General features: G+C 37.6%; 1 protein-coding gene and 1 long non-coding RNA gene across 7 annotated transcripts; both read right to left on the bottom strand.

The window, feature by feature from the left end:
- Window positions 1-12468: 12468 nt before the first annotated feature.
- Window positions 12469-19678, bottom strand: LOC115834454. Its single transcript, XR_004029343.1, has 3 exons — window positions 18976-19678; window positions 15075-15578; window positions 12469-14568 (listed from the first exon to the last, which is right to left on the bottom strand). It is a non-coding gene; the product is annotated as an uncharacterized LOC115834454 (long non-coding RNA).
- Window positions 19679-23408: 3730 nt separating this feature from the next.
- Window positions 23409-141013, bottom strand: PKIB (cAMP-dependent protein kinase inhibitor beta). 6 transcript variants are annotated; one of them, XM_030809628.1, is made up of 6 exons: window positions 87775-87791; window positions 76538-76604; window positions 50261-50365; window positions 49927-49987; window positions 31864-32040; window positions 23409-24650 (listed from the first exon to the last, which is right to left on the bottom strand). In XM_030809628.1, exons 1-6 carry the CDS (start codon window positions 87780-87782, stop codon window positions 24583-24585), a joined length of 486 nt encoding a protein of 161 aa, XP_030665488.1. In that variant the 5' UTR covers window positions 87783-87791; the 3' UTR covers window positions 23409-24582. The 6 variants fall into 6 exon arrangements, with proteins under 6 accessions (XP_030665488.1, XP_003255689.1, XP_030665489.1 ...); XM_012505897.2 differs by lacking the exons at window positions 49927-49987; window positions 87775-87791 and adding exons at window positions 118169-118253; window positions 140710-140837 and having other exon boundaries at window positions 23914-24650; XM_003255641.3 differs by lacking the exons at window positions 49927-49987; window positions 50261-50365; window positions 87775-87791 and adding exons at window positions 118169-118253; window positions 140710-140848.
- Window positions 141014-144179: the final 3166 nt, after the last annotated feature.

The raw sequence follows: 144179 nt of genomic DNA, 5'->3' as shown, positions 1-144179 counted from the left end.
GAACTTTGTGTGAGATAGACTGGCCATAGAAGTGGGCTGGTCATCAGAAGGAAGCCTGGACAGGTCCCTTGTCTCGAAAGCATGGCACAGGGTAACCTGTAAGCCACGACACCCAGATCACTTCCCATATATAGATTCTTGGTTACAGCTAGTTTTGGACCCCCCACAGTGGTTAAGAGGACAGGCAGCAGCAGTACTAGTAGCAAAGGAACAGTTCATTAAGGAAGGTTCTTGCTCCACCTGCAGAGGGAAGTCGGCACCAAAAGTCCTGTCCGACCCAACACCAGAAGAATCATGGCAGGAATTAGTACCAGCAGTAACCCCTCCTTATCGAGAGGAAGGGCTCCCTACCCCTGGGCCCACAGCACCTCCACCTCCACCAGATAACCACACCACTAGACCACCCAGAGTAGACAAAAGAGGAAGTGAAGCCGCAGGAGAAACTCCTCCCTTGGCAGCTCACTTACCACTCAAGACTGGAATCCAAATGCCCCTGAGAGAGCAGTGATACACTGGGGTAGATGAGGACGGACACATGGTGGAAAGGCATGCCTTTGTCTATCAACCTTTCACCTCTGCTGACCTCCTCAATTGGAAAAATAATACTCCATCTGAGTGAAAATCCTCAAGCTTTAATTGACTTGCTCCAAACTATTATACAGACTCATAATCCTACTTGGGCTGATGGCCACCAGCTGCTCATGTAACTCTTTAATACAGATGAAAGGCTAAGGGTGCTCCAGGCAGCAACTAAGTGGCTAGAAGAGCACGTCCCAGCCGATTACCAAAACCCCCAAGAATATATAAGAATTCAGCTGCCAGGAACAGAGCCCCAGTGGGACCTGAACGAAGGACCAGATATGGATAGACTAAGATGGTACCATGAGGCATTAATAGAAGGTCTAAAGAAAGGGGCTCAAAAGGCTACAAATGTAAATAAGGTCTCTGAGTTCATCCAAAGAAAAGAGAGTCCAGCGCAATTCTATGAAAGACTGTGTGAGGCTTACTGTATGTACACTCCTTTTGATCCAGATATCCCTGAAAATCAGCACATGATTAACATGGCCTTAGTTAGTCAAAGCATGGAAGATATCAGGAGAAAATTGCAGAAACAAGGCTGGGTTTGCAGGTGTGAAAACCTCACAGTTACTGGAAATAGCAAATCAAGTGTTTGTGAATAGAGATGCAACAAGCTGCAGAGAAAGCCGTAAGGAAGGCGAACACCAGGCTAGGCGAAACGCCAACTTACTGGCTGTGGCCATTAGGGGAATTCCCCCGAAAGGAGAGGGAAAGGGGGGTTCCGGGAAGAATACCCAGTCTAATCGCCCACGCTTGTGACATAACCAATGCACCTACTGTAAGGAAATAGGACATTGGAAAGATAAGTGTCCCCAGCTGAAGGAAAAGCAAGGTGATTCGGAACAAAAGACCTCAGATAAAGATGAGGGAGCTTTGTTCAATCTGGCTGAAGGGCTATTGGACTGAAGGGGACCGGGCTCAAGCGCCCCCAAGGAGCCCACCGTCAGGATTACAATTGCGGGCAAGGACATTAAGTTTTTGGTTGATACTGGTGCTGAACATTCAGTAGTGACAACCCCGGTCACCCCCTTATCCAAGAAAACCATCGATATAATCAGAGCAACAGCGTTTCCACTAAGCAGGCTCTCTGTCTACCACGGATCTGCTCGGTGGGGGGACATGAGATAGTTCACCAGTTCTTGTACATGCCTGACTGTCCCTTGCCCTTGCTGGAAAGAGACTTGCTTAGCAAGCTGAGAGCCACCATCTCCTTTACAAAACAGGGCTCTTTACAGCTAAAGTTACCGGGAACAGGAGTTATCAAGGCCCTTATGGTCCCCTGGGAAGAAGAATGGAGACTTTCTAACCAAGCCAGGCCAAGAGACAAAATTAGCTCTAGCTAAGCAATGGACCCGAATATGGGCAGAGGATAATCCTCCGAGACTGGTGGTCAACCAAGCCCCCATACTCATAGAAGTTAAGCCTGGGGCACAACCAATTAGACAAAAGCAGTATCCGGTTCCCAGAGAAGCTCTAGAAAGAATCCAGGTTCATCTCAGGCGCTTGAAAGCCTATGGAATTATAGCTCTTTGCCAGTCTCCATGGCACACCCCCCTCCGGCCTGTGCCTAAGCCAGGGACCAAGGACTAACAGCCAGTACAGGACTTGCGCTTGGTCAACCAAGCTACAGTGACTCTGCACTCAACAGTTCCTAACCCTTACACATTGTTAGGGCTGCTGCCAGCTGAGAACAGCTGGTTTACCTGTCCGGACTTAAAATATGCCTTCTTTAGCGTCAGACTAGCTCCTGAGAGCCAGAAGCTGTTTGCCTTTCAGTGGGAAGATCCAGAGTCAGGGGTCACTACTCAGTACACTTGGACCCGGCTTCCCCAAAGGTTCAAGAACTCCCCTGCTATCTTTGGGGAGGCCCTGGCTCGAGACTTGCAAAAGCTTCCTGCTAAAGACCTAGGCTGCATCTTGCTCCTGTACGTGGACAACCTTCTGCTGGGACACTCCACGGCAGTAGGGTGTGCTAAATGGACAGATGCCCTGCTTTGGCACCTGGAGGGCTGTAGGTATAATGTGTCCAACAAGAAAGCTCAGATCTGCAGACAGCAGGTACGCTACCTGGGATTCACTATTCGGAAAGAGGAGCACAGCCTAGGGTCAGAAAGAAAGCAGGTCCTCTGCAGCCTGCCGGAACCTAGAACCAGAAGGCAAGTAAGGGAATTCCTAGGAGCTGCGAGGTTTTCCAGATTATGGATTCCAAACTTTGCAGTACTAGTCAAACCTTTGTATGGGGTTACAAAAGAGGGTGACCAGGAGCCTTTTGAATGGGGGCCTCTACAACAGCAAGCCTTTTGTAAGTTAAAGGAAAAACTTATGTGGCCCCAGCCCTAGGACTAACAGATTTGACAAAGCCCTTTACACTCTATGTGTCAGAAAGAGAAAAAATGGCAGTTGGAGTTTTAACCCAGACTGTGGGGCCCTGGCCAAGGCCAGTGGCCTATCTCTCAAAGCAACTAGATAGGGTTTCCAAAGCCTGGCCACCATGTTTAAGGGCCCTGGGAGAAACAGCCTTGTTAGCATAAGAAGCAGATAAACTAACCCTTGGGCAAAAGCTGAATATAAAGGCCCCCCCATGCTGTGGTAACTTTGATGAATACCAAAAACATCATTGGCTAACAAATGCTAGATTAACCAAGTACCAAAGCTTGCTATGTGAAGATGCCTGTATAACTATTGAAGTCTGTAACACCCTAAATCAGCCACCCTGCTCCCAGTGTCAGAGAGCCCGGCTGAGCATAACTGTGTAAAGGTGTTGGACTCAGTCTATTCTAGCAGACCTGACCTTTGGGACAAGTCATGGGCATCAGTAGACTGCGAGTTATATGTGGACAGGAGCAGCTTCATCGTCCCACAAGGAGAAAGATGTGCAGGATATGCGGTGGTAACTTTGGATGCTGTCATTGAAGCCAAACTGTTGCCACAGGGCACTTCAGCCCAGAAGGCTGAGCTCATTGCTTTAACTCGGGCTCTAGAACTCAGTGAAGACTGTAAACATCTACACTGACTCTTGATATGCCTTTCTAACCCTCCAGGCACTCCCCGAGAGTTAGGTGAAATTGAATTACAGCGACAGCTACAGGCTTTAGGAAAAATTACACAAACAATATCAACTTGGGTAAATGAGAGGTGTCCCATCAGCTTATTCTCCCCAGTTCACCCTTTCTCTCCAGGTGATGGTGCGTTGATCAAGGACTGGAACATAGCCCCTTTGCGGCCACGGTGGAAAGGACCTCAGACCGTCATCCTGACCACCCCCACGGCTGTAAAGGTAGAAGGAATCCCAGCCTGGATCCACCACAGCTGTGTGAAGCCTGCAGCCACTGAAACCTGGGAGGCAAAAGCGTGCCCAGACAACCCCTGCAAAGTGACTCTGAGGAGGATGACAAGTCCTGCTCCAGTCACACCCAGAAGCTGACTGGTCCACGCACGGCCGAAGCATGAGGAGAATCATCGTGAGACTCATTTTCCTTATAATTTGGACTTGTATAGTAAAAACTTTGATTGTCCCCTCATGGAGGACTGCCTTCAGTGTATACATCAGGTTACCGATGTAGGGCAACAAGTTAAAACAATCTTTCTGTTCTATAGTTACTATGAATGCCTAGGAACTTTAAAAGGAACACATTTATATAATGACACTCAGTACAAGGTATGTAGCCCAGGAAATGACCAACCAGATGTGTGTTATGACCCCTCTGAGCCTCCCATGTCCACAGTTTTTGAAACAAGATTAAGGACTGAAGACTGGTGAGGACTCATAAATGATACAAGTAAAGTATTAGCCAGAACGGAAGAAAAAGGGGTACCCAAACGCATAATCTTGAAATTTGATGCCTGTGCTGTCATTAATAGCAATAAGTCAGGAAGGGGATGTGGCTCTTTTAGTTAGGAAAAAGGCTATATGACCGAAAATAAGTACATTTGTCATGAATTAGAACTGTGTGGAAATGAATGTGGATACTGGTCTTGTGTCATTTGGGCCACTTGGATAAAAAATGAAAAGGATCCAGTCCACCTTCAGAAAGGAAAAAATGGCCCTTCTTGTACTAAGGGACAATGTAACCCCTTAGAGCAAGTAATAACCAATCCCCTTGATCCTCACTGGAAAAAAGGGGAGTGTGTGACCTTAGGAATCGACGGGGCCCGAATGGATCCTCCAGTAAATATCTTGGTTCGAGAAGAAGTTTACAAACGCTCTCCTGAGCCAGTGTTTCACAATGTTTCTACGAGGAACTAAATGTGCCAGTACCAGAAATTCCAGGAAAAACAAGAAATTTGTTTTTGCAATTAGCCGAGCATGTAGCCCAGTCTTTCAATGTCACTTCATGTTATGTATGTGGAGGAACTGTAATGGGAGATCAATGGCCATGGGAAGCCCAAGAATTAGTACCTACAGACACAGTTCCTGATGAATTCCCGGCTCAAAAGAATCACCCTAATAATTTCTGGGTCCTAAATGCCTCAATTATTGGACAATATTGCATAGCTAGAGAAGGAAAAGAATTCACTCACCCCATAGGACGACTTAGTTGTCTGGGACAGAAACTGTATAATGGTACCACAAAAACAGTCACTTGGTGGAGTTCAAATCACACAGAGAGGAGTCCATTTAGCAAATTCCCAAAATTGCAAACCATGTGGACCCACCCGGAGTCCCACCAGGACTGGACAGTTCCCACTGGATTATACTGGATATGTGGGCATAGACCTTATGCCAAATTACCTGACCAGTGGGCAGGTAGTTGTGTTATTGGCACTATTAAACCATCTTTCTTCCTACTGCCCATAAAAACACGCAAACTCCTGGGCTTCCCTGCCTATGTTTCCCGCGAAAAGAGAAGCGTAGCTATAGGAAATTGGAAAGATGATGAATGGCATCCTGAGAGAATCATACAATATTATGGGCCTGCTACTTGGGCACAAGACGGCTCGTGGAGATACCGGACCCCCATTTACATGATCAACCGAATCATACGGTTACAAGCTGTCTTAGTAATAATCACTAATAAAACCGGCAGAGCCTTGACTATTCTAGCCCGGCAAGAAACTCAGATGAGAAATGCTATCTATCAAAATAGATTGGCTCTCGACTACTTGCTAGCAGCTGAAAGAGGGGTCTGTAGAAAATTTAACCTTGCTAATTGCTGTCTACACATAGATGATCAAGGGTAAATAGTTGAAGACATATTAGAGATATGACAAAGCTAGCACATGTGCCTGTGCAAGTGTGGCATGGATTGGATCCTGGGGCCATGTTTGGAAAATGGTTCCCAGCGCTAGGAGGATTTAAAACTCTTATAATAGGAGTTATAATAGTAATAGGAACCTGATTACTGCTCCTTTGTTTGCTACCTGTACTTCTTCAAATGAAAAAAAGCTTCATCGCTACCTTAGTTCACCAAAATGCTTCAGCACAGGTGTACTATATGCATCTCTATCAATCTGTCTTGCAAGAAGACATGGGTAGTGACAATGAAAGTGAGAACTCCCACTATTGAGTGAGATTCTCAAAGCGGGGGGAATAAGGGAGGAGACCACCCCTCATATTGTCTTATGCCCAATTTCTGCCTCCAAAGAAAGAAGAAGTAAAAACTAAAAGGCAGAAATGAAATCCACAAGCAGACAGCCCGGCGCCACACGCTGGGCCTGGTAAAGATCGACCCCTGACCTAATCGGTTATGTTATCTGTAGATTACAGACATTGTATAGAAAAGCACTGTGAAAATCCCTGTCCTATTCTATTCCAGTCTAATTACCGGTGCATGCAGCCCCCAGTCACGTACCTCCTGCTTGCTCAATCGATCACGACCCTCTCAAGTGGACCCCCTTAGAGTTCTGAGCCCTTAAAAGGGACAGGAATTGCTCACTCCGGGAGCTTGGCTCTTGAGACAGGATTCTTGCTGATGCTCCCGGCCGAATAAACCGCTTCCTTCTTTAACTCGGTTGTCTGAGGGGTTTTTGTCTGCAGCTTGTCCTGCTACAGGTTCAGATGGGGCCAATTCTCCATTCCTTGCTACAGTGGGGAGAAAAAGTCTCAGTCATGGCAAATCAATGTGTCTTCTTTCCACAGCTAGATGGTTCAGTGGCAGGAGCACGTCTCAAGTAAGAAAGACCAAATTATCCCAAAAAGTATTTGCTGGGAATGTTGGGGGGCAACAGTCTCTTTCCCCTGTGGGATGGAATGTTGAAGCTAGGAGTAAGAAGTCTGGGGTTACTGGTGGCCATCTTGCCTATCACATACCTGATCCTAATGTGACAAATCAAGCCAAGCAAAGACAAGCTGAACAAAAGAAAAGAGTATGAACCCTGTCGACAAAGCCTGAGCTCCTGGAAATAGCCACAGATAAGGCCACACAGACACTGAGAGATAAGAAATATAGGCAGAGCACAAGAGCATTATTGAAGCCCCTAAATTCCCTTTTACTGTGGTGGGCTTCACCTCTGTACTTACAGTTAGTTACATGAGTCAATAAATCCTCTCTTTTTGCTTAAATTCAATTGAATATCTTCTTCTTGCAGTAAAAAAAAGCACTGATGAATACTTTAAGGTCATTTATAATAGATGACTAGGTATGGATATATATCTAGATATGGCAAGTGGGATGGAGGAAGATGGAAAAGGAGCTTTGCTTATATTTCCAGTGCTGATATGAGTGATACTATAGTATACTATACTATAGTATAGTATAGAGTGAAGCAAAGGTGTGTTGGTCTAGTGTCCCTCTGTGTCCGGAATTGGTGGGTTCTCGGTCTCACTGACTTCAAGAATGAAGCCGTGGACCCTCGCGGTGAGTGTTACAGTTCTAAAGGCGGCGTGTCCGGAGTTTGTTCCTTCTGATGTTCGGATGTGTTCAGAGTTTCTTCCTTCTGGTGGGTTCGTGGTCTCGCTGGCTCAGGAGTGAAGCTGCAGACCTTCGTGGTGAGTGTTACAGTTCTTAAGGTGGCACGTCTGGAGTTGTTCGTTCCTCCCGGTGGGCTCGTGGTCTCGCTGGCTTCAGGAGTGAAGCTGCAGACCTTCTCGGTGAGTGTTACAGCTCATAAAAGCAGCATGGACCCAAAGAGTGAGCAGTAGCAAGATTTATTGCAAAGAGCGAAAGAACAAAGCTTTCACAGTGTGGAAGGGGACCTGAGCGGGTTGCCACTGCTGGCTCGGGCAGCCTGCTTTTATTCTCTTATCTGGCCCCACCCACGTCCTGCTGATTGGTAGAGCCCAGTGGTCTGTTTTGACAGGGTGCTGATTGGTGCGTTTACCATCCCTGAGCTAGACATAAAAGTCCTCCACGTCCCCATCAGATCAGTTAGATACAGAGTTTGGACACAAAGGTTCTCCAAGGCCCCACCAGAGCAGCCAGACACAGAGTGTCGACTAGTGCATCCACAAACCTCGAGCTAGACACAGGGTGCTGATTGGTGTGTTTACAATCCCTGAGCTAGACGTAAAGGTTCTCCACATGTCCGCCAGACTCAGGAGCCCAGCTGGCTTCACCCAGTGGATCCCCCAACGGGGCTGCAGGTGGAGCTGCCCGTCAGTCCTGCGCTGTGCGCTCGCACTCCCCAGCCCTTGGGTGGTTGATGGGACTGGGTGCTGTGGAGCAGGGGGTGGCTCTCGTCGGGGAGGCTCGGGCAGCGCAGGAGCCCACGGAGGGGGTGGGAGGCTCAGGCATGGCGGGCTGCAGGTCCCAAGCCCTGCTCTGCGGGAAGGCAGCTAAGGCCCGGTGAGAAATCGAGCGCAGCGCCAGTGGGCTGGCACTGCTGGGGGACCCAGTACACCCTCTGCAGCCGCTGGCCTGGATGCTAATCCCCTCATTGCCCGGGGCCAGCAGGGCCTGCCGGTGGCTCTGAGTGACGGGCCCGCCAAGCCCACGCCCACCGGGAACTCCAGCTGGCCCGCAAGCGCCGCAGGGAGCCCCTGTTCCCGCTCGCGCCTCTCCCTCCACACCTCCCTGCAAGCTGAGGCAGCCGGCTCCCACCTTGGCCAGCCCAGAAAGGGGCTCCCACAGTGCAGCGGTGGGCTGAAGGGCTCCTCAAGTGCCACCAAAGTGGGAGCCCAGGCAGAGGAGGCGCCGAGAGCAAGCGACGGCTGTGAGGACTGCCAGCATGCTGTCACCTCTCACCTACATAACAGACGTTTAAGTTGTCATTAAAGTGTTGAAAGTAAAAGTACATAGGATGTGAATGACATTGCATGACACTAAGAATAAAGTCATCATCAGTACTTCCATCTTTGCTGCCTGCACTTCCTTACTGGTTCACACCACACGGGTTCTGTGGAGCAAATCTGAAATCTTGGATTTGCAGGACAAACTGCACTATTTCAATTATTTTGTTTTGAGAGATGGGTATTTTTAAAAATTGCATCAAGAATATTAAGGCAATTAACAATCTTTATGAAAAATAATAGAAAAATGGAGTACTTGGGAAAATCTATTTTATTTTTTTAAACCACTGTATTGAGGTATGATCTATATGTAAAAAGCTGTCCATATTTAATGTATGCTACTGGAGCAATTAGAAGATAAGTATACACTGTGAACCCAGCACCACAATCTATACCATAAATTTACCCATTCCCTCCAAAAGCTTCCTCCCACCCTTTTATTTATTGTTATTGTTTTGTTTGATAAGAGCACTTAACTTAAAATGTGCCCTTTTAGCAAATTTTTAAGAAAAAAAAACAATTTAATTTAGCAATCTCTTAAGCATTAGCTCATATGTAAGAAATAGTAAAATAGGCCAGGTGTGGTGGCTCACACCTGTTATCTCAGCATTTTGGGAGGCCCAGGCTGGTGGATCCCCTGTGGTCAGGAGTTCCATACCACCCTGGCCAACATGGCGAAACCCCGTCTCTACTAAAAATACAGAATTTAGCTGGGTGTGGTGACATGCACCTCTAGTCCCAGCTACTTTGGAGGCTGAGGCAGGAGAATCTCTTAAACATGGGAGGCAGAGGTTGCGGTGAGCCAAGATCACACCACTGCACTCCAGCCTGGCGGCAGAGTGAGACACCATCTCAAAAAAAAAAAAAAAAAAAAAAAAAAGTAAAATATAGTTAAGATTTCTCTGTTTTTACGTTTTGTTTTGAAATTTACTTGGCTACAAACAGCAAATTTTGAATAACAAATCATTAAATTTAAAAATCCTGATAATCATTTGCCTAAGAGAAATTACCAACAATAAAGTTGAATTATTCCATTGCCAAAGAGCCACAGAAAAACACCAATTTAATAAATTAAAGTGTTTTCTTACAATACATTGGAAATCAAGATTTAAATCCTTTCACTGTTTTAATAGAAATTAAGAACTATCATAAGGAAAAGGTTTCACATATGACAAGTTTCATATTATGATAGACAGTCTTTTATTTTTATTTTTTATTTGTTTATCTTTTTTTGAGAAAGAGTTTCACTCTTGTGCCCAGGTTGGAGTGAAATGGCGCAACCTCGGCTGACTGCAACCTCCGCCTCCTGGGTTCAAGCAATTCTTCTGCTTCAGCCTGCCAAGTAGCTGGGATCACAGGTGCCCGCCACCACACCTAGCTAATTTTTTGTGTTTTTAGTAGTGTTGGGGTTTCATCACCTTGGCCAGGCTGGTCTCAAACTCCTTACCTCAGGTGATCCATCTACCTCAGCCTTTCAAAGTTCTAGGATTACAGGTGTGAGCCACTATGCCTGACCCATATGATAGCCAGTTAAAAAAAAAAAACAAAAAACAAAAAACTCTGTTATCCTCGTCAAAAATTAAAAACTTAATTACCTAACTTAGCCTTTGTAGACCTTATTTACTGAAAGTCTTTTATTCAGAATATATTGTCAAAATATTCTACAAGGTGTTATATAATATATATAGAAAAATGGTAGATGGTATCTATATAAATATTACTTATATGAATATTTATTGTTACCTAGCAGGTTTGTTTTGCTGTGCATAATTCATCAAATGGAAAAGATGTTTTCTTAGTTTAAAATATGTTTTATGCCTAATATCTCTGCATTTCTTAGAGATTAAGTAGCCTAACTATCAGTAGCTATAGATGTATTGTAAATATATTAAGCAAACTATAAGGCTCTTTCAAGAATCTTGTAATCTAAACTGGTGATAACTTCGTAGTTCTATAATATCATAACACATAAAAAGTGAACAATATGGTTGAATCATTCAGTTATCTGACTAGTAGAAAATGTCAGTATATTTACAAATCAAGAAGTTTATTGAATTTAAGTATAAACTTGCAGATACTAAGTTTTTAAAAATATAAAATTGAAATTTTGGAGACCTGTGGGCATTAACAAAAGTTGTTTAAAAATTAATATACCTCCAGAGAATATATGTGAAATAAATTTCTTAACTTCCATATACAGAATCTCATTTTCAAACTTTTAAAGTTAGGTACAGAATTTATTCTACAGCAGTAATAAAACATCTCCTCTGCCAGACATTGATGAGTTTTAATTGTTTAGTGTTTTTTTTGTTGTTGCTGTTTTGCTTATACATACACATATTCTCATAGAATAAGATATTGAGTCAAAACAGCTTAAACATTGACAGCCGGCTGGGCGGCTCACGCATGTAATCCCAGCACTTTGGGAGGCCAAGGCAGGCAGATCACGAGATCAAGAGATTCAGACCATCCTGGCCAACATGGTGGAACCCCATCTGTACTAAAAATACAAAAAATTAGCTGGGTGTGGTGGCGCACACCTGTAGTCCTAGCTACCTGGGAGGCTGAGGCGGGAGAATTGCTTGAACCTGGGAGGCAGAGGTTGCAGTGAGCCACGATTGCGCCACTGCACTGCAGCCTGGCAACAGAGCAAGACTCCGTCTAAAAAAAAAAAAAAAAGTTGACAGCCTTGGCTAAGCGAAAATATAAGAACATTTAATTCATTGTGCTTCCCAAACTGTGATTGCTAGGTCCATTTTTCTGTTATTAAAAACTATTTGAAGCATGTTAAAGACAACTTAATATTTCATCAATACATTTTCCAGATCCTTATTAAAATATCTGTACCATTTTACATTTCCACTTGCTTGAATGACAATAATTCATTAAAATCAGTCTCTTAATATATGGTAGGCACTGTGCTAAGCACATTACAGTCATCTCATTTAAATCTTCGTTCATCACACTATGAGATAGGTGCTTTTGTTATTTCCAATTTTTAGTAGGAAAATGGAGACTTGCCCTAGGCCCCACAACCTGTAAAAGTTGAACAGCAATGCCAGTCAGGTTTGTCTGTCTCCAGAGTTCATCTTCTTAACCACTGCACTGTTGGTTCATTTTGGCTAATGCAATAGTTTAAAAAACAAAACAGAAACAACTTGTATATGTTTGCACTTTTATTATTTTTTTAAACACGTTTTTTCTCCTTTGTGAACTTCTTTCTGGAATTGTCTTTTATTTTAAAATTAGAATACTAATACTTTTCTTATTGTTTTATTTGTATTCATTTATATTATCTATGTAATTATAAATATGTTCCCAAGTTTTAGCTTTTCTTAATTTTTATATAAGGAATTTTTAAATAGAAAAATCTATGGACTTTTTTTCAGAACATAATTTTTAAAAATCTCTGGGCCAATTTTTTCATATATTTGAGGAGAGTTAGGGACATACACTCAGCTAATTGCTAATCTCTGAGTATAGCTTGAGAGACAGTAGGTAAGATATATGCTATACTAACATTGTAATATCAAATTTTCATTGGAATTTCCGCAATTATTTGTTTTATTATAATCAGTATTCTTGAATTAATTTTTTTGCTTATTTGTGAGATTTACTTAGAATTAAGATATGTAGCTGTCTTCCTCACTAAAACATAAGGTCTAGAAGAAAGAATATATACTTACATAAACTATGTTTAAATGTTGTGAAATATGCAGAGATATGGTACATATTATCCCTGACCATTATTTTCCCCAGTATTTTTTTTAAAACCAAGAAAACACATAAATACAACCAAAATAAAAACCCATCAAGATTTTATTGGCTTTCTCTGCCTCATTCCAGTTTTGGAAACAATCTTGACCTAAATCCAGACAGATGGCCGAGGGTTGAATGTCACGTTTGCTTTGCTGCTGGTCCTGTTATGAACTGAGATTTTATTTTTTTCTGTAATAAATGAAAGTGACAAGGCAATAGCAATACAAGGATGAGTAAATGTTTGACAAAATGAATTCCAAGGATACAATTCAAACATTTGTCAGGAGCCCGAGATAATTTCTTATTTGTTTTGTTATGCCTTTCCAATTTGTCTCTAAATAAAAATATTTACAATTTAGGATTCACTCTGTCTCACAGGATAGGATATGTATGACCTTACAAATTTATAGAAAGCTTCTTTATGTTGATGTGAAGAAGAAAATAAGATGAAATAACCATGGTCTATTTCCAACCAACAGCAAATGTTCTCACATTCTTAATTCCTGCTTTTGTTTAGGAAAAGGATAGTATGAGTCATTATGAAAAACAATCCCTCCCACACCTGTTTCCCCTACCCCCTCACAATTCTCTAAGTGCACATGTATGCGCATGTGTACATAAACACACGCACACGTATGCGTGCCCGCATGCACGCACACGCTGAGAATTCAGCCCAATAGAGAAGGGACAACTTTATAGAGATGGGCTTATTTAAGACAATGTATATAAACATTTTCTGCAAAATTCACTAAACTATAGGAAAGACAAATTCAAATGGGAGCAGTAAAGCATTTTTTAATGCTTTTTGTTTTTTATAATTATTAGATTAAAAGGAAAATGGTGATAATAAGATCCATACAGGCTGTATGCTAATGGAAGATAAAGAACTACTTTGTAATGTGAAACTTTGCCTCCACACTATATGACTTTAAGTGCACCAAGCTCTTCAGATGGAAAACTGGTTTTCAGCAGATACCGGGCAAACTGTAAAGATGATCTCACATTGCCAAACGGGCCTTCAGCTGCTTTTCTAATTGACTTTTCCACAGTTTGTTGCTTAGTGTTACACATACTAATGTGTCATCCTAGACTAATCAGATTTTCAAGTCTCACCCTGCCTGTGTTTGTAGGTTTCAATCTTACAATTCCTCTGCTATTACCCTCCAAAATCGTTGAAACTGACTACTTCTGTTGTTAGAAGCATGATACAGAAAGTATGGTGCTCATAATTACTATGGCTGACACATAAGTTTCCCAGTTGATACAATAAAGCCAAGAGACCCTAAGTCCAGTGTGTTTCTCAACAATTATTCAGTACAGGGAGAAACACTCCTAGTTGTTTCCTAGGCAACCATTTAGTGAAAAATGTGCAGTTATATTTCATTTCATCCCATTTTCTATTTTCCTAGAACCGGCTAATTTTTCCCCTTATTTTCCAATACCCGTTTCTCCTCACATTTCTCTTTATACATTATCTTTGATATTTCTTCTCCTCTAGCCTTTCTCTCCTGTTCTTTCCTGCTGTTAATTATCTAACTTTCTTTCCCTTAGGAATGAGATCAAAACAAATACTTGTCTTTAAAGTTGCCCTGTCAACTACCATCTGGTTACTGTTTTGTTCCTTTTTAGAAAATCAACAGTAGACCCTTCGTGAATGTGGAAATTCTATTCACTTTTGCTTCCAGGGCATGGTTGTGTCCCAGCTTATTAAGATGCAGAAGTCTTAGTGCTTTGGAATCTAATTTACACATCTGCCTGCTTTCTTGGAAGGCTGAGGGAATTTGAAATGCTGTTTCTCAAACAACACCAAAAACAAACAAAGAGAAAGGGCCAGAGAAATTTTCATCTGGGGAGAGATTGCTTTTGTCTGTAGATGGCCAGCAAAGTAAGTCAGATATGCAAGAAACACATCAAGTGTTCTGGGAGGGGAGTATTTGAATGCTAAGCGGTCATTTGTGTGGATCCAGGCTTCTTACAGTTTCCAGGTCTTGTTCTCTGATGTGGAGATCTTTTTGACAGAGTAGGCTAGTTTTTGTTAGTTGCCACTCCATCCCGTTTACTGGCTAAGAATAAAATAGAAAATAATTTATTTTATATAACTTAAGAAAAATACCAAGGTTTGATAGCACTCATCCCGTTTGTTTACCACACACACACACACACACATACACACACACACACACACAGCCTTTTAAGCTTCCCTGTTGCCTGCAGAATAAAGCCCAGGTGCTTTAGCCTGCCATTCCTGGATCTCTAGAATCTACTGTGAGCCTCATTTCCAACCCTGTTTTTCTTGTCTCCCACCACTTTCTCTCTGCGCCTCAGTGCCAGCCACCCCAGCCCGCTTCTCTCAAAATACCCGTGTGCACTTCTGCCATCTCTCAGCTTCTTCTCATGTGAAGTACTCTCCCTTTTCCTGCCCATCTCTCTGTCCCGTCTTTCTGGACCCAAGTCCGTCTTCCCTCTGTGACCACACCTGTAAGTGGCCCTCACTCAGGCCCCTGCTTGGCATGGCTCACGCTCATCATGTGTTTCCATGCACCATGTCCCCCATCCTCGTTGTACATACCTGTACTCAGACAGGCAGCAGGAAGACAGCTACTGGTGGGTTCCTTTCCTCTCCTTTCTCTCTGGCCATCATTGCCAGAAGAACTCAAATATGGAAACTCCAGAAGCATCTAAGAATAGGGACTCATTGGTGTGAGGAGAAACAAGAAGATTATTTCAAGGGGCAAAAATCTTAAGAAAAGGATAACACCTTATGGTTCCCAGCCAGTCAGATAGGATGACTCATTACCCAGGATAACATGGTATAACACACATGTAACATAGTCAGACATGTGGCAGCATGGGGCTGCCTATTTCCATACCTTGGAGAAGCAATGAGGGGGAGTGAGGACAGCTTCAGGAAGGCATTCATCAAAGTAATTGAGTAAATGAACACAGCATTACTTTCTATAGGGATTCTGATCGTTTCTTCAATTAATACTGAGAAATGATATAACTCAGTTGTTGAATGTGCAATTGTAGATACTGTATGCATAATACAGCCTGTTTTCTTTCAGCTTGAAAACTAAACACAGAAAAAATAACAAATTTAAAAAGGAAATATTAATTTAGTTGCAAGTTAAAATACATATATTATTACTGATAATCCATTTTACTGTCTTAAAATTTCTCTTAAAATGAGTCCAAAATTCAGGGACTATCAGAATTAGCTAGAATTTAGAGGACTTTTCAATATTCATTTTGCATATAAGAAAACTGAAGTTCTGAGAAATAAAGGAACACTTGTATTAAGAAGAACGTGTGAATGGAAGAGAACCACTCTTTCTTTTTCTTTTGGATTTTCTGTCATTCTTGGTGACACAATCATCCAGCCACCGGACCTCATTTTCTGCTAATAGGTAAAGTAACTAATAAGGTATCTCCTTGGGTCTACACATTCCCCCTCCTGGCCAACCACCTAAACATCCATTGCTATAGGGAAGCAGAAGTTTTCATCAGAAGAGTGAAATGATTCATTTCGTTAATTACCAGTAGGCGACAAGCACCTGGGGAGGAGACCCAAGACCTTCTTGACTGTGGTGTTAAAAGGGAAGACTTAGGAAGATGGCGCCCATGGAAGGCAGGCTGGTGCTAGGGAGCAGGAGGTGTCTGTGAAGTTGCCTCAGAACTTTGTTGCTAAAGCAGCACTCTTTCAAGGTGTAGAGCTCAGTGCAGAGGAAGTGTGTCCTGTTCTTCCTCTATATTTAGTGTCTTTTTTTAATCCCAACTATGACAAGAGGTACCAGGAACCAAAATTATCCCTATGCTTAGACCAAAGCCTTCGGAGGCTGTGCAGCATAGATCTACCCAAGTAAGAGGAACCCCAGGGAAAAAAGAAGGTGGTGGAGATCAGAGCTCAATTCTGCACCTGCTGAGTGCCCTTCAAACAGACTTTAAGAGGCAGTCTTGTCTTTAAGCACACCCTCAACGTTAATTATCATCTTAACCTGTTAACTAATCTGTGCTTCAGTTTCCTCAGCTGTGAAAGGAGACCAAGAATAAACCCTGTGTCGTGAGGTTGTTGTGAAAATTAAAAGAGTTAATATGGATAAAGCACTTAGAACAGTATCACTGTGTGTTTGCTCTCATTTGGGGAGATGATGTAGATTAGTGATTAAAAGCATGGATTCCGGAACAAACTTGCTTTGGTTTGAAGCTTGGCTTTACCATTTACTCATGTGAGCTTGGGACAGTACCTCTCTGGGCCTATTTTCTCATATGTTGGCCTATTGTGATAATTAAATAATCTCGTAAAGCACTGAGAACAGTTTTAATACATACTAAGGGTTAGTTATATACTATCTGTTCCTTCCCCTTGTTAACTACCCACATGTGGGCCTGTCACTGAACGTACATCTTCTTGTAGAGCAAAAGCACTCCAGAGATTTCAGAAGCTGTGCTCAGAATCTCTCACCCCAATAGAACCTCACCAAGACTACCTGGCCAGCGTCCCCTTTGTGCATTCAACTTTCCCACATAACACACAGTGGGATTTGTGGAAAACATTCTATTTTGCTTCCTGCTCTTGGAAAACCAGGAATAATCATCTTGTTAACCCCAATTCCTCCACTTAGGAGACACCAATCTTTCTTCTAATTGGAAAGGGAACTATTAAGCAATAAGATGATATTTTGAATTAAATCAAGAATAAAACCACACATTCACATAGCATTTACACATTTACTTGAGTTCAAACTGCCAGGGGCTGTTCCAAGTCTAAAAGTCACAACTGAAAACAGTGCTTTAAACTTGAAAGACATCAAAGGTCTATTTTGAATTGAAGCTTGTAGAGAACTCAGGATTGTTTGTAATTTGATTTTAATGAATAAAACGTTTGCGTATTGCTATTTTAAATTTTTTTAAAGAAGATCAAGATGACCCTGTTACACAGAAAAAGGAACTCTTTGTTACACATCATAAAAAGTGATAGACTTTATATTCTTTTTATTTATTTATTTATTTATTTTTAGCTTTTATTTTATTATACTTTCAGTTCTGGGATACATGTGCAGAAAGTGAAGGTTTGTTACATGGGTATACATGTGCCATGATGGTTTGCTGCACCCATCAACCCATCATCTAGGCTTTAAGCCCCACATGTATTAGGTATTAGTCCTAAAGCTATTCCTCCCCTTGCCCCCCATATATTCCTAAGAAGTGTAGTTTTTTATTTTTATAGATTTAGGGGTTATGTATCATCTTGTTACATGAATATATTGCCTAGTGGTGAAGTCTGGGCTTTCAGCATAGCCATCGCCTGAATAGTGTACATTGTACCCAATAGGTAATTTCTCATCTCACTCCCACCCCCTTCCAAGTCTCCAATGTCTACAATTCCACTTTCTATGTCTGTATGTATGCATTATTTAGTTCCCACTTATGAGTGAGAACATGTTGTACTTAAGTAAAATAACTCAGAAACTTTCTGATGGCCTCCAGTTCCATTCATGTTGCTGCAAAAGATATGATTTTATTCTTTTTAGAGCTAAGCAGTATTCCATTGTATTGTACCACATTTGCTTTATTCAATCATCTGTTGATAGACACAGGCTGATTCCACATTTTTGCTAATATGAATACTGTTATGACAAATATACTGGTGTAGGTGTCTTTTTAACGTAATGATTTATTTTTCCTTTGGGAGAAGTATATTTTTAAGCTATATTAGAACACCTTTTGATACCTAAGAACATAGGGTATCCTAAAAAATCGGTAGCCACAGAATAGCACACTGTTGTAATTTTATTTTTCTTGTGTCTCTTGAAAACATTGTGTTTGAAATACTGTAGTTTTGGTTGCTATTTTGTTTTTGCAGTAATCCTGACCAACACATAGCAGAATTGGTAAAACGAACTGGAAACCTCAGGGATGCCTCGACTAAATTTTTTGTAGAGCCAGTGGGAGTAGAGCACCACCTAGTGTCAGTTTTGAATAATTCTCTCAGATAAGAAAGACTGCCTAGGGTGAAAATAATTTACCCAAAGGCACGTAGTCAATACAGGTCAAATTTAGGTCAAAACCCTGGAAGCAAATCCACATTTATTGACGATAGCCCCATGCTTTTTCTCCTATTATTCTCCACAATTTTACATCAAAGAAGGGCAATATGTAAAAAAGCAAATCTCTTCCAGTAATGGAAATTCAATTTAGGTGACGAATACGTTATAAAACAGGAGTATTTGAATATCTGGTATGCCTAAAGCACTATGAGAGCTCAATTCCAGAGTCAATTCCACAGACTCTAAGATTAGGTATTTATTTTTTATTTTTTTATTTTCAGATTTCTGGCTTTCTTATGGTTCCCTGAGGTCTCTGTAGCCACCCATCTGGCACTTCGGACGCTTCTCTGCCATCAACATTGCCAAAAATAATTCAGCCTCTGAAATCTATCGCTGAGGAACAAATGAGATGATTTCACTTACCCATGTGGCCCTTCTCTAAAAATGTTCATGGTTAGTTCGTGCCAGATGCAGTTTCTGTCTCAGAATGTCCGTATGCCCTCTTCACAACCATGGTTAGCCCCAAGCTGAGTGTGAGCTGAGTCAAGGATGGGGAGCCTTTCTTCTCTGCCTCTCTTCCAGCTACTACTTCCCACCCCAAAGAACCCCAGGCTTCTCACCAACTCTGCACTCCTTCAGGGCCCTACAAGTTAATGGCAAATTAAATGACTACAATACCAACAGCTTGCCATATAAAATCATTTCTGGAATGAGGTAAAATATGAGTTAATGAAAGAATAAAGCCAAATAAATAAATAAAATTGCTGTTTTGAGATATCAGGGGTCACGCTGGCTCATATGTTGTTCTTCTTATACAACTTTTAAATTTCCCTAAGAATTTCGAGTAAATTCAGACAAATCTAATACGCTCATGGATGAGCTGGTTTGGGGAAAAGGGGACTTTTGGTTCAAGAGAGGCTGTGCACATCCAAACTCTGAGAGCCCTGTCCTAAGTCACTGTTGCACTTTCTTGTGTGAACTCTCAAAGATACTCTCTGAATCTATTTTCTTCATCTGTAAAAATGAGAAACATTAACAACTATTTTATATGATTTTTTATGAAGATTCAAAAGGATATACTATGTGCTAAGTAATCACCAGTCACACGAAATTTGGCTATGATGATTTTTTTTTTTTTTTTTTTGAGACAGAGTCTCGCTCTGTTGCCCAGGCTGGAGTGCCGTGGCGCCGTCTCAGCTCACTGCAACCTCTGCCTCCTGGGTTCACACCATTCTCCTGCCTCAGCCTCCCAAGTAGATGGGACTACAGGCACCCACCACCACGCTGGCTAATTTTTTTATATTTTTAGTAGAGACGGGGTTTCACCGTGTTAGCCAGGATGATCTCAATCTCCTGACCTCGTGAACCACCCGCCTCGGCCTCCCAAAGTGCTGGGATTACAGGCATGAGCCACCGTGCCCGGCCTATGATGATGATTTCTATTGATGTGTGCCCACTAAGAAATCCATTCTACGATTTTAACAAGTAACAACAATATTGTCCCAGCCCTTTGTTTGAGCCAATGCTTCCAGTTTTTAACTGGCTGCAGATTTTTAATGTTCCGAGAGTTGTCATCAATAACTCTAAAAAAAAAAGGGACTCACTCTGATTAATCAGTCCTGTTTTTAGCCACGGAGGTGTTGCTAAGGGAAAGAAAAGAGCAGAAGAATAGAAGGAAATCTCTTCTGGCAAATAACACAGGAAAAAATCAACAGGTCTAGAACATTCAACTTAAAGTCTTTATCACCCTTTATGTTCTGGCAAATAATAATAATACGAGTTTTTGCTAGTATGCCAGGCACTGCCCTTATCAATGACCAATATTCACTCACTTAATCCTCATAATAATTTATCATTTTACACTTTGAATAAATGGAAGCACAAGGAATAAAATAAACAAAATCATAAGAGCAAATGGCAGAGCTGTACTTTGAACTTGAGGGGTCAGGCTCCACAGACAGGGTAACAGATTAGTGAGCTTTGGTTACATCTTTTTTTTTTTTTTTTTTTTGAGACGGAGTCGCGCTCTGTTGCCCAGGCTGGAGTGCAGTGGCGCAATCTCGGCTCACTGCAAGCTCCGCCTCCCGGGTTCAAACCATTCTCCTGCCTCAGCCTCCCGAGTAGCTGGGACTACAGGCGCCCACCACAACGCCCTGCTAATTTTTTGCATTTTTTTAGTAGAGACAGGGTTTCACTGTGTTAGCCAGGATGGTCTCGATCTCCTGACCTCATGATCCGCCTGCCTCGGCCGCCCAAAGTGCTGGGATTACAGGTGTGAGCCACCGCGCCCAGCCCATCTTTTTTTATTTTACTTTTTAATTAACAAATATTAATTATACATATTCATGGGGCACATAGTGATGTTTCCATACATACAATTTAGAGTGGTCAGATCATAGTATTTGCATATTCATCATCTCAAGCATTTGTCATTTCTTTGTGTTGAGAATGCTCAACATCCTCCTTCTAGCTATTTTATTTTATTTTGTTTTTGTTTTTGTTTTCTGAGACACAGTCTTGCTCTATTGCTCAGGCTGGAGTGCAGTGGCACAATCTCAGCCCACTGCAACCTCTGTCTCTTGGGTTCAAGTGATTCTCCTGCCTCAGCCTTCCAAGTAGCTGGGACAACAGCACCCGCCACCACATCAAGCTAATTTTTATTTTTTTACACCCAGCTAATTTTTGTATTTTTAGTAGAGACGGGGTTTCACCATGTTGGCCAGGCTGGTCTTGAATTACTGACCTCAAGTGATCCACCTACCTTGCTCTCCCGAAGTGCTGGATTACAGGTGTGAGCCACTGCACAGGGCCCTTTCTAGCTATTTTAAATTATATATTATTACTAAGGATAGTCATTCTACAGTGGCATAGAACACCAGAATTTTCATTTTCCTCTGGCTCCTCTCTATCCCCCTGTCCCTTGCCAAACATCTGCCCAAGTTGTCAAGCCACCTGAGGAAAACTAGTGGTTTATTTTCTAAGCAGGGCACCTCCCCTTATACTCACTAACGTTTTAAGAAAGTTCAAATCTTTTCTACACAGATCACAAAATATCTCTGGGTACATGACACAGAATAGATTCTTTTTGTTCTTTCTCTTTTATACAGAGTTAAGTTTTCAGACAGCTGCTTTATAGCTTTATTGTCACCTTTTAGCCTGATAATCTGACAGTGTTAATTTAGACTTTATAGCTATTGACTAAAGCAAGTGCCTTGTACAAAGACAATGGCAAAATGGGCAAGGAGACTTTCTTTAACGAGTCCCAAATAAATAGCTTTGGTAAAAGTGTCTACTTGCTATGACAAAATACCATAGGTTCCTCAAAATAGCTTGATTTTTTAAAAAGTTGGTAGGCAAATTCAGCATTGTCTTTAAACTGCTACTGACCTCTCATTCTCCTTTGTCTGGACTCCTCAGTAAAAATAAACCATTTTTGTTGGCACATATTCTCAGTTAACAAGCCTGATACCTTGGGTAATACAAAATAATGGAACCTTTGTGTGTGCATTGTAGTGAATAAGTGATTTAGAATATATATCATTCAGAATATATGTAACTGTTAGCAATAATGAGGAGGGACATGGCTTTACTTTTGGTTTTCTAAATGAGAAAAATACTGTAGAAAACTATGACCCAAGAACGATGTTACTTTATTTCTTCTACATTTTCATGGAACAAATTACTCTTTTAAATATTGACTCAAGATTCTATATTTTGCAGTTAACTATTATAAAACACTAGTGAGTAGACTCAATGTTAAATGGTAATACTCATGGCCTGTCAGTCACCCATTAGCATGATTGAACTGGCATTCATGTGGTAATTAACATGAATTGTCTATTTCTACCATCCTGTTTTCTCCCAGCACCAAGCATTGGGGATATCACAGAGATTTTGTGAAGTCACAGAGAAAGGCAGAAGACAGACAAATAAACAAATTGAGTCTCCTACCACCTCCACTACCACAGTACTGGCAACAGCATCTTGAATAAATATGACAACGATGATGATGACAGCTAATATTTATTGAATAATTATTCTTTGCCAGGCATTATTCAATTGTTTTGCATATACTACCTCATTTACTGCCTCCACTGACCCTATAAAGCATGCACTATTATTAAAACTATTCCACAGAGGATAAAACTGGGACTTAGAGACATGATGTAAGTTGCCCAGGATCACGCAACTACTGAGTAGCAGAGCTAGAATTCAAACCCAGATAATCTGAATTTAAAATCCACATGCTTAACAGTTTAACTCTACTCCAGAGTGTCTCAACCTCAGCATTGCTGACACACATGGCCGGGTAATCCTTGCTGTCAGGGCTGCCCCGTGGGTTGGTAAGATGCTTAGCAGCTTAGCGGTATCCCCAGCCTCTGCTCACTACATTACAGTAGCACCTTTTCTCCCTTGCTTTCCACCTCCAGTTGTGGCAGCCAAAAAGTCTCCAGACATTGTCAAATGCCCTCTAGGGGGCAAAATTTCTTCCCCACCCATGCTGAAAATCACTGTTCCATTCTAACCCCTCTTTATCTGATTATATAACCTCATGTCATTAACTTTTAGAAATATACTTTTAATGGCTGCGATGTTATTGAATATTAAATTAGTTCAACACTTAAGATATTACTTTTGATTATTTAATAAAGAAAAAATTATATTTGAAAACTTAAAGCAATCAGGTTCTTTGAGATCTACCCCTTTGGTGTATATAAGATATAAAGGTAAGCTCTGTCAATAAAATAATAAGCCAGAGGTGATTTATATTGCAAAGACTGTTAACTTCATTCTATAAAATGTGTCACCATTTTTTACCCAACCTACTTCTGAAGATAAAATGAAGGAGACTTGTGTCAGTAACAAATCTCTTTAATAGTGAAAGAGTTTATTTGGTTACTGTATACAGACACGGCCTAAGTCAACAATCAAATAGAATATAACTGCATGCATGTATTTCTGAACATGAAAATAATCACTGACATTTTTAAAACTTCAGAATTCTATTATTTTTCTAAAATATTTAATAAATCAAAATTTACTAACACTTTGGTTTTATTTTTGCTCCTTAAAATATATGCTTAATATATATTTAAAGGATCTATTTTACTATTTCTGCCAATATCATTGACTAAATGCTTAAGTGCCTACTGCTATGTTAGCTACTTTAAAAAAATATAAAAATTAAGGTCTGCATTCCTGAGGAAGGTATTTAAAAACAAGTCAGACATACACAAAAGCCCTAAGAATAAGAAAAGAGAGTGTAAAACAACTAGTATTTTGTATAATTCATATTAAAGTAAAACACACACACACATACACATACCAAAGTTAGGGAAGATAGTAAAATTCATTTAATAGGCATGTTCCATATAACCATTTTGTTACAAATTTTGCGTTTTCCACATGAAAAAAATCACAGTAGGCACATACTAGAAGCAAAATATGTCAGACAAAAATATCCTAAAGATGTTTCTGTTATCAAACTTTTACAATTTTTCCAAATAGTTTTTGAGGTTTGGGAAAAAGTCTGGGGCATTTTTGGCTAAAAACAAACAGACTCTATCCATGTGAGTTTTGACTATTGTTCTTTCTCACCAAAAAAAGTCCATAATTTTCTACAAATTCCATGAAGTTTTAAATCAATCATGTTTGATTTGCATTTACCAAGAAATGATTTGCCCATCACCATAAAAATTGAATTAAAAATACATCAGGCTAAACAAATCCAAAAGAGAACAGTGAATTTTGTTGGGTTTACAGACAATGATATGCATTTCCGTGATCATGTATTTTTCTTAACCTTTTCCTTCAGTGCAATTTGGAAGTAATCTGCCTTTTAATAGCTTACATTGGACATCATCATTGCAATCAAAGTGAGTAGCATCACAACACAATTATCTAATATACACATGCTGCTTAGGGCTGCAATGTTACCACAGTTACCACCAGATTAAATGTCTCAGGAAAATAGAACCACTAAGTCTTTCAACATGCGGAAATTCAGCACTCTTGATAGATTATGAGCCTTCATTTTTCTTCATTTTGAGGCTTTTCCAATTGGTCTTGTGTTGTTTCTTCATCTTTTTCTTTTGCATCTGAAAAAAAATTTTCCATTCATATGTGGAATATATTGAAATTTATTTTATATTATGTTAGAATAAAACCGTTGGTTTTTCCTTTGTCCACTGTCCATATTTTGCCCTCAATTCAGATATGGAAACTATACAAAGAAGAGAGATATGAGTAGGTTTGGGAATCTACCTTCTCCTGATCAACTTTCTCCTATTCTACAGAGTTATTAAGTGCCAGACAGTCTTCTAGGGTATTCTCAGAGCCTCCATTTGCAGATTACTAAAATGAAACACAAGCAGGTAAAGTGACTTGTCCAAAGTCAGAGACTAGTGAGTGACAGTCACAACTTGAGCTTGGGCCAACTGACTCCATGGTCTATGTCCTTAGCCAATTCCCTATGCAGGATTGCACTCTCCCCAGCTTCTTCACACTTTCTACTCCCTTTGCTCTTTCTTAGGAGATAATCTCACTTTCTACTTCATAGGAAAAAAAAATAATCAAGGCTATCAGACAGGAGTTCCCTCAACTTCCTGCCATTAAATGTCTAAAACTCCCAGTGATCTGTGCTTATTCTTTCTGCCTTCCCACTTTTTAGAATGGAAGATGCACTTGTCAGCACTGGCTATGTAATTTGTTGGTGCCCAGTGCAAAATGAAAATGCGGTACGCTTGTTCAAAAATAATGAAAAATTGCAAGACAGCAACAATAGAACATTAAACTAAATGCAAGTCTCTTCTAATCAAGGAGCCCTATGCAACCACCCTGGCTGCACAATTTTGGAGCTGGCTCCTGGTGTTACTCCTGCTATGCAGTCTAATACCTTCATGATCCCCCATCCTATCCACTTTTGCTTCACCAAGAGGCTGACTCTAATAATCATCTGTGCTCTTCATTTTATCTGACTTTCCCTTTCTCCTGGCTCCTTCGTTCCCGCAAGTCACTACTGTCTTTAAACTAACAAAGACCCTCTTTCAACTGTAAGTCTTCCACATACTATCTTCTCTTTCATCCTTTAAAAGGTATCCCTCTTTTGTTGTCTCCATTTTTAAGTAAAACTATTTGGGTCTACTACTCCTGCAAAACTGCTCCTACCAAGTCATCAATGGTATCTTTGAAATCTGATGGACTCTATTCAGTTCTTCAACTCTCATTCATCAAATATTTATTAAGCATGTACTACATACAAGGCAACGAACAAAACATAAATCCTGGCTCTCAAGGAAAATGTGATGAGAAATATGGACAATAAACAAAATAAATAAAATGTGTGGTCAATAAGAAGTAAAAAGGGCTAATGAAGACATTAAAGCAGGAGTGGAAAATAGAAATTTTCAAGAAGCCTTGTGGCCTGGAGGATGCAATTCTAGACAGAGTTAGCTGGGAATGCCTCACTGAGAAGCGGACATTTGAGTGAAGGCCTGAAAAGGTGAAGAAGAATTCTATATAGATAGTGGGGAGAAGAGCATTCCAAGCACAGAGAAAAGCAAGGCCAAAGACAATAATATGCAGGAAGGATTTGCAAGTGGGACAGTGGTAGAGAAAATTGGAATAGAAAATGGAGTCATAGAGGTACCAAAAAAACTAGATCCTGGAGTGAAAAATGGCAGATTTATGGACAGATTATGAACTAGGCAAATCTCAGATTAATTTCATGCAACCTGCAAGACATTTGAAATCCTAGATTTCCTGCCACTTATGCATATTTATTAAAAAATTTAGAGCGGACAGTATTCACTGATACATGGGATGGATAATATGAGAAAAAGAGGGGAGATAAGGATGATTCCAATATTTTTGGCGACAATTTTGTTAACTGGAAGTATGAATTGCCACTCAGAGATGGGAAAATGCAGAAAGAGCTGTTGTCGGGAGACTATCTGGAGTTCGCTTTTATACCCATTAAGTTTGAGATTCCCATTAGATATCCAAGCGGAGATGCCAATTAGGCAATTAGTATATGAGTGTGCAGTTCAGGGGAGCTCCAGGTTGGAGATACAAATTTGTAAGTCATCAAAAGCACAATCATTATCCCAACGAAATCAGATTACATCACAAGTGAGGGAGTGTTGATAGAGATGACGTCCAAAGACTGAATTCTGATAACCTCCAATTTATTAAGAGTTAGGGGAGATGAGGAAAGAAAAGCTGAAGGAAGAGCAGCCAGGGAAGCAGGAAGAAAACCAGATGAGTGGAGTGTCCAGAAAGCCAAGGGAAGAGAAACGTTACAGGAAAGAGTGACAATCATCTATGACTAAGAGATCATGCAAGAGGAGGGCTAAGAATGAACCACTAATGTTAGCAGAGATGATGTCATTTGTGATCTTGAAATAGCAGTGGGGTGATGTGGTGAGGTGAAAATCTTATTAGGGTGAGAGAAAGAATGGGACACAGAAGATTTGGAGCCACAGAAGCAGATAACTCTGTCAAGGGGTTTTGTTACAAAACAGAAATGGAGAACTAGGACAGTAGCTGGAGGAGAATTGGGATCAAGGGAGAATTTGCACCCTAACAATCATAATTGGTTGCCTTCTAATTAACATGGCAGGTGCTTAATAAGTGTTTATTGAAAGAAATCCCTTAGAAAAATAAGCTTGGTAGAAAATGGTACTCTATAACCGTATGAAATACAAAGCACTAAATTATTTGTACAGTAATTGAAGCTGCACTTGCCACCACTGATTCTTAGCAAGCTACACACAAAGCTTTATAGCTTTCAGAGAAGAGTTGCTTTGTCTGCTATCTCTAAGTTGGTCTAATGAGTGGATGATGATATGAAGTCTCCTTAAGTTGTTATCTTTCTGTGAACTGAACTAGGAACTCAAGATAATAATTGGATGAAAACTAACAGGATATCATTTGTTGTCAATCTAGTATCTTGCTCAGGATTATTAACTAAAATATAAAACATGATTCCAAATACCTCTTACAGTCTCATTTTTTGCTTTGTAATGTGAAAGTGTTTAGAAATACATTGAAAGATGATTGCAGATAAAAAGAAACAATGATCTGCTCAAGAGGTTATGATTGCTGTCAACTTTGTATTGATGTTAATGAAAGGAAAACATTTGGTATTGTGATGCTAATGAAAGGAAAATTATTTTTCATATATTATGTGCTTCCTAGTTAACATTGTTGTTATTCTTCAACCTTCTGCACATGTCAAGAGCTTTCAATGTAATTGAATATATTTTCAATATATTCTTTCAATATAATTTCTCTGAGAGTGCAACATCAAACTTCCCTTTCAAGCCTGTTACTGTCATTTCAAATGTGAATAAGCTTTTCTTAACAGTTACTTATCTCACTTTTTTAATCATAATAAGAACTCTTGGGAAAGTAAGAAAATGTTGAGTTCTAGATTATCTGGCTTGATTCTGTTCTCTAGAAGCCTAGCTTGGAAAAACATTTCTCAAACATATATATATATGTAGTAACATGTTACTTTATATAAATATTACGTTCAGATCCTTATTATATATCTTTTAGGTAACATACCACTTTAACTGTTTACTAAATTAGGCTTTTCATTAATATACATTTAATATAAATCAGATATAATAGTCTATTTTTTTACATTTCCTATTTCCATCCTTGTGTTCTGCTCTTCTTTGTATCAACTGCCTTTTATACTCCTTGTCACATTTTTAGAGTGCTTCCCAGAACAATAATTCTGCAAGATGCTTCCTCAGAGATGGCCAAATAAATGAGAGAAAAAAAATGCTGTATGTTCTATTTTTAGAAGGGTGTAGACACACTATTACTTTAAAGTCTCTGTAACAAAGGCTCTGAGAAGTCCTTGTCTAAAAAGGAAACATTCTGAGAAGTGTAAAAAGCCAATTATGTTGAAACCAGCAATTCCAAACTTATTTGACCACAGCACCCTTTTTATCTGGGTGACACATTAACACCCAGAAGAAACATCTATAGAGAAAAATTGGTATAATGGGAAAGACGAAGGCTTTGGAACCAGAAATTCTATTATCACTTAAGTTTTGTGAGCTTGGGCAAGTCACTTAACCTGTTTGGGGTTAGTTAGGGTAACATCTATATATCAAAAGAGTGGAGGCCTTCTAAGGCTCCCTCTTTCCTTCTCATATTCTGTGTTTACATTTGTACTGAAAAGGTAATCTACTCATATGGCTTGTCAGGTAGGGGAGAAATTCATTTGCACTGTTTTCTCCTCAATCATATAAAATATGTTTTGAAAATATACACTCAAGGCCAGGCACGGTGGCTTGTGCCTGTAACCCCAGCACTTTGGGAGGCCAAGGCGGGCGGATCACCTGAAGTCAGGAGTTTGAGACCAGCCTGCCCAATGGGATGAAACCCCATTTCTACTAAAAATACAAATATTAGCGGTGTGTGGTGGTGGGTGCCTGTAATCCCAGCTACTCAGGAGGCTGAGACAGGAGAATCACCTGAAACCGGGAGGCAGAGGTTGCAGTGGGCCGAGATGATGCCATTGAACTCCAGCCTGGGAGACAAGAGTGAAACTCCGTCTCAAAAAAATAAAAAATAAAAAATAACTAAAATATTCAAAAATGTATATCCTGAATCTTTTTCCGTCTGGTCCACCAGACCTATATATCAAATTGCTTCATTGGCTTGTCCATTTAGATGTCTCGTAGGCATCCTGAAGACAAAAGTTTTCACTCCTCCAACTCTTAAAATTGCCCATCCTCTAGGCTAACCCTTCTCAGCGTATGGCATCAGCACCTGCCTGACTGCTCTAGGAGTTATCCTCCAATTCTCTTCCTCATCTCTGCCACATCCAATTCATCACCAAGTCCTACTGATTCTGCCTATAAAACATATCCCAAATCCACTGACCTTTCTCCATCCCAGGATGCCACCCTCTGTCACCTCTTGTTCATATGTCATCAAATATCATTGACCTTTATATCATGGTTATCAATTTATAAGGGATAGATTAAGACAGATTATGAACTGGGCAAATCTCAGGTTAATTTCATGCAGCATGCAAGACACTTGAAATCCTAGATTTCCTGCCACTTATGCATATTTATTAAAAAAATTTAAAATAAAAACAAAAGAGGATAGACCTGAGGGAAATCTTCAGATCTTCTTCACCTCAAAATTTGTATGTTTAAGTGAATAAATTATTGAAACCATAACATCTGAGACAGACTCCCGCTTTCAGTTTTCATTAGCAATTGGAAACCATTCATTTTAAAATTCACAATAATATCTATGCTTAGCTAATGAGAAAAAGATAAGCCTTCAAACTGCTTACTTGTGACTTTGTTAATAAAATATTATCTATGTCATCTACCTATGTAAGTCTATATCCTTTTGTGTATTTTTTTCTACTCTTTAATTTTTCATTGACAAAAATTATATATATTTATGTTGTTGTGCAACTTGATGTTTTGCTACATGCATACATTGTGGAGTGGCTAAATCAAGCTAATTAACATATCCATTACCTCACGTACTTTGTGTGTGTGTGTGTGTGTGCGTGCGTGTGTGGTGGGAACACTCAAAATCTACTCACTTGGCAATCTTCAAGTATACAATACATTGTTATTAACTATAGTCACCATGTTGCTACAATAAATCCCCTGAACTTATTTCTCCTGTCGAACTGTAATTTTATGTCTTTTGACCATCATCTTCCTAATTTTCCTGGTAGCTACCATTCTACTCTCTGATTCTAGCAGTTTGTCTCTTTCAGATTCCATGAATAAGATCATGTGGTATTTGCCTTTCTGTGCCCGGCCTATTTCACTTTACAACATGCCTTCATCCTTTTGTGTAATCTTTAGCATCTGGTGTTATTTGTGAATTCATTTTTAACATTTTCAGTTTCTTAGCTGATGCCTTTGACTTTATTTCAAAATGATATGAAGAAAAATATAAAAACAGGAACATATTCTTTCAGATCCTAGTTTCTCTAGTGAGCAAAATAAAATGGAGAACACTGCTGACTCTCCCACAGTGTATTTGCTCTCTTTTGCTTGATTAAGTAATGTCAGTAAACATTAAGGTTTTGTGTGTGTTGAAGGTGTATAAAATTTAATTAGGGTTTTTACACTAACAAGTAATTGCCTTCTCTACCTCAGTAGTTTAGAACGGACTCTTCAACAGCAACATCATGTTCCTATGGTCATATTACATTTTCAAACTTAAAAGGCCAAAAACATTACATATATGTTTATTTCTTTCTTACCTTATCTTTTCCATCTTTTATTCTTCTTATAATATTTTACGTTGATGTGTATGCTTTTTAACTCTCACCTATAGTGTCGCATATGAGAAATAGTGGCCTTTGGAAAAAGATGAGGTAATCATGGAACTGCAGGATCTGGTCACAGCTCCTGGCCTACAAGGATATAACTATTTCATAGAGAATGAACCAGGAACATTTGCAACTTTACCACGTAGTAAATAACCTCCTGAAGCAAAGAACCAAGAGCCTTCTTCTTGGGCTCCCAGGAATGGGTTAGATGTGAGCGGCTTCTGGTTCTCACTTGCTTCATTGTCACCAAGAATAAATACCCAAACATATACTAGAGTCCACCTGAGAGTCTAAAATGGGGCACAAAACGTGAGTATTTTGCTAATGGCTTGGAACTAAAATGATCTTTAATCTCTCTGAATGTATTTTTTAACTTTGATTCAGGGTTTGGTTTTGTTTTTTTAAATCTCCATGAGGGTTTTTAAATGAAAGGCACCTTTTAACACTTTATTTAAAGTATCCTTATACTTTCATATAAAGTATCACCTTTTATACAAAAATTCTCTTGAAAGAATCTCATCTCTACTTGGTAGTAAACTTCTTCCTAGATTTGAGAATTAAAGGGCTTGTAGCACACTACAGTGAAGCAGAAGCTTCCAAAGTGATTTGTCAATGGATGGCAGAAGAAAAATTATTTTATTTACGAATACTTCTCAATAAAATTGAAAGCTCATTGAGAGAAAGACCATATTTGTTCACCTTTCTATTCCCAGTAACTAGCTTTGTGCATGACTATACACATGCAATGAATAAATAAGACTTCAGTTTCCACATACACAGCATGAGACAAAAAGATGAAATATTCTACTTTGGAAAAGGCTGAACATCTACTAAGCCTTAAACAAAAGCTGAGAGGTTTAAGTAAACAAATAAGGAAACTGAGCACTTTTAACTAGATAAAAGAAAGACTGTCCAGAGAAAAGGATTGGTTAAGAAGGGACAAGTGCTGTTAATTGTAAGAGGATTTTGAGTATTACCTTCCTTCACGGAGAGAGCCTCCAGTTTGAGGGGCAAATCTGAGGTTCCGTCTGTGGCAGCTGAACTCTGGATGTCTGGTAAGGCATTCCGGCGGCCTGCCCTTGCTGAAGATGCAAAATTGGCGACCCCAGACTCCACATCAGTCATTTTTAATGAATCTGTCTTCATAGCAACATCTACAAATAGAATGTGCATATGAAGAAGATGAGCCTATTCAGAGCTAAATGTTCACTACAGTGGTTGAAAGGCATGGCTAGATCAAAAACACAACAGGCTTGAGAGTCTAATCATTGATCACAACCTTAATCAACGTCTACTGTTACGGTCCTGCAGCATCCATTTGCACATTTGCTGAATAGAGCAGGAAGTCCTCAGTGTGAGCCAGATTGCTAAAAATAACCCCTGAGCCGAATGAGCCACTTGGATGCTTAAGGGTGCAGTAATCCCTTGCCTTTTGTTCTGCTTTTCTATGGATGGATCAGCCAAACTAGGGCTTGGAAGGAAATGAAAACTGACTTTTTTGACCACTCCTGTAGAGACTCTGCCTGCCAGTATTTGCTTGTGGTGGTTGTTCAGGCTGAAACCAAATAACTATAATTTGTAGGGACCAAACAAAACACTCTTTTCCTACTTCTTAGAAATAAGAAATTCCACTTTATCTCAAAAGCTTTTTCCCTAGAGAGCACTATATATTTTGATCTGTTCTGGTCTGAGACCTAATTTTTGATAGACTCATGTTAATGGTTGGAAGAGTAGGACCTATTTTAGGTTTTTTTTTACCTTCAGGTCAACATGGTAATTACTAGTTCTTTCCTAAGCACCCTTTATCTCCCTAGCAATTGTCTCTCTCTAAGAAAGAATTCTCAAGAGATCATTCACTATAGAGGGAGGAAGGTAACAGTTATTGCTTACTCTAAAACTGACCTTCTTTTTATTATGTTTTCGAATGAATCTCTCCTGAGAAGTCAACTCTGAATAGCATTTCCAAAGCAGCAGCAGCAGCAGAAGCATTGTATTGAAAAGTTATTTAATACTAGCCTCTCAGCTAGGCCTGAGAGTACAGATGTATGTTATACTTTCCATCTTTAGGGAACTTGCACTCTCAAAAGGGAGAGAAAATATATGCATGCAAAGATAGGTACCCTAACACAGAATGCACTAAGTATCGACCGAGAGATGGAGATGCTCATTTGTGACACCTAAAAAGGGCAGAAATATGTAAACCTTGGGCTATACAGAACAAATCCAACTTTTCATGGTAGTTGAAGGGAGTAACTTCAATTCAGGAAATGCTAACACTAAATGGCATAGTCACAAAACATGGTGCGTTTGATATTAGAAACACATCGTTGGTTCATAGAATGCAAGAAATGCAAATTGAGCTTAGCATGGTCCTTAGGAGTCCAGGAATTGTTTGGAATTGCCCCCCAAAAATCATTCTATTAATTCCATAGATATTATTGTCATTCCAGGAATCATGAGACATTTGAGAACAGAGCTATGTTTTGAGATACAATTTTGGAATCCATTAGACTTTTAACTGCTTGGTATTTGGCAACTGTGGAGAATGTATAGATATCTTAGAGTGCTGTAAAGAGCACTAGGCTATTGGTCGAAAAGAATATGCTCCAGTATAGACTTGCAAGGTGATATTGTTCAATCCATTTAATTTCTCTGAGTCACAGTTCCTCCCCTATATAACGGGCATAGCAATTAGCCTATGGAGTCACAGGATGCTTGTGAAGCAATAATGAGATGAAGAATAAATAAACTGTTTGTAACTATAAGGTATATGTCCGATTGTTGGCATCATTGTTCATATCTCACTAAATGTTCTTTATTCTACCACCTTCTTGTGTATTCCATTTAATCCTAACAAAAAGTATTTTCCTATTGGGAAGACCTCTTGCATTTTCTAAGAGGAAAACCAGCATTTTTATTCAATACTACATGAACATTTTTATATTACATTAGTTAAACCTCCCAATAATCCCATGAGGTACTGAAGTATGACCCTTGCTTTGTGGATGTGGAAACTGGGGATCAGAGAGTTTAAGTGACTCATTTAAAGTTGCACAGCTGCTAAGTCAGCACTCAGGCATGCAAATCAATTTCAGTTCACTCTGAAAGCAACACGAAATGGATTATCATAAAATTATCTCTTCAAATCCCCATAATGCACATAGATAGCCATATAAAGCTACTTTAGCTTCTGCCTTTATTATTTTTATATAGAGAAAACGGGGAAAAATATGTGTGTGTATATAACTATATATATATCTAAAAGTTTGTTAAAGTTCACATATATGTACACGTGTATATATATATACTCAGGTATATAAAATACCTGAGTGATGAAATAATCTCTCTCTCTTTCTCCATATACATATATATATACAACTGATGCACATAATTGGTTCCCTGTCTTTTTGCAGTGTTCCTCTCTAGTTTGAATGTTTGGTTATCTTGTCAGCCCTCCCATGGTCATTAATTTCAGTTAGATCTCTTCTCAACAGCTTGTGAGAAGTGGCTAGTTTGGAAGTAGACCCCATTTTCTGGCCTCCACTCTGTCCTCCACCAATTCACTTCACATCAGAAACCACCATGGCTGCAAGTATCTCTTCCTGTGTAACTGCAAAGAATTTAACTCTGCTGGTCTTGAACAGCTCCATGAATAACTGAATTCTTACTTGCCCAATAGTCTAAAACTTTAAAATTAAATGTAATAATGGTTTTTAAAATGTTAAGATACACAATCTTATTTAAATAAATGCTATGTATTTTATATAAAATAAAATGGGTAAACTTCTTCAGCAAGATGGGACATTTTAAACGAATACTGAGTTGAAATTTGTATATTGAAAGAGAAATTCTTTTTTTTTTGGCTTGGCGTGGTGGCTCATGCCTGTAATCCCAGCACTTTGGGAGGCCAAGGTGAGCAGACCATGAGGCCAGAAGTTTGAGACCAGCCTGGCCAACATGGTGAAACCCTGTCTCTACTAAAAAATAAAAAATAAAAAAAATAGGCATGGTGGCTCACACCTGTGATCCCAGCTGCTCAGGAGGCTAAGGCAGGAGAATCATTTGAACCGAGGAGGCAGAGGCTGCAGTGAGCCGAGATTGCACCACTTTACTCCAGCCTGGGTGATGGAGCAAGACATGTGAAAGTTTGTTACACAGGTAAACTTGTGTCATGGGGATTTGTTGTACAGATTATTTCATCACCCAGGTATTAAGCCCAATACCCAATAGTTATCTTTTCTGCAGCTCTCCCATCTCCCACCCTCCACCCTCAAGTGAACCCCAATGTCTGTTGTTAAAAAAGAACTTCTAAAAAGTGGCCCTTGGAGTGGGCCGTCAGCATGGAAAAAGAAATTCTGGGTTTCACGTTTATTTCAAGATTATTTTGCTGCTAAGCTGACTGCTATTTTGGAAGTTTTTCCTTTTGCTTTTATATTATTTCAAATAGAGGCTTTCTAATTAGTCCTTTTTGTAGATTGATGCTGGAAAATAAAAGAATCACAAAACTATCTAAAAGTTTGTTAAAGTTATATTCATTAACTACTATTTTAAGATTGAAAACAGAACTGGCCATATAGGGAGGCTAAGTAACAAAACTGTTTTACTTTGGGTCTGTACTTGGCTGTGGCAAACTCACATTTGGCACTATCTTCCTTTCAGTCTGCCACTGATATTGACTGACCAAGATGTCATGCTCCACCACAGGTAGACCCAAATAGCTAACCCCGTCCAGCCTCACAGCAATGTGGGAAGATGGCACTTTCTACAGAGAAAAGCTGTTTTCCTGACCAAGTGTGTCAATGGCCTAGAAATTGGTGGCAGGAACATTTGAATCCACAAGGTGACTCTTAGCTGGACTCTTTAAACTCCAAAGCAAAGAGATTTATTGTACCACTGGAGATAGCCTGAAAGCCCAACAAGAAAAAAAGTATATGAATAAACCATGTAATTATGTTATGGAATGTTATAGCACAATTTTAAAGAATGTATTAGATCCACTGACACACTGTGAAATAAAGCAAGTTTAAAAATCAATATTTATAGTGTGGGGGAAAAGGGGAGAATATTATGAATACAATGTAATCTCAACTTTATACAAATAATAAAAATTCTAGTTGGGAATGGAAGGTAGAACAAGGCAAATATTAACCTTTTTCTCTACCTCTTTACATATTTTGACTTGTACTAATGAGCATATATTACCTTTGTAATTTAAAAGAATTGAACATCTACCTGGAAAAATTATGAATAAACAGATATTCTAGCACAGAAAGACTCTAAAAGTAACATTTTGAAAATTTAACCAAATGATAGCATATCCTTAAGTGAAAGCTTCTCCTTCCCCCAATAGCCATCTTTCATTTGTCTGTTATTAGTTTTCTATACGACACTGATTGCATATGCTTGATTTTTTTACAGGGGTGATACACATATAGAAAAGAGACAATTGCTCTCTTCAAATGCCTTGTGACATTTAAAATATATAGCCCACAGAAAGATGAGGAAATACTACAGAGAAAAATGACAGATTAACTTGAGGTTCTTTTAATTTTCTGGGCTTATATAGCTAATTATATTATGTTTGCTAACCAATGCAGCTGACTCACTAGCAACTCTTCCTCTTTCTCTTCTATGGAATTAACAAAGGACTCTAGATGAGTGCTGCTTTGTCAACTGTGGCTGCTTACAGGAGCTGGAACCATTTAGACATTTGGAGATTTCACAAAAGTCCTTGCAATCCCACAGGGAGGTAATGCAATTTACATTGCCTGAGACACACTTCTATCTCTATTGAAAATATACAATTTTCAGGCTGCTTGACAAAAGACTATTACACAGTCATATATATATATATACAGATATAGATATCTATATATATATAGATATCTATATCTGTATATATATACACACACATACACACACACGCACATGCCAGCATCTTTACAGTTTCTGAAATATTGAGAATGCAACACCAGCACAACTCAAGGGGACAAGATGTTCAAGATAACTGGAGCACTAAAGGCATATTAAAAAATCACCAGTCAGAACCCAGTGGGCCCCAAAGAGCCTGCTAAGAAAAAGAGGATTTTAGTATGTTAGAAGCATAATTATAAACAAATAGAAGTTTTTGCAAACTGTTTCCTACCCACCATAGGTCCATTTTCTTAACTCACACACATTATTTTCTCAAGCTTCCTTTCTTGAAGCCAAGATTGCAAAATGGTAGATACACTCTTTTCTCATCTCCAGATACATACCACTCACCCTATCTTCAACAGTGAAACCATTGCTCATTTTATACCTAAGACTTCAAATAAACTTCTTGCCCACTAAATTAGTTCCCTGGAGATATGAGTCAGACTTTCTGAAAAAACACAGAATAACAAAGAAGTAAAAACATGCATTTTGGAAAAAATGTCAGTGCTTTTCCTGACCAAAGACTGAGAGAGGAGAGACTGACAAATGGACAGACTGACACTGGTCTCCCCTGATAACCAAATGCCTTATCTGCCTCTCTCCAGCTCTCAGTATCCTAACCCCTTATGCTAGATGTTTTCAGTTCTCTGCCTATGAATCATTTATTTCATATAATTTTCTGTTTTGAAACATATGAACCTCTTCCAAAAAAGGTGAAAGAACTAGAATTACTTCTTTATGTGCCCACAAAAACAGATCATTATTTATTCATCCAGTCATATCTTGAGCTCCTACTAAATTATTAAGTGCAAAGCCTTGTTGTTGGCCCACAAGTTACAAAGAGGAACCCACAGTCTGGTGAGATGAGACACAGTTTGATCTTTCTAGTTACCTTTCTTGACCTCAAATCCTATTATTTGCAAATAAAGTAAAATTACCCACTCCTAAAATGTAAATGCTTTACATATCTCCTATTCACTTAAGTATCAAGATCATTTTAAGCTAAACAGAACTTACATGAAATGTAGACCTGCATAATTTTTTTCAACTTAGAAACTTTCCTGCTTTTGAAATTTTTCCAAAGATGGTATTTCTCTGCCTCTAGTGTAAGTCAAAGGGAACTCTACCTTTGGTTTGTTGACACGCACATTTTTTGTTTCTGTTCTTGCTTGTTAACTGCATAGACAGATCCTTCAGTATACACTGGTAGGCACATGGAAGTTATTTTTACCACAGAGAATTTTTGACAGCTTAAACATATAAAATTCAAAATGCAAAGTCAAATTAATTTTTTCATAATTTTCCAGATAAATTAATGCACAAAGCAGAATACCTTTCCAGCACAATGTTACTCCTTATACTAACATAGGGCCACTTACAACACTAATATACATGAATGTTGTTAATGATAAAAAAGATGAACCGCAATAAACTATGTAGCCCCCTTGAGTATGTGTCTGTGTTTGGGGGAGTCAGATTTAACTGGTCATCTTATTCTTTTTAGTTTCATGCTAGAAAGACTTATTCAACATGTACCCTCCATAAAGGTTTGCAGGGAGTTAGTTGGGCTTCTCCCAACCACTTGCAGCTTCCCAAAAGGACTAATAAATTTCTCACATGATTGCAGGATATTGCATTTGAAAAGAGATACAGTCCAGACTTACAGATCCAGACACTTAAGTGATGCATCAATATAACATAGCTTAATTTGTGTCAAAGTCTTTCCTAAGTTTAGACGGTACTCTTTCTTCCATTACCATGATTCCTCCTGCTGCTTTCCGTAACAAAAAACGAAAACAAACCCAGCTATCTACAGGGATAAAAATAAAAAAGAAAATTCACTGTATACAAAAAAGTCTTTCTAAAAATTAAACAGGTTTCCTTTTTAACACATTAGCTTGAGTGGGGCGTGTGTGTCCTGTGTGGTGCGTGTGTGCTATGTATAGTGGGTGGTATCCAGAATAGAGTGATATTTTCACTTCTCCTTTAGATGAATATAAGTGGTTATAACCATAGCAAAGCATCCCTACTGTCTACATTTTATATAGTTTAGCTTTTATTTCTAGCTTCAGAGTATTCAGAATCGAGAGGATTTAGCACGGATTTGAAGAAACCCTTCTCATTCTTTTTTTCCCACCTTACCTCAAACCCTATTTATACTCCTTCACTTTCATTTGTTTCACATTATTCTTTCTAACCAGTGACTCAAATATTGTTGGTTCTTATTTTATTGAGGTACTGGAGCCTGCCTAAAGAAGTTAGGGTTCAATTCAAAAAGCATTTATGTAACACCAACTCTGCAAAGCCCTACGCTAGATACTGTGGAATTTGGTAAAGTAAGTAAGGTCTTCCCATGCCTTAACTGGCAGTCTGTGAAGGCTGCGTGCAAGGCACCTTTAACACGTGAGCAGTGGAGGCAGTGCTTAATTCCAGGATAGAAAATGAGGCCAGGCTTCACAGGGAACATAGCATTTAATGGAACCCCAGAAAATAAGTAAGCAAATTTCAGAGAAAGGCTGCCCTCAGACCACGCATTTCTCATTTAGTTGATTTTCCAACTATTATTGTACACAAAGTATTCTTAGATTTTAAAGGGGGCACAAATACACTCCAAGTACACAAAATCCCCAGCACTGAATTTGCCCTAGTGGGAAAATAATGTGATTTTGAAGTTCTTGTGTACAATGTGATTTTGAAGTTCTTGTGGTCTGCTTGTACTCTTCCCTACAAAGAGGGAACACAGCCAGTCTGTGTTGGGGGTTTACATACAAGGCCTAAAAAGTCAGTTCCCTTTTCAGTGAGATATATGGTTTTAAAATGTCAAATGACTGTTTATGACATCAGTAGGAAGAAGAGAAGGGGAAGTTAATTCTTACCAATGTGGTCACAATAGAAATGGCTTTGTATCCCTCTGCCTAGTAGAGACATTGGAACATATCTGCTTAATACAATCAAAAAATCAATGTTGAATTAATAGCTGATACCCATAAATTATGAACTGAAAATGAAGTCCTTTACATTATTAATATTCATAATAAAGACCGAAAGTAAATAAAGAATAAAATAAGACTGAAAGTTCAGTTATTCAGTATTAAAATAGATTTTGTTTTGTTAACATCAAAATAGATATGAGTCAGGCTGTAGACTAATGGCAAATACAATGGCTCTCAGATGTGGGTAGTAAACATGGATTGGTAGAGCCAGAGCAGCAGTTGCTGCAAAAACTCACATAGCACCACCCTCATCTAGGACATCTGATGGTTATACACATGGACACTTTAAATTTTATGCTTTCAATTGGATAAAGAGTCAAGACCCATCAGTGTGCTGTATTCAGGAAACCCATCTCACATGCAGAGACACATATAGGCTCAAAATAAAGGGATGGAGGAAGATCTACCAAGCAAATGGAAAACAAAAAAAGGCAGGGGTTGCAATCCTAGTCTCTGATAAAACAATCTTTAGACCAGCAAAGATCAAAAGAGACAAAGAAGGCCATTACATAATGGTAAAGGAATCAATTCAACAAGAAGAGCTAACTATCCTAAATATATATGCACCCAATACAGGAGCACCCAGATTCATAAAGCAAGTCCTTAGGGACCTACAAAGAGACTTAGACTCCCACACAATAATAATGGGAGACTTTAACACCCCACTGTCAACATTAGATAGATGAACGAGACAGAAAGTTAACAAGGATACCCAGGAATTGAACTCAGCTCTGCACCAAGCAGACCTAATAGACATCTACAGAACTCTCCACCCCAAATCAACAGAATATACATTCTTTTCAGCACCACACCACACCTATTTCAAAATTGACCACATAGTTGGAAGTAAAGCACTCCTCAGCAAATGTAAAAGAACAGAAATTATAACAAACTGTCTCTCAGACCACAGTGCAATCAAACTAGAACTCAGGATTAAGAAACTCGCTCAAAACCGCTCAACTACATGGAAACTGAACAACCTGCTCCTCAATGACTACTGGGTACATAACGAAATGAAGGCAGAAATAAAGATGTTCTTTGAAACCAACGAGAACAAAGACAGAACATACCAGAATCTCTGGGACACATTCAAAGCAGTGTGTAGAGGGAAATTTATAGCACTAAATGCCCACAAGAGAAAGTAGGAAATATCCAAAATTGACACCCTAACATCACAATTAAAAGAACCAGAAAAGCAAGAGCAAACACATTCAAAAGCTAGCAAAAGTCAAGAAATAACTAAAATCAGAGCAGAACTGAAGGAAATAGAGACACAAAAAACTCTTCAAAAAATTAATGTATCCAGGAGCTGGTTTTTTGAAAACATCAACACAATTGATAGACCACTAGCAAGACTAATAAAGAAGAAAAGAGAGAAGAATCAAATAGATGCAATAAAAAATGATAAAGGGGATATCACCACCGATCCCACAGAAATACAAACTACCATCAGAGAATACTACAAACACCTCTATGCAAATAAACTAGAAAATCTAGAAGAAATGGATAAATTCCTCGACACATACACCCTCCCAAGACTAAACCAGGAAGAAGTTGAATCTCTGAATAGACCAATAACATGCTCTGAAATTGTGGCAATAATCAATAGCTTACCAACCAAAAAAAGTCCAGGACTGGATGGATTCACAGCCGAATTCTACCAGAGGTACAAGGAGGAGCTGGTACCATTCCTTCTGAAACTATTCCAATCAATAGAAAAAGAGGGAATCCTCCCTAACTCATTTTATGAGGCCAGCATCATCCTGATATCAAAGCCTGGCAGAGACACAACCAAAAAAGAGAATTTCAGACCAATATCCTTGATGAACATTGATGCAAAAATCCTCAATAAAATACTGGCAAACTGAATCCAGCAGCACATCAAAAAGCTTATCCACCATGATCAAGTGGGCTTCATCTCTGGGATGCAAGGCTGGTTCAACATAGAAAAATCCTTAAACATAATCCAGTATATAAACAGAACCAAAGACAAAAATCACATGATTATCTCAATAGATGCAGAAAAGGCCTTTGATAAAATTCAACAACGCTTCATGCTAAAAACTCTCAATAAATTAGGTATTGATGGGACCTATCTCAAAATCATAAGAGCTATCTATGACAAACCCACAGCCAATATAATACTGAATGGGCAAAAACTGGAAGCATTCCCTTTGAAAACTGGCACAAGACAGGGATGCCCTCTCTCACCACTCCTATTCAACATAGTGCTGGAAGTTCTGGCCAGGGCAATCAGGGAGGAGAAGGAAATAAAGGGTATTCAATTAGGAAAAGAGGAAGTCAAATTGTCCCTGTTTGCAGATGACATGATTGTATATCTAGAAAACCCCATCATCTCAGCCCAAAATCTCCTTAAGCTGATAAGCAACTTCAGCAAAGTCTCAGGATACAAAATCAATGTACAAAAATCACAAGCATTCTTATACACCAATAACAGACAAACAGAGAGCCAAATCATGAGTGAACTCCCATTCACAATTGCTTCAAAGAGAATAAAATACTTAGGAATCCAACTTAGCAGGGATGTGAAGGACCTCTTCAAGGAGAACTACAAACCACTGCTCAATGAAATCAAAGAGGGTACAAACAAATGGAAGAACACTCCATGCTCATGGGTTGGAAGAATCAATATCGTGAAAATGGCCATACTGCCCAAGGTAATTTATAGATTCAATGCCATCCCCATCAAGCTACCAATGACTTTCTTCACAGAATTGGAAAAAACTACTTTAAAGTTCATATGGAACCAAAAAAGAGCCCGCATCGCCAAGTCAATCCTAAACCAAAAGAACAAAGCTGGAGGCATCACGCTACCTGACTTCAAACTATACTACAAGGCTACAGTAACCAAAACAGCATGGTACTGGTACCAAAACAGAGACATAGATCAAGGGAACAGAACAGAGACCTCAGAAATAATGCTGCATATCTACAACTATCTGATCTTTGACAAACCTGACAAAAACAAGCAATGGGATAAGGATTCCCTATTTAAGAAATGGTGCTGGGAAAACTGGCTAGCCATATGTAGAAAGCTGAAACTGGATCCCTTCCTTACACCTTATACAAAAATTAATTCAAGATGGATTAAAGACTTACATGTTAGACCTAAAACCATAAAAACCCTAGAAGAAAACCTAGGCAATACGATTCAGGACATAGGCATGGGCAAGGACTTCATGTCCAAAACACCAAAAGCAATGGCAACAAAAGCCAAAATTGACAAATGGGATCTAATTAAACTAAAGAGCTTCTGCACAGCAAAAGAAACTACCATCAGAGTGAACAGGCAACCTACAAAATGGGAGAAAATTTTCACAACCTACTCATCTGACAAAGGGCTAATATCCAGAATCTACAATGAACTCAAACAAATTTACAAGAAAAAAACAAACAACCCCATCAAAAAGTGGGCAAAGGACATGAACAGACACTTCTCAAAAGAAGACATTTATGCAGCCAAAAAACACATGAAAAAATGCTCATCATCACTGGCCATCAGAGAAATGCAAATCAAAACCACAATGAGATACCATCTCACACCAGTTAGAATGGCCATCATTAAAAAATCAGGAAACAACAGGTGCTGGAGAGGATATGGAGAAATAGGAACACTTTTACACTGTTGGTGGGACTGTAAACTAGTTCAACCATTGTGGAAGTCAATGTGGTGATTCCTCAGGGATCTAGAACTAGAAATACCATTTGACCCAGCCATCCCATTACTGGGTATATACCCAAAGGACTATAAATCATACTGCTATAAAGACACATGCACACGTATGTTTATTGCGGCACTATTCACAATAGCAAAGACTTGGAACCAACCCGAATGTCCAACAACGATAGACTGGATTAAGAAAATGTGGCACATATACACTATGGAATACTATGCAGCCATAAAAAATGATGAGTTCATGTCCTTTGTAGGGACATGGATGAAACTGGAAACCATCATTCTCAGTAAACTATTGCAAGGGCAAAAAATCAAACACCGCATGTTCTCACTCATAGGTGGGAATTGAACAATGAGAACACATGGACACAGGAAGGAGAACATCACACTCCGGGGACAGTTGTGGGGTAGGGGGAGCTGAGAGGGACAGCATTAGGAGATATAGCTAATGCTAAATGATGAGTTAATGGGTGCAGCACACCAACATGGCACATGGATACATATGTAACAAACTTGCACATTGTGCACATGTACCCTAAAACTTAAAGTATAATAATAATAATAATAATAAAATAAAAAATAAAAAGCATAAGACTAGAAACAACCTCAACGTTCACCATTAGAAAGCAACTTAAATAAATTATGGTACATCCATACGATGGAATAATATGCATTAAAAAGTAAAAACAGAGAAAAAAAAATTAAGAGTAGTTTGGAGAATTTTTCTGGGTCATAGAAGAAAAAAATCCCAACCAAAGGGCAAACCACTTTAGAAAGAAAAATCATCTCATCGAAATATTTTTTCATCAAATTATGCATGTTCATATTAACCTGCAATTAAGTTAATAGAAGTAACATTATTTAAATTGATACATTTAACTTTTATAAAAACTTTTTGTACAAAATTATGCTACTATAGTCCTTTAGTACCATATAAGTTAAATAGAAAAATGAGGCCATGAAAATATCTAAAATATTTAAAAACATAAATTTTCAAAACTTTAAAACCACTATGCATATATTAGTTTTAAAATACATGCATAGAAAAACATTTTAAGGGAAATATACTGAAATTATAATAGTTATTCCCTTTGTGTATGTTATCATTAATGATTTCTATTTTCTTCTTTGAATTTTACTTTTTTCCAAATTTTCTATAATGAAGATTTTTATGATATGAAAAATGGCATACACATGTGTTAAGCATGCATTGTTTTAAAGCACTTTAACGAGAATTTGTTCATGTGATTCTATACTGTGGATTAGTCGCTACTATCTTCATTTTAAGAGTGAGGAAACTGAGGATCATAGAAATAAAAGGGTTTGGCTAAACCTAGCTAGCAAGTAATAGAGACAAGATTGGAACCCATTTCATCTGACAACTCATTATTTCCTCCTTCAATTACACCTCAGCAAACATTTATTGAGCACAGTCTCAGTCCTCATTCAATCAATTATTGTTAAGCATCTACTATATCTTCCATTCAGTGCAAGACTCTGGGGAAACAGTGGCAAATAAGACTAAGCATTGTGATAGAAACAGTGGGGACACATGAAGATGCTTAATATATGGTCCCCACCCTGAAAGAGTTGTGAACTCATTGTACAGATGGAATATGTGCATATTAAAGGAAATGTAAAAATAGAAGTAAATATATGATATATTCAAATAAGTGTTATAAATAAAACTACTGTAGAAATATAAAAGATAAATGGTTATTGAATTTTGGGGTGATTAAGGAATATTTCACAAAGGCTGTAGAACACATACAGAGCCTTAAAATTTGGGAGGAATCCACACAGGTAGAAAGGGAATGAAAGGCTTACTAAGCCAGAGAAATATCTGTAAGCTAAAAGAGGGGAGTGTAAAAAGCAAGTTCTAAGTAAGAGAAAAGGAAACATTTCGCTGCCATGGAGTGTTATGCCCACGTGGAGTTGGAAAAATGAGCTGGAGCATAGTCATAACATAGTTGCAAAGAAAATGAATGCCATGAACAATATGTGAATGTATCCTGTAAGCACCAGGGAATCATGAAAACTTCTAAATCACATAGTAAAGGTGTGTATGAGATGCATTTTCTGGCCAGGTGCGGTGGCTCATGCCTGTAATCCCAGCACTTTTGGAGGCCAAGGCAGGCAGATTACGAGGTCAGGAGATCGAGACCATCCTGGCCAACATGGTGAAACCCCATCTCTACTAAAAATACAAAAAATTAGCTGGGCGTGGTGGCATGTGCCTGTAATCCCAGCTACTCGGGAGGCTGAGGCAGGAGAATCACTTGAACCAGGGAGTTGGAGGTTGCAGTGAGTCGAAATTGCGCCACTGCACTCCAGTGTAGCCACAGAGAAAGACTCCGTCTCAAAAAAAAAAAAAAAAGATGCACTTTCTGAAAATAGAGACAGATGTCAAGGAGAACCATTAAAGCATATTAAAAGGTGAAGTTTTAAAATGAAATCTACCTCAATAGGAGTGATAAGCTGATTCCAAAAATTTATATGAAAATGCAACAGACTGAGAATAACTTCTTATTTCAAAAAGAAAGGAAAAAGTAAAGGACTTACACTATCAGACTTGATGGCTATTAATTCTGTGCGGTATTGCTCAAGGGTAGACAAATAGAATAAAAAATAAAATAGACACTCTAGAAATAGACAAATTCACTTATTGTCCATTGATTTCTGAAAAAGGCTTTGATTATTAATGTGGTCTTTGAACCATGATGATCTTGGAGGACTCATAAAGGCACCACAAAGTTAGATATTGGTGGAGAAATTTTTGATCATGGAAACAACAGATCTTGTTTATAATAATTTGTGACAAAAATTCTAAGGATTATTAAATAGATGGCTATCAGCTATAGTGTTTTTCTGGTATATTTTATTTTTAGACAGGGTCTCCCTCTGTTTCCCAGACTGGAGTGCAGTGACATGACCACAACTCACTGCAGCCTCAATTGTCTGAGCTAAAAGCAATGTCCTGTCTGCCTCCTGAATAGTTAGAGCTACAGGTGGGCAGCACCACACTTGCCTAATTTTAAAACTTTTTGTAGAGTTGAAGGATGGTCTTAAACTTCTGGCCTCAAGTGATCCTCCCTCCTTGGCCTCCGAAAGTACTGGGGTTTCAAGCAGGAGCCTCCACCTGATTCAGTGATCAACACTTTGCTATATTTAATCTCTCTAAACATAAACATGCACACACACACACACACACAGTTATTTCACCAACTGAAGGCAAGCTGCCAATAACATGACACTACATATCTAAATACCTTAGCACATGTCTAAGTATTTAAGAATTGGTCTTCTGTGTATATCCATAATACGATTATATTTCCACAATGTTATTTTTTTCATGTTCCAATTCCTGAGGTAATTCACCTTTTCCCCTGGAGTTTAGCCTTTGAAATTCTTTTGGGGACTATGGTTTTTTGATGCCTGAAAAGATCTACTTTTATCCTCATTCTTACAAATACACAATTTTAGGATGAAAGCACCTAACAATATTATTCCACATTATTCTACTTCTGCTGTTAAGAAGTTTGCTAATTGTGATGGCTAATTTTATATGCCAACTTGAATGGGCTACAAAGTGCTCAGATATTTGGTTAACCGTTTCTTGGGGTGTGTCTGTGAGGATGTTTCCAGATAAGATTAACATCTGAATCAATGGACTGCATAAAACACATTGCCCTTCTCAATATGGGTGGGCCACATCCCATGCATTGAAGTCCTGAATGGAATAAAAAGATAGAGAGAAGGAGAATTTCTTTCTCTGCCTGTCTTCAAGCTGTCTTCAGTCTTCAATCTTTTGCCTTAAACTCAGACTTGGACTGGAACTGACAACAGTGGGTCTCCCGGTTATCAGACTTGAACAGAAACTGGAACCGTATCATTAGCTCTCCTGAGTCTCTAGCTTGCCAAAGCCTTAGGACTTCTCAGCCTTCATAATTGCATGAACCAATTTCTCTCTCTCTCTCTCTATATATATATATATACATATGTATATAGCGTTTTTTATATATAGAGAGAGCGTTTTTGCCATTCTTACGTAGAGCTTTTACATATATATACATATATGTGTGTATATATATAGCTTTTACATATATACATATATACATATGTGTATATATATGTGTGTGTATATATATATATGTAAAAGCTCTACATAAGAACGGCAAAAACGCTCTACATAAGAATGGCAACTGCATCATAAGTGTATTAGATTCTTCAGAGAATTGCATCATAAGTGTATATAGTTCACTATTCTCTCTTCAGCTGTGTCTAATCAGCTGCATAATCCACACACTGTTTTTATTTCCAATTATCATATTTTTATTTCTAGGCAATCTACTTTGCTCTTTTTCAAATTTAGTTCATTGTATTACAGTATCTTATTACTTAGTCATTTATACTTACATATTTTTTCTCATAGTAAAAATAATAAAGGAATGTTTTAATAATTGAAATAAAAACAATAGTCTTATCATACAAGAGCAGCTGTTTGTTTCCAGTCTTTTTTCTGTGGGGTTTTAAATAGTTTTCAAAATACTGTACTGTTTCCTGCTGTGTTTGCTTAACAAATGACATAAGCATTTTCCCATTAAAATTCTGTAAGTTTAAAAGAAATAAAAAATAAAAAAACCGTCAATTATTCTTTTCAAATATAGTAAGGCTATAAAAATTTTTCACAAAGAGTAATAACAATATCATATACAATGTGTGTTCAGTACATAGACAATATGCATGTGTACATTATACACAATGCATTAAAATGTTATATTATCTTTTACTTAAAGGGCATTTCACAGAACAGTAGAGCTGATATAATGAAGTTTGTTTCATAAGAGAAGTCAATTGAATCTTTCTGTAGCACATTATTGCACAATCATGGCTTTAAACAAAAGTTACAAGTCACAAGTTCTTACATTTTGGGTCATATTGTAGAATGTATTTCAAATGAAAAACGGAGGAGAAAGTACACGACATCATGCTTCATGTTATGGCATATAAATATTAAGTATTTTAGCATATAATTGTATGATGAATGATACAGTTAAGACCTACACTACATACTACATCATATATAGTTATTATTATAAGAAGTTATACATTATGCCACAGTACTAAAATATATTCTTCTCAAATAGTGAAAAAAATTCTCTATGAAAAATTCCAATATCTAAATTCTTTATACTCTGATCCCATTGTTTACTGTTTTTGTCGAAACTTTCTTATGGAGACTTATTTCTTTGGTCGCTTTGTGATTTGGGGTTCTGAGATCATATTTTTAAAAACATTTTCCTTAAGGCCGGGTGCAGTGGCTCATGCCTGTAATCCCAGCACTTTGGGAGGCCGAGGTGGGCAGATCACCTTAGGTCAGGAGTTCGAGACCAACACGGCAAAAACTTGTCTCTACTAAAAATATAAGAATTAGCTGGGTGTGGTGGCGTGTGCCTGTATCCCAGACACTAAGGAGCATGAGGCAGGAGAATCACTTGAACCCAGGAGCTGGAGGTTGCAGTGAGCCGAGGTCATGCCACTGCACTCCAGCCTGGGCAACAGAGTGAGACTCCATCGCAAAAAAAAAAAAAAAAAAGTTTTTAAAAAAAATTACCTGAGACCTAGGTTAAATGGGGTTAAGGTGTTTTCCTCTACCTAGCTCTGCATTTGCCTCTGCTGGGTGTCTGGAGTAATACCAGACTGGTTAGCCTTATATTCTCAGCATGACTTTCGTTCGGATTACATAGACTACACAGTTGCAAATTTGCACACTCAATGTGAGGTTTCATTTTCGTTCATAAGTTATTAAGAGAGCCTCTCCCCATTTCCATCCAAGGCAAAGTCAAGACTGGCAAGTCTCCTGACTGTCTTCCTTGGAGGTTAGGGTTTTGTCATATTACCCTTTTACTGAGCATGTCACTCTTAGAAATCCGAGCCTTATTCTGGTTACCTAATGTAACTAATAGTAACTCTTGTTACTATTACTCCCACAGCCCCTGGTTGTTCATACTATTCCTGGTTACAACCCCCACATGCTCCTGCATGCCCTGTAATGTTCTTCTCCTTTGGTGGTGAGTATGTATGACCAGTAAACTGCTGTGGATCTCATCTGTCCAGTGTTGGGTGTTTGTTGTCTAGGCATCTCTGAATCTCCAGGGCAGGAATCTTTCGTTCACCAATGGAGTGAATAGAAAGCAATAAAATCCACTGGTGTTATGAACCATATGACATGCCCAACCATTTCAGAAGACACCTAGTCAGTTAAAATTAACTGTTTCTTGATTATTTGGTTCTGAGTTATTTGGCAAGGGTACCTGAGACAGAACTGCTAACTGCTGATGGGCTTGATCTATGGCCTATGTGGCACTGTTACGCCATCTCTTTTAACTCTGCAATGCTCTTGTCCCCAAGAAGAAAATGGTTGTTAACTATACCCTGGTGTGACATGCTGTCAGGTTCAGCCTGTGTTTGGCAGGTGATCTCTGAAGCTTCAGCCTGTAAATGCAATGAGAAAACAGTGCCTTAACCAGTCAGTACTTCAGTCCTGCTTACCAGAGCTCAGGCTAGAGCTCTCTGATCACCGTGTCTAGCCTGGTGACTGTCACTGGCTGCTTGGAGCAGCAACACAGACATTGCTTGTAATGGTACACCTATGGAACAGGCACAGACGCAGCCCCGTGTGAGGTTTGTGGGAAGGAAGGTGACCACCCCATGGAGAACCAAGCATGGTATCCTGGTTGCCATTGTTGTTCATGCAAAGGTAGTGACCTTTCTGGTCTCCTCTGCTGCTGCTTCCTGAGCTGTTATTGCTTGCGCTGTCATGACTCCGAAGGGCATCGAGGTGCAGATCCATGGTGGCCTGTGGCACAGGTGCTAATGAAAAAAGAAAAGGGTGGGGAGAGGAAGGAGCATTTGGTACTCAAATGATCTCCCAATGCAAAACCCATAGCCAGTATGCCTGGGCTCAGCACTGCTGCCTACCAGCACACCAAATGGCCAATCTTGCAGTCATGGGCTTACTGGTCCTATCCAAGCCATAGACTAATGATTTTACTGGATATGGACCTCAACTCTAGCGAGATGGACTCGCACTCCCTAGAGGAAGAGGCAGCCACTTCTGAGAAAGGCCACTAAGCTCCCTAATGTTTTCCCATAAGTACCCAGAAAGTCTGCACCACAGGCGATTGTACAGAAAGCTCCAATTTCACCTAGCTACAAACTCAAAATATTCTCAGGGAATTTGTGGAGAGAAAGAAACAAAGAAAAAGGGAAAAAGTCCACAAGACAGAAAAGGTAGGGCAGTGGCAGCAGGAGATAATTTTGGTCTATTGAGTCTGGGTTATAAACCTAGCTTTCTTTCCCTGTACCACTCTGCTTACTATGTCTCTGTTGCAATAAAGATCCTAATCCTTGAGGTTATAGAGAAATGCCTATGTTACCTTTGTGGCACTGTGGTACCCCATGGCACCATTAATTCAAACTCAACTTAAGCCCAGGGTCTTTAAACCATATCAATCAACCATTGCTGTGGGGGAAACCCCTAACTTTGATGATACTAATTTGAAGCTCTCTGAGAGAAAAGACTTATAAATATCATCAGGGTAAAGAGGATCCCTCACCACCACCCCACCACCACCAAATATGTCCAGTGACCACCACTAAAAAAAAAAAAAGAAAAAGAAAAAAAGAAAAGAAATGTAAAAAAGCAAAGAAAAAAAATCCTGGATACGGGGAGGAACCAACGACAACAACAACAAAAGAACCCTAAAACAAAGATCTACAATTTGACCCAATTGGAAATTCAAAATATATTAAAAGCATTTATATAGCCATGATAAAGGGGCACTGATTGGCTTTTGTGCCTCTACAGTATAGGTTCTTAATTAACTTTAATACCTGCTGAAATGCACCAATTGGCAAACCTTCATGGTTTTAACTGGCACTAGGGCTCAGATTACAGTTATGACTAGGATCTTACTAAATTTAAACATGGTGTCCCCCATAACATTAGGGGAGTTCCGGAATATAAAATAGAGGACAAAGAGATATGCCTCATCTTAACCATCATAACTACTGTCTTGCCTAAATTTCCCATCATGGTCATAGCAATCATTGCCCTAAAATATCCCATAATGGACGTGGATGCTCTGACCCAATGAAAAATAAATGGAAATTAGATTAAATCTTGACACTTATAAATTGGCTTGACAAAATGGAAACTCATGACTCTTCTGCCTCCATCCCAAATTAAAATAATTATTAACATGGCTCAAAGTAATTTAAAACAGGGCTTTTGAAGATTAAAATTTGTTATATGACAGCTATAGAGTGCAGGGGTGATTATCCCCACTGCTTCTCTATTTAACAACCCAATCTGGCCTATTTGGCCTGTTCTTAAACCTGGAACAAATAAATGGTGCGGCACAGTAGACTGCTGCAACCTTAATGCCATGGTCCCATACAGTTCAGGCCCCTATTTCCAAAAAACTGAGTATTGAAACTTCTGACTCCATCCAATCAGCAACTGATAAATATTTTGCTACTACAAATTAGGCTAATATGATCCATTTGGTGCCAATGTCAGCCGCTTAGCAGTCACAGTTTGCTTTTACCTCCCACGAGACACAATATATTTTTACCAGGCTACTCAAGGGCTACCTCAGCAGCCTTGCCACTGCACACAGTCTTTGTAGGCAGGATCTTAATGACATCCACCTTTCTCCAGGAGCACAGGAATATTACATTGATGACATCCTTCTGCAGGAAGATTTGTTTGACGTGTTCATTAAGAACATACAAATACTCACAAAGGAACTCACACAAAAAGGGTGGATCATTATCTTAACATAGTACAAAGTCCTGTGACTTCTGTTAAATTCCTGAACAAATTCCTGAAAGTTATTTGGTAAACCAAAAGCTGCTCCATCCCTGATACCATTAAAAAACAGGTATTAACCCTCTCAGTACCCACAAGGTTAATACAAGTCCAACATCTTTTAGTCTTTTTTGGGTTCTGGAGACAACATATTATTTTGCAAATTTTCTTTAATCTCATTAATGCTGTTACTTACAGATTGCCCATCTTAAAGGGGAACCTCCTCAACAAAAGGCTGTAGAAGCTGTCCAAAATGAAATCAACATGCACTCCAGTTAGTGCCTTCAGAGGCTTCAGCAACCTCATCTCATGCCTTCTGGAGTCTCTAGGCCACCTGTGATGGTCATAAGTTGCTCATGGGCTTCTGATGCAAGAAACTGCCTTTCCTGGCCTTGTACTATACACCATTACAGTGGCAATTACTGGCCACACACTGGGCTTTTCTGGAAATAGAGGGTCTCATAGACTTTGAGCCTGTGACCCTCTGTACCCAGCTACTGTAATGCCTTGTAATGCATTGGAGCAGCATCCCCATGAATTTGGCATGGCTATGAGACCTCTTTGCAACAGGATGGAGTCAAGCTTGGGACTTCTGGCATATTCCATCTGTAGAAGGTGGTGGCCTCCTCTACCATCAGTCCTTTGCCAAAACCATGGTGCTAGGGGAAGTCATCCCTCTCCTAGAGTCCTCGGCTACCTGGAGAGCCCCCTGGAATCAACTGAATGAACAGCAATAGAAGGCCATACACTTTACCAATGATGTTGCCACAATTATACATGATAGAGCTCAGTGGAGAGTTGTTGCTCTTAATTCCTTAACCAAGATGTCTCCAATAAAGAACAGAACCCAAGGATCAGCACAATTGGCACACTCTAGGCATTCATCTTGGCAATGGATGCCCTGGCCATTTGGCCTCATATGTATATTTTTACAACTCTTAGCCCATTGCCTAAGAGTTGCACTTTAAAGAACTCTGTGAATCTCTTGTTTCACAGATACCCAAATATAAATATATAAACCAAATTAACAGGTTTCTCTACATATCCTAAGGCCAAAATACAAGGCCTCAACAGGATATTCCTTATCTCATTTGGAGTTTTAGACACTAGATTGTTACCAAGACACTCATTTTATGTCTCAGAATACACAATGGAATCTTGAAGAAAGCTTTCCATTGAAATGCAGCCTCCGCATAAGCCTCAGGTAGTCAGCTCCAGGCAGCTACTTTAATTGATAAGCTTAATGGGTTTTCAAAGAACTATTTAAGTCACAAGCAGACAAATGTCCCTCTACCCCCTTGATGTCACCACTGTCACAAGCATTGATTAGTCTCAATTCACACCCCCCTGGGAACACCCACTCTCTACATCAGTGTCACACAGGTCTCTCAATTGCCTTTACTGGTTATATATGGAGACATACCTGAAGTTCATGTTTTTGGCAACCACCTCAAAATGTGGCCCTCTCCGCTTGGTCAGGTGCCCACTTTGCTTCCTAGGAAGGCACTTCTAATCCCTAAAGTCTCAGTTATCATCAAGATTTAAATTGATGTCAAAGCATCAAGTGATAAATTGTAGCATAAAGCCAAAAATTAAGGCTTGATATCTGATGAAATAGGTCTCTAATGGCCTAACTACAAGTTCTCCTCCCCACTCTGCTCCCATAGATCAGGTACCCTAGCCAAACCACCATCCTTACCAATGGGACCAGGCACAGTTTCTGTTTATCCTTGGGTAGCAGGTTTTGTTTCCTGTTTGCCTGCCAAATCAAACAAGTGAATCGCATCATTCCACAAGAACTGGGAGCACCCTACCCTCTTAATTCTCCAAAGCCTACCTCCTACAGCTCTGGTTGTTCACTCTGCTCTTGAGTGCAACTCCTGTGTGGCCCTGCAAGGTGTGCCGGGTCCTCCTCCCTCAGGCCATCAGTGGACGTGACTAATAACCTGCTGTTGATCTCATTTCTTCAGGGTCAGGTGGTGTTTAGCTCTCCCTCACCAACATGGTAAATAGGAGGTGACCAAGACACCCTACCACTAATAGCATGTCACTTTCTCTCATGAAAGGGAGCCTAAAGTATAGAGAAAAGCATCAGGTTCACACATATCCTGTGTTCACACTGACCCTCACTGAGCTGCAATATGTCCAGTTACATCAGTGTGCACAGGGATCCACTGCTATTGTCTCAGGTATAACTATTACCTCAGGTAGAGATATGTGCACCTGCATCCTCTTTGTTCCATCTCTGAACTTTAAGGTTGATGGTCTGTTTAAACCATTCTATGCCCTCCATAACGTCCATGAAATCACTTCAGAGGTTCACTCCTCTGAGGGCCTGGGAACTCTGTGAGGTAGCAATCAGGCCCATCTGCCTGGGCACTTCTCTTGACCATTGCTTGTCTACCTTTCTAGGGTCGGAAAACATATAGAGAAAGCTTCTTTATGATACCCAAAGTTTCTCTGGGAAGTGAGGGATAGTTCTCTCTACACTTGGATTTTCATTAGAATTTTTATTGTTCAATCTCCCTTCTGTTCAACCCAGTGAGCTGGAGTCCTGGCCACCTTCACAGAGACTTGAATAATGACTAGGGTCTCATTACATCCTGAATTCTTCTCCCACTAGCTAGTCAATGACTCATTTCCCTTCCCAGAAACATCAAAACTTTTACATCATCATATAGTAATTCCCACTCTACGGTTTGTTCTCAGTTCTTCAGTTTCAGATAGCTCAAGAGATCTTTTCTTTCAAAAAGTCAGGCTATTGTCATAAATAATGCTGACTTTCAAGACTATGGCTGTTTGTTTAGATTTAAAAAAACAGAAACTTAAGTGATCATTTGTTCTAGATTAAGTGCATCATCCCTCAGTGAACAGCCTTTATAGAGTATTAAAGCAAGTATAAAGGAGTAAAGAAATCTCAGTTGATAATTAAAAATGTTATCAGCCACACACAGGTAGAACAGCTGCTCTTAATTGGGCCCTTAGCTAGGCAGTGGCTTTTCATTAATATATATTGTACATGGCTTTATATGCAATATTTTATTTAATCTTTACCACAGATGTCAGAGAGGGAGGGAGAGAAGAGAGAGGAGAGATTCCCTACAGTTCAAAAGAAACAACTGAAATAGAGTCTTTTAGATATTAAGAAACTTGCCCTAAGATAGGATTTAAGCCCTGTCACATAGGATTCCAAAACATGGATTTTTAAAAATTTCATTATATTGCCTTTTGCTAGAGTCATAGGCCCTTATAAATTTAGAAGAGATTAGACTAAAATAACTTTATAAAGTTATAAAGAAGTCACCTAAAAGTCACCTAGTACAGCCATCTACAAAATGCCTGAATCGTTTCCACAAGAATATTTTTCTTCTTTGAACCACATGTTCACCATAGTGTTTCAGCAAACCCAAAATATTGTTTCAGTAATTCATCTGATATGAAAACTTTAATTCATTTTTGAATCTTAAAAAAGATCATACAATTGAATAATGTGCATAATTTTGAAAAAAATTTATTTTTTGTTCTCTATACCTATTATTATGTAATATATATACAGTATAATAATGTATATAATATGTGTAATCCATGAACACACACACATTTAGATGTCATAAAATTCTTTCACAGAATAAAATAGAAACAAATACTTCTCTCATTGGTGGTATAATCCTATCTAATATAATTTAAATATTTTGTTGTTTTTAAGGTGTGTTAGTTTTGCCTCCTAGCTTATCTTTCATGTCACAACAATTGGCAGAATTCATTAAAAATATTGAGGTCAATATAAATTTTTGTTTAATAATCCTATGTTTTTTGGTTTCATTTTAGATTTTTTAATGCTCTTAATCTTTGTAGCTTTTTTGTTAAAATATGAAAATAAGTTTGCATTTCATGAAAGGGTATTTTCTGGTTACAAAGGAGAGAAGGCCCCAAAGAATGCAGCATAGGAACCCTCTACTGTATTAGATTCCCTCAGGGTAATTGAAATTGACAGCTGACTGTACTCTATTTACCAGTCCTTTTAGTCATTTCTATACAGTAAGGCAAATCAATATGCGTCTACTGTCAAATCCAGGACGTTCCCCTTGAAAGCTTTAATTAAGATTTGTGACCTCCCAGCTATGTACACCTCGACCTCAATATCCTTTTAGCTCAGTAGCTGTTCAATGATCAGGCACTCTGCTCCATCCATCTGCTCTAACAGCGACCTCCTTCGAATTTTTTTATGAGCTTTGGATATTTTCTTTTTATAGCTTTGCCAACAGAGTCATATTACATCCTGACACCAGGCAGTGTAAATTAGTTCCCCTTTTTTCTTATGCACCACTCCACAAAGAACCAGATTTTTCACTTTAACACTTGATTAAATTGTGGAAAGGAGAAGAAAAAAAAATTGAGAAAACTTTATCTCACTTGTGCCAGCTTGGAGACTGAAAAAGTGAATTTAAATTAGCTCTTCCTAAGATTTTTTTACAAATCTTAACATGGGAGATGGGGAGAAATACAGGAGAGATAAAGCAAGTTTGAATAAAACACCTATTTACTGAAAATTAATCTTACGCCATTTAAACCAGGACAGTGTTTCCCCAACTTCTGTTCATGAGACTCAGCTGGGAAGTCCGTTAGCAATACAGATTCCAGGTATCCTCCCTAGAATTTTTGATTCAGTATGTCCGACATCATGTGCATTACAAGCACCCTAGGTAACTGCGGTCATACAGTTTGAGAATAATGAATTGGAGTAAAGGTTAGGCAACATTCTCCTCCATCTTTCTCCAATAATACTCTTGGGCCTGGGGGTAAGCCACATAAATCCATTGATTAAGTAACTTCAGGATCTAACAGCATATATACCCAAATGAATGGACTATTTACTGTGGTTTTAACAAAGTATAGAAATGCATACACATGACCTTGGAAGCCTACTCATCCAATTTCAGACCTTATTTAAAATTGCCTTGTAGTAAATTAAAAATTTAAATCTCAAAATTAACTTTCTCAATACCTGTCCTGTCAGGATATATGCTGATGGCCTTGTCTAGATCAGTCATCTCCTAGAGATTTTTACTTTTCACTCTGATAATCAACCCTGAAGTTCACCACTAAATCAGTTTAATATGATGTTCATTAAACATTCTCTGTGGGTAATGGTTTTTCCCCAGAAGACTAAAATCTCCCGAGAGGCAAGAACAGATTCTAAGGGTGGAAAGTAGATAGAAAATATTCACTGATGCTTTCCAAGTGAACTTAACATTGATCTGACACTGTGTAGTCCCCATCATTTGCAGATCCTGTCTATGGGGAGAGAAGGTGTATGTTATCAAACTTCATAAAAGTGTTCTGTTGGCATTTTAAGTATTGTCACATTTATATCTTAGGCAGCATGTCTGAACCAAGAAAAACCTTTCAAGTTATCCTGCCAGTTTGTTCATTCCACATCAGATCTTTCAAATATTATCCTTTGACATTTGATTAAGGATGCTGAAGAAATTTAGTATGAGAAAATTCCCATAAATCTATCATAATTCAAACAGCTGAAGAAAATACTAAAAAGCTGACTCAGCTTGTCATAATTTGAAAATTAGTATAATTAAAGATAATTTTAAATATCCTCACTAGCAGGGGGCGGTGGGGAGTAAAGGAAGTATGGAAACATTGAAAGTCAACAGTTAGTTGACTCTAACTTCCAAGCTACGTACTCCACCCTAGAGTACTGAAGTTTCAGAAAACCTTGAAGCCTTGTGTTCTGGGATCTGCTGGACCCTGAAATTAATTATATACCACAGGGTACAGAGGACAGAATGTTCTGACATTTTCAAAAGCCCCAATTACAGCTGTGGAAATCTTAAAAAACAATGCAGATATGCATTGGTTCCTGTCTTGTTTTTATGTACTTGCATGTAAATGCAAGTCCTTTATCCTCAGCAAATCCTCTATGGAACATGGAGAGAAAGCAGAGGTGCCTACCTTCTCTTAACTTGAATAGTCTTTATAATTTAAAGTATTGTTAATTGCCAAGATTAAAATTCAAAACTTGTTTCCTAGTAACTTATAAATCAGAAGGCTTTATGTAGTCTGAAACATGATGTTTCTTTGATGTATTTTTAATCTAAAAGAAGGTAGCCCAGATGAGGGATAGATCTTGATGGCTGAATAGAAACCTCTACCTATTGTCCCCTTGACAGAAACAACAATTTAATTTAACAACTATCTACACCTTTATAAGAACTAAAAATCAGGTACTAGCTCAATCACAGTGGGGTAGAGCACCAAGCAGCCTTGTGAGGTCCCCAATTCTAGGCTTTGGCCTTGGATGGCATTTCTGGACCTGCCATGGGCCAGATGGGAGCCCACTGCCCTGAAGGGTGAGTCCCAAGCCTGGAAGCATTCACCACAAGCTGACTGAAGAGCTCTTAGGCAAGTAGTGAAAATAAGCAATGGCCTGGAAGTACTCCCCATGGGGCTGTGGTGGTGGTGGCCACAGTGAGAGATTCCTCTGGCTATGGAAAGGAGGGGAAGGTGGGAAGGACTTTGTCTCATGGTTTGAGTGCCAGCTTAGCTGCAGTAGAATAGAGCAACAGATAGATTCCTGAGATTTTGACTCCAGTCCCTGGCTCCCGTTTGACATCTCTGAATTCACTCAATGTGCCAGGGAATTCACTGCCCTGAAGGGAGGACACAGGTCTGACTGGCTTTGCTATTCGCTGACCGTAGAGCCCTAGGCCTTGAGCAAACATAGGCTATAGACAGGGGGTGGTTACAACGGGCCTTGGGCAAGACCCAATGCAACAATGGCTTCAGATCTGACCCAGAGCAGTCCCAGCACTGGTGGTCACAGGGGTGCTTGTGTCACCCTCTTTCCAGCTCCAGGCAGCTCAGCACAGACAGGGAGACTCTGTTTGTTTGGGAGAAAGTAAAGCAATAGAGCAAGAGTCTCTGCCTGGTAATCCAGAGTATTCTTCTGGATCTCATTGAACACCACTAAGGTGGTACCTCTACAAGCCTACAAGAACCACAGTGTTACTGGGCTTGGGGTACCCTGTAATGCAGATATACCTTAGATCACAATACCCAAATCCTTTCAAATACCTGAAAAGGCTTCCCAAGAAAGATGAGTAAAAACAAGCCCAGACTGGGAAGACTACAGTAAATACCTAACTCTTCAAGGCCCAAACACCAATGAACATCCAAAAGCATCAAAAACATTCAGGAAAACATGGTCTCACCAAATGAACTAAATAAGGCACCAGGGACCAATCCTGGGGAAAAAGAGATATGTGACCTTTCAGACAGAGAATTTAAAATAGCTGTTTTGAGGAAAGTTAAAAAAAATCAAGATAACACAGGGAACCAATTCAGAATTCTATCAGTTAAATGTAACAAAGAGATTGAAATAATTAAGAAGAATCAAGCAGAAATTCTGGAGGCGAAAAATAAAATTGACATATTGAAGAATGCATCAGAGTCTCTTAATAGCAGAACTGATAAAACAGAGAAAGAATTAGTGACCTTGAAGACAGGTTATCTGAAAATACAGTCAGAGCAGACAAAAGAAAAAAGAATAAAAAGGAATAAAGCACTCATACGAGATCTAGAAAATACCCTCAAAAAGGCAAATCTAAGAGTTATTGGCCTTAAAGAGTAGGTAGAGAAAGATACAGGGGTAGAAAGTTTATTCAAAAAGATAATAACAGAAAATTTCTCAAACCTAGACAATAATATCAATATCTAAATATAGGAAGGTTATAGAATACCAAGAATATTTAACTGAAAGACTACCTCAAGGCATTCAATAATCAAACTCCCAAAGGTCAAGGATAAAGAAAGAACCCTAAAAGCAGCAAGAGAAAAGAAACAAATAACATATAATGGAGCGCCAATATGTCTGGCAGCAGGGTTTTCAGTGGAAAATTTAGGGCCGGGAGAGAGTGGCATGCCATACTTAAAGTGCTAAAGGAAAAAAACCTTTTACCCCAGAATAGTGTATTTGGCAAAAAAAAAAAAAAAAAAAAAAAAAAGTCCTTCAAGCATGAAGGAGAAATAAGGACATTCCCAGACAAACAAAAGCTGAAGGATTTCGTCAACACCAGACCTGTCTTAAAAGAAATACTAAAAGGAGTTCTTCAATCAGAAAGAAAAATGATAATGAGCAAGAAGAAATCACCTGAAGGTACAAAACTCACTGGTACTAATAAGCACACAGAAAAATATAGCATATTATAACACTGAAATTGTGGTGTGTAAATTACTGTTATATTAAGTAGAAAGACTAAAAGGTGAACCAATCAAAAATAATAACTGAGACAACCTTTCAAGACATAGACAGTATAGTAAGATATAAATAGAAACATCAAAAACTTAAAAAGCAGGGAGAGGAAGTTAAAGTATAGAGTTTTTATTCATTTTCTTTTTGCTTGTTTGTTTGTTTATGCAATTAGTGTTAGGCTATCATCAGTTTAACATAATGGGTTATGAGATAGTATTTGTAATCCTCATGGTAACCTGAAATCAAAAAACATACAACAAATACACAAAAAAATAAAAAGTAAGAAATTAAACTATGCCACCAGAGAAAATCATCTTCACTAAAAGGAACACAGCAAAGAAGAAAAGACCACAAAACAACTAGAAAACAACTAAATGGCAAGAGTAGTCCTTACTTATCAATAGTAACATTGAATGTAAATGGACTAAATTCTCCAATAAAAGGACACAGAGTGGTTGAATGGATTAAAAAACAAAAAAGAAAAGAAAGACCCAATGATCTGTTGCCTATAAGAAACACACTTCACCTATAAAGACACACATAGACAGGAAATAAAGGATGGAGAAAGACATTCCATGCTAATGGAAGCCAAAAAAGAGCAGGAGTAACTATACTTATATCAAACAAAATGTACTTCAAGACAAAAACTGTAGGAAGAAACAAAGGTCATATAATGATAAAGGGGTCTATTAAGCAAGAGGATATAACAATTTTAAATATATATGCATCCAACACTAGAGCATCTAGATATATAAAGCAAATATTATTAGAGCTAGAGAGAGAGATAGACTCCCAACATAATAATAGCTGGAGACTTCAACATCCCACTTGCAGCATTGGACAGATCTGCTAGACAGAAAATCAACAAAGAAACATTGGACTTAATCTGCATTATAGACCAAGTGAACCTGATAAATATTTACAGAACATTTTATCCAACAGCTGCAGAATACACATTCTTCTCCTCAACATACTGCACATTCTCAAGAATAGACCATACGTTAGGCCACAGAACAAGTCTTAAAACATTTTAAAAATTGAAATAATACAAGCATCTTCTCTGACTACCATGGAATAAAACTAGAAATCAGGAGGAATTTTGGAACCTATACAAACACATGGAAATTAAACAATATGCTCCTAAATGATCAGTAGATCAATGGAGAAATTAAGAAGGAAATTGAAAAACTTCCTGAAACAAACGATAATGGAAACACAACATACCAAAACCTATGGAATTCATGAAAACAGTACTAAGAGGGAAGTTAATAGCAATAAGCACCTACATCAAAAAAGAATAAAATTTCAAGTAATCAACTCAATGATGCATATTAAAGAACGAGAAAAGCAAGAAAAAACTGAACCCAAAATTAGTAGAAGAAGAGAAATAAACATCAGAGCAGAAGTAAATGGAATTGAAACGAAGAAATAACACAAAGGATCAATAAAATGAAAATGTGGTTTTTAGAAAAATAACCAAAATTGACAAACCTTTAGCCAGACTAAGAAAAAAAGAGAGAAGACCCAAATAAATAGAATTAGAGATGAAAAAGGAGATGTTACAACCAATACCACAGAAATTGAAAGGATTGGCTGGGCGTGGTGGCTCACGCCTGTAATCCCAGCACTTTGGGAGGCTGAGGTGGGCGGGTCACGAGGTCAGGAGATCGAGACCATCCCGGCTAACACAGCGAAGCCCCGTCTCTACTAAAAATAAAAAAAAATTAGCTGAGCGTGGTGGCGGGCGCCGGTAGTCCCAGCCACTCGGGAGGCTGAGGCAGGAGAATGGCGTGAACCCGGGAGGCAGAGCTTGCAGTGAGCCGAGATTGCGCCACTGCACTCCAGCCTGGGCAACAGAGCAAGACTCCATCTCAAAAAAAAAAAAAAAAAGAAAGGCTCATTAGTGGCTACTATAAGTAACTATATGGAATAAATTGGAAAATCTGGGAGAGATGGATAAATTTCTAGATATGCAATCTATCATACAATCTATCGAGATTGAACCATGAAGAAATACAAAACCTGAACAGACCAATAACAAGTAACAAGACTGAAGCCATAATAAAAAGTCTCCCAGTAAAGTAAAGCCTGAGACCCAATGGCTTCACTGCTAAATTCTACCAAACATTTAAAGAAGAACTAATACCAATCCTACTCAAAGTATTCCAAAAAAACAGAAGAAAAGAATACTGTCAAATTCATCCCATAATGCCAATATTACCCTGATTCCAAAACCAGACAAAGACACACCTGAAAGAGAAAAATACACACCAATATCCCTGAGGAATATCAATCCAAAAATCTTCAACAAAACACTAGCAAACCAGTTCAACTATTCACTAAAAGTTTCATTCATCATGACCAACTGGGATTTATCCCTGGGATGCGAGTATGGTTCAACATACACGAATCAATCAGTGTGATACATTATATTAACAGAATGAAGGACAAAACATATATGATCATTTCAATTGATGAAAAAGCATTTGATAAAATTCAACATCTTTTCATGACAAAAACCCTCGAAAAACAGATACAAAAGAAACATACTTCAACATAAGAAAAGCCATATGTAACACACCCACAGCTAGTATTACACTGAAAGGGGAAAAACTGAAAGCCTTTCCTCTAAGATCTGGAATATAATAAGGATATCAACTTTCACTACTGTTATTCAACATAGTACTGGAAGTCCTAGCTAGAGCCATTAAATAAAATAAAAAAAAAAAGGACAACCAAATTGGAAAGAAAGAAGTCAAATTATTCTTGTTTGCAGATGATATGATCTCACATTTAGAAAAATCTAAAGACTCCACCAAAAACTATTAGAACTGATAAACTCAGTAGAATATCAGGATACAAAATCAACATTCAAAAATCGGTAGCATTTCTTTATGCCAAGATTTAATAATCCGAAAAAGAAATCAAAAAAGTAATTTCATTTACAATAGCTAAAATTAAAATATCTAGGAATTAACTTGACTAAAGGAGTGAAATATCTCTACAATGAAAACTAAAACACTGACACAAGAAATTAAAGAGGACACAAAAAATGAAAAGATATTCCACGTTCATGGATTGGAAGAATCAATAATGTTAAAATGTCCATATTACCCAAAGCAATCTACAGATTAAATACAGTCCCTATGAAAATATCAATGACATTCTTAACAGAAATAGAAAAAACTATCCTAAAATGTATATGGAATCACAAAAGACCGGAATAATAGCCAAAGCTATCCTGAGCAAAAATAACAAAACAAGAGGAATCACATGACCTGACTTCGAATTATACTACAGAGCTATAGTAAGCAAAACAGCAGGCTACTAGCATAAAAACAGACATATAGACCAATGGAACAGAATAAAGTACCCAGAAACAAATCTATACATCTACAGTAAACTCATTTTCAACAAAGGTGCCAAGAACATATACTAAGGAAAAGATAGTCTCTTCAATAAATGGTACCAGGAAAACTGGATATCCATATGCAGAAGAGTGAAACTAGACCCCTGTCTCTTGCCATACACAAAAATCAAACCAAAATGAATTAAAGACTTAAATCTAAGACCTCAAACTATGAAACTACTAAAGGAAAACATTGAGAAAACTCTCCAGGATACTGAAATGGGCAAAGATTTCTTGAGTAATAACTCACAAGCACAGGCACCCAAAGCAAAAATGGACAGATGGGATCACATCAGGTTAAAAAGCTTCTTCACAGGAAAGGAAACAATCAACAAGGTGAAGAGATAATTCATGGAAAGGGATAAAATATTTGCAAAGTACCAATGCGACAAGAGATTAATAATTAAAATATATAAGGATCTCAAACAACTTTATAGGAAAAAATTAATAATTGGATTAAAAATGGGCAAAAAAGGCTGGATGTGGTGGCTCACACCTGTAATCCCAGCACTTTGGGAGGCTGAGGCAGGAGAATCACTTCAGCACAGGAGTTCAAAAGACAATCTACTGGGACTCCATCTTTACAGAAATTAAAAAAGTTATCTGGACATAGTGACACCTGCCTGTTGCCCCAGCTCTTTGGGAGGTGTGGTGGAGGGATTGCTTAAGCCTAGGAAGTTAAGGCTGCAGTGAGCCATGATCATGCCACTGCACTCAGGCCTGGATGAAAGAGTGAGATCCTTTCTCAAAAAAAAAAAAAAAAAAAATTAAAAATGGGCAAAAGATTTGAAAAAAATATTTCTTAAAAGAAGACATACAAATGGCCAACAGGTATAAGAAATAGTGCTCTGTATCATTCATCATCAGAGAAATGCAAATAGAAACCAATGAGATACCATCTCACTCCAGTTAAAATAGCTATTATTAAAAAGAGAGGCAATAACAAATGCTGGTGAGGATGAGGAGAAAAGGAAACCCTCATATACTGTTGGTGGGAATGTAAATTTGTACAACCACTGTGGAGAACACTTTGAAGTTTCCTCAAAAAATTAAAAACAGAGCTACCATATGATCTAGCAATCCCACTGCAATGTACACACTTCAAAGAAAGGAAATCAGTATATCAAAGAGGTCTGCACTTCCATGTTGACTGCAGCATTATTCACAATAGCTAGGATTTAGAACAACCTAAGTGTTCATCAGCAGATGAATGGATAAAGAAAATGTGATACATATACACAATGGAGTACTATTCAGCCATAAAAAGAAGGAGATACCGTCGTTTGCAACAACATGGATGGAACTGGAAGACATTATGTTAATTGAAATAAGCCAGGCACAGAAAGACAAACTTTGCATGTTCTCAGTTATTTGTGGGAGCTAAAATTAAAACAATTGAATTCACGGAGACAGAGAGCAGATGGATGGTTACCAGAGGCTGGGAAGGGGATCATGGGGTAGTGATGGGATGGTAGTAAAGGATGGTTAATGGGTACAAAAAAATATAGAAAGAATAAGACCTAGTATTTGATAGCACAACAGGATGACTATAGTCAATAATAATTTAATTTTATATTTTACACTAAAAGAGTGTAATCAGATTGTTTTTAACACAAAGGATAAATGTTTGAGGTGATGGATGCCCCATTTACCCTGATGTATGCCTGTATCAAAATATCTCACGTTCTCCATAAATGTATACACCTACTATGTACCCACAAAAATTAAAAATAAAAAGCCAATAAAAACTAATTAATTAATTAATTTTAAAAAGCTAGCTCAGTGACAGCAGAAATTTTCTTTGAGTATTTCTTTTTTTCATAGGCAGTTGTCCAACTGAGGCCAAATAGAATGGGCATTTTGCTGCTGTGTTTATGCATGATGTAAACTCATTTGAACCTAAGATTCTTCTCTTTCTTTTAATCCTTTTTAAAACTTGCCTTGAGATTTATCTGGGAAATACAAATTGGGTCATTCTTATCTCTATTGCTTATATACACTGTAGTAATTATAAATGCCAATAGAATTTTTAGTCTTTTTAAAACTGCAGCTTTTTGGTATTACCTACGCTTTGGCACAATCTCCCCCTTTAATTCATGATGATCTCATTTCTTAAATTAAAGATACTGATAGGATCCAGTTCCTAATTCTATCACTGTCTATGACTGGGGGCAAGTGACTAACTTTTCATAACACATTTTCAATAATCTGAGAAGTTTAGCAGCTGGAAGAAGATTAATAAATGTGTTTTCTGAATTTAAAAAATTTATAGAAATGTTTCAATAGACTAATTTTTAAGATTGCAATGTACATTTTACATAAGAGACTCATGTGTATCTGACCTTGACCAAAGCATACCTTATCCAGTTTATTTTTCTTATTTTACAACTTAAGAGAATTGATGCAAAGCCAAATTAATCAATGCTATTAAAAGCAGTCAAGAGGAAAACAAAACAAGTGATAACCAATGTGTAATTTGTAGATATCTGAGAATTTTGGAGCTAGAAGGAATTTTAATTATCAGCTCATTAATAAACAACACAAAACTAAAAACAAAAAAGCAGCTCTATTTTCAAAGATGTGTATAGGAGACCAGATTGCTGGTATGACTAATCATCTGATTAATTAGAAAATCCAGTCTAAAGCTCATGTCACTGGACTTCTAGGGCAAACTTATAAGATAATGGTGGTTTCTATAATTTTTTTCAAGAATAAACATCAGTTTCTAATATCAGATTACTAGTGGACATGGTGGTGTGATTTGTAAAGGTAAAAGGCCCAGCCTCTGTTTGGGGGAGATGTGGAAGAGAAAGGTAGATTTTCTGATGTCCTTCTTTGAGGGATAGGTCTTTATTGTGCTTAGGGGAAGGGGTTTTTTCCCTCCCAATTTTTATTTTATTGTGATAAAAATAACACTTAACATGAGATCTAGGTGCTTAACAAATTTTTAAGTGTAGAATACAGTATTGTTGACTAAGGTACAATGTTGTACAGCAGATCTGTAGAGCTTACTCATTTTGGTTTACTGAAACTTTATGCCTATTGATTAGTAACTTCCCATTTCCTTGTTCTGCCATCTCCTGGCAACCACCATCATTCCACTCTTGGCTTCTACAAATTTGACTATTTAAAGTGCTTCATGTAAGTGAGCTCATGCAGCATTTGTCTTTCTGTGACTGGCTTATTTCACCTCAAGGTTTATCCACGTTGTCATACTTAATAGAATTGTCTTCTTTTTAAAGGTGTAAATATACCACATTTTCTTTTTCCAATCATCTATTGGTGAACAATTGAGTGTTTTCACATTTTGACTGCCGTGAATAGTGCTGTAATGAACATGGGAGTGCTAATATCTCTTTAACATCCTGATTTAAATTCTTTGGAATAAATATCCAGAAGTGTGATGGCTGGATCATGTCATAGTCTTACTGTTAGTTTAGGGGAAAGTTTCTGATTGTAAGGTCTATTAGGGAAAGACATGTACATTTCTTGCCCTTGAGTCTTGCTTAGAAGTCAGTCTGTGTTCTTTTAAGCCTTTATGAAAAAACTGATTTACTACATTGGTAAAGTCATCTTGCTTGGGAGTAGATTGTTGGGGTAGAGGAGACTTGGTTAAATGAGAATTCCACTTTGGAACAATAATATTCTGAATGATAAAAGTTCCTTATTGATGTGATTTCAAAGTGTACTCAATGAGGTCTGATGTAATTTGGATATTTGTCCCCATCCAAATCTCATGCTGAATTGTAATCCTCAATGCTAGAAGCAGGGCCTGGTGGAAGGTGTTTGGATCATGGGTGGTGAATTCCTTATGGCTTGGTACTCTCTTCCTAATAGTGAGTTCCGTCAAGATCTGGTAATTTAGGAGTGTGGCACCTACCCATCCAACTCTCTCTCACTTTCTCCTCCTTTTGCCATGTGACATGACTGTTCCTCCTTTGCCTTCTACCATGATTGGAAGCTTCCTGAGGCCTCTTTAGAAGCCAAGCAGATGCCAGCACCATGCTTCCTGTACAGTCTGTAGAACCATGAGCCAATTAAATCTTTTTAACAAATTATCCATTCTCAGGTATTTATAGCAATGTAAGAACAGCCCAATACAGGCTCTGAATTCCATAACTGCCAAATTCTAATAATCATAATGTGTACTGATTTATGTGCAGAGAGAATTATTGACTCGATTCCAGGGAGGCAGCACATAATTAAATCAACCTTGCCTGTGGGAGATGAGCAGACACCTGAAACAGGTTACAAAGTAAGGAAATAGCCAATCAACTGGGGACCCTTGTGAATGGGCCCAACTAATGAACTCTAGTAATGATGTTAAATAACCAATTCCAGGTTTCCCATTTCTGCACTGTAATTCTCTCATGTTATCCTCAAGGCTTGGTAAAGTTTACTATGCACCATAATCTCCTAGTGATGTCTCTGCTTTGGACAATAAAGTAAAATTGCTGAGAACAATCCCAGGAGGATGTAGACCAGAGAGAACTGTAGCAGGCTCAAGAAGCTTTGGAAGACAGTCTCTCTTTGGAAGAGAGCAGACAGACCAGAGCAGCAGATGAGAGGTGATGGGCAGCAGCCAGGATAGATTCATAGAATCTGAGGGTTGTCAGAAACACTCTGTATGGGTAGTACTAAAAAATATGGCATATCCTGAGGTATAAAAGTTACAACTATGTTTATCGAGGTTTTATGCCAAAATAACCCCTCAAGTTGAAAAAACCTACAGTTTTTAGATAATCTGTTGATTCAGAATATATGTAACAAAAGAGCATTTTTGTGAATTACATACTTTAAATAAATTATTTTTTACAAAATAATCTATGTACATTTAGATAATGGTAGCATTAATGTGACAGTATTTATTTAGACATAGACACATGGCTTTGTGGACTCCTCTAATAATTCTATAGAATCCTAGGAGACCAGGACCCCCATGTTGGCAAACATTGAATTGTATCATAAATCATGGCCCTACTGGCCAGCCCCCTGACACGACTGTGTCCTGTAACAAGTATAACTTTACTCTTTAACTCATAAGCCTTCCTCCACCTATCTTTAACTCCCAACTTCTTCCATTTAGAATTATAGACTATTCGAGCTAAAAAAAAAAAAAAAAAAAGTTAGTGTTTATCTAATCTATTTCTCTCAGGTGGTTCATAGATATTGAAAGCCTAGATAATATGATTGTCTACATGCAGTAGACAATCCCAGAGGGCCTCAGCAATATATCTGGAAAATAGGATGTAGAAATTTCTCATGCTAGACTCCATCCCACAGTTCAATCAGTTGTTCAGTCCTGAGTTCTGGAATGAATATTGAGCACTGATAGCACATCACCACTTGAGGGCTGTAGGCTGACACATTAGTGCATCCTTTCTTAAGCCACATCCAAGCCTCATTAGTTACATGGTGCACAGTCACATGGTAGAAAATCATTCTTGAGGGAACAATTAAATATCACTCCTGAAAATTCTAAATCATTTTCAGTGTGGCTGGGATGGAAAAGCATCATTTAATTAGCAAGTGCAATAAAGCTGTGACATTTAAAGTAAATTATGACATATTTTTCTCTTTCCTTGGTACACTAAATGGTGATATATTGATCTTTATAGTTGCCATTTCCAAGCTTTGTTTTTTCTTAATTGGTTAATCCAAAAAATGTCAATTAGGTAATTATCCCTCTGCTGTTTGAATCATCTTCATTTATTGAGCAAAAGAAAATTGACTTCAGAAGGAGAAACGCAATTACAATGTAATACCAGGGGAAATGTTGCATCATTGGAGTATAATAAAACAATATTGTATATGAGCGAAACTCAGTTTATTTTATAGGTATAAAAGAAATGTTCTTTTTCTGAATTCTAAAAAGTAATTTACCAAACAAATGATCAAATATAAATTAGCTAATCCAAAGTCATTTTTATTCACTTATGAATATATTAATTCATTTGAAAAATATCTGTTGAGTGCCAATTATATGCCTGCCCAGTTTTATAATTGTTTTAATGAACTCCAATGGATGAGAAAAAACATTATAAAAACTATTAACACAGATCCACATAAAATTCCAAAATGTGGTAAGTCTTAGATAAAAAAAAAATTACAAGGTTTATTGTGAGTGTATCAGGACCTGGCTCATTGATAGTATGAACTGAGATATGAAGGAAGAAATGTAGTTAACTGGTATTGAGGTAGGAAAAGAGTATTTCATGCAGGAGAGACGAGCACATTTTAGGAACTGAAGGAAGGTCAGTGTGGCCAGAGCAAAGGGAAGAAGGGAAAGATAGACACAAGATGAAGTGGGTCAGTTAGTAGGGGCCATAGCATTTAGACATATTAAGAATTTATTCTATCCTAATAGTGACAGGAGGTCATTGAAGGATTTTAAGTGATAGTATGACAATCAAAACTGAATTTTAAAAAGTTAATTTTGGCTACAGCAAATGGAATAGATTAGAAAAGAGGAAAAGTAGGTTCAAGAGATGAGTTAGGAGGCAATTGCAGTATTTCAACTGAGGGATGGTGGTAACTCAGACATGTTGGAGCTCAGAAAGCAATACCTCAAAGTGAAAACTTCAGAAGCAGCCTCAGAAGCAAAAGTTTTTCTTTGATCTTGGCCTACCTTCCTGTCTGGCAGTCCCATTCTCCCCTGAGGCTAGAATCCCTCTTCCCCAAGGCAGGTCGCAGAAATCAGAATCCCTTTTTTTCCAAAGCCAGCCATGAAACCTAAGAATATTACTCTAATCTTCCCTCTCCTTTTCTGTGTAAAAACTGGCCATAAAGAAATTATCTAACTCATTCAACCATAGGTCTGAAGATCCCCTCCATTTCAGAGAGGGTCCTTCCCCAAATCCAGAAGGAAAGAATGCATGCTTAGAGCAGCCCAGAAGAATCTAGACTGACAGACCTTGCTGGGTTTTCCCAGTCAGACTATTAGCATGAGATCATACCAGTTTTGTCTAATCATATTTCTTTGTTATTTTTTTTTTGAGACGGAGTCTCGCTCTGTCGCCCAGGCTGGAGTGCAGTGGCGCAGTCTCAGCTCACCGCAAGCTCCGCCTCCCGGGTTCACGCCATTCTCCTGCCTCAGCCTCTCTGAGTAGCTGGGACTACAGGCGCCCGCCACCATGCCCGGCTTTTTTTTTTTTTTTTTGTATTTTTAGTAGAGACAGGGTTTCACCATGGTCTCGATCTCCAGACCTCATGATCCGCCCGCCTCGGCCTCCCAAAGTGCTGGGATTACAAGCGTGAGCCACCGCGCCCGGCCTGTCTAATCATATTTCTATATGGCAATCCATACTTTTTTGAACCTAAGCGTAAAAATGAAAAATCGCCCCTGTATTTTGGGGTCTTCATTCTGAAGGTTCCTGTGTATTCATGTTAAATAAATTTGTATGCCTTTTCTCCAATTACTCAGCCTTTGTGAATTGATTTTTCAGCAAACCTTCTATAGAAAGTATAGTTTATGTGTTCTATTTAACAATCCATAAAGTCCAAAGTTATTTGTGTTCTACAATTGACCTATTTTTACAGAATTATATGTGTCAAAGGAAAAAAGAAAGCAGAGTGCTATAATAGAAGGTACATGTGGTTTGGTTTAGAATCTGTTCTGAACTTTTAGCTCCTCTCCCTATTATCTAAGGGACCTTAAACAAGGCACTTAAGCTCTCGAAGCCTCAGCTTCCACCTCTTTGGAGTTCACAGAAGAATACCTCCCACAACTGAGATGATGAAGTGTGACAATGTACGTGATTCTCTCAGCATGTGGAAAGCCAGTTAATATTGAAGAGCCCCAGGACAAATCAGCTGATCTCATCACCTTGGCTTAGAAATATCACCTTCCTTTTCAAACCCGTTCCTCCTCCTGGATTTTCCTGCAAGTGAATACCACTGTACATCCACCCCAGAAACCCAGGAGGCATCCTTTTCCCTCACCCTCCATGATCAAGTCACATAAACTCTAGTCTCTAAATAGGTTTTAAATCTGTGGATGGACTGCTTTTCTCATCCTCTTTCACTACCCAAGATCACCAGCCTCTCTAGTTTAGATGATCCTCTTCACTGAGTTTCCTGCCTCAGTTTTTGCGCTCTCATCCATACTTGACAACAGCCCAGCAAATCTTACCATCTCAGCTCTTCAGCCATCCCCTTACATCAGGAAAAGCTCACCCAATTTCTTAACATGACCTGTAACACACTTCACAAAATACACTCTGCTTACTTCCCAGGCTTCTCTCTTGCTGCTCCTCTGCTCCCCTCCGGTCCAGCAGTTGAAAGAAACTACCCTTCATTCAGGACTTACAACTCTCAGACATACTCCCTTTCACCTCCAAACACAGGTCACTACACATTTGTGCTTCCTCCAGGCTGAAATGCTCTTCCTCCAAGGTTTCTCTTCACTTGGGCTACAACTACTCAAAACTGAAGTATTGGCAGAGATAACACCTTGTTTGGGATGCACTTTTTTTTCACTTGATGGTATCCCAAGTATGTAGGATTGCCTGTAGCCACAGGAGTCTGACTGGATCGCCAAGAGTCACACAAGTTGGAGGCATTGGTGTGAGAAGACACAGGCCTCCCGCCACGTGTTGCAATGTCCCTCTTCCTCCATCATGCTGACACCAGGCTTATTTACTGCATTGCATTTGCTCTCTTTATTAAGACTTAGATACATTATTTTCATGTGGTTTCAAAATGTTGTGCGTTTATATTGTGGGTTATGGTTTTGCACCTAAAACAGATCAATGTCACCTCCTCTCCAAAGACTTCTTTGACTCTCCTAGTAAGTGGAAGTCAGGCTTCTGTGCTCCTGTGGCACTTGCAAACATTCCTGCAGCAATTTTCATACTTATCTCATTTCTCATGATGTTGTGAATGCTTTTGAAACTAGGACTATACTGGATTCATTTTACATCTCTAGTACCCAGGACTGCTCTTCGGACAGAGAAGCACTGAGTATTTGTTGAACTTAATTGCACTCCAGAGCTGAAAAATGTCCAAATTAGGGCAAGTAAAGACGTGTCACAAAAAAGCAAAACAAAACAAAACAGAAAGATGCAAGTATTAAAAAAAAGAAACAAACTAAGATAATGGCTCTGCCTTCTGGAGATACAGAATTTAAGAAAAGGCCTGGCTCTGGCTAACACAAAGATCAAGAAGGCAATAGAGAAAGTGGTGCAACTATAGGAACAGAAGTCCTGTCCAGGTGAGTACGAGCAATCCCTCAGTGGCCCTCCTGCCTCTTGTCATTCAGGACAGAGAACTGGAGTTGGGAAGGAAGATGCTCTCACTTTCATAGAGCTGGACAGTTAAGAGCACTTTCTATGCCTATGCTGGAAGCCTGAAGTCAGCACTAGAAAAGCTGGTTTTGCTCATGCCTGTAATCCCAGCACTTTGGGAGGCCGAGGCAGGCAGATCACGAGGTCAGGAAATCGAGACCACCCTGGCTAACACGGTGAAGCCCCGCCTCTACAAAAAATTAGCCAGGCATGGTGGCAGGTGCCTGTAGTCCCAGCTACTAGGGAGGCTGAGGCAGGAGAACGGCGAGACCCCAGGAGGCAGAGCTTGCAGTGAGCCAAGATCTTGCCACTGCACTCCAGCCTGGGCGACAGAGCAAGACTCCATTTCAAAATAAAGAAGAAAGAAGAAAGAGAGGAAGGAAGGAAGGAAGGAAGGAACGGAGGGAGGGAGGGAGGAAGGAAGGAAGGAAGGAAGGAAGGAAGGAAGGAAGGAAGGAAGGACGGAAGGAAAGCTGGTTTCACAAGTAGCATAGGTTCCTAAAATGGCAGAATTAGAGTCATTCAATTGTGATAGAAATGAAACTAAGCTTAGGGCAAGAATCCAACTGTTAGTCCTGGTATTCTCCAGGGGCCTTGGAGCAAATCTCTGAGTTTAATTCCCTCCTCTGCAAAATAAGGGATTTGAACTAGATGATCTCCAACAGTCTTTTCTGGTTCAGGAAATCTGAAATTTATGGGCTTGACATATGGATTTACTTAAAGCAGCTACATAGCCAAGGGTGAGAAGACAGTCAATCTCAATGTATGCACTGCAGACAATCCAAACTCATCCTTTTCATTCTTGATCTGCACTAGCAGAAGCACACAAGCCTGACTACATCCCCTCATCCATATATGGTAAGCAGCACAGACTTAACCTTCTTCAACCAAAAGTTAGCGATGCAGTGAGGCTGTAAAGCAGGAATTTTCAAAGTAGTATAATCAATGAGGCAGGTTTTTAAAAAAAAACAAGTTCCAAGGCCTTGCTTCAGCCCTGCTGCTAAATCAGGAGCTCCAAGATAGAGCCCTAGAAATGTGTATTTTTTACAAAGCTCCCCTTCGATTTTGATTTGGGGATCATTTTTAAAGGAAAATTTGTATTTCTCAAAGATTAACTTATGAATTACTTTCATAAGAGTTATCTAAGATACTTGTTAATAGTTGGAAGTGTGGCCAAGAATATGCATTATAGCAATTCTTCCAGTGACTTTATAAATACCAATATCATCCATAACATAGCATATATATGCTTGCAAATGAAATCTTTACAAGGACAAAACCTCAAGATCTATAAAACAATGTAGTAAAGACAGGAAAGCATGGGTACAGTATAGGTTAATGTCATTGTTAATATTTATATTGTATTTTTCATTTCCTTTAAGCTCAAAGACAATCTTGTGATATCAGAATTGTTACCCTCATTTTACTGACAAACTGAAGTGTTAGGAAGTTCAGGCAACTTACCCAGAATCACAAGATTAATACATGTATGCAATGAAACTGAAAACTAATGCCACAAAGCTATGAAACAGCCTATATTGCTTCAAAATGTGTAATTAAACATTTAATACACCTTTTCATTAAACAATTGCTGAGGTCTTATCTGATGAAGCAAGATAGAAATATATCTCAGTTCCCGTTGGTCAGTTTTATTAGCTACTACACAAATGTTAATGTCATATAATAATAATAGTTAACCAAGATAAAGTGACTGTTAACTACTAAGCAGCAATGTTTCAATGATATCCTGGAATCATAAAATGATCTAGGGTAGTCATCATTTTAGTCAACAACCCTCAAACACAAATATTTATAGTTGAGAACCCCAGAATTATGCTGTCCAAGGTCTCATACAGCTAGTGAAGAGCCCACTCAGCTCCAGACTTTAGTTGCATGACTTGACTTTACTGATCTTCTTTACACTTGGGCCATGGGCTGGGTACCAATCCACGGCCTGTTAGGAACTGGGCCACACAGCAGGAGGTGAGCAACAGGTGAGCAAGCAAAGCTTCATCTGTATTTACAGCCACTTCACATCACTCACATTACCACTTGAGCTCTGCCTCCTGTCAGATCAGTGGCAGCATTAGATTCTCATAGGAGCATGAGCCCTATTGTGAACTGTGTATGCTAGGGATCTAGGTTGTATGCTCCTTATGAGAATCTAATGCCTGATGATCTGTCACTGTTTCCCATCACCCCAGAGAGGACCATCTAGTTGCAGGAAAACAAGCTCAGGGCTCCCATTGATTCTACATTGTGATGAATTGTATAATTATTTCATTATGTATTACAATGTAATAATAATATAAATAAAGTGTGCAATAAATGTAATGTAATTGAATCATCTCAAAACCATCCCTATCCCCTCCAACGCCAAGTCCGTGGAAAAATTGTCTTCCATGAAACCAGTCCCTGGTGCCAAAAATGGTCGGGGACTGCTGCTTTACACCATCAACTCTGTGTTCTTAAATTCAATATGCTGATTATTTGCTTTAGTGCTATAATAAAACTTCATTAGACATGATTTTTTTTCAGGGAATAAAACATAATTTTTTTTCACTTACAGGTTCTTCTAAATTTATCTAATAAAATATTTGTTTGTGAAAATGTGTGCTTGTCTTGAACTCTGGTAAATTAAAATAGAAAAAGTCTCCTAGATTCCTCATTCTTGAGTTGATCAGTTTTGGGTATAGGACAATAATAGGCCTTTCAGAACTATGATGAAACTGCATGGACCTTAGTATTATGAGACCTAATTTTGATTTTTTTAAAAAATTCACCAAAAGTGGTCATAGAATAGCCATATTAACTTTTAACAGAATACTATTTCTTCCCTTTCCTGTGGACCTCTTTTTCTCTTCCTTCTCATTGATGTGACAAACTCTCTAAAATACGTAGACATACGTGTATTTTCACAAAAGGAGAAAAGATAATGAAAAAGACATCATCAAAGAGAAATGTCCAAAGAATAAACCAAATATTTATGAGCTATGGATAGACTTGGTGAAGGTTTTCTAATTGAGGCTTTGGTTTATTTATTTTGTTGTTTGAGGAGTGGTAGATTTTTGCATATGTATTACTCTCATTCAAATTTCGCATGCCACTTCAGACTAAATATCCATTTCCTGTCAAGTGTTTTATGGTAGGAACCATTTCTTTCACAAAATCAATATATAATTTCCTAAATAAAGAAGAAAAGGATACTTACAAATCTCTGATTAAAATATGTTGTTATTTCTGAGACAGGTTTAAAAAATTCTGATAAACTTTCTTTCCTGCAAATTAAAAAAAAAAAACTATGAAGAACCAGAAAAGGTGGCAATTCAGTTAATCAAATTTTAATTACTTTTGGCTTTTTAAAATATTTAGTTAAAACTGGTAAACATCACGACTTGCCTGACTTTCTTGGGAAAAGCCGAACCTCTAATTCAAACATAAAATTTTCTATTAAAAGTCCAAAGGACCTTATTTCAAATAACAGTTATTAGTTCCCAAGATTATCAGCTACAAAATCCAGTGGATGATTGCTGCATGGATGCTGTTAAGGATCGTTGTCAGGTTGAGAAATCATCATGTAAAAAAAACTGATCATTACAGGAAATATTTGTAGCCACATAAAAATGATTGTAGGACAATATTTGGCATGATACCACCTTTGGAAGTTTGTAGAAACACATCAGACTTTGAGAATGTAATTGTAGAGAATCTTCTGCACCCTCCATAAGTATTCTAAGGCATTGTACCAATATTCCCAGTACCCACATAAGGATCATGTCAAAGGAATCGAACCATCTTGCTCTTGGAAATCAAAGTAAACTACCTATATATAATTCCTATTCACAGAATGGGCCTTATATTTCAGGACTTAGCATCTGGCACAAGAAGGGTGAAAAATAATGGGAGTATGAACCATCGGTATGCACATTAGCCACTCATAGCAATAAGGCACTTTGCAAATTCTCCTCACCACACTCTCACTGCCTTAGTTCAGCCTACCATTCACTCTTCCTGGACTGTGGCAACAATGTCCTAGTGATTTTCTTGTATGCATTCTTGCTTCCTGCAAATCCATTCTTTACACAGGTGTCAGGTAGAATTATTTCAAAGTAAATATAGTAATGATCATTCTACAATTAACCCTTACTAGTCTGCCTATCACCTACAATATCAAGTCCAAATCCCTTCACATGGTACATGGTGCCCTCCAAGAGCTAGCCCCACTCCACTTTTCCTTCCTTTTCACCCATGCCCAACCTGTGCCAATCCTAAAGCTCCACAGTCACACTCCACCAGTAGAATCCTGTGCTTTATTTCTGTCACCCCTGTGGCTGAGTTTCTTTGCCCTCCATCTCTTCCGCATCCCCTTGCTAGTATATCCTCTTCATCTATTCTGGGTCAACTTGGGCAACCCTTTCCAGAGCCTTCTATGCCTTCCTTAGTCTAGGCAGGTTCCTTCCTATGTGCTCTAAAACACTCTGGTATATATCTGTCTTTGTGCTTATCACAGGCATTACACATTTCGGTTTAGTGCCTGCCTTCCTGCTGCAAACACATTTTTTTAAGCCTTTTGAGGGCATGGACTATGACTCATTTGTCTTGTCCCCAGCACAGTGTTTCACAGATGGTAGGAGGAGTGCAATAAATACCTGTTGAATGTCAAGGTGCATTAGGTGTTTTTCAGACTTGGAGCTGCCTGAATGCATATTTTATCACCTTGGAAGAATTTTAAAATTAAAAGCAGACATCATTTTAACCTTGTTCTCATACTCAGTTTCTCAAATGATCTTTGCTCTTCCTCTCACTCTTTGTCTGGGACTTTTTCCTTCAATGAGTCCTGTATGTCCAGACCAAATAAAAGGAACTGAGAAGAGGATGTGAGAAATAAATGAAGAAATGATGATACAGTAAGTAGCAAAAAGATAAAAATTTGTAAACTTCAAAACTTATATAATGTAATGTAAATATACACCCCTAAAAGACATGATTAAGAAAACAAAATTTTGTAGTCTTAATATTTTCAACCATTTGGACACAGCTCTTGGCAAAGATCTAGTAGAAACTATAAATAGGAATATAAAGACTGTTAGATAAAAGTAAACATTGCTATTTGCATTTTAAAAATGCATGTTTAAAATATCTCTGGAATTTCATAACCTTTCCATGATTAATTTTTTTTATTTTACAGAAATCCACCTATCCCTGTCTATTGCAACACAACCAAAATAAAAAAAAGAGTGAAATAGTTATGTTTTTCCCTCTCTACTTCTTTCCAGTTTATTTTACATACAAATATACCTATGTGGTGGACTTTGAAAATATTTCATCCATATTTTTTATTACTAATGTACATAAAAATTCAGATTTAATGAAGATACGCTTAACACAAAAATACTAAAGGTTAAGAGACTGTGAGAGTCTCTACTCATCCTTTAAAGTATCAGTTATCAGATATTTTACTAATGAAAGTGCAGTAATTCTTGGGAAGATTTCAGGAACAGTAGCATGCCCCTAACAAATACAAAAATAATTTTTGTGTGTACATATCTCCTATATATGAATATTTATACTATAAATTATAAGTATTACTATCCTAACAGTCTAATATAACTTATTTGCTACATTAGTATTATATATGTTAAATACATTAACAGACATTAAAAATAAAATATAAATAGATACAATTAGATGTTTTAATATGTTTTTCATGATCTTCAGTATACGATGCAGAATTTGCATGATGTTTCTACCACAAAAGGTCTGATTCTTTCTTCATTCTTTCTCCTGAAACTACAACTAAATCAAGAGAAAACTTGGTGATATACATGGAAGCTAAGACATACCAACAGCCAAAAAGCCAGTGGACTCATCAAGGTGTATTGATACCCTTTATAAAGGGAGCAGATCAAAGTATGGGTGAATCAGCAGAAATTTATCACAGTAGAAACACATGCACATTCAGAATTAGCAGATATCTTGAATGTCATTTAGTTCAATCATTTTCAAACTATTGTTTTTAGATGAGGAATATTTTCTTTTTAAATGAACCCCTTAGCAGAAGGCCTACATTCAAGATGGATACAAGCAGAACTACTCTGGGTACCTCGGGCTTCAAGGTCTGATGCTCTACTCACTCCCTTCCCTACTCTTCTCCTCCTTCTCAGGGAAAACTATATGTCTACACTGCCACTTTAGAGATGAGGCTACCAGGCTGGAGATGGAACAAGAGCAACCTTTTCAAGAAAGATATAATAACGTAGCTAAAAATATTAATCTTGGTGCTTGTCCATCCTCCTTTTTGATGGACAATCAGTACTTGCTTGCAGGAACTGATTTCTCTGCATGTCCCAAGCTGACCTCAGTTGTAAATATAAATACTTAAACCATTAACTAACAGGATTTAAGGTAATTTTTGATACTAGGGTTTGGTAAAACAATAAATACTTATTTTTTCTTCCAAACATAGATTTTCTAACTTGAGTTTTAATTACTCAAGCAGCCAGCCATGTTAACATGCAAATAACATGCATAAAGGAGAAGAATCTATCAGGTCTGAAGCACAAAATTTCAGGGGGTGCCCAAAAGCTCAGAAATCAAGATAAATAACATGTAAATGCCATACATTTTAAAAATAGAAATTTATGCAAAGATCTATGATGAACAAAATATCAAAGTTTTAAGTACAGATTTAATCCTGAACTTGTGTAACTTAGCCTCATGTATCTCACCTGGTTCAGTGACTTCTCTGAAAAATGAATTGTAAATATAAAAATCATGTCAGGTTAGTTATGTAAATTTCTGCCTCAAAACACCAAGGACTGTAGAAGGAGAAGGAAATGTAGTTTGGAGGACGAAGTCCACTGAAAGGCATGTTCCGGTAAAGGCTTTTACACTTCAGTGTGTAAGACTGGGGATCAGGTGAGGTTGCTTGGGAACAAATAAGCATCTGGACAACTGTAACACATGAGATAAGACCTAACCTATGCTTTCATTTGAACTATTTTACAGTGTCAGTGAGCTACTAAATCTAGTTATAGCTACTTCAATAAGTTTTTTTTTTTTTTTTTTTTTTGAGACAGAGTCTTTCTCTGTCACCAGGCTGGAGTGCAGTGGTGCAATTTTGGCTCACTGCAACCTCTGCCTCCTGGGTTCAAGCCATTCTCCTGCCTCAGCCTCCCGAGTAGCTGGGATTGCAGGTGCCCACCACCACACCCAGCTAACTTTTGTGTTTTTAGTAGAGACAGTGTTTCACCATGTTGGCCAGGATGGTCTCGATCTCCTGACCTCGTGATCTGCCCGCCTCGGCCTCCCAAAGTGCTGGGACTACAGGAGTGAGCCACTGTGCCTGGCCCCTTCAATAAGTATTCTTTTAAATTTTTGTTTTGTTTTTAAAAGCAAGGCATGGTTCTAAAATACATAAAAACCTGAAAGTTAAAATGTATCCAGTGAACATCATCTGACTATGTGAAGCAAATTAACCACTTCAACTGTAAGACCTAGTTTTAAAAGTCTACTCTTAAGAGGATGCATTTAACCTTTCAAGCATTACAGTGGTGAACACAATCATCACAGAGATGAATCATGGTGACATTAAAAATGATGTGAATTCATGAGGATGTTTTCTGTCCACCAACTCAAACGAACTAGCTTAAGAGAATGAATGACTCTGTCTGACACATAGTAAGTACTCAACATACATATACTAAATGAACAAATTAATGAAATAATAAAAGTTGAAAGATGGCTGGCAACAGGTATACTAGGACCAGATTATAAAGAATATTGAAACAGAGACTTCATTCTGTGGGCCATTGAGCAAAGGTTTGATGAGGTTTAACAACAACAACAACAATGACAACAAAAACATGTGATTCCTTATAAGAAAGAATTGGTGATGGGTGGATTGGTAGTGAGCAAATAGCAAATACAGCAAAAGTTTTTAGAAATAGCCTTGGCAATGGGCAATAAGGACCCACCAAAGGGTGAGGACTATAAAACTGGAGGAAGACGAGTGTAGGGAATACTGCTGGCTGGCTGCTATTTGCTCCTCTTCCCCTTTCTATAGAAATATAAAGTTTAGCTGGGTACATAGCCACAGATAGTATTACCAAGACTTCCATGCTGCTAAGTCATGCAACTGGATTTCTCCATTAACTATGGCTAGGTGCAGAAGTGATATATTCCACTTCCAGGTTACATACTGAAAGAGAAGGGATTGTGGTCTCTCCTTCCTCTTTTGCCCTTTCTGAAAACTGGACTGCATCTGTTGTTGCAAGTCATGCTTCATGAGGTGGACAAACACAATACCTTGGAGATGACAAAGCAACTAGATAGAAGGGGCCTGCATCCTTAACCTGGTTAAGCCACTATACCAGCCCTATAGCACCTGCCTGGATTACACATAAGATAGAACTAAACTTACATTGTGTTTCATCCACTGTTATTTTTGGATTTTGCAATAACTGCCAAACTGATGTCTGAAACTAATATATATGGACATAAAAAGCATTTACAAAATGGAAAAATCCATGGAATGTGGTGATAGGCTACACCGAATGAGGGAGAATGATGACCTCAAACAATTCCAAGGTTTTATGCCCAGGGAACTAGGACAATAGTGGAACCACCAACAAAATAACAGGTGAGAGGGAGATGGGTGGAGTTCAGATGGTGGAAAATAGCCAAGGCGGGAGCTGAAAGTATGGGCCTGGAACTCAGACAAAAGGAAAAATTTGAAAATAGAAATATCAGTAATTTTGTATAGTATATACAGATGAAAATGTGAAAATTAATAGAATCTAAGACTAAGATCAGAGAATGCCAAAAGCTGAATGATGGGGTATTCTCACAGAAGGCAGAAGAGAGCAGCAGTAATCAGCAAAGGTTAAAAAAAAAAGAATGTTATTATCCTACATAGGAAAGGGTTAATGATTAAAATCATGGAATAATAGAATTAACCTTGATTCAAGCTGACAAACAAATTTAAAGGGTATCTAATGTGGGCTAAATATCTTAAATCCATTTAAAGCTCCCAAGAAAAACTAAAGCAATTATTTCTTGAAATAGAAAGGCATTAATTACAGTTCTGAACAAGCCAGATCTCAATAATTTCTTTAGTTTAAATTTCCAGAATTCCAAGAGAAAAAAAAAAAAACACCCAACAGGTACCTATGTCATTCTGTCCTTTTTAAATTCTCACAATAGAGGAAGAAAAGAGGTGACAAGAATGAAGGGAAAATGAGGCATAAGTGCCTTGCTACTCACACATTCTTTCTAGGAGGCTGATTGTTTTTGTTTTGTTTTTTAAATAGGGATGGGGTCTCACTACATTTTCCAGGCTGGTCTCAAACTCTTGGCCTTAAGCAATCCTCCCACCTTGGTCTCCCAAAGTTTTGGGATAACAGGAGTGAGCCAACGCACCCAGCCAGGGGCTGATGTCTGTAAGTAGAAATGGCAAATTGAAACAAATCCTCCTCAATTTTTATTGTTTCATTGGAAGATATAGTGATTTAAATTTCACATTAAGCTTTGAAGTTAATAAAGTTGGCAACACAGAAACCAACTGTTACATATAAGAAGAAAGAGTTTGGGAATCTGTATCACTTGTGAGATGTGCTAATATTCCTGGAAGGTCATCAGCATTCCAGAACATTCAGGCAACATTATACTAGGCCCCCCAACAGTTCTTCTTCTCCACCTGGCCTGGTTGATCCAACCAGGAGGACATTTTTTAGGGAGAAGTCAGACCAAAGATTTCTGTTTTGTATTCCATTGTCCACTTCATATTGACAAAACACACGATTTAACTTTTTCTTTGAAGATTGTTTTCTCTCTAGCTTTAGTCTGCAGAATGTGTAGTATAGCTGCTTAAGGGACATCAGGAAATATTCCATTTTTCTTTACCAGCACATTTTCATAAAAGTCGATCATACTGATTCACTTTGTATGAGAAATTGATATCCCTCTCTCTTCCTTTGAAGAGAAAGTGGTTAGGAATCTCCTTTTTCTCCTCATATAGTGACTGCATTATCCACAGTCTTTCCAATTGTTTGGAAGACAGTTTTCATTGTTGTTTTTAGTGTTATCCTTGAATCCTATATACAGTATTCTTTTAGATTCTTAATACTGGCACATATTTTGGGATTCTAAACCCTGTCATTTTTTTACTTAATGACCAGACAATACTTTTCACTTCTCCAAGTAGATCAGAGTGTGAAAACCTGCTCTAAAATGACCTTTCCTTTACATATGGTTGCAGAATACCTGAACAAAGGTTGCTGTACACCAAGAAATTAGCTTGAGGGGAAAGAAACCTTTTTTTCTTATTTTGAGTTGGAATAAGAGAAGAGTGTATATATGTTAAGTGGGAGCAGGGTAGAAAGTGGGGGTTGCATTTCATGACACAGCATTCGACACGCAAAATTGCCATTGCTTCACTCCTAACTGTCTGTATATCTTTTCAGGTGTGGCCTGTGTGGTTCTAGAATTCTTGGCATTTAAATATAACCTGAAAGCCACTCAGATCAACCCGGAGAGACCTTCTCTTTACTTTTTTACCATGTGCCACATAAAAACCACAGCACCGAAACAGCAGATTCACATTTTTTTTTGTAAACTATTCAGTGCTTCTTAATGTTTGCTTGCAAAGCCTCAATAAAAGAAGTAACTTTTAATTTTTTTCCATAACTATTAAACTTCTTAGCTTACATTACCTTCTTACCTATATTATAATCCTCAAAGACCAACAAAAAAGTTCATAAGCTTTACGTTATCTTTCATATCACTTACAACTTTTATTTTTATTTTTTTTTTTTTTGCGACAGAGTCTTGCTTTGTCCCCCAGGCTGGAGGGCAGTGGCATCATCTCGGCTCACTGCAAGCTCCACCTCCCAGGTTCACGCCATCCTCCTGCCTCAGCCTCCCGAGTAGCTGGGACTACAGGCGCCCACCACCACGCCCGGCTAATTTTTCGTATATTTGGTAGAGACGGGGTTTCACCGTGTTAGGCAGAATGGTCTCGATCTCCTCGGCCTCCCAAAGTGCTGGGATTACAGGTTTAAGCCACCACGCCTGGCTGACTTACAACATTTTAATAGGTATATCTGAGGTTAAAGAGGAAATTGTTAGGCATCACAGTTAATTTTGATGTTAATTATAAAATTAATTGAAAAAAGTTAAGTCTAACCCCAGTATTGTTACATACATAGACGCATATTTCCATCTGGCATCTATAAACATTTGTGCTCACAGAAGAAAGCCAATGAAAACTATGTTAAATATAAAAAGGAACATACCAACTCACTGGGAGGAAAGGCAGCAAACAAAAGTGGAGTGTCCATGACTTTCCAGATGCTTTAAACATTCTCTCACTGAATCCTTTCAAAAGCCGTCAGAAAAAAAACATTAGTACCATTGGATGCCTAGGGAAGCGTAAGGTTATAATTGAACCAGTGCCAAGCAAGGTCAAGTCATGAATCCAGGTGTGCCTGCCATACTGACTTAATACTAGTAGTAGTGGTTGACTAAGTCGATTCACAGGATCAACAAAAAGAAATATACTTTTCAGACTTTGTCTGAAAGTAAAGTTGATGAATTCTACTTTAGAGGTCACTTTTGATATATCCCATATTTTTTCAAAATGGTTTCTATAAGATACCCTCTTAGCATTATAGATTAATACCAGATGTTCAATCCCTACCTTGATAAGATCAGTAACCTGCTCAAAGGAGTCTGTTCTGTTTCAAAAAGCACACACAAATGCGCCCATGAGGGCAGCTCAAAACTACTAAGAGATGTGTTGTCATATTGCGTATCCACCAGAAAGTGACTTGATAGACTCCTAGAGACACAGAGGGGAAAGGTGGAAGAGAAGTACAAAAAATAAATAAATAAATAAATAACTAGCACATATCCCCAGTTTTAAAAAATGTTTTTGAAGTAGATATTATATTTTTGTGCCCTTTTGAGTCAGTCAAGATACTGCTATTAAATGGACATGATTTTGGTTAGCTAAATGACCCCTTACAAAGCAATAAGCCCTTTGAACTTTAGTTTCTTCTTCTGCGTAGGTAACCTGTTGGAAATTTAAGGGCTTTTGCAAGGTTAACCTGCTTGAATCTGGCTGAGAGGCAGTGTCGATGGTGAGCGCACTGGGCAAAGGAAGTCAGATGGTCATAAAGGTTTGGTCATGGAAGGCTAAGGCTGGAAAAGACTAACATTAAAGACAGTATAATGCTACGCACATGAGCTTTGGAGACAAACTGGCTCTAGAACATAATAGCTATATGACTTGGGCAAACTCGGCTCACATTTCCTTATTTGTACTGTGGAAATAAACACCTCACAGGATGTTGTGAAGATTAAATGAGACAATGTCTGAAAAGTACTTAGTGTAATTCCTAACATATAGTAAGTGCTTAATAAACAGAAGTTGCTATTATGACTATTCTTTGAACCAAAGGAAAAACTGTGCTTTAGAATGTTAAATGACTAGCACAAGGTCACAGGCCATTCCTTTACTGAGGTGTCAGGTTAGGGGGTGGAGGATAAACTCAGCTTCATCAAAAACCAAATTACCTCTAAATAACCAATTATATGCATAGGACCAGAAAATATCTATGAAAATTTCAAATGCACTTTCAGTTTTTTTCATTAAAAACTGACTTTACAACCAACTTTCTTTTTTCCTTTCCCTGACGTCTGTTTCCTTTCAAAACTAACACTGTGTGAATTCCTGTGTGATTTTGATCTTATTATTTTTTGAGCTGAAGGTCTCTCTCCCGAGTCTACTTTGTCCTAACATTGTCATTGCTGTTTCATTCTCCTGTATCCTAGAAAAAGCACATACAGCAGATAAATGCATTAGAAGGATCTTATTCAGAGGAATATTTCTTTGCTAACTATTTAACATGCTGCAGATTTAGATGTTTTTATCTAAAGAAGATGCAGATTGTTAGTTTTGAATTTTAGACTAAGAAAATAATTTGAAATAAAATTTTGCAATAAATCCATTTTAAAGGGCCCTTTGAAGAGTGACTCTTAAGCATTATCTGCAAGAACAATCTCTCAAAATAAACTGGCCAAATTAAGGTTTCGTATTTTGCTCAACAATAGACAAAGGTTGAAAGGTTCACTTCTGGTTTTCCTACTTATCTTTACTAAGCAATGCAGCCTAACCTTATTTCTTTTTGTCATTGCTGTCATTTTGAAACTTTTTTTAACCCAGGTATATGAGTCAACAAGAACAAAAACAAGCTTAATTTTTCTAATTCATGATCTTTCTAGAACTGGAGAAGCACTTATAGAAGTTCACTGTATTAGGCTGTACAGACTATGTACTTCATGGCTGCCATTCACTCTAGTCCAAGGAAGACTAATAGCTAAATGTAAACACTGTTGATGTCACTAAAGTCCAAATTTGAATTTAAAAATGTATTAATATTCTTTTTACAAAGGTTTATTTTTCCCTAAAGGGGTGTTTACTAGGCATACTAAATTCTAAACATTACAGTTATATATTACATATTTGCCTTTAGAAGATGAATTATTTAGATATGCTTCACTTTAAGGCATTACATTAAATTAAATTTAAAGGCAAGAAGGCAATAAACAAAACAAAAATAAACAACAACAAAAAAAACTTGACGAAAATATATTTAATGTCAGACCAGGAACAGTGGCTCATATCCGTAATCCCAGCACTTGGGAGGCCGAGGTAGGAGGATTGCTTGAGCCCATCCTGCAACATAGTGAGACTTTACCTCTACAAAAAATAGAAAAATTAGCTGGACATGGTGGCACACACCTGCAGTCCCAGCTACACTCGGAGGATGAAGCAGAAGGATTGCTTGAGCCCAGGAGTTTGAGGTTACAGTGAGCTATGATCGTGCATCACTGCACTCCAGCCTGGTGATAGAGAAAAACCCGTCTCTAAAATAAATAAATAAATAAATAAATAAATAAATAAATTTAATATTTACATTAAGTGTCAAAATTATCTCCTTCCTTTAATCTGAGAATGACTACAAGTCTCATATTTAGGCCAATGACAGTCATAACTAGCTGAATTTATACTTCCTATAAGAGTATGTTGTCCATGTCAGGATTTGTCTGGCTCAGAGAAAAATGGCAGCTGCAGTGCTGAGTCACTAAAACCAATTCTCAATGAAGCAGCTGCTGCTGAAAGCTGGGCTTCAAACATCAATCAATCTCTGACTGTTGCAGCTAGTCTGTGGATTTTGTCAGTTGTTGGTACTTTCACCACATTGCAGTATTTCTGTTGTCATATCATACTGCACTTGTTGACATAACATCATCTTGTAGAGACCTTCAATATGAGAATATCCACATCCTCATGAATATGTAAATAAATTTTTTGAAGGAAGTGGTACAAAGAACATATGTTCTAAATGCTAAAATACTAATTTTCAGTAGAATGATTCCACCCACCTCCACATTTCTCTGAGGCATTGGTCTGAAACAATCACACTTCAGCCCTAAAACGAATACAGATATGGTGTTATGGGTCGCATCGTTTCCCCCGAAAATATATTAAAGTCCTAACCCCCAGTACATGTGAATGTGATCTTATTTGGAAATAAGGTCTTGGCAAATGTAACCAAGTTAATATGAGGTCACACTGGAGTAGGGTAGGTCCTTGATCCAATATGACTGGTGTCCTTATAAAAGGAGGGAAGACAATGTAAAGACAGACACACGGAGAATGTCCTGTGAAGAGATAGGAGGGACACATCTACCAGCTGAGGGATACCTGGAGCTACCAGAACTGAAAGAGGCAAGAAGGATCCTCCCCTCTAGACATCAGAGGGAGCATGGCCCTGGCAACACTTTGAGTTTAGGCTTCTGGCCTCCAGAACTATGAGCAAATAAATTTCATTTGCTTTAAGCCACCCAGTTTGTGGTACTTTCTTATGGCAGCCATTTTGGGACATCCACCTGGGGATGATGGTAGACTCTTAGCAGCTCCTGGGGGCACAGGTATAAACTATGTTAATCCAGGAAACATAGTAATTTAACAGACTCTTCTTTCAGGTTACATTTTCTCAGATTCATCTTTTTAAAATTAGAACATCCCTAAATGTGTAGCCAATTCCTAAGATAAGCAAAACCAGGATCAGACTAATAGATCTTAGATTAAAGAATACATTAAAATGGTTTGAAATGAGCCAGGTATTCTAGAATAGCTTGTGTTTCTAGTGCTTTTAAGTGTCATCTCATGATCTGTGGGTATTAACAGATATCAAGCTATCACCACAATTACCCATGCCCAGAAGTTTCAACACACTGAAAAGAACAGAGATATAACAGAATCACCAGAGTCCAATTCCCATGAAGTTTTTCAAGGCAAAGGAAATGAAGAAGAAATAATACAATCAGGATAAGGGAAACAACAGAAATAGACCTAAGGAATTGAGCCACTAAACTAAACCTACATAATTTATTGCTCAAGCCTCTCTCTTGGAAGGCAAACAGCAGCTAGAATCAGACACCCCTGAGTCTTGCTAGCTCTGCTACTGATTAGCTCTGTGTCTTTGGACAAGTTATATGCCCTCTCTAAACTTCAGTTTACTCATTGGTAAAGTGACAGTAATAATTTTACCAGCCTCATAAGGAAAGCTTTCAGTAGTTGTTAGAAATGTTATTACTAAATTCAATGCTAGCTTAAGTTGCCACCTCACTCATGGAACAGATATTACTCCATGCCTCAGCTTTATGTTTTTAAATCAGAAAGAGGCCGAGCACGGTGACTGATGCCTGTAATCCCAGCACTTTGGGAGGCTAAAGCAAGTGGATCGCCTGAGGTCAGGAGTTCGAGACCAGCCTGTCCAACATGGGGAAACCCTGATTCTACTAAAAATATAAAAAACATGGCTGGGCACGGTGGTGCATGCCTGTAATCTCAGCTACTCGGGAGGCTGAGGCAGAAGAATTGCTTGAACCCGGGAGGCGGAGGTTGCAGTGAGCCGAGATTGTGCCACTGCACTCCTGCCTGGACAACAAGAATGAAACTCCAAAAAAAAAAAAAAAAAAAGAGACGAGGAAAGAAGAGAGAAGGAAGGAAAGAAAGAAAGAGAGAGAGAGAGAGAGAGAGACAGACCTTGGTTTAGGCAATCATTTCTTAGATATGACACCAAAGCACAAGTGACAAAAAAAATTGATAAATTGAACTTCATCAAAATAAAAAGCCTTTGTGCACCAAATGACACCATCAAAAGTGAAAGACTACCTACAGAATTGGAAAAAACCACTTGCCAACCATACGTCTGATAAGAGACTTGTACATTAAGTATATATAGAACTACAACTAAATAATAAAAAGATAAATAACCCAATTTAGTATATGGGCAGTGCACATGAATAGACATTTCTACAAAGAAGGTATGTAAATGGCCAATAAGCACATTAAATGATACAGAGCATCATTATCCCCTATTAGGGAACTGCAAGTTAAAACCATGTTGAAATACCACTTTACACTCACTATGATGACTACAATAAAAAAAGACAATGACAAGTGTTGAGAAGGATATAAAGAAATGGAAGGCTTCATTCATTGCTGGCTGGAATGTAAAATGGTGCAGTCTCTTTGGAAAATAGCTTAGCATTTCCTCAAACTGTTAAACCTAGGGTTACCGTATGATCCAGCCATTCCACTCCTAGATATATAACCAAGAGTAATGAAAGTATATGTCCACAAAGAACTTGTGCAGGAATATTCATAGCAATGTTATTCATAATAGCCAAAAAGTGGAAAAAACACAAATGTCCATCATCACTGATAAATGTATAAATAAAATGTAGTATATTCTTACAATGTAATATTACTTGGCAATAAAAAGGAATGAAGGATTGATACATGCCACAACATTGATGATCCTGGAAAACATTATGCTAAATGAGAGGAACCACATGTTGTATGATTCAATTTATATAAAATGTCCAAAATATGCAAATTTACAAAACAAGAAAAATTTGAGGTAGCCTAAGGATGGTGAGGGAGTCCCTAGGCTTTGGGGGAAATAGGGAGTCACAGATAATGTTTATAGGGTTTCTCTTTGGGGTGATGAAAATGACCTAAAATGGATTGTGGTGACACGACAGTGCGTGAATATACTAGAAACTATTTAAATGGGTGGCTTTTATGGTAGCAAATTATGTCAATAAAGTTTTTTTTAAGTTAAATAAGTTGACTCAGAGGACGTTAGTGCTGAATGTGAATCTCTGAGGGAGGATTATGGTGTGTGATATGCCAATCATCTTTATCCATACAATTTATTCTTGTAGCATTTTGATGAACACATTGATTACAGATCCCAAATTGAGCTTATTTTATTTTTTCAAATGTAGAACTAGGATGCCAGCTTGTTACATTTAACAAATCATGTATATTTTCTACCTTTTGATTATTCTTCTAAAACACTAAAAAAGTCTAAGTATAAATATTTAATCTATAAATGTAAGTGTCTTATACATAAAAGGTTTATTAAATGGGTAGGTCTTGAAATGAATGGTAATATTTATTGCAGAAATATATCAATCAGTGGGTTTTCTCTCTCATTTACAATCCTGTTGCAAGTATGTTTTCTTGAAGAAATCACACATTTCCATATGGGAACATTTTCCTTTGGTTGCTTAATAATAAACATGATAATTTTAGATTAATCCTTTAGGCTATAGAATTGCAAAGGTGGGGGGAACTGCCTCCTTGTATTCTAATCAAGAATTTGTACTTAATGAAACAGAAACTTTTTAGTGTAAGTAGCCATGTGCTTATTTAATTCCAAGATATCCATGCGCTGTAACCTTTCCAGTGATTACAATTGTAAACATATACTAAGCCCTCTCAGCCCTGAGGTCCAAGCATGGAGAACATGACTGTATCTGTGGTTTAGTCTGTAAGAGAACAACATATCCCAAGGCATGATCAGTTTAGAAGGGACCTTACAGGAGAATATGTTTAACTCTTTCATCTCAGTCCTCTAGTTCCACAGCTGAAATCCTACATGCCTTGGTCTCCGAGTTGCTGAGATGAAAAGTGAAAGTGTAATTAGGTCTCTAGAGATTCAACCTAGTGTTTCTTCCAACATATTATCTTGTCTTTCAAAGCAAAGGGCAACATGGGCTTCTTTAGTCTTGACCATATTGTCCACAACAGTGGAAGTGCATATGAGTATGAGAAACCCACCTTAATTGGCGGGGGCTGTTCTCATGTATGTCAGAATCCACCAGGCTCTGCTGTGTTCAGAAAACACCTGCAAATGATTCAGTGCTTAGCCTTCTCATTTATTCAGAAATTTGTTTGACATTTCCAACTCATTTGTAAAGGAAAACTAAAGTAGATAATTAATTTTCATGCTCTTTCAGAATATTTTAATATCATGCTGCACTGGATAAATGTTTCCATTTTTATTTTTATTTAATGTAGCTCTTTCTATTGTGCACTGTCATTCTCTGTGTCTTTTCACATAAAAGTTCCTTGTTTTTTTTCCATTTTTTTCTTTTAATTGTGTTCTCTAAATATAGCATGAGCAGGAACCTCTCAGTGAAGATTTTCAATTACTTCACTTCTGCATTTACAGATTCTCCTCTCGCTACTTCATTAAATCAATGCTAGTGATACATCTAGGCAACTTTACCGAAAAATAGCTCAAGACTGAGAGTTATTAAATTATAGTTTTAACCTGTACTTGTACCCCTGAAATTAAAATAATAGCTAAAAATAAAAATAAATACTAGTTAAGAAGATGTCTTTCCTTTCAAACAGTGGAACTCTCACCATGTTTCACTCTTGCTGTTTCACTGTTTGAAAGGAAAATCACATTCCTTTCACTAAGTTAAGTTTACTCAGTGCTTTTGTGGGGAAAACAATCGAGTACCTATAACTAGATCGTATAAGAACCAAATGGTCTTGCAAAATGATTTCATGTTCAGTTTGATTTATCCATAGATCGATTATGCACAATGTCTTTAAAAGCACAATTAAATTTTGCATAATCTCTGAGGGAAACAGCACAGTAAGGAATGAATCTTTCAGATGTCAACAATTTTGAAAATATCTTTCTAAAGAGTATCCACATATACATAGAACTCTATATGTAGACATTTAAAAATACATTCAAGTTTATTTTATATGTATATAAAGCCTCATTAACTTGCTAAGTCAATTACAGACTAAATAAAATTCCAATGAGAGCTAGAGATCTTTAAACTTTGTCAGGAAAAAAGTTATTTTAAAGTGTTTAGAAGCATTCATTTCCATGTAAATAATATGCAAATAGAAATGTCTATTCATTTTAAAAGTTCATATGACTTCTATTTGGTAAAGTGTAGTTTTCTTTCCTTATGAAAAGTTGCTTTGATTAATAATAGTATATAATTCAAGCTTACTGTTTAATATTATTTTAAAAATGGGTGTTCCATTAGGCTATGATTCTTTTTTGTTCAACCCTATATTCCCAGTATCTAGAGGAGTGCCTGGCAGATGGTAAGTAGGTACTCAATAAAAATTTGTCAAATGAATGCTTAACAAATGAATAAATGCTACTGTTAACATAAACATTTAACATTACCAAGATCCCTTATCTTCAGTGATTCCTGGTTCAGATTTAAGGTAAGAGGATGTTGCAGCCAGTAGTGGTCCTGAGATAGGTCTGCTTTTGCTAACAAGCAAGGCTTTCCCCTGGCCTTAATTCAGAAAGACCTCTGCCCAGAGAGGGTCCCCACTAATAAGGAAAAATCAAGCTTGAACTCCAAGTTTATGTTAAACTTCCATAGTGATCTGTGCATCATATCATTATGAAAACAACAATTTCAAGCTTGAAAATAGAAAAAATAAGAGTATAAATGAATGAAGGCAATTAGTGAAATGTTAAATATCAAGGAATTGGATTTATTAACATCTCGAAGGACAGTCTTTAAATTATAATCTTAAAGCACTCAGCAAACTAAGCCAATACATTTCCTACTCTGTGGTAGAGTAAGATGTAGCCAAAAGTTGTATCATTACTTTTATGAATTTGTAAATCAAATCTGATTCATCACTTAGTAAAAATCATTTAATTATTGTAATTATACAGTAACTAATTTGGTGATCATGTGTGCCTGATGTTGTCAAGGAATAATATACATGACTTGGCCCAAACTAGTTCTGCAAATATAAGTTATGTCTAATACTTTCTATTAATTATTCCAGAAGCAGCACAAAACCAAGACATTACAAAAATATTTTAGACTCCTAGAAGATTAAAAGTATATAATATTTTAAATTATTTTTAATTAATAAGCTAAGGTTTCAGGAAGCTTTTTATTTGCATTTGCATAAAAGATTAGTAAATTTAATCTTAGTGTCTATCTTAATCAACATGATATAAAGAGCTTAATCCAGTGATTCAGGACAACAGCAGAAAATTAGAATTTGTGAGTTTATCTCTAAGGCTAGCATACAGACCACACACATCTGATATATGACAAAACCCTTATCTTTAGTTATGTCCCTTAATGGCTCAAGAAAGAGCTGCATGATTCCTGTATCTGTGAAGCTGGATTGAAAGAACTTTTATTGGTTTTATGAGTATATTGAGATGTGGCTGAAAGCCAGTGTTTAAATTGGATTGCTTCCATATCCTTCAAAGATTAGAAATATACAGCTGAAAAAAGAGCAATAAATATCAACAGAGTTTTCTGGAAATATCAATGTAAGAAAGATTCCAAGCAATTCCTGCTAAACCATGATGAAAAAGGAAGTAGCACTGCAGATATGCCCAAAACTAGAGACAATCCCAATACTTTGGCAATCATTCACTCATAAACTCCCCTCAGTATCAAATTCTACATATTTCACTAAAAATGAAAGCCAAGCTAGCTCCAAAATATCATCTACATTTATCATTGACATCAATAAAAAACAATTAATGACACTAACATAATTGTGATATTAGGTTGGGATAAATAGCTGAATTTTGGGGGTAGGTGATCACTAACATCTATTGCAAGCCAACTGAATAACCACTTTGAAAAAATGTGCACATTTCCAAGCATTTTGGTGATGTTCATGTGAGCCCCTAATGAATATGTAGCCATGGGTAGCAATTTTAGACTCAAGTCCTATTGGATAAAGGGAAACACCAAGAGCAACCGGTTGAAAGCTTTGATCATCATTCATTTAACAAATGTTTATCGAACAACTGGAAGATAGTTGGGGTAAAAAAGCCATAAGACAAAATAAGAAGTAGCTACGTGAGATGATAGATATGTTAATCTACTTCACTATTTTAACTATTTTACTATCTGTATATATTCCATAACATCATGTTATAAACCTCAAATATACACAATAAAATTTATTTTAAAAGAAGACTAAAAGAGAATATATAACATATATAAGTAATCAAATATATAAGTTACAATTTACAGTTCTGAAAGGGAAAAATAAGTCATTAGATAATAATGAGAACTTAAGGAGTATTTAAATTAGATGAGGAGATAGAGACAGCCTCTTTGAGGAGGTGAACACCTGGAGATGTACATGGCAAATATAGCTAGTGTGCATAGAGCAAACATATGGATCATTGGTGGTCTTGCTTTTACTGGCTTTTATCTATAAGCCAGTTCTGCTTTGACACCCTCAGTACTACATCTATAATTTCGGAATTCCCTTGTTTCTCTCATGTTCCACTCCCTGGACACCTGACACCCCCATCAACCTTCTTGCCCCCTCACTTCTCCCACCTGGGTTTCTGGCTGAAGAGCTAAAGCTGCAACTCCATGGTCCTGACTCACTGTGGGTCAGGGGCAGTGACAGCCAGACATGTGGCATGAATGGGGACAAATCTCAGTAGTGATACATCAGTTTGGCTAAAAAGCTTTCCTTGATGTTATGGGAACAATTTCTTAGCACAATAGGCAAATTTAATTTCTCTCAAATTCAAATACTATATTTAAAATATACTTAAGTAAAAAATTTTATTTAATTCTCCATGAACTGATTCTTTTCAACTGTATAGCAATATGCTTAAAGTTTTAGTGTGCAGTTTACTAAAATAAAAAATGAGATTTACACAATTGTTACTATTCTCTGAAAGAGGATTTAAACTTTCATGACATGTCTACAACACACTATTCTTTTATGTAACAGACTTATCAGGTCTTTTATTTAATGGAGACAAAAAGTCATCTGGTCAGATTATACTGGTACATACAATAGTTGCATAGTCAATTGTTTTTATGTATCAATATTTGTAAGTGCTAAGCCTGAAGATTTCCTAGAAAGAAAGAAAAAGAATCCCTTAAGAATAATATATCATACACAGACAAACAAAACTCACAATACCATAAAAGATAAATTATTATTAAAGGGGAGAAAAAAATACAAAAATATAACAAGGTTAACATTGAGCTCAGTTTTTACAATTTCAAGCACCTTTTTAAGTTTTTGTTTCAAAGCTCTAGAGCTGGATAGAACATAAATAGCTACTTCTTTCTCAGTATTTTATACATAGAAGAATAAACTTAAAATGACTTTTTTTCCTTATATAGGCTAGTATAATAGTCAATAATAGAGAGCCTTATAAAGGCTATCTAATTTTTTAAAAAGTAAGTTATTTGTATTAGCATTATCAATATTAAGGTTATTCTCTCTAGAAATATATATTTTTCCCATAATTCTCATCATTATTAGTAGCTATATATGTGTATTTTTATTTATTTCTATCTGTCTTCTCTACTAGACTGTTACCTCCATGAAGGCAGTGTCTTCATCTGTCTGGGCTGCTACAACAGAATTCCATAGAGTGGGCAGCTTATACACAACAAAAATTTATTTCTCACAGTTCTGGGGGCTGAGAAGTCCAAGATGAGCACCAGCAGATTCAGTCTCTGGTGAGGGCCTGCTTTCTGGTTCATAAATGGCTACATTCTTGCTGTATCCTCACATGAAGAAAAGAGAGGGAGTTCTCCTGGATCTCTTTTCAAAAGGCACTAATTCCATTCATGAAGGCTCCACTTGCATGGCCTAGTTACCTAACAAAGGTTCCATACCTCCTAAAACCATCACCTTGGTATTTATGATTTCAACATATAAACATTTTTAAGTGGAGAGGAGAACACAAATATTCTGTCTCTGGCAGTCAGGTGCCATTTCCATCTTTTGTTCCACATTTTTAGGCACTCAATATATGTTTTTATTGAAACAATGAATTTTTATAATGATAAACAAACTAGATGGTACTTATACATAAGAATTAAAAGTCCCTGGATCTAAGCTACTTGGGAGGCTGTGGCAGGAGAATCTCTTGAACCCCGGGGGTGAAGGTTGCAATGGGCTGAGATCATGCCACTTCACTCCAGCCTGGGCAAAGCCTGGGCAAAAAAGTTTAAATTCTGTCTAAAAACAAACGAACAAACAATAAAAAATCCCTGAATATTAACTGAAATGCAGGAGAGAAAACATGAAGGCCAAAAGTAATTCAAGTTTCTAATTATATTAGGTGAATGAACCAAAAAGTGAGCTAACATGAGTCATATTTTTCTCCTACAGGAAAAAAATCTGAAGTATTAAGATACATTTCTCTTTCTAACACTAAAATTGTGAAATAGTATGAAGTTAAAAAAATAGAAATCTAGTGTAATATATTCAGACAGGTTATGAGTAAATCAGTACAGAAAAATATAAAAACTGATGACTGGGAATAAGGCTTACCTCTGTTTTTGAAAGTTGAGGATAGAACAACAAAATGTAGGTTTACATTCTTAAAATCTGCAATCACATAATAATGTTGACCGATATTTATGGTCCTACTTAGCCTTGGTTAAGAACCCTGTACATAGCAGACCTTCAATAAATGCCCATTATTAATACAAACAATATTCTAGAGGTAAATGGCAACTTGTGTGAGTTTACCTTTAGCATGTAAGATATGGAGTCACAGTTAAAGGACTGGAAGAAATGGCTGGAAGGACAACTCTCATTTCCACTCAAAATCCTATTTGTTTCCATATTTTTGTATTCAGGAAATGGAGGGTTGGCAGCAAGGAAAATACACTTTGCATCTATCCTGTACCATGTACTTTACACAAACATGATCTTATTCTGACAGAATGCTCTGAATTATCTACATTTTCTTTATGAGGAAATCAGCTAACCTCCTAATAAGAATCCAAACCCTGGTCTGACTCCAAACCCTAAATTCTTCACACTTTGTCTTATTGACAGAGCAGAACATAAAGATTAGGGCTTAAGAAAGACTAGAAGAGACAATAGAAAGAATCAAGTTGGCTTCAAGCACTGATTATCTGGCCTAAAATAAAATAGAGGTGTGTATCTTGCTGACCATAATTGGAGACAGGGAAAGGCACCCAGTAAAAGAGGGAACTGTTAATTATCAGGAAGCCCCCGCCCTGCCTTTTTTGTTTGTTTGTTTTGAGACGGAGTCTCTCTCTGTTGCTCAGGCTGGAGTGTAATGGCGTGATCTTGGCTCACTGCAACCTCTGTCTCTCAGGTTCAAGTAATTCTCCTGCCTCAGCCTCCCGAGTAGTTGGACTACAGTGCATCACCCTGCCCAGCTAATTTTTGTACTTTTAGTAGAGACAGGGTTTCACCATGTTGGCCGGGCTGGTCTGGAACTCCTGACCTCAAATGAACCGCCCGCCTCGACCTCCCAAAGTGCTGGGATTACAGGCGGGAGCCACTGCGCCTGGCCAGGAAGCCCCTTAGCTCCAATTTTTTTTTTTCGAATAATCCCTTCAAATTACATTAAAGAGAATGCATTGAGTTTAACAGAGAGAATAAAGTACACGTTTCGGAGTCAAATTCCCCCCACCTCATCCCCGCCCCACCAGGTTTGAATGATAAAGCATCAGAAAACCTGCTCTAGAAGTTCTTCATAAAAATCTCTCTCACAGCCGTAGATTGGCACCTGCAATCCTGTCAGAGCAATTTATGTCTTTCCTCTTGGTCGCCAGAACACATGCAAAAGAGGAGAACAGCCCAACACACACCATTATTCCACATAAGCAAATAAGAGCTTGGGCGGAGATGCTAGTCACCTGGAAAAACAATCCGGGAAGCCCTTTCACCTTGCTTGATGATGACTAATCAAATGTTCACCCAGGAATGTGCTCCTTTCACTCAGCCAAGAGATCACTCTAGTCATGTATCAACCTCATTATTTTCTTTTTAGTACATTTTAAACATTTTAAATAATAGACTGAGAAAGCTCAGTTATCCAGGGACCAGTTTTCTGGAACTTTCCAATTCTAGAATTCTTCCTGACTAGCCAAACAAAACCAAACTCCAAACCTATTAGCAGAATTAGCCCCTGCACAGGCAGCAATACATGAGTACAATTGAAAAGTGTCCTGGACCCAAAGATCAGGATGACCCCACTGTGTTATGGATGTGTCATTTCAAAGGCGCTAATAACAATAGATCACAGGCAATTTTCTGAAGAATGAACAAAAATCTGTTGAGAAAAGACCACCTCAATTAAACCTTAGTGGGGGATGGGGAACCGGGAAAAAGCCAAATCATGCTACCAAGGAGCATTTTGTGGCCGCAATATTTCATTCTATGTTTTAAAGAAAAAGAAACTATTACCTACAACTTCTTCAAGAAACCAAGTTCTAGAGCCTGTGCGGATAATTAGCTTCAATCTTTGTGGACACAGCACCTACATCTGCCTACATGTGGGATGACTCTGAGTCATCCAGAGCAAAGTTAAACTACTGTTTAGTTAGGCCATAGGCCCCAGTTTTTCAATCAAACATTAATCTAGGTGGTGTGGTAAAGGAATTTTGTAGATATATGTAACATCTATAATCAGTTGATTTAAGTAAAGGAGATTATCATGAATAATCTGGGTGGGTTTGACTCAATCATCAAAAGAACAGATGAGTGCTTTCCCTGATGAAGAAGACATTCTACCTGTGGCCTGTGCAGCTTCAGTTTCCTCCAGGGAATTCCCAGCTTGCAGATCGCCCTAAAGATTTTGGACTTGCCCAGCCAGCCTCCATAATCACAGAAATCAATTCCTTTCAATAAATCTCTCTCTCTCTCCACACACACACACACACACTCACACACCCCAACATATATGCACACAACATATATATATATGTATGTATATACATACATGTACGTTCTCCACAAATTGCACCTAAAGTTATGTCAGAGCAATTTCTGTTTTTCTGGTGGAGCCCTGACTGACCCATACAGATTTCTGCCCTAAGAGTGGTTCCACAGGAACAGAATTTTTAAGGATAAGCTTTATGAATTGGTTTGGTTCTGCTATTCTTGGAACATGTTCTCTAATGTGATTAAATTTAAAGGTATTAAAGACAATTCTCAGTTGTGAAGAGGGTACTGGTAGTCTATGGCATGATGTGGCAATAGAGAAACACAAATATCACCACTGGGTACTCATAATCAAATATTTGTAAAAGGCAAGGTTTTAGGTGACCATATATTTCATGCCTTAGAGCATTTTAGCCAAACTAAAGAGTATGATGAAATTGGCAGGTTGCTGTCAACTGTGCTATGGAAAATGGAAAGAAAAAGATAAACTCAGGGCTTGAAATTTCCTGTTCAAGCTCTGCATAAATAACCTGAATACTTCTATGTCTGCCCAAAAGCAAATCCTTATCTCCTATAGCCACAGGGCTAAGATTTCAAAGCCAGACTGTCACACTGTGAGTTGCTGAATTATAACACAAAATGAATTTCTCCTGTTAAAGTAGGAGAATTGATTGAGAACAAATGGGATCTTGAAAATTAGAATGGGGACATATGGGAAATCCCACTCAAACTTGTGACATCAAACCTCTAAATTCTGATAAGTTTATTTGCCAAAAGAAAAATCTTTTCACCCCTGTCTGAGGTTAACTGCGCATTGCCTAAAGAACCAGTAATGGCTGCTCCTGAGGCAGGTGTCTTGCAAGACCCTGTTGATTCTCCTCAGAACTTATCCCTGACACCCCTCTTTGCTTCTAGACTTATAACTAGACTCAAGTACCAGCAGGCCCTAAAGATTAAGGTACAAAGTGTAGTCCACAAGGAAGTGTGCCACATACCAAATGAATTGCGTCAGTTTTCCAATTTATACAATCTGGGGAATATGTAAATGAATATTAAGTATGTGGGATAATTGTGGAAGGAACATAAAGTTGAATCACATAAATCATTTCCTTTCAAGTGCATTCCTAGAGGGATTACAGGGATTAGTGCCACCATCAAGGACTTGAAGGATGCAGGGGTAATGATTCCCACCACATCTTGTTTCACTCGTCTATCTGGCCTGTGTAGGGCCTTCCACCATAGTAAAATTCCCATAAAGTTGAATTAGGATGAATTTATTGATATCATCCTACTAAGCAGAGATTCTGGATTCAGTATTTTAGCTCAAAGGGTTAGAAAAGGCTCTAACAGTTTGGTTTGTTGGCTGAAACACAGACTACAAGGTGGTCTACATTAAATGAAATCAAATGCCAGAACTAACTGCCTTGCTACATTGAAGAGGAAGGTATCCAAAGGCTAGAGAGGGAGATCGAAATATTAGAATAAATTTATCATGTAAGACCTGCTCACATACCCCAGGAGAGTCCTGAGGACACACATTTCATCATGATGGTGAGAAATAAATTTGTGAGGGGGGGCCCCAGCATCCTTAAAGAGCTCTGTGGTCATTCTTCTTACAGGTCAAACATTACAGTGGGAATTGCTGCCACTGAACTGGGTGGGATACCTAAATGCAATAAGGATAATTGGCTTCCTTGTGGCAGCCTTAATCATCAAAAACAAGATTGATGTGGTTACACAGTGAACAGCAAAGACAATGCAGTAATCAGAATAGTCTAACTTGTGGAGACCTTTGGAATTGGCTAGTTGATCATGGTGTTTCTAGAAAAGAAATAGGTAATCTACTAAATTCTTAATCTGTATATAAACAAGAGTTATAACACTACTGAACTATGGAGTGAGGTCAAGTAGAAATCACCAGAACTGTCTCCACTTAGAAAAAGAGTAAATCAGAAGCAAATCTGTATTCCTAGAGGGATTGCAGAGCTTAATGCCACCATTAAGGGCTTGAAGGATGCAGGGGTGATGATTCCCATCACATCTCATTTACTCATCTACTTGGTCTGTGTAGGGCCTGCCACCTCAATGAAATTCCCAGGGATCTAGTGGTACGGGGCATGTTAGACATATCCCTTCTAAAGTAAAGATTAAGTTGTTGCATTTGGCTTCTCATACAACCAAAAATGAAGCACAATGCCAAGTGGGCCTCTTTGGATTTTAGAAGCAACTTATTCTTTATTTGGGTGTACTACTTTGGCCAATTTATCGAGTGACCCAAAAAGCTGCTAGTTTTAGATGGGTCCCCAAATAAGAGAAGGCTCTATAACAAGCCCAAGCTGCCATGTAAGCTTCTTTGTCATTTAGAACATATGATTCATCAGATCTGGTGATGGTGCTTGAAGTGCCAGTAGCAGATAGAGATGTTGATTGGAGCCTTTGGCAGGTCCCTGAAGGTAAATCACAGTGCAAACTCTGAGGCTTTGTTCCAAAACCCTGCCATCTTCTGAAGACCGCTACTCTTCTTTTGAGAAACAGCTTTTTGCCTGCTACTGGGCCTATGTAGAAACTGAACACCTCACCATGGGCCACCAAGTTACTATGAAATCTAAGCTGCCTATCATTAAATGGTTGTTGTCTGACCCATCAAGCATTTTAACGTTGGGCATGTACAGCTGTACCCCAATATCAAATGGAAGTGGTATATATAAGATTGAGCTGAAACAGGCTCAAGTAATTTACATAAGGAAATGGCCCAAATCCCATGGTCCCCACTCCTGCCTTTACCTTCTCTCCACCAGTCAATACCTATGGTCTCCTGGGGAGTTCCCAACAACCAATTGACCGAGGAAACAAGATTTCAAATGGTTTACAGATGGTCTTGCATGATATGCCAATACCAATGCTCTACTGAATGTAGAGAGCGATTGCACTACAAACCCTTTCTAGTACATATCTGAAGGACAGTGCTAAAGAGAAGTCTTCCTAGTGGACACAACTTTGAGCAGTGAAGCTGGGTGTTCATTTTACTTGGAAGGAGAAATGGCCAGAGGTAAAAGACTATATTGACTGATGGGCTGTGGTCAACAGTTTGGAGATGGCCATCAACTTAAAAGGAACATGACTGAAAAATTGGTGACAAGGATGGCTGAGAAGAGGTATGTAGATAGACCTCTCTAAATGGACATAGAACATAACACTCATGTCCCATGTAAATGCTCACCAAAAGATGACCTCAGCAGAGAAGAATTTTAATAATCAAGTGGGTAGAATTACCCATTTTGTGGATACTGCACTTCTTTCCCCAGCCACTGCTGTCTTTGACCAGTGGGCTTGTGAACGATGGCCATGGGGAGGCATGAAGGTTACGCGTGGGCTCAGCAACATGGGTTTCCACTCAACAGGGAAGTTGGAGATGGGCCAACCTGACTTCAGCCACTGCTGAGTGCCCAATCTGCCAGCAGCAGAGACCGACACTGAGTCCCCAATATGGTTATCATTCCCTGGGTGATTAACCAAGCTACCTGGTCACAGGTTGATTATATGAGACTGCTTCTATCTTGGAAAAAATGCTGCTTTGTTATTACTGGAATTATATACTTACTGTGGATATAAATTTACTCTCCCTCATGTAAAGTTTCTGTCATAACTACCTCCTCGAATTTACAGAATACTTCATCCATGCTTACAGTAATCCACACAGCATTGCTTCTGATCAAGGAGCTTACTTCACAGCAAATGAAGCACAGAAAGTCTAATTCACTGATCTTACCATGTTCTCCATCATCCTGAGTTAGATGGCATAATAGAAAACAGTGGAATGGCCTTTGAAAACTCAGTTATAGTGCCTAGTAGGTGGCAGTATTTTGCTGGGCTCTGGAAATATCCTCTAGGAGGCTGTATATGTTCTAAATCTAAATATGTATGTGCTCAATATGTGGTGCTTGATCTCCTATTGCCAGGATTCATGAATCCAACAATCAAGGGCTGGAAATGAGAGTGACATCACTAACTATTACACTTAGCAATCCACTAGAGAAATTTTGCTTCATGTCCCCACAACCTTATGCTTTGCTGGTGGAGAGGTCTTAGTTTCAAAGAGAGGTGTGCTTCCACTAGGAGACAAAAGGATTCCACTGAACTGGGAGTTAAGGCTGCCACCAGTCACTTTGGGCTCCCCAGACCTCTGAATCAACAGGCAAAGAAAGAAGTTACTATATTGGTCGGGGTGGTGAATCCTGATTACCAAGGGAAAATTGGGCTATACCACGCAATGGAGGTAAAGATGAGCATGTCTGAAACACAGGAGATCCCTTAGGGCATCTTTTATCACTACCACATTCTGTGAAGAAAACCACAATAATTCAATTCAGGCAGGACTGCTAATGACCCAGCCCCTTCAGGAATGAAGGTTGGGGTCACACCGCCAGGCTAAGAACCATGACCAGCTGAGGTGCCTGCTTAAGAGCAGAGAATTATGAAATGGGTAATGGAAGAAGGGAATCATAAATACCAGCATTGACCACATGGCCAGTTCTAGAAGCAATTCTGTAAATTTTAAATATCCCTTATTTTGTTAGAAATGTGTGTGCACATGTATTTAAGATTTTTGCTTTCTTCCCTCTTTTGTCATTATTATCTAACGTAAGATATACTAATAATAGCTAACTTTATATCACAGTGTTTAAGCTACAGAATGTCAAGGAGAACAGTGAATGACATTGCATCCTCTTCTAGAGAAAGGGTTACCATGTTTTGGGTTGGAAAACATGCTTCAAGATAGCTGTATCGCATTAGGTGGACGAATGGCTTTGCTATGTTCTTTATTTTGAGATTAAATAAGGTTTCAGGAAATGCACATGAGTCTAAAGTTGACCAAGTGTGGACTGTGATGTAGTGATCAGCTTCATGCGTCAACCTGACTAGTCCGTAGTCCCCTGTTAATCAATCAGACACTCATCTAGGTGTTTCTGCGAAGGAGTCTTATAAATGTGATTAATATCTGCAATCAATTGACTTTAAGCAAAGAAGATTATCCTCAATATCTTAGTGGTCCAGATTCAATCATCTGAAAAAGCCTAACAGCAGAACTGAGGTTTTCCTGAGGAAAAAAGAAATTCTACCTGTGGACTGAAGCTCGAACTCTTGCCCCAGAGTTTCCACCCTACCCTTCTGCCAGTGTGTGGATTCCTTAAGCCCATTCCTTGCAATAAGTTTCTCAATGTATATCTCCTACTGATTCTGTTTCTCCATTTCTCATCTCTTTCTCTGGTGGAAGCCTGACTGATACAATTGCATATAGATTGTGAGGGAATGTAAATGTGGAACATATTAAAATGACTTCCAGTAACAAAAATTCCATTAAAAAAGGAAAGCTTTGTCATCCATCATGATTCCCAAGGGTGTACTAGAAATACAGTATTTCTACGAAGAAGGTGTAAATTGAGATACGAAACTAAAACCCAATATAATAAACTACTTGCCCCAAAGTCACACAGGTGAGAATTTGAAGCTAGATTTTATGACAGAAACATTTATTTTATTTTAATTACATAAATTAACTTCTACTTAATAAATGAATGCATTGTTTCTCTAGACAAGATTCACCATTGTAAAGAATCTAATAAAAAGAAACATGGATTTTTTTCCTCTATCAAAAGTAGTATTTGGAAAAACAATGATAGCACTTTGAAACTTCATAGTAACTTAGATTTTTTAAAAGTGGGCATCAACTAGAGATTTAGTTTCAAAATGTAAAGCATGAGAATGCTTGGATTTTGTTTTGAGGGTTTCGTTTTTCTTTGATTAGAAATATATAGGTACACGTAAAGTCTAAGATCAGTAATAGAAGGCTGTTAAATGCTAAGACTCAAGCAAAAGAGTCAATGTTCAATTTTTTCTTAGTCCTTAGAAGTGAAGGCCCTGGTTTGACGTAGGGCATTCCCAAATAATGTAACTGGGGCTGATATTCCCCCAAATAATGATTGTCAGGGAAAAAGCCAGTTAACACTCATATTATTGTAAGGAAATTAATTTCAGCAATTTCCACATAATTTTCTCTTCTATTACAAGCAAGCTTCAGTCAAAAACAAAGACCTACTTCCTAATTCTTTCACTGTATACTTTCTTCTTAGATAGATAACGTCTTCCTGAGGATAAATCTAAGCCGAATAAGGAATAATAACACCTCCATATTGCGTGCTTCACTTCACCTAGGCCCCATGTGAGCAGTTTCAACTGCAGGAAGTTAAGTCTGATCTGAAGGTTACTACAACCTTTGCAAAAAAAAGGCAAGGTTGATTGTATCAAAGTTGTCTTTTAATCTCTTCATCAGTAATAAAGTAAAGCACAATTTTGTAATTAACACACTTGAGTTTTTCAGTTTTCAAAAGGTGACAGTCACATGAGTCTGCACTAAGGAATATGGAAGTCAGCATCTTTAAAGACCTTCCTGGCTCCCAGCTCCAGTATCCTTCCAATCCACACAACCCCCAAACCTGAGGATGTCACAAGTATCCTTTAACCCGTGGCCCCACATAACAGAGTCTCTGCGTTAATGCCCTATGTAGTTCAGTATTCCCTCCAAGATTCGCCTCTGTGCTAGTCTATCCAGGTTTCCCAGGGTCTGTATTTCAGGCCCCAGTCTCAGCCCCAATCCATGGGACCCACAGTCTGTGAACAGATCTATCTGTTTATCTGCCTGGATATTGTCTGCTTCCAGACTCTGTGTCACCACAGCCCACCCACCTGCTGGGACACCATCTGCTGTACCTTGCTGGTCCTAGTGGACTCCGACCCCCTATCTGCCAGGACAGCCTCCTGTTGACATCATTATTTTCTCCAGATAATCAGCCTACTAGCTCAGTTGGACTTTCTCCCATCAGTGGAAACAAGTTCCAATTCCAATGGCCTCTTTCACACTGGAGACCATGCCCTGTCATTAAAAAACAAACTAACCCATCCTCTACCACCAACTCTTATACTGACAAGTTACACTACTCTTTGTCCTATAAAATATTCCAACTTAACAGGTTTCAAGCATAATTAAAACAGATTGTGGATTATTTAAGAAAGAGCTACGTGTGTATGATAACCCTAAAAGATAGAAGTCATGTACTAACCTGTACTAAAGAAAAGTGATAAACAGCAGAATATTTTCACTGGCAATACAGAACTGAAAAACAATAATCAAATTCAGCTTTCCAAACAGTCTGCCATCTAATAGCACAGTTACAAAGACAAAAATTGACAAATAAAATAAATGACATTAACCCTTTAGGAGGTAAACAAAATGTGTACCTAATGCAGAAACAAGTCCCAAACCCAGTTACAGGAGTTGTCACAGTCCACACAACTCTAAGATAGATGAATATTTTGCTTAGTTTTTAAAGCAGTCCCTTTGTTTCTGCAAATGTGCCTTGATTTAAAACAAATGACAAAGAAATCATCAGTGTTAGCTGTATAATCATTAATACTCCACATAGAAACAATGTTTTCACCACTCTAAGTTTAATAATTTCAAGATGTGTTGAAAACAAAGGCAAGAAACACTTAAAATGATAACAATTCTCAAACTCAAAGTACTGTTTGTAGACATCAGATCTAATGAGGTCACATCACATTAAAATGTTATTAAATAATTAGCTGTACAGGCAATATTCTAAGTACTTTACAAATATCAACTGCTTTAATCTTCTGAAGAAACTTGGGGGAGAGGCACTAATATTAATACCATTTACAAATGAAAACACAGAGACAGAGAGATTAAGTTAATTTACCAGCTGTCACACAGCTAATAATAAATGACAAAAGTAAGACTCAAATTCAGCAATCAATGGTTTGATCCCCTACACTTTGCTGCATCTCTGAATGACTTCTGAGGCTCTTGTAGCCAGAAAGGGGCAAAGCAAGGTATAGAATAGAGATTTGACTTCCATTGTCTCATGCTCTTTCCATAGAATCATCTGGTCAGTTCAAATGTTCACCTACTGTTAGAAAGACTAAGAAATTCTATGTAGTGGACTAGTCAATTGTCACAAGCAAAAACAGCAAAAGAAATATAAAGCATTCCTGAAATCACAACTTTATGTAATATGATTAAACTATGATATACATTTAAATACCAACAACAGAATTCACAAACTAACATATAGAATAATTTTAAGTGAAGTGGCTCATTTTGGGTTAACCCCTTGCAATCAGCTCACATGATATGAAAAAACAATATAACCACAACCCAAATTAAACCAAAGAAGAGCTTTCACTGACATGAAGCATTGTTTTTTCATAAGCCGCACTACAGCAACCATACCCATACAAACAGAACTGACATATACTAAAGACTTTACCAATAATTAGCAATGAAAATATTCATGATGTCTTCCAGCAATTTAAAGATACATCTTCTAAGACACACAATAATAATCAGTGTATGTGCAGCTTTTAAATAGTGATTTCATCTTTAAGAAAGTTATAACCTCAACCTTTTAATGTTGTGTTTTTAAAAAACCATACATTTACACTTCCTACCAATGAAATTTGATTTTTTAAAGACTATAGTTAAAATTTCGACGCTATTTACAAGGTAGGATAATAGTTTGACATTAAGTTAATCAAAAATATTATGTGTTCTGAAGCATCTGTAAATTAGAATATTATAGGCTGAACATATTTGTAGAGAATTCAAATTACCATTATTTTATTAAGAACATTAAGTGAAACTTGAAACTTAACACATGATAGATCTTTGCTTGTAATGTATCACTTAACTTATACTGAGTATTTTAGCAATTACATTTTTATTTCCAGCAGGTAATCAAGAATACTGATTTTAGTGGCATTGGTGGTAGAGTGGTGATCATAGCTGCCTTCTAAAAATGCTGATTTTTATTTATCTTATAAATGTGCAAAACATTTTGGAGAAACAAAAACAAATTTGAAGTGAGCAAAACTTAATAGTTAACACCAGGTTACATAGCTGGTTAATAGTAGTCCTTGAAATACCTAGCTCAAATCTCAAAATCAAACAACTGCATGGGGTAAGAAATAGAAAGCTTTCTACTCCTTTGTTCTGTTTGTTATGCTGCTTCTTATGTTTCGAATACATGCAGAGAACTAAGATAATGCATTCTTAGAGCTGCCTCATTAGAAAAATGAAAAAGCTTTACCTTGTCTTCAAAATGGCTGGTAACAGTATAGCTTTAATTTATCCATTCTTCCTTATGCTTGTTCTCTCCCCTACCAGGTACACCTAAATACTGCCTCTTTTTTAAAAAAAATTAAAAATCTGCAATCCTTTTAATCCTAGGAGCTATACTAGTTTAGAAGTTTAAAATGAAGATGTAATGAGGAATTTGGTGTCCTAACACCATGAATCATAGTGATACAATACCAATATCACCTTTACTATGAAGAATACCTGAAACCAAGCCTAGGTAAAGGAAATTGCAGGCCTGTATTGAACATGCAAGTTTCAGGCTATAGTTTAATTAGTGAGTCAATTTTCTGTCTCCAGTACATTGGCACACCCAAACCTTAAAGATATGTCACACTCATTACCTAGCCGGAAATCAAGACAACTGTACGACAAAAACTAAGCTGACAGTCACTAGAAAAGTGATGATGTCTGGTCACCAGTGACACCTCATTTTCCAGACCACATTCTCCTACCTAGGGGTACAAATGGGATAGAGTGAGAAGAGGGAGCAAATAGCTTTACCTGGCATGTGAGATAGCAAGTATAAGGAAACAATGGTAGATTAAAACTATACTCTTACCAGCCATTGTGAAAGCAAGGCATCAGACTTCATTTTTCTAAAGAGGTGGCTCTAAGAATGCCTTATCTTAGCTCTCTGCGTGTTTTCTAAACATAAGCAGCAGAATAACAAACAGAACAATGAACTAGAAAAGCTTTCTCTTGCCCCATGAAATATTTTGATTTTGAGATTTGGGCTGGATATTTCAAGCACTGTCATTAACTAGCTATGTAACCCAGTGTTAAAAGAACAACTTTAGACAAAATAAATTTAAGAGTTTATTTAGGCAAAGAATGAATAATGAATCAGACAGTACTCAAAACTGAAAGAGGTTCAAAGAGCTCTGCTCTAGTAGCCTAAGCAGTGGGCTTTTATAGTGTAAACATGGAAACAAAGTAAAAAAAATTACTTAATTAACTATAGCGATGCATTTCCATACAGTTCAATGGGAGGTATCCTGTTATATAAGCAATCAGCTAGCTGGGTGTCTGTGACTGGCTGAAACTCAATCCAAAATTAATCAGTAACAGCCGGGAGCTGTGGCTCACGCCTGCAATCCCAGCACTTTGGGAAGCCGGGTGGGCGGATCATCTGAGGTCAAGAGTTTGAGACCAGCCTGGCCAATATGGTGAAACCCCGTCTCTACTAAAAATAAAAAATGAGCCAGGTGTGATGGCATGTGCCTGTAGTCCCAGCTACTCAGGAGGCTGAGGCAGGAGAATCACTTGAACCCAGGAGGCAGAGATTGCAGTGAGCCGAGATTGTGCGGTTGCACTCAGGCCTGGGTGACAGAGTAAGACTCCATGTCAAAAAAAAAAAAAAAAAAAATTACTCAGTAACAAGGAATGCCTCTAAGTTAACTTTTGGTGTGGCTTGTATAAGGGTTCTGGAAACAGAAACAATCCTAGATGAATGGCCTCCTGATTATTTGGCTTTAACACCAGAAAGTCACATCACCTCTCAAAGCTTTGTTTTCTTCATATGCAGTCTGATCCTTCATTGTGGTTTGCCTGGAAAAATTCTAGTTTATTCATATTTTCCTGACTTCTCATCCAGTTTAGCTTTTGCCATTTTCAAAAGTTCTCAGTATTGGTAATATATAAAGCCATAAATTAGAATGATGTTTTCTTCCAACTTTTCTAGCAATAACGTTCTGCTATCCGTGGGCCCAATTTAGGAGTAGGGAAGGCCACTAGATGTGAATAGCAAATGAAGTGTTTCATTTACCAAGTGAAATACACATTTCACAGGGAGAACAGAGCTAGAACTATATATATGTACATATATTTCAAAAACGATCTTTTGAAAAGAAGTGTGATATTATTTTTGTAAGTTAAAAAACACAAATCAAGACCAAATATTGGAATGATTGTATAAATACATGAGCGAAAATATAAAATAGACTGGAACAATGCATACTAATTCATAGGAGCTTCTGAGAGGATACTTAACTGTTGCATTTTATTTCTTTATAAAGGAGACTTTAAGCAGACATTATAAAATAAAATGAGTCAATTTTCAGAGGTGGGAAATTGATGTTATTCTTTGTTCTTCTCTTCATTATTTAAATGTCTCATTATTGGAATTCATATTCTTAGGAATTACACGAATAAAAAAACAGAACACAGACTATGAAAACAAAGAGAAGGTGAAACTAATCTAAGATAGGCCTGGAAAAGTGAGCCCAGAGAATTGAAATATTTATTTATTTAAATATTCATTATTGCAGCTGATAGGCATGTGAGAAGTGAACCACAGTTCGCTGAGTTAACGTTCTTACAAGCAATCACTAATTGCTTTATGTGTCTCACGTCGGCATAATCTTGCTCTAGTTCACCACCTGAGTCCTTTTGGACTTTTTACTGGCTAGTTCAAATTATGCAACAGTTGATACCAACAACATGATTAAAAAATAGGAATTGATTACAACACAGATACTTAGAAGTAAACTCTAGCAACTTTCAAACTCATCCAACTTGCATGAGCAGGCTCTCTTTGAACATGTCACAACGTGTTGTCCAAGATCTCCTTTGATATGACAAACTGAAGTTGACAGTACAGGTCTCTTAGAATACTACAAAGTAGAAATTGAGCTAAAAAAAATCTTTCCAGCAACTAAGAACAGGTAAATAATAAGGAAATGGTAATGAAGTAGAACAATTGTCTTGGCAGCTTTTCTAATGTTGTATATGTTTAGTATTTCTCACTGTACATTTTAGAAACATTTTGTTTTTATGAATCCCAAATAAGAAGAGAGGAACTTTTTACTTTAGTGGGTGTTATTTTAACTTTCTGGATCGTTTAAGGGAGTCCAGATGTCTCCCAAGATGACATTCTAGTTCCCATGTATTGAGTACCATCTATTGAGTGCCCATTATATAGCAACCATTTTGAATTAGTTCATTTACACTCATTATTTTTTTCTCTTCTCACCACAGCCCCGTGACACGTACTATCTCCTTTTCTCTGATATAGGCACTAAGGATCAGAGATGAGAGATTTGGTCAAAGCCTAAGAGTAAGTGACAAAGCTGGTAGGTCTAACTCAAAAGCAGCCTTGTAGTCCCTTATTGTATTGTCTTCAGGGGAACCCTTACCAGATCAGTGGTTTCAACAACAGACCCAGGAACTTTTGTCTTTGGAGATGAATTAATTACCCACCCCCAATACCAACCCCTCACCCTCCCACTTATGACCAATCAACTCAGTTATCAGAGGTAGCTTGTTATAATTTCAGGAAGCCTTTCCCTTGATTAAGCAAGAATGTTTTCTCCTCTAATTCCATCCATTCAAATCTAGTTTTCCCTTCTCAATCACACAGATTTTTTTGACATGATATTTCTCACATAATTGAAGAAAGTTAGCACATCTTCTCTAGGACCTCCACAAAGAAAACATCAGCCACTCTTGATATAGCACCTTTTGGGTCTCCTCACACTCCTCTAGTCAATTTTTCTCTAGTTCAGAATTTCCATGCTAGTGATTCACAGACTCTGTAGAATTGCAGTGTCTTTAGCTCTGATCCCCACAGCTCACAACAGTGCAGGGCACAGGGTAAATGGAAAAAACGCTCAAAGAACTCTTACTGAATGAAGAAATGAGAAAATGAGTTTGGCATACTGCAAACATTAATTGACAATGACTTTGATCACTAAGAATTAGTGCTAATCTGTTAATGATCACCTTCATTCTTTGTATATATTCCCTTTACTCTCCTTGACGAGGGTGTCTGTGTGTTCTGCTCCAATGTCTGTTGCTTGTTTTGTTTTGTTTTCCATTTTCCCCTCGAGAATTCACTGCTTACAGTGTTTAGACAGTCTTCAAAAAGTGACAGTCTGGCTAGCATGAACATTAACAAGATTTATTCTTTAAGTTTAGGGTTATGCTTGTTTGATTTGGTTAGTCGTGCTTAAAACAAAATGGCTAAGTTTCTCTTTTGCCTTTATTAGCCAAGAGAAGAAGAAAATATTTTACACAGTTCTTTTGACTAATTCCAGACTTTTTTCTGGTGGTGGTCAAAGAATATATGTACTAAGTGTAGATTTATGAACAAATAAAGATACATGTTTAAAAATCAATGTTTATTTAGCAAGGGTATTAGAGCTAAGGTCTATTCTGTAGTCTTTTTTTCAGTTTCAGGCACTTTTAGGCATGTCTCCTGAGCCAGCAGGATGAATCTGCCAGGGATATAACTTGATGAATGTCTAAAAGTTCTTATAGGAAGGACAATGATGATGGCTGTTAACCAAACCCCAGGACCAAGACCTGCCTGGCAAAAATCCACTTCTTAACAGTCCTAGTCCTTGTGTAAGTCAGGGAAAAACTCTTTAAGGTGGATGGATAAAAAGAGTTGAAGTACTAAACTCAATACAGAGACAATGATCGGGGTTAGAAGGCAAGAGATGAATGGCTGAAAGCAGAACTTCGGGCAATTTGAGCCCTGAAACAAAAGGGCAACACAGGTGGGGGAGCAGATTCCCTGTCAGCTGAGAGACTGCTAGTAGGAGGACATGAAGCAGAGTGAGTGCTCTCTGGAGGAATAGCAGTGAACAGGAGTCAATGCATTGGCCAGAATCATGGATAGGGGCTGGATGTGAACAGAAAGACTAGAAAGTTCACGGGTACACTGGTTACTCTTTCCCATGAGATATTTGGACCTCAGAGTCTAGTAATTATGCTGATATGGCCTGGGACAGAAAATTGCTATTTTGTTAGTGTTAGTTAATTGTTACAGTACAGGCTGGTACAACCTTGAATATTTTACCTAAATTAAAACTTAAAAAAAATTATTGGTCATTAATTATAATACATTTTCCTTTCACACTTCCTCTGAGTCCCCAGCATTGAAGGAGCAGCAGTACTCTGGAAGGACGCAAACAAACTTTCTTGTATCATCAACTTCAATAAAACAGGAAACATTTCTCTCCAAATTTTATCATTGTGTCACTCCTCTGCGATTATCTACTGCATTATTCAAGAGAGAAATTGAATTATTTCATTTTTATTAGCGATAACTTATTTTAACATGTTATTTTAATTCAGAGATTACTCAAGGAGGTTGCAAATAATTTCTACTGAAATAAAATGCCCAGGCACATGTAAGAATTATAAAACTCTCTGGTTGAAATCCTCTACTCTCTTGGATACTCTAAGCCAAATTTAATTGATCTTTTTAGGTGGAACAATTCACCTTTCCATATTATCACTGGTCTTTACTAGAACTTCATCTTTATTTATTTATTTATTTATTATTATTATTATAATTTTTGTTTTTTTGAGACAGAGTCTCACTCTGTCACCCAGGCTGGAGTGCAGTGACATGATCTCTGCTCACTGCAAGCTCCACCTCCTGGGTTCAGTCCATTCTCCTGCCTCAGCCTCCCAAGTAGCTGGGACTATAGGCACCCACCACCACGCCCAGCTAATTTTTTGTATTTTTAGTAGAGACAGGGTTTCACTGTGTTAGTCAGGATGGTCTCAATCTCCTGACCTCGTGATCCACCTGCCTTGGCCTCCCAAAGTGTTGGGATTACAGGCGTGAGCCACCGCGCCCGGCCTTCATCTTTATTTTTAACTAAGACATATTATGTATTCTTCACACAAAAATTTCTGTGATGCTGTGTGCCTTCAGGAGATAAAATAGCAAATTAGTACTATCCCAGAACAATTTCTGCTTTACAAAGCCATCAAACAGTAATATATTGGAATGTTAGTCAGAACTTACTGATTTGTTAATTCCATTTCTCCTCAAAAAATCAAGAAAAAGTAATTTTCAAACATTTATTAGGTTCATGCTATTTGAATCTCTTCTCTGTTTTATATGTACAGAAGTTTTAATATATCTACAATCAAGTCTATCAATCTTCAATTATGATTTTTGCCTTTGATGTCATGTTAGACAAGATTATGAAATTATTTGCCAATCTATTTTCCTCCAATTATGTCTCTGTCATTGTTCTGCTTTTATCAATCTGACAAGTATTTGTATATTGTATAAATAAAATATCCAAATTTACATGTTTTCCTAACATTAACTAATTATTGTTGTTGTGCTTTTTGAATAGTCATTACTTTCTCCATCAACATGAAATGTGGTCTTTCTTATGCATTACTTTTACATGTGCTTTAATCTGTTTGGGGAATTCTCAAACTGATTTGGCTTCTCTAAGTTTCTATATTAGTAAATAGTACCACACAATTTTAGTAATTGTAACTTTTTAATATGGTTTAATACTGAGAAATAGCAAGTTTCAACTTTCTTCTTTTTTCAAAAATGTGCCTCTTCCAGACTGTCCATGCTTCCCGATGAATTTTAATAATCCTTTTGCTAAGCTCTCTCCAAAATCCTTTTTTGGATTTTAAATGAAATTGTACTAACTTTATAAATTAATTTGAGGAAGCTAACATCTGTACAACATCTATTATTCTCATCCAAGAATACAATATAAACCCTCATTACTGCTAATTTTTCTTTCTGCATAACATACTTAACAGCCAATTGTTTATCTTGTGTTTCTCAATAGATATTATTTTCTTAATTTGTCTTGTACATTTCTCTAATAGTTTATTCATAGCTATATAATATTTAACTGCTATGATGAGATTTTTCTAATGTTTTTTATTTGTTGCTGTCATAGAAAAATCAACTGATTTTTACACATTTATCTTTTGTATAGTTACTTAACAAAGTTCATTACCCTAATGGTTCTTCAGTTAATTCTCTTGAGATTTTTAGTAAAATACATATTTTTAGCAAAAAGATATTACCTTTTTTCTAATAATTGTAACCTTTGAGAGGCATCATAACATGGTATTTATGATTAAAGACTCATGGATCAAACCACATGAGTTTTAATTTAGCTCTGCTACTTATTAGCTTCATGACCTTGGCCTTGTTACTTAGCATCTCTTGGCCTCAGCTTCCTAATTTGTAAAATAGAATGATAGTAGTCCATATCTCCTAGGGTTGTTGTGAGGATTAAATGAGTTAATATTTGTAAAGTATTTAGAACAGTTCCCAGCATATATAAGAAAAATGCAGAAAATATTAGTCTTTTAAAACATTTATTGCGTTGGTTAAAATTTGTTAAATGATATTAACTATAAGTGATGAAATTGGTCCTGTAGTAAGCCACTAGGGTTTTTCTGCTTTCTTGAAATCATGTTTTATATTTTAATGACATTTCTCTATTCCTAAATTACTATGCTACATGTATGTGTGTTTTCTTAAAAGAAATATGGTTGCATTTTATCAAGTGTCATTTGAAATCTATTTGGAAGTTAAAATAGGGGTTTTATTTTTTGGTCTAAGACTATGAAGTCAGTTTAGTAAGTTTCCTGATACTGAACCACTTTCTCATTCCTAGAATAAACACCATGTATTGTATTATTCTATTTTATTGATATCTACATTATTTAGCTAGTATTTCAATGAATTTTTATGATTTTCTTTTTTGCGATACTTTTATTAGTTTTGTTTTTTTTTACTTTTTTAGTATTGTGCTTCTTATTAAATAAATCAGAAAAATGTTTTCTCCTTCAAAGAATTCATAGAGTATAGGGATAATTTATTTCTTAAGAGTGTATATTTCTAGTGATAGATTATAAATAGCTGATGAAAATAAGATACTATAGTCGTTTAAACATAGTGTTTTAGCTCCCACCAAACATTTCTATTTAACCTGGTCAAGGACATAGGCTTATGCATCCGACAAAATTAGGCTCAAGTCCTAACTCACCACCCACCTGCTAAATGTGTGCATTTGGCAAGGTATGCTTGTATCACAGGAAATAACCATGCCTTTCTTACCTTCCTCATAGAGTTATTGTGAAAATTAAATAAGATTATGCTTATAAATCACCGTATACTCAGCCCACAATATAGACCCAAGAAATTATTTTACATGTTAGTTTTAATTTTCCTTAAGTACAAAATTAATTCTTGTTTATAATTCTACTTATTTTGTTCTAGTATGGAGATTCTAGTGGTTTATGTAGAAATATAAATGGTTTGGGTAAAATTATTTGTGTGAAATTATTTTATAATAAAAGTAGATTTCAATTAAGACGTTATTCTTAAATTTATTTTTAGACATGTTGACATAAATTTAAATTTTCACATCAAAGTAAAAATGCTCTGATGAGCCATGGAAATGAATCTATTGCCAATGTTAAATGAAATCACAGAGGGTTAACAGGAAAGTTGTACACTGGTTTTAAGAAGACCAGGCAATAGGCCCAAACCAAATGTAATGTCTTCCACTCCTTCCTGCTTCCCTGGAGTTGTGTTCTAGTAGGAATCTGAGAGGAGGAGAAGAACTTTGGAGCCTTCCCTTAGGCTGCAGCTGACCTTGGACTCTCTTGCTCTGTCATCTAAGCTGCAGTGGAGAAGCAAGATTCTCACTCTGGGTAGGAGAATGTAGCACTAAGGGATCTAGGTGCCCTCAAATACAAGTTTTACCAAACTGATAACATTTATTTATTTATTTATTATTTATTTTTATTATACTTTAAGTTCTGGGATACATGTGCAGAATGTGCAGGTTTGTTGCATAGGTATACAGGTGCCATGTTGGTTTGCTGCACCCATCAACCCGTCATCTACATTAGGTATGTCTCCTAATGTTATCCCTCCCCTTGCCCCACACCCTCTGACAGGCCCCAGTGTGTGATGTTCCCCTCCCTGCGTCCATGTGTTCTCATTGTTCAACCCCTACTTATGAGTGAGAACATGCGGTGTTTGGTCTTCTGTTCCTGTGTTACAAATTGATAATATTTTTATGAAATACTAATAAGACTGCAATATGAATGTGGCCTCAATTTTCAAAGGATGCACTACTGTGTAGGCAAGTACGACTATATACAGATCTCTGTCATAGATAGATAGATAGATAGATAGATAGATAGATAGATAGATAGATAGATAGAACAGATATCTGTGAGATACCAGCACACAAAAACCTGTCTCTCAAACAAGCATTAACTTGAGGTTTATGTTTACCTATTAGTGTCATCAAGAATATTTAATTGTATGTACTGATTATAATTCTATTACTGTGGTCTCTGAGGAGAGTAGTAATAAGAAAAGCAGTCAGTTTATAAGACCTGATCAGCAATATGAATTTCTCTTCTATTTTAAAGGCTATAAATTTCAAAATATTATTCTGATGGGCTAGCCGCCTCTATAAGAACCATTTAAATAGGCACAGCTAAGAGTGAAAATATCAAACCAAGCTCAGCCTCTACTAGTCACTTATCCCTGGCAGATATGAGTTGAAAATGTGTATCTTAAGGTCCCAGTATGTATTGTTTGCTATTAATTAGAAATTAACAGTATATTCTATCAATCTTATATTAAACTACATTGTTTTCTAAAATGAAGATATCCCACCTTACATTTTCTTTGCTGTCATCTGGCTTTATAGCAACAAATATATTTTTAGGAACATCTTCAATATATTATTCCATATGTTCCAAGATCAATGGAACAAAAATGTACTTACTCCTATCTTTCCTGTCCCTGGCACAGGGTTTTCTGCTTTTCCCAGAGTTCTCTTGATCAAGTGTCTTTTCAGTATAGCATGACTCCTGAAGGAAACAAAGGCAGGAAAAGATTTATTAAGATAAACATCTCTAGTTTCTTGTCTCTTGCAAAAAAGAACAAGTTGTTCCTTAGACAAAAAAGTCTAATTTAGTGACCAAATGTCACATGTTTTTAAAACAACGTTTTCATTGTCTTTTTTATTCCTTTTCCCAAATTGTTTTATTCAGTTTCTCTGATAGCAAGAGCAGGACAAATTTTCTTGAGTAAGCAGCTCCATACACCCAGATAAATAAGGAATGTATTTCTTTGTATTATTTTGTTCACCATTCAAATACATCAATTGTATTCTGAGCAGTCTTTCTCATGTTTTGCTCTAAAACTGTGTAAATTAACAGTCAGAGACATTCTTACTAAATAGTAAAATCAACAAGAAAGCAAGATTTTTTTTTTAGATTTTCAAATTTCCATTGAAAATAGATTCACTAGATGAATGATAGCCTTTCTCAAATGTGTGATTTAAAAAGCAATATATCCCTGCAACCGTTCGTCTTTGAATTTAAATACGACGGAGCAAGGACATTGTTTTCCTCAATCACAAGATCTAGTGATTGGAATTTTTGGAGAAAAATGAATCCAATAAAATCCAGTCTATGCATAATGCCTCACCATCTAGAGGTAATCTAACATTTTGCTATGAATAGGTAGCCAATCAACTTGCATATTTTTTGCTGATCATATTCTTTTAGGTATTTATATGTAAAAAAGTCCCCATTTAAAAACGAGTTATTAGCTTTAAATAGCTGGAAAACAACCTAGTTATTTTCATTTCCGTATATACTTCTGTGGAGGTGGCCACAACTGATCACTGGGTTAACCAGATGCCCTTTCACTCAGGCAGTCTACATATTTGAGCAGACACACAGTAAATGCTTAGATGTTAAAAATGAATGAGCCATGTTTCTTTCATTTTAGGAAGATCATCTGTTTCTTTTTCTAAATGTGGGGCCAGTAATGTCAACACTCCTCGCTTGTATACTAGGGTTATTCAGAGCAGGGAAGAGTCTAGTTTTATATTATGTATTCAAGGATCAATGTTGTCTGCTGTCTTCTCTTCCCTGTTCCTTTCTAATAAACCATCAAATTTTATCTATTCCAGGCTCTTAATGTTCTTCAATTCACTCTTCGTTCCAATTCCATTTGCATGGGCAAATCTAGTTCAACTCTCCCCAGCCATAGCTTCTTCCATTCCACCCATTCTTCCAGGGGTTATGACATCTCTCACTAGTCTCCCTGGCCTGAGTCATTCCCCTTCCAATCCATCCTCCACACACCTTTCACACTGGGACAGTAACTGAACTTCCAATTTGTATACAACCCAAGAACTATATGTGGTGGAGATATTTCACTATAATTCTCAAATAAAGTATCTTTTTCCCCAAATGTCGACATCATTATGTTAGCCAATCTAAGTTAGTTTTCAAATAGTTTGATTACTCTCTCCTTTGCTTCTCACATAGCTTACAAATGCACCAGTAAAAGAATGTCCTAAGGGCATTGCAACATAAAGGCAGAGGCACTGAACTCAGTTCTAGTTTCAACTCATCTATTTATCAGCTGGTGATTTTGAGAAGTCATCTCCTTTCCTGGAAGTGAATGACAAACCTTTGTTCATCAAATGGCATAATAATATTAATCCTGCCTGTCTCTCCAGGTTGTTCTGAGATTTAAGGAAGATCACATACAATGAAATTCCAAATAAATGGTTATTACACTCCCTGAAGATCTGCAAAAGTATAAACTTGCTTCCTTTGTTTAACACTAAATTCAGATTGAGACCCAAGAGGTATCTGTGATCACACTCTTAAGTCTTACAGCTTTCTTTTGGAAATGTGATGTTCTAAAGAGTTTGTTTTGGCTTCCCAAAAAAAAGAGCACCAAAGGAAATATACTGTAATATATTTGGATGTCAAAGACACTCTGAATCTGAAAGAGTGGGAAAAAGGAAAGGGAGCTCAAAACAGTGACAAATCTCAATTGGCTGAACCTGGCATTTAATTAAAATAACTCAACTGCCATATGTGGCACAGATATTCATGCCATCTTCTTCAAACTCCGCTAATATCTCCAGAAATTACTGGACACTAATATAAAATATGTCCCTATTCTCTGTCATTGTGTTGTAGAGTTTTAAATGAAAGAAATGTAGAGTGTGTGTAATAGGATGTTTGTTTGTTCTGTTTCCAAAGAGGAAATAAAAGATATCAACCAAATATTCCTTAATATATAATTAGCACTGTGGCCTCAGCTCAAGGAAGTCCTTATTTTAGACATAAAAACGACAAAAAAAATGCTGCTAATCCCTGCTTTCCTCTCCTTCAATCCCTGAGTTCTCATCTCATCTCATCCCATCTGCTGGTTTCCAGGTAACTTTTATATGGGCTTTTGGATGAGCATTCATTGCAAATACTTTTAGATGATACTGATTATCCTACTTAACCTCTTTACTGTTTTAGATCACTGGGTAATTGGCCAAACAGTGTACTGAGGATCATAAACTGAAAAGAAACAGATATAGCATATCTGTGCAGTATCGATTTCGTCAGGCTAATGGATTGAAAATGGTAATTTTAATAGTGCTTTTTAAAAATTATAGTTAAAATCATATAAAATTTATCATCTTAATCATTTTTAAGCATGTAGTTCAGTATTCTTCACTATATTCATATTGTTATACAACCAATCTCCACAACTTTTTTGTCTTGCAAAACTGAAACTTCATACCCATTAAACTACCATCTCCATTTCTCTTTTCAAAACCCCTGACAACCACCATTTTACGGTTTCTATAAATTTTACTATCTAGATAGTTTTATAAGTTGAATCGTATAGTATTTGTCTTTTTGTGACTAGCTCATTTCACTTAGCATAATGTTCTCAAAGTTTATCTATGTGGCAGCAGGTGTCAAGAATTTCTTTCCTTTTTTAGGCTGAATAAAGCCTTAAATAAAAATACTCCAATGTATATATCATATTTTGTTTATGTATTCATCCATTAATGGACACTTGAGTTACTTTCACCTTTAGGATACTATAAATAATGCTACTATGAACATGGGTGTACCAATATCCCCTCAACACCCTGTTTTCAAATCTTCTGGATATATACACAGAAGCAGAATTGCTAGGTCCTATGATAATAGTATTTCTTATTAACATAATTTTTTACAATAGTTTTGATTTACAAAAAAGATTTGAAGATAGTACAGAAAGTTCTTATACTGTTCCATACCCAGTTTCCCCTATTATTATTATCTTACATTAGTATGGTACATTTATTACAATTAATGAACTAATATTGATATGCTTTTGTCAACTAAATCCCATACTTCATATCTCTTTAGTTTTTATCTAATGCCCTTATGGTATTTCAGAGTGTCATTTAGGATACCCCATTACATGTAGTCATCATGTTTCCTCTTTACTGTGACATTTTCTTAGACTTTCCTTGTTTTTAATGACCTTAATAGTTTGACAGATATTTTGTAGAATGTCTTTCAATTGGGATTTGCCTGATGTTTTTCTCATGATTAGACTGTGGCTATGAGATTTTGGGAGGAAGGCCACAGAGGAAAAGTGCCATTTTCATCACATCATATCAAGGGTCTATAATATCAGTATGGCATCACTACCGATGTTGACCTTGATGAGATAGTGTTTGTCAGGTTTCTCCGCTGAAAAGTTAGTCTGCCTCCTGCTGCTTTCCACTGTATTTTTGGGAAAGAAGTCACTATGTGTAGCCCACAATTAAGAAGAGAGGAGTTATTTTCTACCTCCTTGAGGATGTTGTATGTACATAAATTATTTGGAATTCTTCTGCACAAGAGATTTATCTCTTCTTCTCATTTATTTATGTATTCAATTATTTATTCATAATGATATGAACTCATGGTAGATATTATATTTTATACTTTGGATTATAATCCAATAGTACTTTATTATGCTCTGCAAATTGTTCAAGATTGAGTCATCATTAGCTCTTTCAGTTGGCGCCTCTAGTACTTTCCCTGTTAATGCAATACATATTGCATTATCTATCACCACTAAATATTTCAGCCTTGACATCTAGCATATAGCTCTATCTGGGTAACACAGCTGAGAAAAGGCTTATTCAAGTACAATGAAAGACGGAGAGTATTATGAAGCAGGTGTAATGGACATTGTGGTGTGCCACTAGATGCCTCCTTCAGGACTGAACCATTCATTTCCCCTGCTGATTATTGGTGGCTGATGGCCCTCAACTGAAACCTTCCAATTACGAGTTACTGCAGGGCATAAAGAACCTGCGCTGAGCCCTCATTTGGGCTGATTCTGAGGGCACATCACAGCTGCTGAGTTTCCCATGGAATCAGCTTTCCCCTCTAACCTTTCCTGTATACACAAACAACACTAGGTAACCTATAGTAAGGGAGATAAGGTGAAAGTCAGCATACTGAACACAAGCAACTGGAAAGAAATTGGTTACAGAGAGGAGAGAATTTAAATTGTGAAAAATGTAGTGAGTCAGGTCCGGCTAGGTTATAAGGAATCCTGAAAGCCAGGCAAGATGTTTAAGATTGAATTGGTAGGCAATAAGTCTATCTGGGGGTGCAGTCCAATAAAGTATGATGTAGCCATAGGAAGAAATAGTATCTAGATATAAGAAACCAGAAATTGTAGCTAACATTTAGACTAGCTATTAATGCACAGGGCATACTTTGTATCCGCTATGTCATTAAATCTTCATTACAACTATTAAGATCTCAATTTTGCAAATGACAAAACTGAAGCTCAAAAATATTCAGTAACTTACCCAAGATCACATAGCTAAGAAGCCCACTGGAGAGATTCAGACTTTGCTCTGTATTACTCTTAAAGTAATGCTATTCAACTCAGCAAGTCTTAAAGAATATGTAATCATAAGACATGGCAAATGTTTCATAAATGTTAAATGAAAGAACTGGATACATTCGATATACAATAGAATCATAATTTTGTTTTTTAAAAGTATATATGTTAATCCCATACATAACAAAATATGAATGTTTTCTGTAAGATGATATACAGTTAAAATCTTGTATGAGTTTACTTATTTATTTTCCCTATTTTATATATTTTATAAATTAAATCATGTTCTTTCCTAATCAGAAATAAATTAATGATATTTTATAAAAAGAAGTTTTCTTTATCAGTAAATGAGGGATGACCATGAAAGTGTCTATGTTACATCAAGAAAGGATGTAGAACAATTAACTGTCTGTAAGACTGAAGAAAAATGAATGAAGGCCATTTGGGGTAATAAGCCAAGTGTTTTAGTTTGTGACTAAAAGCTGACAAACGTTAAAGATGCCAAAAGAATTTATGCCAGGGTTGATTGTTGATTTGGATAGGGAGAAACAAGAGTCAGATATACCCCAGGAATTTTCCAGAAAAGGAAGAATTGGCAAGAAAAGTTGGAAAGAACATGATGAGTTCAAATTAAGACGTTCAGGTATTCAGTGAGTGTGATTCAACCAAGAAGAGCTTATCCAATAGGCAGATGGGAAACAATATTAACAGTAAATACAATCAATTGATCAAATCCAGGGGAGTAAATCAGGGAGTAACTTATGAAGTATACATTTGAACTCATGCATTTAAACAAGCCAACAAAAGTGTAGAAATTAATTAGAGAATAGCAGAGTGCTAGGACTAAAACCCACAGAAGTTAAAATTTGGTGAGATGATTTTTTCTTTTTTTTGAGACGGGGTCTCACTTTGTCGCCCAGGCTAGAGTGCAGTGGCACCATCTCGGCTCACTGCAAGTTCCGCCTCCCGGGTTCACACCATTCTCCTGCCTCAGCCTCCCGAGTAGCTGGGACTACAGGCGCCCACCAACACGCCCAGCTAATTTTTTTTTTTTTTGTATTTTTAGTAGAGATGGGGTTTCACCGTGTTAGCCAGGATGGTCTCCATCTCCTGACCTCGTGATCCACCCGTCTCAGCCTCCCAAAGTGCTGGGATTACAGGCGTGAGCCACGGTGCCTGGCCAAGATGATTGTTAATCAGAGTTTAGAAAATTTAAATTGTCCTTTGAATTGCATAGGTGTTATCAGGTAACAAAAAACAACTCTCAATGTGATATAATTGTTATTTGAAAGTTATCACCCCATATTAAGAAGGGTCTGTGTGTTCATTCATTCATTCATTCATTAATTCATATATTAAAAAACAATATTTACTGAGTGCTTCCCTTGTATGAGAACTTGTACAAGTTGTGATAAAATGTGGTTGTTTGGATCCCTTGGCCACATAGGGCTAGCAATAAATAGCAAAACATTAACACAAATAGACCACACAAAAAACATTCTGCTTCATCTGTCCAGAATGCACATTTCCTTTTGCTCTTCCTGGAAGGCTGTGGGCCATCCTTAATGGCCCAACTCAAATGCTGCCTCTTCTGTGAAGCTTTAGGAATTGTTCCAGACTGGTATTAATCATAATCTCTGTCCCCAAATCATTCTTCTCATGACTCTCTGATGCTTTCTGTTACAGCTGTGTTTGATAGTCTTCCCCAGAGCCTGTGAACACCTTGAATGGCAATGTTTTATTCAATTATCTGCAGGACATAGGACAATATACTGTAGGTATTCAGTAAGTGATCATTGAATGGAAATTCACAAATCTTTACTTATATTAGCAAAAGGTATATAATAACTTTAAAGAATATTTGCAAATGTGTTTTACACTCACTTTTGCTCCATAAAGTTCAAAAAGGATGAATTTATGCAGTTGTGAAAATATGAACCACTAAAGTATATTGATTAATAAGCATTCATAACAAAATTAGCATTATTCTATTCAACTTCTCTTATTTACCTACTATTAATTTTTCATTTCATTGACTTCTAATCTATATCTATCTATCTATCTATCTATCTATCTATCTATCTATATTTTGAAATTGGATCTCTCTCTGTCACCCAGGCTGAAGTGCAGTGATGCAATCCTGGCTCACTGCAGGCTTGACCTTCTGGGCTCAAGTGATCCTCCCATCTCAGCCTCCTGAGTAGCTGGAACTACAGGTGCATGCCACCACACCTGACTAATTGTTGTATTTTTTGTAGAGATGGAATTTGTCCATGTTGCCCAGGTTGGTCTCAAACTCCTGGGCTCAAGCTAAGCACCTGCCTAGGCCTCCCAAAGTGCTGGGATTACAGGTATGAGCCACTGAAGCTGGCCAATCTAATCTGTAGTCTATTTATTTCCCTATTATATATGCTTGATTTCTACAACTGTGACAGTTTTTAAACTAAACTTGGCAATTGCTACATTTCCATAGCTTTTTTAAAAAAGTTAATTAATTATTATTATTATTATTAATTTTGGAGACAGAGTCTTTCTCTGTTGCCCAGGCTGGAGTGCAGTGGGGCAATCTCAGCTCACTGCAACCTCCCCCTCTCGGGTTCAATCGATTCTCCTGACTTGGTTTACCAAAGTCCTGGGATTAAAGGCGTGAGCCACCAAGCCAGGCCCCATAGCTTTTTAATTTACATAAAATTGCAAATAACCTGCTTTATACATTTATGGGCAAATCTTTTTATCTACCATGTGGTAGATACAATGGAGGAAACACAGACCCACTTTTGTGGAAAGGAGGGTAAGAACTAGACTAGTTGATTTAAAAATATACAGAAATGACCAAAATCCAATTTATCTGAAATTTTTTATTCAAGTACTAAAAGCCTCAGTAGGTGAAGAATGAATAAAAACAAACTGATAAAAATGACTAAGAATTAGAGATATATTCATCTTTCAGGTATCAGTTTACACAACTAGTTAAACATCTAATTGTCTTCTTAGATTCAAGTCAAAACCATAAACATTTTTAATAGGCTAGGTAAAATCAGGTTTTCTTAATTGAAAAGGTAACATCTGCATTGTGCAACTGCTTTTACATAGTAGTTTAGTAAAGTTGACTCAAAGTCTTAGAAATGTTGACAAACTTTAACCCGTTAATTCCACTGTGAAACTCCTTTCACACTTCAGGTCCCCAGGATAAACCTCTTTTTACTTTGCTACAGTCAGGAGGAAAAGGAGATAAAGGGATTTTGACATTTAACAAACACCTGTTCTGTATCATGAACCTTAGTAGACACCTTGCATTTTAGTCCACTTAATCATTGCAATTAGTCTATCACAGAGTGGACCTTTTGCAAAGCTTAAAGATAGTGAGATGCATCCCTAAGATTACACAGCTAATAAGTCCCAGAGCTGGGATTCAAACTCAGCTCTGTTCAACTCTAAAGCCCACAATTAATCCACTACACATCATGGTGCCTCACAATATTCTTGGCTTTTGACCTGGCTTTTATATATATTTTCTCCTCTATGTGATTTTTCTCTTATGATTAAATGACCATTCCTTGATACTTAATATTTTGCTTTATATCTCAAAGCTCTAAGAAATATGAATGTTTTTGGAGAATTGACTCAAAAGCAGTTCATAGATGTATTCATTACCTCTAAGTTTTCTTTTAAGTTTTAAGGATTTCCTCTTCCTTTATATCTCATATCAAAGACAATATGTCTTCACATCTTATACTGGAGAGAAACAAGAGTACTAATATGCCCCCTGAATTTATGTTTCATGTTCATAGGATGTGGATGGATATAAAGAAGCTTGATCAAAAAGGTTTCCTGCTATGGACTATGGCCCAAAGAATAAAATAAGCAAAATTTGTTACCTAAATGATTTTGTAATATTCAATCTCTTGCATTCTTTCATCATACCATTATAACTTACAAACATGTTTGCTTTGGATTTTGATTAAGTTGCCCTCATGAAATAATTTGGTGCTTACAATATATTGTCATGTTTGAGAACATGAATTCTGAAGACAGACTTAATGATTATAAATCTTTACTGTGTACACTTGGCCAAGTTACTTAAACTTTCTGGAACAGTCTAGGCTTCCCTATAAGTAAAAATATCTATAATAATAGTATTTATCACATAGAGTTGTTAGGAGGTTTAAATGACGTACTGAATTCTTGTCACAAAGAATAATGCCTGGCACATATTGTGTTTAATATGTTTTAGATTTATTAATACTCTTACACAAGAAAGATAAATGGATTGCTCCTGCCAATGAAATATATGATAGAAACAGTAAAAAAATCAGTCTTAAAAGTAGCTTTAAGTATGATATCTTAGAAAAAAACTTAATTGTTCTATTACTATTTAGGTAATACCTTAGAAATAACTTGAATTGAATGATCTTCAACATATTCATGTATACGTATGTGTGTAAAGTATCTGGGTGCAAGGCTTGAGGGATATTTTCAAGTTTTTAAGTATTTTTTTAATAATGTAGATCCTACAGAGAGTACAGATCTCAAAGCCAACAAAGAGGCTTCCCTTTTATATACAGAACAAAGCCGTGCCTCCTCATCCTTTGAATCAGTAGGCAAACAGTTACAGCCCAAGGCCAGAAGTACTGAGTAAAAAAGTGGAGGGAGGGAAAGAGCTGGCAACATTATTTCTCAAATCTGACAAGGCACATTTCTCTACTCCACATTTTAGCCTTTGATGCAACTGTGCATTACTTCAACATACTGATGATGTTATGTCTTGATCTTTAAAACATGTGCCTGGATCTTAAGAAGAACCCATTGCTCAACACTGGCAGAACTCAGCCTTCCTTACAAGAGCTAATTAGTTTCAACTTCTTGTCAACTCTCCTAAAGAGTAATTTATGTGCTGTGTTAAATATTAAAAATAAAATAAGACATGGTCCTCGTGAATTGTTATTTTCTGACCTTTCTATACAGAAAGAAAATTCAAAGAATATCTCAAATATTAGTGGCAAATTATTTTATCGATATTAAATCAAATACTCTGACATTCAGGCCCACATGACCAAAGTAAGAATTTGCTTGGCGGGTTTTCTCAAACATAAATGTTTGCTCTGGCTTAATAATGCTAACTGGAAAGTTACGTATTCCATGCAGCATAAAAAATTACTTTGCATTGACCCAGAAAACTCACCTTGCAAATAAGCCTGAAGAAGAAAGAAACTGAAATCAAAGTATTTGAAATGAGAACTCTAGCTGCCAGAACTACCTGCCCTGCCCCAAGTTCATGTTTAATTAAATCTACATCAATAATTCCATAAATCACTTGCACATTCAGAGAACCTAAGTTATCTTCTCTGATTCTAAGGTCAAATACTTACTAACAACCTTCATGCCTCTGGGGGATGTTTGGCCCGCTGCCAGACTGTACTACTTCTCTGGTGGGGGTGAGCCCCCACTACTGCAAAATGCCATGGAGGATGAAGCACCACTAGAGCATTCATTGCTCAGCAACAACCCCTTATGACTGATCCATGGGGACTGCTAAGCATCAGGGCTGCGTCTGACCTAGCTGTTCCCAGTGCACCCCCAGCTCACTGTCTCTCAAGAGGGCCAGGTTAACAAGGGGTCAGGGGCCCTAAGTGACTGGTTACATAATCTATACACACACTTTTCAGAATGTTCCCCAGTGATAGCTAAATAAAAATCAGAGCAGAGCTAGTTCCTATCTAAAGGATACCCTTGAATGTATCCTACATTTAAACTCTATCCTTGAATCTTTGGAGTAGCTGTCAGAAAAACTAAAGCATCGGAACAAAAATCTTTGGCAAAAATAGTCTAAGTATTTACAAAAAAAAAAATGAAGAAGGCTGTTCCTTTTAAATTATGACTTTGAAAGTTTCCATCATTTTATAGAATTTTGCTATTTACCGAGTTTGTGCTAACACAAAAAAATGGGGAAAACATATTTTAAGAGTTAAATCACATGATTCTTATGGCAAATTTATTCCTAAAATATTTTAACACATAACTCGTGTTTAAGTACAGCAATTTCTAGGAAGGGCCTTCAATTATCTACAGTTAAACCCACACTTCATGTCTTTAGTCCTGACTTCTCCTTAGTTCCACACACCCTAACTCAAATTCAACAAATCTAAATTAGTCATGCATCTTTAATCCATATGTGACTTACTTCTTAGAAGGCAACCACCCAGTCAATCTATCTAAAAATTTATCCACTCAGAACTTGAGTCCAGCCCTCCCCGTATTTCCTCTAATATCCTTTACTTCTCTGTAATGGAGGAAGAGACATGTGCTCTGAGGGACATGGGCTTTCAGCCAGTACACCACTGTACAAATAAGATTCCATTTTTCCTGTAATTTGAAACGTTCAATCAAGTCCAAGCTACTTAGCATAATAGGCAAAGCACTTCTAAATCTATTTCCTATCAGATTTCCAGCTACATCTCCTGTCACTGTCCCTTAGTGTGCACATTCTATTATGTTGAATTAACTCTAGTTCCCTAAACATATGCTGCACTTTAAGTCTCTTTCCTTTTCCTAGAACACTTTCCCCTTTACCTGGCAAACTAGTGGTTATCTTTCAAGATCTAACAATAGCATCACCTCTACAGAGAAACCACTCCTGATATTAGGATCACTTATAACCACCTCTGGACATGTCTATACTTGATTCATACTGCTATGGTGGCTTCCATCACATCGTGTTTGCAGTTATTTACCTATCCAACACTAATCCTGTGCTCTTGAAGGGCTGGAACCTTGCTCTGTTCAACCGGATCTCCTCAGACCTGGCATATTCCTTAGCATCAAGGAGGTATTTATACTATAATTTATTAAGATTAGGGAACGGTACTCCTAGGCAAAATTGTAAAATAAATGAGGATTGGGCATCTCTCTGTTTTTAATCTCATTAATCCCCCCAGAAGCCATTAATCTATAATATCAGAGACAGGTAGTAAAGTAATTAACCAAAAACTAAAAAAGTAAATCTCCTGACCTCTAAGCTGGTCTTCCTCCTCCTAAACTGTGATGAGTCATTGTAGGGTAAATAAGCCAATATCCCGCAGTGATCTAATCCATCCGGTAGTAGGCTAAAATGACCAGATTGCCTGTACTCCTTTTATTATAATCATAATAACAAGAAACTCAAGGGAACTACATGGTCAGGTAAGTAAATCCTCAAAAGCTGGTCTGGATCTGGTCTCAGGGAAGATAACTTTTCATTCAGATAAGCAAATCTTGAAGTACTTTATGCAGAAATCTTTGGTGCAACTAAAATAGGGAAAATAATATAAAACAAAAAAATTTAGAGCTAAACAAAAATAAAAAAAGGTATTTCAATTTTTAAAAATCCTAATTAAAAATTTACAAAACAGCATTTACTCAACATCTGCCTCCCTCAACATACTAATTAAAAAATTAAATAGGAACACGAGCAAACAAGGCACAAAAGTCCATGAATGCAGCAGCCGGGCACAGTGTCACAAAGCCACTCAACCTCTTACCTCACCGCCTCAGGAGCTAGACATGTATAACCACTTTCATGCCTTTTGTGGAACTTCTTGATTCTACACATATGCTTATGCAACTATATTCTCAAGTATTTTGATACTAGCAGTAAACGATTGTCTAAGTTAAACCAAGCAACACAAATTCTGATCAATGGAAAGCTGAATTATTAGCCTATCTGTGTTAAGAAACCAAGAGAATTCTTAGTCTATAATGAGCTTTTCGGTTCTATATACTTCTGAGTCTGTGCTTCTTTGACTAGGTTCTCTTCGGAATACATTTGGGAATTCCAAAAAACACACACGACCACATGGTAAGTGAGAGGTCAGGATGTTGGCTGTACATAGGAAGGCACCAGATTTAGGACAGAAGAAGGATGGGAGAAGATGACTGTACACCAATTACTAGAGTGTTCAGAAAAGGAGGGGTTTGTTCAGGTGCTAAACCCTCAGCAATGATGATAGAAATGAGAAATGGTAGAGGATGGTATAGCCAGAGTGCTCAAAGGAGCGGGAGTGAGTATAAGAGGGTGGAAAAATATTGTACAGGCGGCATACGGGGGCATGAAGGGAATGTGCCCCCCTTTACTACTCTGAGATTATAAAATTGAAAATAATAAATAGTCTCCAATAGAAAGGGCTGAAGGGGAAGTAAGACACCCAGGGGAGAGTCAAGCTTCAGGGCTAGGGGAAAAGGTGGAAGTTAATAATATAGATTAATTTATTATTATTGAACAGTTGTTCCAGGTAGCATGATGGAATTGTTTTGAAGGAAGAATACAAAGGAGACATTGGGTCAAGGGGGAGGTAGCAAAACATATAACAAAGTTTCAAGACAAAGAGAAAAAATGAGCAGGTGAATGATAAAATCAGAGACTTGAAGCATTTGAAAATTAGCTGTTTTTCAGGACCAACAAAATTACATGTTCCAAAACTGGTAATGTGGTAATTTAGGAAAGCTGGATGCTATGATAAGGGTTATAGAAATTTTTTTCCTTCTAGGGCTCAGGTTGTGAGTGGCAGATGTGGATGAAGGGGGAGCAGTCAAAGAGCCTGCAGTCATGTCTGCATTCTAATGCATTCTAATGGTGGGACAGCTATGAGACAGGTAGGTTCCAAGGCAGGTGCAGGGGTGAGAAGGCACAGGATGCTATTCAAATCAATGGGGAGGGAATCCATTATAGGACAAATAGCTATAAAAAAGGTTAGCCATTAAATAATAATAATAATAATAAGGTAAGATCCCCACTTTATTTCTTACTAAAATAACTGCCAATGGATTAAAATTTTAAATAGAAACAAAAGATGTAAAAAGTACTATAAGCAAATGTAGGGGAATACTTTTACAAGTGGGAAAGCCCGTCTTAAACTTCAAACTATGTGAGAATAGATTGATAACTTTGACATCCTTAAAAAATTAAGTATCCTACAAAGCAGTGCACCCTAAATCATTAATGGTAAAAAGAAAACATTTAAAATTTGTAAAATAGACATACAAAAAGTTAATATATTTATCAATAAAAAGCTCTTGCAAACAGATTGAAAAAATAGGAAAGAATATAAAATAACAATTCGTAAAAATAACTAACTAAAAATATTCTGCCTCACTACCAATTAAAGAAATACAAATGTAGCTATATTTTCCCACTGATTTCTAAATTTCAAATTTTTGAAACTGTATTAGTATGTTAGTAAAGGTATTATTCTGAATGTAAACTGCACAGGCTTTCTGAAGATATTTTGTAAAATATATCAAAACTCTTTAAAAATTAACATCCTCTGATGCAGCAATTCTATGTCTAGAAATTTATTCAAAGGAATTAATCAAATAGGTATATATGATGTATCAAAATTATGAACAGAGTTATCTACTATGCTATTGTTTATAAAACTGAACTTGGTAACTTTCTGTAGAGTCACCAGAAAATTAGTTAATGGAGCCATTAACAAACTGTAATTTATACTAAGATGATTTATTAAGTGGGAAACAGGGAATGTGATATGATAATTTTTTGCTTTTTAAAAAAGTTGTGTATATGCAAAGAATAATTTTATAGTGATTACTTCTAGTTAGTGGACAAATCAAATATAAGTAGACCTTTTTTTCTTAAAACTATTCTGAAATTTCTGATTTTCACTGCAATGTATATTATCTCTAAAACATTATTAAAAAAGGTTAAAAGTTAGGACTTGGTAGTATTTTAAGTGGTAAACATTACTTGCCCAGAAAGTAACAGGTGGAATAATTCATTATTATATAATGATAAAGAGTTGACAAAGAGATGAGATTGAAAGAAAGAAAAAGATGTTTGAGCGTATTTTCATGTCTGTGATTCTTGGTGAAGAATTTGTAACAGTAAGCACATACTGCCCTTGAAAAAGTTGAACTCTACATTTAAATACTGCTAATAGCTAAAGTAATGAATTTTAATCGTTTGGGCATGTTTCTCTTTTATTTTGTTTTCTCATTTCTGAGTTAAATCAATGATTACCACAGGGTGCGGTGAAATTAGAATGTAGCCTTTCAGCAAACTAGAAAGTGTTTCCTATCTTTATGATCTGAAATTTTATCTAACCAAAAACTGTTTCATAGGATACTACACATTCTTTTAAGAAATGTTATTTTCTTTAATTTGCTGTTTCTACTCGTTTTTACACTGGCAATAGTAATTTTAAGAGGAAGAAATGTAGGATACAAACTGTACACCATTGTTACACTAATGTAAAAAACATCCTTACAAATGTACAAAAAGTGGAAGATACCCAATATTAAAACAATTATGGATGCATGTGAGAATTAAAATAAAAAACATCTTGATGTACTTAATAAAGTAAATCTTTTTAACAGTCCTTATGTAAAATAATTCTAGATATCCTTAGACATAGCCTAAACTGTTGTCATCAAACTTAATTCGTATATCAGATGAGTCATATTAAAACAAAAACCTACAAAAAGAAAAATCAACTAACAATTAAGACCAATAATATTATTGAAAGAAAATATGAAAAGTTTTCATCAAGTTGGGATAAATTAAAATACTTTTTTAAAGAGTTGGTAAAAATAAATATCTATGAGTAAAAACAATGCTTTGTTTCCTCCAGTGTTTCATTGAATACTGAAAGGTTTATTTTTCCTTTCAAAGCATTCAAACCTAGAACCCAAAATATGAATCTCTCAGAGTTGAAACAAACTATGCTGGGTTTTATTTGAAGCTTAATATTCTTTGGCAAAAGTCCACAAGCATCTCAGGGAGCTGACCCAGATCCACCGTGCCAGAAAAGTATTCCTCACTTCCCCTAAAAACTTTCTCCACCACTCCCTGAGGGAAATGAATAAAAACGGCTCCCCTCAACCCCCTATTTCCACATGGTTGAATCCATAAGGGACAAATAAGTGAAAAACCTGAAATGACCTGTTTGATTTCAGAGGTGTAGAACTTTGACCACATTAGGTAGTGCATATGGTAGACGCAATACCCATTAACCTGTTGCCTCTTTGCAGCCATATTTACAAGTGATATTGAGGATGAGACCTGAGTGTGTGCTCAGCCAGTGGCTAAGAAGGTCCAATATAAGTGAGTTAGCTGGGCATTTTTACTGAGCGCAAATTAGAAAGGTAGAAAGGCTGTAGATTTAAGAAATAAGCATCAATCAAACTTGGCTTTTAATCTCAGCTCTGCCACTTTCTATTAAATGACTTTGAATAGATACTCTCTTTGCCTACTCATCTTAAAAAATAGAGCAGTAACACCAACTTCACAGATTGGAGAATAAATGAAATTAGTGAAAATGTGCTACAAATTACTATTTATTGATCAATCCCCCAGACTCCAACCCTGGGGGTCTGGCAGATTGCTCAGTAAACAGTAGTTTCCTTTCTCTTAACGTAACAGTTATTTCCATAGAAAGAAAAAATAACTACTCACCCTTAAAAACATCTCAACTTCTATTACAGATTGAAAACATTGTATGTTCAAGGCCTCCACTTTTGTCCTTAACCCAATCCCCTTTATTGGAAAGCAGCTCCATAAATTATCTTTTCTATACTTAACAGCATCTCCCACACTAATGACTCCTAAAGGCAGGACAAAGGCTTTCTTTTAAATATTAAACAAAAATAAATTGGACACTGTGTCGTGATTCCCTGCATACCCAACCGTCTCCTCCATCTTTCACCTACAATCCTGGGAGGACTACTGGACACTAGCTGATCCTATCTCCTTACTTTCCATTTCCCTCTCACGCAGCACAATCTGGCTTCAACCTTCCAATCATAAAGCCATTACTCTTACTTTCTACTTGTCAAAACAAAAGTCCCTTCAACCCTTCTCCTATTATGTCCTCTTATGTCTATGACTTGTTGATCATGCCACACATTTTGAAGCTCTATATACCTTTGTCGCTATGACAATGCCCTTTCCAGCTTCTCCTCTTGGGCTCTGACTGGAATTCATTTCCCAGGATTCATTTTTCTCCCATTTTCCTTCTGATTCCATGTGCTTCCCATAGGAGATCTCATCATTATATTTACCTACTGCATGCCAATGTCAACTCAATCTGCATCTTCTGAGCTTGTTATACAACAGCTTCTTGGATATCTTCACTCCAATGTATCTTTTACTCACACCCACTGTATTTGTTTGATAGAGCTGCTGTAACAAATTACCACAAACTGAGTGACTTAACACAACAGAAATTTATTTTCACACAGTTCAGAATGGCAGCAATCCAATCAACTGTCAGTAGGGTTGGTTCATTTTTGTGGAATCAGAGGGGAAATAGGTTTTATGCCTCTCTCTTGGTTTCTAGTGGTTGCCAGCAAACCTTTGCATCCCTTGGTTTACAGTTTCATAACTTCAATCTCTCCCAGCATTGTCACGTTGTCTACCCTCTATGTGTCTTTCTCTTTGTGTCTCTTGCCTCTTCTTATAAGGAAACCAGTCATATTGGGTTAAGAGCCCACCTTACTCAAGTATGACCTCATCCTAACTAATTGCATATGTAGTGATCCTATTTCCAAATAAGGTCACATCCTGAGATTCTAGGAAGGATGTGAATTTTGGGGAGACATTATCCAACTCAGTACACCCATGAAGTCGCCCCATTCTTAAATCTGCATGTTTGTAAATTGTGCCAGCTCTCACTTCAAGCCAAGAATCTGAGAAGCACTTTTCATTCTCATGTCTTATTAACTTCATATCCCAACTACCATCAAACTCAATTATTTTCATCTCCTAATATTTCTAGAATCTGAATACTTTTCCTCATCCCTAATTCTGCTGCCCTGACTCACTCAGCATCTCTTGCTTGGCCTACTACAGCAGTCCTTCCAGTAGCCTTCAAATGAAACCTCCTCAGGATTACAACAGTATACACATAGGCACAGCTTCATGGCATGTTAGAAAGACATATTTTAAATTTTTTTTTTCTTTTCACTACTGTGAAAAGTTCTGCTACTTCACTACAATACACAGAATTATCATAGACACCCTTCTTCAAGGATGATGGAACTGAAAAGAAGAGTGGTTTCTGTGGAAGCCCTGGAGTTTATAAATTTTGGCTTGATAGACTTTTTGCAAACCCTTGGAGTGTAACAAAATCCACCATACCTGTAATCTGGCTTTTCATTAGATTTCAAGACCTTTTTGGGAAAAGTCAGAAAAGTAGGGCTTATTTCAGCATTTTAAAATTTAATATTACATCTGGCTCCAGAAGCTCCATGGTAGAGGTATTTATTCTCATTTTAAAATATAAAATAAACTAATGTAATACACTAATGTAATTGCATGAGTTGCAAGCCCTCTTTATACACACATGCACATACACATACACACACACTGATTTTAAGATTTTATGATTTTAAGAATTTTAAGAATGGTGTTTTCTTCTTCTGAGATGTATTAGCTCAATCCATAAAGTTTAATCTAGATGTAAATTATTTTGTGACCATTAAAATATAAGCATACTTGAGAAGACTACCTAATTATTTCCTGTCTTCCATGGTTTTATTCCTGAAGCTATTACACTGGACTTCACTTCTCCCTTTACTTTATCCAAAAAAAAAGAAAGCCTACAGTTTACTTACTCCCACACCCCCATGGGGATGCTTACTCCCACACCCCCACGGGGATGAGAATACTTTCAACAGCATAGCCGGTAAGAGTGCTTAGAAGAAAGCAGAGACTGCAGGAAGGGAGAGTCCGGGAGGTACAGGAAGGCATCCAGCTCCATTCATATTGTCTGTAGATGCTTCTGTTGCTGCTTCTTCAATTACATTAAAACTATCTTGGCTGCAGACCACATTGTCTTAAAGAATCTCCATTTCCTTGGCCCTCTTTCCAATCTGAGAAATCCTGTTTCTAACAGATCCAGGATTCTAGGTGAGAATACCTCTTCCCATTCAGGAAATTATGCAAATCTAGATTGTTTTATTTTTATCTAAACATCTCTGAACTTTCTTCTCCAACCAAGCACCCAACTCTTGGGCAATGTCACATTTTTACAACTAGGAGTGACTGAAGAACACAAATCCACTCTGCTCTGGAAACATAATACTGCTATTTGCCATTTGACAGCTAGAATAAAAAGTGTACCTCACTTCAGTAAAAAGTAGGATATCCATTTGATTTCTCAAAATCAGCTGTAATTCTTTTTTTTTTTTTTCTTTTTTTGACGGAGTCTCACTCTGTCACCAGGCTGGAGTGCAGTGGCACGATCTCAGCTCACTGCAACCTCCGCCTCCTGGGTTCAAGCGATTCTCCTACCTCAGCCTGTCAAGTAGCTAGGACTACAGGTGTGCACCACCACACCCAGCTAATTTTTGTATTTTTAGAGAGACGGGGTTTCACCATGTTGGCCAGGATGGTCTCTACCTCTTGACCTTGTGATCCGCCCACCTCAGCCTCCCAAAATGCTGGGATTACAGGCGTGAGCCACCACGCGGGGCCAAAACCAGTTGTACTTCTAACAAAAATAAAAAATAATAACTGTCTTTGATTTTATGGGGATGTTCAAGTGCTTAACCTAGATTCTTTCCATGTAATGTCACTACCTGGTAATGACTTTTTTAAAGTACATAAAACATATGAAAATGTCTGAAACTAACAGGATTCAGAGGAATATGTACTAATGGGGGAAGTTTTAAAACAGGAAAACAAGATCCCTGGCCTAATATATGATTTTTGTATATGTAAATCACTTACTCTTGGGCCTTAGATCCCTAAATCTACTAATAGAATGTGCTTAATTATTATTTAAAATAATTATATGGAATCATGATTAACAATGCTTATCACAAGACATATAGTTCACAAGATGTATAGTTTATTTTTGATGTTAAGAAAAGAATTTTTGTTTTTTCTAACTCAATTAAAATTTTGCATTGAAGAAATGGAAAACCACTGAATTTATTGTCAAGCTATTCAGAGCTGGCTCAGTCTCAACACTTAAAATACAATTTTCAAACTGCATTCTTTCTCATTTTCAATTGACATTAATGAAAATTTAGTCTTGATTAAGCCTGATTCATGCTCATTTAGCATTAAAAAACATTAGGCAAGAAATATTTCTGAGAAATATTGTGACATTTTTTTTCAAAAGTGTTTGCTGTACCTCAGCTCTAAATTTGAAGAGAAGCAATGGTTCCTCTCCCAAGCCTCTCTCTACATACATATAACATCATATATGATCCAGTAAGCAATGTTTATTTTTCCAGAATTTTTTACATTTATATATATATAACTTCTACAAAAATTACTCTACAGTGTTCTTTAAAAGTTAGACACAAGTTTGACATACAACCCACCAATTTCACTGTTACGCATCTACCCAAGAGAAATGAAAATGGGTACTCACAAACACTTGAATGCAAATGTTCTCAGCAGCATGATTCATCATATTCCCATACTGGAAACAACCCAAATGTCCGTCCACTAGTAAACTGACAAAATATGCTATATCCATACAATGGAAAACTATTCAGCAATAAGAAGAAATGAAATACTGATACATGCCACAACAGAGCTGAACCCCAAAAACATTATGCTAAATAAGAGAAGCCATAACAAAAGACCACATAGTATATCATTCCATTTATATAAAATGTTCAGAAAAGGCAAATCTATAGAGACTAAAGGTAGATTAATGGTTGCCTGGGGATAGGAGTGGGAACAAACACATAATGGACATAAGGAATCTTACCAAGTGAGTAAACTGTTCTAAAACCAGATATGGTAATGGTTTTACAATTTTGGAATGTTCTAAAACCAGATATGGTAATGGTTTTACAACTTTTAGAAAATTAACAAATTTTCTAAAACTCACTGAAATATAATTTTTAAATATTATTCACCCCTAAAGAGTGAACTTTATAATATATAAATTATATCTCAATAAAGTTGTAAAAAAATGCTGTAATGCAAACTGCATAAGAATTTAAATAATTGTAAGAACTGTGAGGAAAATTAAATTGATCTATCATCGATCTAAACAATATGTTTGCAATTGACTAAAAAGGAGGAAAAACTCTAACAAAAATGAAATTTGACACATTTTAAAATATTCTGCATAATGTGGTCCATTAGTCTTTGATATTTTATTGAAGAAAGTTGCGGTAAAGATAAGATTGAGAAGTCCATTACTATAAACGTTTTCCAAAAGATTTCCTTTCCAAAACTATACTTTCCTTCAAAATCGAATCTTTTGAACTTCCAAAACACCTTTTTAGCAAATGATCTCTTAAGATAGTGTCACTAGGGGGGCATTGACCAGCACCCGGCACACTAACAGGAAACAAGGTTAATAAACTGCTGGTTTAACCAACCTTGATCCATAACCTACCCCATTTTCCGTGAGCATTATGGTCATCAATTCTCATGTTAATAATCCAAATGCTGAGCTTTCTAAATATTAAATCCCAGGAGGATTCTTTTTGAATGTGTGGCAATGTCAGTAAGAAGGAAGGCATCTTGTGAAGAGATAAAGTGGACGGATGAATTTTGAAATCTATCTGTACACGAAGAGAAATGCAATACTCGCAATATTTCTAATCCAATACCTTTCAGTATGCAAACCACTGATAAAAGAGTTTCTTTTTTTTTTCTAGGTGAAAGTTTAAGTGGTCATTCGCCTCAAATCTCCACTTTCCAGTCCTGCACAGACTCCAGCTAATAACACTACCACCTGCAGGGTGTTTTGTTGTTTGTTTGTTGTTTGTTTTAGTACTTCCCACATGCCTAGTTCACGCATGCACTTTTCTAAAGGACCCGAGTTCCGTTGGCTGCTTTCCCCGGGGGAGCTCTACGAAGACCGGTCTGACCTGGCCCTCTCAGCTCCCTTGGAAGGGACCTGCTGCAAGGCAGGGTCATTTGGCTCCGGAATGCACCTTCAGAATTTCCCCCAAGGGCCTGAACAGCACTAGCATCAGCACCAACCGGAACCCAGGCCCTCCGCTCCCTCAGCCTCGCGACCACCTGGCACTCGTGTCCCTCCACGCGGCCTGCCGGGGTCCTAGGAGCAGGGAAAATCCAATAGCTAAGGGCAACCCTTGAGTTTACTCGGTCCACCCACCTCCATATTTTATCCAAAGGAATGGACGGAGGCCAGTGAGGTGAGGTGACTTGGCTAAAGCCACACAGCCGGACGCTGGCCGAGCGGGTTAGTACTCGGGTCTCTGCTAACCCCGTGGCGGCTCACGACTACCCGGGGCTTGGTAAGCACCGCCCAGGGAAAAGATTTGGCATTGCTGGCGCGAAAGGCGAAGGACTCAGTGACTTGTGACAGGAGGTCATCAATGACCACCTGCAGGGCCGAGTGGGTAAAAGGCAGGTGACAGACCTCCCACGTCACGCCTGTTGGCGTGAGCGTCCTTTTCACTCTCCAAGTACCCTGGCTTGTGAGTTAAACGATGGGTCGGGTCACCCAAGCAAAAGAGGCATCTGCTTCGAACTCCCCCCATACTTGTGCCAGCAGGGCAGAAAATAGGAAAGTTGCACTTATCACATCTTCCCTGGGTCAGTCTCCCCCGACTTCCCAAGTCCCACGCCTCCCTCCTTGCACAGGGACACCCACTCACGCGCCCGCTCCACCAGGTACGTACCAGCCGCGCGCAGCTGCCTGCCCTGCCGGTGCCCTGGAGCTCGCGCTCGCCCAGCGCTCTGCGGCCCGGAGCTGCGACTCAGGCTCTAGCTCGCTGCCGCCTCTACAGTCCACGGGGATGCGGCCGCGTCTGAGCTACTGGGCTGGGGCGCAGCCAGGCGGTGGCAGCTACTCGGGGGCGGAGGGAGCGGCCGCCGCGTCCCGCCCCCAGGCTACGAGAGCGGCTCCCCAGGCGGTGTCCGTCTCTCCGTGCAAACCGGGCCACCGCAGCACTCCCCGGGGCACGTGCCACGGTGGCTCTTTTCTGCTGGCAGCCTGGGGCGAGCTCTTTTATCCTACTTGTGCGTTAACCACCAACTAATTATCGGTGATCGTCACACAACCCGCGTCCTCCCCGACCGCCACTCCCAGTTCCCTTGGGCGATGATGAGGTTCTGCTAAGATTTCTGTGACGTGACTGGGGGAATTTCAATTCCCTTCCTGCTTTCCGACGTCGCATCGTGTTTTCTGTCCCGCCGGTTGTACGCGCCCTGAGCAGGGTTTGTGCTCCAGGTGTCATTAAGGTTGCCCTTTGATCTAATGTTGGCTGTTCGGAGAAGATAGGAAGGTACACAGGCTTCTTATCTACGCCCCGAATCTGGGTCTTCGAGTTTGTTAACAGATTATTTTAACAGATTAGGAAACAATATGCAATGGAAACAACTTTTTGTGCAATAAAAGCAGAAAATAATGTATATCAAGTTTCACTTTCAGGTTCTCAATAAGAAAAATAAAGTCGTTACTACTAAGGTCTCATTGTGCTTTTTAAAAGCCATATTACATGGACGACCATACTGCTGATAAAATTTATTTCTCTGCTTCCTGAGAAACTGGTTTCTCACTGAACTCTTAAAATCTCCTCTGGTCTCTTGAAACTCTTAATTAGTACTCAAAATCTTCTCTAATCTCTAGTCTTTACTAATTTGCTCATTCATACTATCTCTGACTTGCCACCCAAAGCCTATGACACCTGCCAATGACCACTTCCAAATTCCCTTTTTAGGCAAAAGCCTAAATATGGAAATATGAAAATCTAGTCAGACTAATATTTTATTCAGTGTGTGCTAATGGTAGTACAATCAAGCTCTTTAAATTATTCAATATTCATACCTCCACAATATAGTAATAATTTTCTCTATTTTCAGATAGTAAACTGAGGTTCAGCAAGGTTAGATACTTTGAACAAGGCTAAATAGCTGAGAAGATTCCAAATCAGTTTTGAACTTAGGTCGTTCTGCCTTCAAGATTGATTGACTTCCTTAAATTATACTCTGTTAATAAAGCTTGTGATTTTTATTCTAATTGTGATGTAGGCACATTTTGTTTTGTATTAGGTTAGTGCAAAAGTAATTGCAAAAAAGTACTGGCAAAAACTGCAACTGCTTCTGCACCCGCCTAATAAAAATATAGTTACTTGTGTGGTTACACAAGCATTAATCAGAGATTGAGAGTTATTTATATCATAGTGTAACTTTAAAACTTATTATCTGGCATATTTCTAAGGCCTGTTATTATTATATTATATAATAACATATATTTTTATTATCTAGGGCAAATTATTCTAATGTTTATTTATTTTAGAGGTACTATGACAGAGTGATACTAAAATGTTTGAACTTATGAATTATGGTATCATGATTGGATTTTTATGATCCTGCATGTGTATTTCCTATACTTGAAAATTTTGCTTTGTAAAATCTGTATTTTGGGATCAATGTGAGAAAACCACTAGACCTCACTGCTAAGCTTTTAACCTACATATGAAATCATCAGAACCACTGGAATGTATGGCCCATGAAGGCCATATCCTCAACACCTAGAATAGTACATTCACAAAGTAGGTACTCCACAGGCAGTTTTGAAATGAATAAATATTAACCTTGTTTCCACACTTAAGACCAAATAATGACTTATAATGACTTATAAGAACACTATTTATAGAATGCTTTTGTCTATTTAGATTTAAGATTTTTGATGGCCTCTCATTTCTACTAGGAAAGTAAGGAGAAGATATGGAAAGGTTTGCAGTAGCTGCTTTTGGGAATGCTAGACACGACCTGACCACAAGTGCAAGGAGGAGTTTTTGAGTCCAATGATTGGTGGTAGCAGTAATTCCACACAACCATGTGAATTGTGAATTTGTGTCAAATATATGACTTTAAATGCAGAAAGTTTAATCCAACTTTGGGATTGTGCCAAGTGATGTGATGAAAAGACAAGGAGCAAGTTTGGATACTATTTTTAAGAGAGGGCTTTAAGGTTAACAAGAATAAATAGGAAAATAAGTGAGGACAAAGAGGGGAGAAGAAGGAAGAGTCCAAGAACTACAAATCCACATCAAATGAGAGAGATAGGAAGGTAAGTTGTAGTCAGGAAATGGGATCGTTTTCTTTGAAGTTTTAGAAGTACAAAGATAGGCAGTTTATGGAAGAGCTAAGGGTGGGGTTGGCTAACATAGAACGAAGATCAAGACATTAGGGACTAAGGTATTGAAGAAACTATATGGACATTGAAGCTGCCAACAGTAATACCAGAATAAAAAAAGGAGTGAGTCTGATAACAAACACTTCCGTGAATGTAGTGGACTGATCCAGAACTGAGAGGATGACTATGCGAAGTTGGGGCAGAAGGTGCATATCCAGGGAGGAAAAGCCTAAATGGATCAAGGACTGGTAAAAGAGACAATTAAGACTTCAGAAGTAATACTGGGGAGCTACAAGGATCCCAACACTGCTCCTGTGACCCTAGAATGTGAAACAATGAACAGTCTATATCAAAGGGACATCTAGGGGAAATAGTTCTTAGAAGAAAACTTATTTCCACTTAAGGCCAGAAAATGGAGAAAGCATTGTGTAAATAGTTTATGAGGTTGGTGGTATTTTTCAATATTAAATAAGGATTCTCCAAGGTCAGAGTAGTTAAGAGGTGGGAAGTAGGGCTGGCTTTATGGGTCTACAACCTGTTCAGTTGAGCAGGGATCTACGTGTTGTTTGTTTGTTTTTGAGACAGAGTCTGACTCTGTCACCAGGCTGGAGTGCAGTGGCCCAATCTCAGCTTGCTCCAGACTCGGCCTCCCAGGCTCAAGCAATCTTCCCACCTTAGCCTCCAGAGTAGCTGAGACTTACGGGCACACATCACCACACCTGGCTAACTTTTGTGTTTTTTTTTTTTTTTTTTTTTTTTTTTTTTTTTGTAGAGAGTGGGTTTTGCTATGTTGGCCAGGCTGGCCTCGAACTCCTGGGCTCAAGCGATCCACCTGTCTTGGCCTTCCACAGTGTTTGGATTTCAGGCATAAGCCACGTGCCTTGCTCAGGATTTACTTTTAAGAAAGCCCTGTGCAATGTTTAGTGCTCTCCTGTCCCTGCCTTGAAATATTTAATAATTTTTTTTTTTTTTTTTTTACCAAGGGGACTTTTCATCTTTTCATCTTTC

This window comes from Nomascus leucogenys, chromosome 3 (genome assembly GCF_006542625.1).
Source record: "Nomascus leucogenys isolate Asia chromosome 3, Asia_NLE_v1, whole genome shotgun sequence".
In the NCBI taxonomy this organism is placed as follows: domain Eukaryota; kingdom Metazoa; phylum Chordata; class Mammalia; order Primates; family Hylobatidae; genus Nomascus; species Nomascus leucogenys.
The sequence above is the reverse complement of the archived record's forward strand: the minus strand, read 5'-3'. Positions and strand labels throughout refer to the sequence as shown.

Bases quoted from the DNA above. Each gene is read 5' to 3' on its own strand.
- PKIB (XM_030809628.1), bottom strand. The intron at 49,988-50,260 runs GTCACTACCTTT...TTGCATTTACAG, and splicing joins CAGCAGAGGAGACCAGAAAG to GCTGAAGCTTCAGAGATCAC. The intron at 32,041-49,926 runs GTATAGTTAACA...TTCTATTTGTAG, and splicing joins TGACAGCATGTCACACCAGG to ATGTTGCTATGAAGACAGAT.